Source organism: Zalophus californianus, chromosome 5, assembly GCF_009762305.2.
Source record: "Zalophus californianus isolate mZalCal1 chromosome 5, mZalCal1.pri.v2, whole genome shotgun sequence".
NCBI classification, from domain to species: Eukaryota; Metazoa; Chordata; class Mammalia; order Carnivora; family Otariidae; genus Zalophus; species Zalophus californianus.
The window spans coordinates 146065783-146209961 of record NC_045599.1 but is presented as its reverse complement, the minus strand read 5'-3'; the positions used below and the strand labels follow the sequence as shown (position 1 = coordinate 146209961).

Below are 144179 nucleotides of genomic sequence, written 5' to 3'. Positions count from 1 at the left end.
TCACATTGCTTTAGTTACCATAGTTTTATGGTAGATACTCAAGTTCTTCTCTCCATCTTCAAAATCATCTTGGCTCTTTCTGACCCTTTACTATGCTGTATTAATTTTGGACCCTTAGTGTCAGCTTCCATGAAAAATGCCTAATGGGATTTTAATTAACCTTTTCGTTAAAATGGCACTGATACATTAATTAATGATTCGCATGACCCCTCTGGGTTTTCCCATGTACTGAACAAACACTTGTCCTCATAGAGGGTGAAGTCCAGAGCCTAGGCTGAGCTTCAGTGAAAGGGCCATCGAGGGAGTGAGGTGCCCCAGAGAAGAGAAACCCCGCCCGAAAGGGCAGGGGATGAAATCAGGCCAAATTTTCTTTCCCCCTCTGATGGGTTACTTGCAGTTCTTAAAACCCTTTCTTTGATATGGCCTCTTCTCTACCTTTAGTTGTGGAGTTTGTTCTGCCAGTTTTCAGGTCGATTTCTAGGGTATTTAGGATGATTTGATAGTGATCTAGTCGTAGCAGGAAGAGGTGAGCCCGGGGCGCTCCTACTTGGCCGCCATCTTCCCTGCACACTCCCCGCAGTGCATTTATTCACCGACCTGCAAGGAGGATGCTGTTGTTACCAAACCCTACAACGTGGGTGCGGCCTGGGGCAGCGGGCTTTGCTGAGAGTGCTGGAGGAAGCCTGAAGTGCCTTGAAGAAGCTGTTCATAGAAAAGCCAAGGTGCCTAAAGGTTCAGGTAAGAGCTTGCAGGAGAGCGAGGTAACTGTTACTAGAACCCGGAGAGAGAGGGCTTGGCGTTGCCGCTGCGGGCAGCCGTGTGCACAGAAGGAAGTGCACCTGTGGACTCACGATCTAGAAGGAGATTTCGCACCAGAGTGCTGAAAGTGCTTCCTGGTCTCTTCTACTGGCTTCCAGGAAGATGCGAGAGAAGAGGGATAAATAAAAACTGAAAGGAGCTACAGCTGGATGGTTTTGAAAATCCTCAGCCTTCCCAGATGGTGAATTATGCTAGAAGTAAAGAATGGCTTCCGAGGCACGGCCCGGCCAGAAGCACTGTGGTCCTGAGAGACATCCGAGTGTGTGCCTGTCCAACCGCTCTGAAGAGAGTTCAGAAAGAGAGAAGGCGGGAGGGACCCCCAGAGTACCTTTCTCAGACAACAGGCCCTCCAAAGAGATTAAAGGTGTACGTGTTGCGGCCAGAATGCCTGTGTCGCCTCCAAATTCACGTTTTGGAATCCTAATCCCCAGGGCAGTGGTGTTAGGAGGGGAGGCCTTTGGGGTGATTAGGTCATGAGGGCAGAGCCCTCTGAATGGGGTTAGAGTCCTTACAAAAGAGACCCCACAGAGCTGCCGGGCCTCTGCCACCATGTGAGGAGAAGCCTGCGTCCTGGGGGAGGCCTCTCACTGACCATGCTGACACCCTGATCTCAGACTTCCAGTCTCCAGAAGCACGAGGGATGAATTACCTGTTGTTTATAAACTGCACGGTGTGCGGTGTTTTGTTAGAGAGCCCGACTGGGCTAGGACACCCACGGACCCTGTTAGTCGAAGGGCAGTACTCCTAGACCACGCCGTCATGCTGACCCTCAGCTGTGGGCAGGAGCCCAAGGTGGAGAAGGACTCATCTCCGAGACATGTGTGGGTGTCGTCTTGGTCTAATGGGGCGCATACTTACGAGATTCGCAGAAAATTTGTAGTTTTTAAGAGAACACACGCACAGGAACATCGACAGCTCACACTGAATGGGCAGAGACAGTACAAAATAAAAAGGGGCCTTTGAACCCTCAAAATTTTACTGGCAGGAGGCAGGCTGAGAATATCACTCAGCTGCCAACACCTGATACCTTTCACAAAAAAGGAAAGATGACTCACAGGGAAGAACCAAGCACCCAGAAGGCAGAGTGCAAAGCCTTGGTAGTATAGCTCTTAAGCCTTGAGACATAATTGAGGAATTGACACTATTTCCCTGACTAGATTCTAGAATCTACACAGAGCAGCAACTTCTTCCTCGTTCTCATTTTCTCCCTTTTGGAGTAAGAGCGTCTAGGGTGGTTTTTCTATGTCTGTCCCATTATATGTTCGGTGGGGAAGGGTGTTATGGACTGAATGTGTCTCCTCAAAATTCATACGTTGAAACCCTAACCCCTCAATGTCATGGGATGTGGAGATGGAGCCTTTAGAGGTAATTAGGTTTAGACGAGGCCATGAGAGTGGGGTCTTCATGATAGCATTAGTATCCTTACAGGAAGACATCAGAGAGCTAGCTCTTTCTCTCTCTCTCTCTCTCTCTCTCTCTCTCTCTGCCATGTGAAGGTATATCAAGAAGGCAGCCAGCTCCAAGCCAGGAAGAGAGTCTTCACCAGCGCTTGACCATCATGGAACCCCTATCTGGGACACCCCAGGCTCCAGAACTGTGAGAAATTAGTGTCTGTTGTTCCTAAGCCCCCAGTTGATGGTATTTTGTTATAGCAGCTGGTGCTGACTAATACAGAGGGAGTAGGGGGCTGACAACTTGTCAAGAAGAACTGTACTGGAGGAACTGTACTTAAGGACATATAATCACACCCAGACCTGATATACATTGTGAGATTCTGGACAGAGAGCAGTTGCTATAATAGCATGAAATTTCCGGGCACTCCGGAAGGGGCTGACTTAATTTGCACGTGGGAAGGATCTGAATCTTTGGTGGACTGTGGTGGTCTGCAAGCTGGCTGGCACCATCCTCCACCTCCAGGATTCATGTGCCCCCACAATTGCTCCATAGTCAGTCTGCATGACCCACAGCGTACAGCAGAAACGATACCGCTGGTGTTAACTTATTTTTATAAGTGCGGCTTACCTTTCCCTCATTCTCTCTTTCCCTGTATCTCTCTGTCTCTGAGAGAAGCCAGCAGCCCTGTCAAGAGGCCCACAGGGTGACGAACTGAGACTGCTGGCCCAAACCAGCAAGGAGCCAAGGCTTCTTTCCAATGCTATATGCCCAGGCCATCGTGGACACAGACCCGCCAGCCCCAGGCAAGTTCGGATGACCACGGTTTTGGCCAGCATCCTGACGGTAACCCTCCTAAGAGGGCTGGAGCCAGAACCACCTGGCTAAGGCCCTCCCGGATCCCAACCTTCAGAAAGTGTATGAAATACTAAAAATAATTTAAAATCACTGTGTGTGTTAATCATCTGTTCTTCATACTTTGACATCTGGAGCCTTGCTGACCCTGGAGAGATTGTCCTTGGCTCAGCCAAGACAGTGCAGACCTTTCATATGCAAACCAACCAATCCAGAGCCTTCCTTATTGGACTCCTTATTGGACTTCCTTATTGGACTTTCCTAAGGCTCTCACACTCTGGGCCACTCTCTACCTGCACCAATCACCCCAGGTCCCAGACAACTAGAGGTAGCCGCAGTGCCCCAGAGCCCACCGAAATGATTCAGACCAGCCAGTCTTAAACTTGCTTTCCCTGCTTTCCCATTCTTCCTGTGGAAAGCAAGGTAAAGGCTCTTGCCTACATTTTCCAGTCACTCCCTCTGCCTCCTGGATGACCCTGGTGCTTCCCCATGTGGCCCACCTGAGGCAGTGTACTCCCCTCTTTGGGGATGTGTAACAAACCAACGGTAGTCACCTCCTAATCTGTTGACCTATATTTAAAATACTACGATATAGGGGCGCCTGGGTGGCTCAGTCGGTTAAGCGACTGCCTTCGGCTCAGGTCATGATCCTGGAGTCCCGGGATCGAGTCCCGCATCGGGCTCCCTGCTCGGCAGGGAGTCTGCTTCTCCCTCTGACCCTCTTCCCTCTTGTGCTCTCTGTCTCTCATTCTCTCTCTCTCAAATAAATAAATAAAATCTTTAAAAAAAAGAAGAAGAAAAAAAATACTACGATATAGGTAATTTGTTACACACACTAGGTAAGTAATAACTTAAACACACCCATCATTTTCCTTCAGACCACAATGCCATCTTCACGTCTAAGAAAATGAAAATTATTCCTTAATATCATCTAATGCCTGGGGGGTGTCCGGGTGGCTCAGTCGGTTAAGCGTCTGCCTTCAGCTCAGGTCATGGTCCCAGGGTCCTGGGATGGAGCCCCGCTTTGGGCTCCCTGCTCGGCGGGGGTCTGCTGCTCCCTCTCCCTCTGCTCCTCCCCCTGTTTGTGCTCTCTCTCTCTCTCTCTCAAATAAATAAAGTTTTTTTTTAAATCATCTAATGCCTAGATCCGTTTGTAAATGTCCTCCGTCTCCCTAAAAATGCCTTTACAACTGGTTAATTGGAGAGCAGGATCCAAATAAGGTCCACATATTTTATTCCATGTTAAGTCTTTCAAGTCTCTTTTCAAAGTAGAACTTTCAAAAAGGCAAAACCACAAGTCTCCTATTAGCACAAAGTAACTAGGTATCAAACACTTAATTAACTCATTAATGAGGGAAGCAGCAGGATGGTTAAACCGGTTAAAAGAAACTCTGAGAGACGAAAGCACTGGAGAAGGATTGCGAAGTTAGGTATTGAAAAGTCTGGTTAACATGCTCAAGACATTTTTGAGTATCTTTGCAACCAGACAAGGAATCGTTTGCATCCCTACCAGACAAAATGAATCTCAACTGCTGTCAGGTAAGAATCGTTTGCATCTTTCAGTTTTGCCCATGTTATCCCCTCCCCTCGCAGAATTGTTAACTATCTTGATGAATCTTAAACAGTCTGAAATGAAGGTGTACCCGCCCGCCCTGCCCCAGAGGGTTAGTGCCCCAGCATGATGTTGAAAGGCAAGGAGAGTAAGTCCTACATTTCCTATTTCCAAGTTTTGAGATTTTTCTTGTTTCTTTTTTTTTTTTTTTTTAATTTTTTTTCCTTAAGTAGGCTCCATGCCCAGCATAGAGCCCAATGTGGGACTTGAACTCACGAGCCTGAGTTCAAGACCTGAGCTGAAATCAAGAGTCACATGCTTGACTGGCTGAGCCACCAGGCATCCTGAGGGTTTTCCTTTTTTTTAATGCTCTTTTATTTTTTTTAATTTTTTTTTTTGAGATTTTATTTATTTATTTGACAGAGATAGACACAGCGAGAGAGGGAACACAAGCAGGGGGAGTGGGAGAGGGAGCAGCAGGCTTCCCGCCGAGCAGGGAGCCCGATGCGGGGCTCGAGCCCAGGACCCTGGGATCACGACCTGAGCCGAAGGCAGACGCTTAACGACTGAGCCACCCAGGCGCCCCTCTTAATGCTCTTTTAATTTAGAGTAGTCTCCCCGTTACATTGTTACCCTGTAGAAAGTTCCCATATTCTGATTTTATCTGCTTCCTTTCAAGTGTACTTCAGTCGACTGTGATTTTAAAATCAATACCTAGTTGTAAGACTAGTGCATGGCACTGAATGGATGAGATGGTTTTTGTGCCAATGAGTTATTAAACTATTACAGGATGTTGAGCTAATGTTTTATTAATTTATTCACTCTGTTGCTAACCTCAAATTCAAACACATACGCTTCCCTTTGGATACTCTAGAAGTAGCGAATGTGGGCTTATTTCAGAGGCACGATCCTGAGGTCTCTGTTTGATCATGGACCTCCCTCCATTTCTTCCAGGAGTCCTTGGTGCCTAACAGATAGAGGCTTCCTGGTGGTTATCTTTGAAACCTTGGGCTGTAAGTTTGAAGGAGCTCTTCTTCACCACCCCAATTCCTTACCTCAGCAAGTCACTGAAGTTCTTGCAACTTCGGCCTTTTGTAAAGGACATTGATTTTTCTCCTTGACATCAATTTCGGATTTGTTCTGTTTTCCCCGTATGTCTCTAATACCCTCCTTGTGGCTTCTCTGCCTGGTTTAGCAGAGGGAGTGCCACACATACCAGGTATCTCTTCCTGGGTCTCCTTCAGAAAGTGACAGCTAATGCCTTCACAGAGTAGGTCACAAGCTGGCTTTCTCCTTGCTTTCTCTTGCACCATCCTGTGAGATACTGCTCATTGTTGTTTAAGTAGCTCAGTTTGGGGGGATAATTTGTTACTCAGCAGTCGATAACTGATACAGTATCCATTCAACTTATCTCCCTACCCCTCCTTATATTTTTTTTTTTTATGTACTGGAAGTTAAGAGTAACGGCTTAATGAGGTTTAATCCAAACATTTTTGGCAGGAGTCTTGCTATGTTGTTTTAAGAACTTCATGTTCTAGTACATCAGGAGGTACATAATGGTAGGAGTCCCACTAGGAGTGGCATTATGTTTGATTATTTGGTTCCATTACTAAAAATCTTGTACCATGTGATAGATTATTGTTCAAAAATCCTCACCTAACCTCCACAGGAGGAGTATACTTCCCCACTCCACCAAAGCAAGGCTCAGCCATATGATGTTTTGGCCAACAGGGTGTTAGCGCACATGATGCAAGCAAAGGCTTGAAGCGTGCTTGCCATTCAGGGCTCACCCTCCTGTACTTCTGCCATCACCATAAGAAGAGCTTCTCCCCGGTGGCTGTCATCCCCTGAACCTGAGCCTCAGGACTGTCCAGCCAAGCCCAACCTCGATCAGCTGCCCTGTAGATCTCTGAAAATAAATAATGGTTATTTTCGGGTACTTCATTTTTTAGAAGTTTTTGGAAGGTTTTAGTTTAGTTTTAGAAGGTTTTTTAGACAGCATGGGGGAGGCAGTAGCTAACTGATACATCACAGCAAAAGACAGCTGCTACAGGTAGACACCGTTGGACACCTGCTTTTCTCAAAGAATCAGCCTCCTGATCCACAGACATAGGAGACTGGCAGCCATGTTTACATGGCAAATCTTGCCCCCCAACACCATGGTGGATCAGAGTAGGGTGGGGAGGGGGCACCTGAGCTATCCAAGCTGGTTTTGGGGTGAGTGAAGACTAGCTAGTTTCTCTGTGTGGCTAGAATAGTAACACATACAGGAGCTACGGGGTGGCCATACTCTACATGGAAGTAGGGCAAACGTGCAAACAAAACAAAACAAAAACAAAAACAACGAAGCAGACACAAAGATAAACAGGGTCCTGCCAGCGTTCCAGGTCCTGGTTCTCATCCCTTTCTCAAGCCCAGACTCTTTCTTGACCTTCAGTTCTAGTACACCATACCTTGATGAGTGACTCTTTTATGAATAAGATAGTGTCACTGGGCTTCTGTACTTGAAACTCAAGAACCTTCATAACACCTGCTGAGATCTGCCTTGCCCAGGTGTGCCCCGAACACACCTGCATTCATTCCCTGGGGCTGTCACAGCAAATGCCACGAACTTGGTGGCCTAAAATAACAGAACTGTCTTCTCTCACACTTCTGGAGACCAGAAGTCTGGCCAGGATGCACTCCCTCTAAGGGTAGGATCCGTCCCTGGTGCTCATAGTTTCTGGAGGCTCAAGGTGGTCCTGATCTGGCCGCTGCCTTACTCCAGTCTCCACCGGCACCTTTGTGTGGCCTTCTGTGTGGTTTTATGTTCTTCTCTCCTGCCTCCCAGAACGACAAATGTTGGATGGAGGGCCCACCCACATTATCCAGGAAGATCTGGTCTCGGGATCCTTCACTGAATCACATCTACAAAAACTTTTTCTCATCAAGGCCACATACACGGGGTCCAAGTATTAGAGCATGGACCTCGTAGCTCATGCAGTCTTCTCTCCAGGCCTCAGCCATGGGAATAAACCTTATACATTGGTACATGTATGTGTGATCTACAGAATTCAATTGGAGAGCATTTTAAATATCTATAGGAGTTGTGTGTAGCCTGGAAAAAAAAAATAAGAGAAAGCAAGATTCCAACAAGTCTAAAATTCTTTTGTGTTGAATGGAACAGACATTTTACATTATTTTAGGATCCCTGTTAAGGTCCAAGGTGTTTGAATGTAGTATGTGTAAATGAAACATAGGGATTCAGGCCACACCCACGTACCTTCTAGAGATTCTGTAATCACTGACAGAACAACTGTAGACAGGGCTCCCCGCATCGCTGCCAGACAGTAAGAAGACCCACCTTGAATCTCTGCGATATTCAGGCTCATAGTTGCCTGTAGCCCCTGACTTTGGTAGCCTCGGTAAGCTGGGTTGCTAACTATCCTATCATGTGCACAGATATCTTTTAGTCCGGGAAAATTTAGAATTAAGTATCAAAAACTTTTTGAGACTCAAAACCATTGTATTTTACTTTAATTTATTTTTAAGTAATGTCTACACCCAGCGTGGGACTCGAACTCACAACCCCGAGATCAAGAGTCACACACTCTACTGACTGAGCCAGCCAGGCGACCCTCAAAAATATAGCATTAAGATGAAATTTGTTAGGTAGGATATGTACATTTGGTATATGATATTCTTGAGATACTTAAGAGAATTTGACCTATGGGAAGCTCAGCTGTGTCACACCAAATTTAAAATGTGCAACTAAATCATTAATTTGACTTTTGATTTGGGGATGACGTCTTACTAAGTTTATTTACTGTGTTGAAACGATTCAGGGAACTTAAATTTTGTTTCCTTTGTAACTTTAATTTGTTAGATTTCCTGTAAGTATTCAGTACTCAGGAAATTTTTGTCGTTTTTTTTTAAAGTTTTTTTTTTTTTTTTTTACTTTTGGGGTGCCTGGGTGGTGCAGTCGGTTGAGTGTTCAATTCTTGGCTTTGGTTCAGGCTGTGATCTCAATGTTGTGGGATCAAGCCCCACATCGGGCTCCACGCTCAGCAAAAAGTCGGCTTGCGATTCTCTCTTCTCTCTCTCTGCCCCTCCTGCCTGTATTCTTTTTAAAAAAAGATTTATTTATTTATTTATTTGACACAGAGAGACACGGTGAGAGAGGGAACACAAGCAGAGGGAGTGAGAGAGGGAGAAGCAGGCTTCCCACCTAGCAGGAAGCCTGATGCGGGGCTCGATCCCATGATCCTGGGGTCATGACCTGAGCTGAAGGCAGATGCTTAACGACTGAGCCACCCAGGCGCCCTGATTTCTTTTACTTTTAATTAGTCTCTACACCTCCTGTGGGGCCCAAGATCAAGCGTCACATGCTCTACCAACTAATCCAGCCAGGGACCCCAGGAATTTTTTTTATTGTTAATTCAAACAATAAAAACACTGTAAAAGAAAATCAGTTATATTACATTTTACAGTGCAGCTAAAAAGATCTGAGGGTGGAAGCAGGAGGGGGGATTGGAGGAAGGGGGTCAAAACGCATGACCTCCCTCACACATTACTGGATCGTACACCTGAGATAAGTGCTGGGGATGTCATGTACAACCTGAGGTCTTCGGTTCACACTGCTCTTTCCAGGTATGCAGGAGAGGTAGGAGAGTAGATTGTCAGGGTTTTCCCCACAGGAGACATTTTTTTTCCTCTTCTTCTTATTCTATCTACATGAGGTGATGGATGTTACTGAGACCTATTGTGGTGATTGTTTCACAGTGTATGTAAATCAAAGCATCATACTGTACACGTTAAACTTAAAAAAAATGAATTGGAATAAGGCAGCCAAAGAGAAAAAAACTGCGCATTTGGTGATAAGAAAACTGTGCGTGCAAAGGCTCAGTGAACTTAGGGGTATAGCACACATAGGGTTTTATTAACTTAAATAAGCCAGAAAATTATGTCCTCTTAGGCTGGCGAGGCACATGGGAGCAGACACAGACCTTGCATGTCCTTTCTGTTTATGCACTCATCACAAGAGGAATTACAATGTCTTGAACTGAAAGCTTTGGGCTGGCGATATTTCGTTATTACAGTTATTACAGTTCCAGTAAGGTTGAAATGACACATATATAAAAACATTTTAAGGGTGCTGTTACAAAAGTGTGAGTCATGACTAATGCTTTAGCTTTGAACTCAGAAAAAAAAGCTTTAATGTTTTTCTTCTTACGAAGTTTATCTTTTCCCCACAATTTGTGAATTCTAGATTTACTGTAGAAGGATAATTCTGATTTCAACTGTATTCCAGTTATAATACCTTTATACTTGCTTACACTAAAAAAAAAAAAATGGTTTGAAGATGGTTAATTAACTAAGCTAGTAAATGGGACCAAGTATTATCCAAAGATCTCTTTAAACTGATGTCTTGGGGCACCTGGGTGGCTCAGTTGGTTAAGCATCTGCCTTAGGCTTAGGTCATGATCCTGGCTTAGGTCATGATCCTGGGGTTCTGGGATGGAGCCCCGCATCCAGCTCCCTGCTCAGCAGGTAGCCCGCTTCTCCCTCTGCCCTTCACCCCGCTCATGCTCTCGCTCTCTCTCAAATAAATATTAAAAATAAATTTAAAAAAACAAACTAATGGGGGCACCTGGGTGGCTCAGTCGTTAAGCGTCTGCCTTCAGCTCGGGTCATGATCCCGGGGTCCTAGGATCGAGCCCCGCATCGGGCTCCCCGCTCTGCGGGAAGCCTGTTCTCCCTCTCCCACTCCCCCCTGCTTGTGTTCCCTCTCTCGCTGTGTCTCTCTCTGTCAATAGATAAAATCTTTAAAATAAAATAAAATAAAATAAAATAAAATAATGTCTCAAATTTGCTACATGTATAATAAGAAAGAGATCTGTAATCTAAGCTTTAATAATGAAAGAATAACAATTTCGGATTTGTAACCTTTGTATATTGAAAATTAAAATGTAAAGCCAAAGTGAACACCTGCACAGTTCTTTCTGTCCCCAGAAACGACCCTTAAGGATGCCCAAACCCTCATATCAACAATCGGTGCCAACCCTTGTCCATTTCTGGCTGCCAATATTGAGTACTTTCTTAGGCCCAATCAGAGTGTATCAAATTTAAAAAACTGTACTTATATCTCTCCCATTTTCAGATCACATGCAAAATTGCCCAGCTCCAAACCACCATTTCACTATATTTGTATCCATTATGTGGACTTGATCTTACTTGGCCTTGGAGCCTCAAAATTTGGGGCAGCATATTTGCAACAGTGTAGATCAAGCTGGAGAGTTTTATGCTAAGTGAAAGAAGTCAGAGAAAGACGAATACCATACGATTTTATGCATATGTGGGATTTAAGAAACAAAACAAATGACTAAAGGGGGGGGAGAGAGAGAGAGAGAGAGAGAGAGAGAGAGAGACAAACCCCAAAATGGACTCTTAGCTATGGACAACAAACTGATGGTCCCAGAGGGGAGGTGGGGGGGGGAGGGGTGAAATAGGTGATGGGGATGAAGAGTACACTTAACCTGATGAGCCCTGAGTAATGTATGAAACTGTTGAGTCACTGGATCATATGCCTGCAACTAATATAACACTGTATGTTAGCTACACAGGAATTAAAATAAAATGATATAAAATCTGTGGGTGCAGGGGCACCTGGGTGGCTCAGTCAGTCTAGCACCACCGACTCTTGGTTTCAGCTTAGGTCATGTGGGATCCAGCCCCGAGTGGGGCTCTGCACTGGGTGTGGAGGCTGCTTAAGATTCTCTCTCTCCCTCTTCCTCTGCCCCTCCCGCCAGTCGTGCGTGCACCCTCTCTCTCTAGCTCTCTAAAATAAAATAAATAGGGCGCCTGGGTGGCTCAGGCGGTTAAGCAACTGCCTTCGGCTCAGGTCATGATCGAGTCCCACATCGGGCTCCCTGCTCAGCGGGGAGTCTGCTTCTCCCTCTGACCCTCTTCCCTCTCGTGCTCTCTATCTCTCATTCTCTCTCTCTCAAATAAATAAAATCTTTAAAAAAAAATAAAATAAATACACTCTTAAAGAAAGAAAGAAAATTTGTGGGTGCATATTAAGTTATGGTAGTTATTTAATAAAAAGATATTTAGTCGTAGTGATTATACAAAGGAAATGTTCATTTAACACCCCAAAATTACTAGAATAAACACTTTATTTTTTTAAGATTTATTTATTTATTTCAGAGAGAGAGAGAGAGAGTATGAGCAGGAGAGGCAGAGGGAGAGGAAGAGAGAATCTCAAGCAGACTCCACGCTGAGCACAGAGCCAGACCTGGGGCTGATATCACCACCCAGGACATCATGACTTGAGCCAAAACCAAGAGTTGGACACTTAACCCACTGAGCCACCCAGGTGCCCCTGGAATAAACACGTTAAATAAAAATCAAAGTATCATAAACTACAGTTTAATATTTCTGCTGATAAAGTAGTTTTGAGGTAAATAGCATTACTGCTTTATGAATTAAAATGAGGAGACACAGGGGGCTCCTGGCTGGCTCGGTCAGAGAAGCGTGGAACTCTTGATCTCAGGGTCATGAGCTCGAGCACCACATTGTGTGCAGAGATTAAATAAATAACTAAAATGAAGAGACATTTACAGCAGCTCCAAACATAATTGCCCTAACATCTTTCAATGAGTAAGTTGATCAACAAACAGTGATATATCTATGCAATGGAATGTTACTCAGATATGAAAAGGAACAAATTATTCAGACACCCAAAAACATGGATGGGTGAGTGAAAGAAGCTGGTCTCAAAAGGTTGCATAGTACATGATTCCATTCATACGACATCCTGGAAAAGCAAAACTGAAGGAAGGAAGAAGAGACCTGTGGTTGCTGGGAGCAGGGTGGCGGGAGGTTAGGAGAGGGCTTGACAACAAAAGGGCACCCGAGGGAGTTTCCCGGGAGGATGGCAATGTTCTTAGGGCTGATGCTGGTGGTCGATACACATATCTACGCATATTTAAAGCATACAGAACTGTGCGCCAAAATCAAATGCCTATTTTATAGTATGTAAATCTAAAATAAGTCAAAATACATAAAGAGACAAATATCCAAAAGTCTGAACAGTAATTCCTCAACTTGCTCTTCTTCTCTGGGTATTTGTTGCTCAGTATTCTGCTGAACAGAGAAATAAATTCTGGTATCAAATTCCTTAATCTCAAGAGAATCCCATGAAAGGAGTCGTCATGATGTGTTTCTTTTTCAACAAAACAGCAAAGAAGTCCTTCCTGAAACCCTGATATTGGGAGGTAAGTTTCAATTTAAATCCCTGCAAGAGGGGCGCCAGGGTGGCTCAGTCGTTAAGCGTCTGCCTTCAGCCCAGGTCATGACCCCAGGTTCCTGGGATCGAGCCCCGCATCGAGCCCCGCATCGAGCCCCGCATCGAGCCCCGCATCGAGCCCCGCATCGGGCTCCCTGCTCTGAGGGAAGCCTGCTTCTCCCTCTCCCGCTCCCCCTGCTTGTGTTCCCTCTCTCGCTGTGTCTCTCTGTCAAATAAATAAAATCTTTAAAAATAAATAAAATAAAAATAAATAAATCCCTGTAAGAGAGAAGGGTCGTAATGCCATTTGAGAGCCCAGGGTCTGCTAGTGTGGTGAGAGCTACTAGGAAGGAAGCGTCAGCATCGAAAAGGGCAGAAAGGGAGAGCACAATTTTGCTAATTCAAAGCCAAGGGTAAAGGATGGCAGGCCCCAACTCCTTTGGGTAGAAAGCCAGCAAAAGCACCAGTAAGGAGAAAATGGCAATTTTCAGGCAATCACTGGACCCATTTAGCAATTTCTTTTTCTGTCTCCCTAAACTAGCTCTTAGTCTAAATAATAAAACAACTCAGTTTTCTTTTTTTAATGGGTAAGCATTGTTATATTTTGGCATTTAAATCTAAATTCACAGACTTTCTTGAACAACTCTGCTTCCTTTTTTTTCTTTTTCTTTTTTTTTTTTAAGATTTTATTTGTTAATTTGACACAGAGAGAGAGACAGCGAGAGCAGGAACACAAGCAGGGGGAGCAGGAGAAGCAGGCTTCCCACCTAGCAGAGAGCCTGATGCGGGGCCTGATGCGGGGCTTGATGCGGGGCTTGATGCGGGGCTCGATCCCAGGACCCAGGGATGGTGACCTGAGCCGAAGGCAGGCACTTAACGACTGAGCCACCCAGGCGTCCCCCTCTGCTTCCTTTTTTTCAAAGGAAGAAACCCTACCTTTACTGTTCTGGAAAGTGGGAAACTTTCTCATTTGTTTTTAGAGAGGACGTCAGTTTTCATAGAAAAAGGACACCGTCCTGTCACCATTTAGGGTCCCATTTGTATTAGTTATCTCTTGCTTGCAATACAAACATCCTTAAAATTTAGTGACTTCAAGCCACTAAATGTATGGTGTCTCAAGTTTCTGCTGGCCACCCCTGGGTTCAGACAGCTGGTCAAAAAGCTGAGGCTAGAGTCTAAGGTGGTTTCATTCCCATGTCTGGGGCCTCAGTATGGCAGTCAGCTGGCCCTTGCTCTCCCCCTGGACTCTGAGTGTTCTAAGAGATTGACAAGAGAATTTACAATATCTCTTAAGGCCTAGTCTTATAGGTTGCACTGTGTCCTTTCTGCGGCATTCTGTAGGTCAAAGCAAGTTACTGGGCCAGCCCAGGGTTGGAGAAATGAGTCTTGCGGCTTGATTTAAGGAGGGGCAGGAAAGTCACATTGCAAATCGGTAAAGGGCACGGGGACGTTATTCATCGGGGGACCATGACAGTAACAATGCGCCACTCTGCTCTTAATAATGTTTAAAGCTCCTATAAATATTAATTAAATTAGCTCTTGGATCTGAAACTGGATGAAATTGAGCTAAAGATATATTTTGGATTAGAAGCTCACTTTCACTCCAGCTTTGATGTAGTTAATCCTCATTTGAAAACCATCAGAAAGCACTTATAGACGATTCAGAGAAATCTGATCCTGTGGTTTTTATGGGGATTTTAACCATCAACTAACAGAAGAGTAACATGGAGTCCATCAGCTATTTTAAAATGCGCTATTATTATCTAATCGTGTGTCAACTCCCCTAGGTGTCCTAATGTCTAAACATTTCATAATGTTGTAGAATTATGAAAGGATCCAACTCCCAATAGGATGAGTGCAAACCTGAGCATAACTATCAGCTAGAGCTGGGATGCTGGGAGATCTCTGGAGCCGAGGCACAGAGGAAGACCAGGATAATCCTTGTGTGTGCAGTTCAGACTTAGCCCACTGTCACCACAGGCTGCCAAACCTGTCACCTTTCTGGCAATAAGGAGTGATGCTCACATGGGGACCAGAGCCATGCCAACACCTGACCACCTCTGTAGTCTGGGCTAATTCCAGGAGTTCCCTGGGGGAAAAAGTATCTTGCACAAATATCAAGGTCAGGAAACTGCCCACACACCTGCCCCAATTACTCAGCCTCACCAAATTCATCATGCTCTTTCCCTGAAAGCCTCTGTGCTAGCAGTCCTTGATTCCCCAGGGTAAGTAATGAAGTAGAGTATAAATCAAAGCAAGGGAGCTGGCACCCTCAAAGTGTTCTGGCTTGCCCCTGTGTTGCTCTTAGCCCAGATTTTCAGCCTCCATCCTGCCTTAGGGAATGATTTTTCCTCCGACACCTTGAGTCAAGGGCGCTTTTGCAAACCCCAGGCTATGCTGGAGCCCAGGACCTTGTTGCTAGGGGAGAAATGACACCAGCAGAGGAACAGGTCCTGCAGAGACAGATCCTGCAGAGAACACTGGGAACAGATCTTGCACAGAACACTGGGTAGCTGGAGTGTTCCAGATTCTTCCAGAAGAACAGGGGAGTAGGGAGAAGAAACCCCGAAACAGAGAAACAAGAAAAGGAGGAGGAAAAAAGATGACTCTGGAGGTAAGAATTTCCTTTTCACACTTCTGCTGACGCTGGGGTGGCCCTTACCTGCCAGTGAGGAGGAGCCTGGAGGGGTTTGTAATGTGGGGCTGGGCCGGGGTTGGGTGGTGTGTGCCACGGAGGGGGCCCTCCATGTAATGGGCGCCCATTACAGAATGGGCACTTGCACTCCCACCTGATGGAGACAGATAGTGAAGGCTTTGTCCCAAACCAAAAGAATCTGCAAGCCTCTCTAAAAATTCTGAGTTTTCATGTGAAGCTCTCCTCCTGTGGGAACTCAACTGGGTGAAACAGGTGGTTGAAGCATTTAGCAGCTGTGTGTGCCCCAGGGGCTGTAACATCAAAACCATTCTTTGTAGAAAAACCGAAGTGTTTAGGACTCAGGCGGCTCTCCCTCTCCCCCATACCTTCCACCTTTCGTGCAGTCCCGTGGATGTCCTTCACTGGCCCCTTCCTCCCTTTCCCCGCCTCGCTCCCAGGATCTCCTGGTCTTTCTCTCCCCGCAGCAGCCTCTGCCCAGATCCCCATCCTCAGGCCTCCCTCCCTCCCCTCCTCCAAGGGGATGGCTCCAGGACACAGGCGGACCACCCTGCCCAGCCCTGAGTCCTGGGACAGATCCCAGAGCCGAAAGGTTCAAGTTCAAACTCCCTAGCATGGCATTGATGTTAGGCCTCGGGGAACTACCCTGGGCCCCTCCCCCCTGACTCCTGTCCTTTCTCCAGGGCGAAGTGCATCCAGCACGGTCACGCTGCTGGACTTTAATCCATGCTGTTCTCTCCTCCCTGCTGCAAACTCTCTTGGAGGTGGAGGCAAATATTATTTCAGCTGTAAGGCTGCACTCCTCCCGACAACCTCGGCAGAACCCCCACCCCAACCAGTCACTGCTGGCCGTGCCTGTGGATTTCTGCTCGCCGTGCGTTACAGCCCCTATGATGGATGGCAGCTGGGAGCTGGGATGGCTGTCTCCTTTCTCTCCAGGAGGAAGATGTCCTCACTGGATCCTGCCTTCCCTGAGCTCTGTCTCATTCCACACAATACAGTGAACTATTCCTCTCATAGGTCTCCATGCAGTGGGCTTTCTGCAGAGAAGGTTCTCTGCCAACATGTGGGAGGTGATTTATCCAGCGCTGTTGTAAATCTATTCAACTAGTTTTTGAACTGGCCCCACCTTCCCCTCCCCCCAAAAACTAAAATGAGGTCTTTGATGGTTCTTTGAAATGTTAAAGTTACCATATAACCCAGCAATTCCACTCCCAGGTATAGAGCCAAGGGAATTGAAAACATATGTCCACACAAAAATCGATACATAAATGTTCACAGCAGCATTATTCATAATAGCCAAAAAAGTGGAAGCAGCCCAAATGTCCATCAACTAATGAATGGAGAAATAAAATGTGCTCTATCCACTCAATGGAGTATTATTTGGCTATAAGAAGGAATAAAGTACTGACATGTTACAATATGGATAAACCTTGAAAACATTGTGCTAAGTGAAAGATACCAGACACAAAAGACCACAGATCAAATGACTTCATTTATAGGAAATGTCCAGAATAGCCAAATCTACTTGACTCTACTCTTTCGATAGATCTTCTATCGAAAGATTAGAGTTTGGGGGCGCCTGGGTGGCTCAGTCGGTTAAGCATCTGCCTTCGTCTCAGGTCATGATCCCAGAGTCCTGGGATCGAGCCCCGCATCAGGCTCCCTGCTCAGCGGGGAGCCTGCTTCTCCCTCTGCCTGCAGCTCCTCCTGCTTGCGCTCTCTCTCTCACTCTCTGGCAAATAAATAAATAACATCTTAAAAAAAAAAGATTAGAGTTTGCCAGGGACTGGTGGGTGAGGAGAAACAGGGTGACTGCTGATGAGTACAGGTTTCTGTTTACCGAGAGGAAAACGTTCTGGAGTGGATTGTGGTGGTGATCGCACAACCCGGGGAACATATCAAACCACTGACTTGTACGTGTTAAGTGGATGAATGGTACATGTGAGTTATACCTCAATAAAGAGGTTGAAAAGAATTGTCCTTAGAGCCCTGTCAAAGGATAGTCTAGTTCTTGGAGGGCCGCATATTGTGTACCACTTCTGTTCTAGGTGCAAGAAAAAAATCGCTTTCGAAAGACCTTCTGGCTCTTGGCCTCCGCTCTCCCTTTTCTTCCCCCTCGGGTGGGATGGGGTGGGGTGGGTTGTCAGAGCCCGCAGAGGGTAGGTGAGGAGCCGCTCCTGTGGGTGCGGGAGGAAGGAGGCCAGCGAGGTCAGCCTGCGGGTGCGCACGCGCGCCCAGGACTCTCCCGGACCTGGGAGTGGAATTGCTGCGTAGACGCGCCTGCCCAGTCCCCAGGAGCTGCGGTCTGGGAAAAGGATGACACCCGACACTAACGGAGCTGTTCCGCGTCAAGTGCACGCAGCCTCCCGGAGAGACCCCGAAACCAGCCTTAACATTACTCCGGGCGGGGGGCGGGGTGGGGAGCCAGGAGAGGGCTTTTCAGGGAGGGCGGGTAGCGGCTAGCCGCCGCTCAGCCATCGGGCACCTGGCACCTGGATCCGGTCCCTCCCGGGTCCCTGCCAACCTCAGGCCGCGGTGGGGGGGGGGGGGGAGGAGCCATCCAAGGGCCGCCCGAGATTGGGGGAGCACGAATATGGGGTGCCGAGTCAGCGGAATCGGTCCGGACCCCGAGAAAGACCTGGCTTAGAATCAAAGGGACTGCAGGGGGCGGGAGGTTTGGAAAACAGCAATATTTGTATTAGGGGAGAAAAGCAAACACAAGTGTCCTCGCAGTAGGGATTCGGGGGGTTCGCGGGAGAAAGCAGAAACCCGGCCGGCAAGAGCAAGCGTGGGGGACGAGGGCGCGCCGGGGACACGCGGGCCCCCTGCCCAGCCGGGTGGGCGCCGTGGGCAGGGCCAGGCAGGGGAGAAAGAAGCCGAGGGGTGCTGACGGATGGTGGCGGTGTAGACGCTGGAAGCAACACCGTCTGCTTGCAGTCCATCTACTCGAATGGAGACCGCGTCCCACGCGCCTCATGGTGTCCTGGTTTTGCCTTTAAAATGCGTGCCAGCTGGCGGAATCTCAGAGACAAGAAAAGGGGGGCTTCTCGCCCTGGGAGCTGGAGGTTGGTAGGAGAGCTCCTGCCCAGTCTGGAGCCATTTGCCAGGGAGGCGACTCTGGGGCCTTGACTTTGAGGCCAGCTCAGACCCCCTTGTCACACCACCTTGCTACCTCTGCTGCTCTCCAGCCGAAGGGCAGGGCGGCCGCTGCCGGCAAGAGTCCCGGGGGTGAGCCAGAGGGTGGCTGTCCCTCCGCGCCGTCTTTCTTACAACCGTTTCTGTTATTACCAGCATAATTCATGTTCATTATTTAACAGTGTATCAAATACATTATGATAGTGTAGTGGTCCTCCCGGGATGTCCACCCCCTAATTCTAGAAACTGTAAATAACGCTCCATGGCACACACGGCCCCACACAAGGTGGGGGACTTTGCAGGTGTGATTAGGTTGAGGCTCTGAAGTTGGGAGTTTATCCTGGGTTACCTGGGTGGGCCCAGTGTAATCACAGGGAAGTGGGGGCAAGAGAAGCAGGGTCAAAAGAAGGAGATGTAACCACAGAAATGGAGGTCCCAGCGATGCAATTGCTAGCTTTGGAGATGGAGGAAGGGATGCGAGTTGCTGAATGCTGGCAGCCTCTAGAAGGTGGAAGAGGTCAAGGAAAGAGCTTTTGCCCTGAGCCCCCAGGAAGAACTCAGTCTCCTAAACACCCTGATTCCAGGACAGGGTAGTGAAGCCCATCTCAGACTTCTGACTTCTGTCAGTGTAAGATAAGAAATTGGTGCTGTTTCAAGCTACTAAGTTTGTGATAATTTGTTAGAGCAGCAACAGGAAAGTAATACACGAATACGTACACTTTATTTCTATTTTTATTTATTTTTTTACGAATACATACATTTTAAAAAAGAAAATAAATCAGTTGTGATCCACCACCCAGAATAAAATCATAGTTTTTAATATCTATAATTTAGCAGTCAACTGAGAACAAGAACTGGTATGTGAAGGCCCTTGGGAAGAGTGAAAGTGTCACATAGCTAACGTGGCATGTCCGGGTGAAGACACCTCAGGAATTTACCAGCCAAGAGGGTCTTGAAGCTCACCCAATGCCCAGATCTGGCTTTCTCAATATCATTCTCCACTAAAAGAAGGCAGAACCCTTCGGATAAATAGCAAATTTCAGGTCTCAGATAGGAAAGATATAGATGAACCCAGATCGTATTACTCTGTGAGACGGTGAGGAAGTGCTCAAAGAATGATAGGAACTTATCCAGCGAACCTAAGAAAGTTCGCTTGGAGGAACTCCCTTTGGACAAATCTGGGATAATTTGACCAACAATAATGATAGTCTTGAATTATGACTATTCTTATTTTGTTCTATCACAATCATAGTCTAAAGTAAAAATCCACGGGTGCCTACTGATACAATTATATAAATGAAAAAATAACTGGGGAGAAGAGAAAGCTCGTCCTATGGTAGAATATCAACTAATAAGTATTGAAGGAATAGTGGAATTCTAAATACCATTTACCACCAGAGCAATACTTGTGTCAGAGGGAATCATTAGTGGATGCTGAAACAGTGGGTGGGAGTTTAATGAGAAACAGGATTTGTACACAGTCTCACTCTCTCCTCACAGGATACGAACCATAAAAGGGAAAATAACAACTTTACAGTGGAGAAGCCTGGCAGCCCCCTTAGCCAAGTGATCAAAATTAGCATCACCGGTAATGGGACAAATGGACAACATGAGCCTCTGATATGATGCCACAGAAGGGCCATGTCATTTCAGCGCTGCTCATGCCAAAAATTCATAACCTCAATTTGCAAGGGGCTAGCAAACAAATCAGATTGGAAGGTATTTCTACAAAATAATTGGCCTGTATCCTATAAAAATGCCAATGTCATGAACAATAAAGAAAGATTAAGAAATTATTCCTTATTAGAAGGGGCTAAAGAAGCATGATACCTAAATACACTATGGACTTGTCATTGGATCCTGGACCAGGAAAAATGGTATTTTTTTCCCACTTTCCTTATAAAGGACATTAGTCCGGCTACAACGTGAATGAAACTTGAGGACCTTAACCTTATGCCAAATGAAATAATCCAATCAAAAGGACAAATATTGTGTGATTCCACTTTTGTGAAATACTCCGAATTGTCAAATTCAGAGATAGAAGAGATGGTGGTTTCCAGGGGCTGAGGGGTTCAGTGAGTGCAGATTTTCAGTTTGAGATGATGTGACAGAAGATGTGCATACCAATAGTGCTCCCTATAGACTGAATGTTTGTGTCCCACCCCACAGCCCGATTCATGTATTGAAACCTCATCCCCCCTGTGATGGTGTTTGGAGGTGGACATTTGAGAGGTGATTAGGTTCATGAGGGCAGAGCCTTTGTGAATGAGATTAGTATTCTTATAAAAGAGACCGCAGAGAGGTCCCTTGCCCCTTCTGGAAAACAGTAGGGAGGTTCCTCAAGGAGTCAAAAATAAAACTACCCTATCATCCAGTAATCATACTATTGGGTATTTACCCGAGGAACACAAAAACACTAATTCAAAGGGAACCCCTTGCACCCCTGTGTTTACAGCAGCATTATTTAAAATATTCAAGATATGGAAGCAGCCCAAATGTCCATCAACTGATGAATGGCTAAAGATGTGGTATATATATATATATATATATATATATACGCAATGGAATATTATTCAGCCATACAAAAGAATGAAATCTTGCCATTTGTAACCACACGGATGGAGCTAGAGAGTATAAGTCAGAAAGAGCAAAATAAGTCAGTCAGAGACAAATACGGTATGAGTTCACTCATATGTGAAATTTAAGAAATGAAACAAATGAGCAAAAGGGAAAAAAGAGAGAGAGAGAAGAAAACCAAGAAACCGTTGCCTAGCTATGGGAACAAACTGATGGCTACCAGAGGGGAGGGGCTGGGGTGGTGGAGGAAATGGATGATGGGATAAAGGAGTGCACTTGTGATGAGCACTGGGTGTTGTATGGAACTGTTGAATCACTCTATCGTACATCTGAAACTAATATTACACTGTATGTTCACTAACTGGAATTAAAATAAAAACTTTAAGAAATTATAGAAAATATTTTTAAGTTAAGGTTAAAATGGTAAATTTTATGTGATATATATTTTACCATAATAAAAAATAATTTGAAAAATCCTGCAACTTTCACAAACACATCAGTAGCTGATTGGCAGAATTTGCATAAGGTCTGTAGTTATATAGTACTGGTATGCCAATGTTAATTTCCTCATTTTTTAGAAGATTTTATTTATTTAGAGAGATAGTGTGAGTGGAGGTTGCAGGGGGGCAGAGGAAGAGAGAGAATCCCAAGCAGACTCCACCCTGAGCGCAGAGCCGGACCTGGGGCTCGATCTCATGACCCCGAGATCATGGCCTGAGCTGAAATCAAGAGTCAGAGGCTTAACTGACTGAACCACCCGGGTGCCCCTTTACTCATTTTGTTAAAAGTACTGTGGTTATGTAAGAAAATGTCCTTTTAAAAAAATAGAAATATATAGTGAAGTATTTAGGGGCAAAGAGGCACAACGTCTACAATATATTCTCGAAGAGTTTAGAAAAATTAGTGTACACAAATTATTCATATATGGATGATGTGGGAAACAAAGGCAGAAGAGAAATTATTAAATTTCCTTACTACCTACAGCCCACTGACAAGTCCTTGAAACAGGCAGAGTGACCTTCCTCTTAGGGAATCAACTGCCTCGATGTTAATACTTTGCTAAGGGCCAAAGGCAACCTTAGCCCGACCCACAGGATCCTGTAAGTCTACTTTAACATACAAAAATTCCTTTAGAAATTTCCTTTATCTCTAAACCTCCAAGATATGTGTTGGTAATCATCCCTCAAGCATATGACCCACCAATATACATCTGAAGGGTCTCATGACTGAGGTTTTATTAGATGGTAATAAATGACATTTTCCCAACAACAGCTAGCCCCCCTCAAGGTCCTGGAAACTTTGCTTCCAAAATTCCTTAGAGACTTACGCTGTTCCTAACCCCCTTTCCAACTTGAAAGTATATAATGGGCCACCCCTCATGACTCCAGCGCGGCTCTTTCTGCCACAGGTCCTGTCTCTGCGCTTTAATAAAATCACTTTTTGCACCAAAGATGTCTCAAGAATTCTTTCTTGGCCATTGCCTTTGAACCCTAACGTCTTTCCTACATCATGGAGAGAAAGAATGGTAAAGCAAATATGCAAAAATTTAACATTTGGGGAATGTGGGTGAAATGTATAGAATCCGTACTATCGTTGCAACTTTTCTGTAAAATTATTTCAAAATAAGTAGTTTAAAAAATTAGAAGAACTTGGGCGCCTGGGTGGCTCAGTCGGTTGAGCGACTGCCTTCGGCTCAGGTCATGGTCCTGGAGTCCCAGGATCGAGTCCCGCATCGGGCTCCCCGCTCAGCGGGGAGTCTGCTTCTCCCTCTGACCCTCCCCCCTCTCATGTGCTCTCTCTCTCTCTCATTCTCTCTCTCAAATAAATAAATAAATAAAATCTTTAAAAAAATTAGAAGAACTTGAACTAACTGGAAAGGAATAAAATGGTCTGGAGCAAACAGGATTCTAATGCCTACGGCTGTCTTGGTCACCTGGGCTCTGTGATACCCTAATTCAGGTGGCTCCGGAACCATGGATGCAAGGTCTCAGCCACACTGACCGATGGGGAAAAAGCAGGCCAGGGGTCCTCGGCATGGAGGCTAGGGCAGCCCCAGCCACTTGCAGAGGTGAGCCAATACATGAAGAGGCTTGGTGAGCTTGGGTTTGGCTCAAATGGATATCCAGCAGGAGCTTCAGTGGCAAAGGTGAGGCAGAGAAGCCAGGCTGAAGTTCAAAGCCCTAATAGTTCTATTGCTTCGTAGAGGGAATCCCACTCTTGAGCTACACACACAGTGGGGAAATCTCACTGACTTAAGGATGAGTGAAACAAGTCAGACGCAAATGGTCCACCCTGTCTGATCCCATTCATCTGAAGTTCAGGAGCAGAACAAACTGATGGTGATGGAAGTCACATTCTTATCCCTGGGGAGTGGGTACTGAGTGGGAAGGGCACGAGGGAATTCTGGGCGGTCCTGGAAATACTCTATATCCTGTTCTGGGTGTTGGTTACAAGTTATCAAGATGTACACTTAAGCTTTGCTCACTTTCTACCGTATGTGTTAATCCTACATTTTTTAAAAATGGTGTACCCCACCCCCGCCTTGGCATTGCAGCGTGGACAACGCCTCCCTGTTAACGAGGCATTCGGCGCAGATTCAATGGAGATTCGATTCACCTTGTTTGTTATTTCGTTGCTAAGCAACACAGTCCGAGCTGCACAACCAAGTGACGCCAATGATGAGGAGCCAATGTGGGGGATGTGCTAGACGGGGTCCAAGAGTGACCGGCAGGGACAATCCCCACTCCCAGCCCGTTTTTGCTCTGGGAGGTGGGGTGACGGGGTGGGCGGCGGGGAGGAGGTGAGGGTGGGGTTGAGCCGGGCAAACCGGCCCCCTCTTTGGCTGCTTTGAGCGGCTGCTCTCCCTGCCTGCGCGTGCGTCTATTGCTATGGCAACTGCTTCCCAGTACTGGGGCTAAAGTGAGCCTCTGTGGGTGTCAGGCAGGGATGGGAGGTCTCACCTGCCATGCAAAAGAGTAGCCCGATGAAGAAACTGATGAGTCACTGCAAGAAAAGGCTGATGCTTAGGGTCATTCCTGTCAAAATGGGACAGAGTGGAGGCTGGGGGACAGGTCAGAGAGAGTGGTGAAGGTTTTCTGAAGGGCAGGCGTGGGCGGGGCACCAGGAGAAAGACTTAAGACCGGTTAAAGCTCAGATGATATGGAAATACATAAAGCCCACCCAAACGAGGAGAGTAACGCTGTTTATTCCGCGCTTGCTATACACACGGAGTCAGCCACCCTCCCGTATTTGGCAGGCACTCCAAGGCGGGCAGAGGAAACTGGAAGCTTTCTCATGGGAAAAGGAAGACTCCGTCCGATATGCTCTCCGAAGAGGCTGCTGGCACGGAGACCTAGAGGCGGGCTAACCAGAAGCGGGGCATCCTGTGGGATCAGTTACAGGTGTGGGTTTCGCTTCTTCTCATTGCTCCTACATTGGAAGTGGGACCAAAAGTTAGAGAAGCTGACAGTTATTGATTAAGTGCTGACCCTTCCAGGTCGATGGCCGCAGAGGTGGCAGTTTGGCTTCCTGGGCTGGTTTTGCAGATTGTGGGTTAGAGTTCTCTCCACGTGTAGGGTCAGGCCACTGTCCGTTCATGTATTCAGTCTCTCGGTGAATACCCAGAAGTTAGAGAGGTCAGGAGAGGGGTCCCCGTGGTCTTATTCACAAGGGGGTGAGGCCCTCAGAGCCACAGCTGTGGGGGTCACCCCAGGAGATGTGGGACATGGAGCGTCCCAGGGAGGAAAGTAGTGGGTGAGGTTAAACCCCCATGTGAACTCGGCAGTGCGCGGAGCAGGGGCACCTCTGATGGGGGCTCGGAGTCCCCTGAGGGCCCAGGATGTTTCCCGGCACAAGCCCTGGATCAGACACTAAGTGCGCCCCTTCCAAGGTGTCAGACCTGGGTAACTCACCGAAGCTGAGTGTTCTCTTCATCCCTATCTCATAGGAGTGTTGAGATATTGCGCCCCAAGTTCGCTGGACAGGGCCTGACACTCAGCAAGGGCTCAGTCAATGTTAGATGTTCTTTAGAGCTTCTGAATGATTGGTCAAAAATTTAAATTAAGACTATTGTGGGGATCAATATCCCAACTGTGGATGTAATTGTAAACTAAAATGTCAGAAACCTGGACTCAGAGTGGGGCTCGAGGGTGGGTGGTGAGCGGATTGAAGAGGCTGGCGGGGGAAACACCGCACTGTGGGTGCCAAAAGTGTGCATTTGTCCAGCCGAGACTGTGTGCCCTTCCCAGGCTGGAGGAGGAAGAGCGGGGTGCGCCAGTGGTGAGACGGCAGGTCCCTTAGAACTCTGTTTGGAGTGAGGCAGGACCCGTTCTTGAAAAGGCAGGCAGATCTGGGGGCTCCTGCCTGGCTCAGTTGGTAGAGCATGCGACTCTTGATCTCCCTATTGTGAGTTCAAGCCCCATGTTGGGCATAGAGCTTACTTAAAAGAGAGAGAGAGGCAGAGACAAGGAGGAAGGAGAATTTCACAAACCTAAGTAACATGTATGTCAAACGCTTTAACGGTTTGTGCTCAAAAAGAAGATTTAGGGGCTCCTGGGTGGCTCAGTCGATTAAGCGTCTGCCTTCAGCTCAGGGCATGATCTCGGGGTCCTGGGATCGAGTCCCGCATCGGGCTCCCTGCTCAGCGGGGAGTCTGCTTGTCCCTCTTTCTCTGCCCCGCCCCTGCTCTTGCTCTCTCTATCTCTTTCAAATAAATAAAACCTTAAAAAAAAAAGATTTAAACCTAAGAAATTGAGAAATTCCAGCTAGACTTCAGAATTACATACGTCCAAGCAGTCAGAACGGCAGTCATGACATGGGTTCCCCAAGGGAGGTTGTGATTCTTTCCCAGTAAACCTAGGAAGTGTTTCTGAATTCAGTGGTAACTGCTTCAGGGACGGGGAGTAAGTCTTTGATCTGCCTGACCTGCTTATCTCCAGGGTCTAACAAAGCAGATTCCACAGGAAAACCACTCCGTTAAATGTTTGATGGTAACGGAGACACACGAGACGACAGAAGAAATTCAGCTTGGGAGCTGAATGTTTTCTATAAATGCAGGAGGGAGAGGTGTTAGACGATCCCTAAGGATTCCTCTGAGTTCCCTAGGGAAGATAAAATCTCTAAGGTAGAGCCTCAGCTTAGGGTAACGGCACAATTTCAGGGTAGAAGCCAATCAGATCGAAATGTATGTTTCAAGCGACACCCCAGAGAGAGACACCCCTGGGGCCCATGGACCGGCCCCTGAATGCTGTGTGGAGCGGGGTGTGGCAGAGGGGCTTGAAACTGGACACAGGCTGCAACCAGCAGGTCAATGCTGAAGTTGACCCTGGTGCTGGAGCACAAATATTCCCTAACCACTGTATTAGTTTTCCGTGGGTGCCGTAACAAATTACCACACACGAAGAGCTTAAAACAAGTTATTACTTCACATCACAGTTCTGGGGTCCAAAAGTCTGACATGGAGGTGTTGGGAGGGTCACGTTTCCTACAGAGGCTCTGAAGAGAATCCATTCCTTGCCTTTTCAAGTTTCTGGTGGCTCCAGATGTTCCTAGCTCAGGCCGCACCACTCCAAGCTCTGTCTCTGTCTTCACTTGGCCTTCTCTCTGCGTCTCAAATCTCTCTCTACCCCCACTCTTTTTTTTCTCTTCTTTTTTAAGATTCCATTCATTTATTTGAGAGAGAGAGAGAGTGAAAGAGAGAGAGAGAGAGCATGAACAGGGGGAGGGGCAGAGGGAGAGGCAGACTCCCCACTGAGCGGGGAGCCTGATGCGGGGCTCCATCCCGGGACTTAAGTTACTGAGCCACCCAGGTGCCCCTCTCTGCCCCACTCTTATAAGGACAGCTGTCATTGCCTTTTTGGTCCACCTGGATAATGCAGGATGATCTTCTCATTTCAAGAGCCTTGACTTAATCACACCTGCAAAGACTGTTTTTCCAAATAAGGCAACATTCACAGGTTCCAGGGATTAGGGCACGGACATATCTTTTGGGGGGCCGCCATTTTAGCCTATCCCACATCCCAAAGGTAAAAACATGAAGAAGTTCATAGCTCACTCCTGAAAATGCTTGTTGACTGCCACAGAGCTCCCGTGACGCTCTGGAACTGACTCCTGAGCTGACACTGGGCAACCCAGCATCCAGAGATGGGATAGGATTTATTACCAGCCTGGGGTGAGCTGTCTTAGTCTGGGAAATCCAACACAGTTTCAAGGAATTCCTGGGCTATAGGATCCTCTGGACGTGGAAGATTCCATGGCCAATTTAGGTGTTTTTCTACTCTCAAAGGTGGACTTCTTGGTTCATTTACCCTTGGGGTCCCATGGGCCTATCTGGTTCAACATTTTACAGAGTGCATGCTTGGACATTCCAGCTGCATGAGATGGCCTTTTAGGGAAGGGTTCAGTGGCCAAGGACATGGGACACCACTGGTGACATTCCCTTTTTGCAATCCTTAACACATTTTAATAGACTAAGGGCACCCAGAAATCCTATAGTAGAGGAGCCTGGTATTTCCCAACTTGCTTGCAACCCTTGACAACTCACCCTTTGTTCTGGAAGGGAGACCTAGTAAAGAGGAAATGTACGGGTATGTGTTTGGCCTCTGTGTCCTCTGGGTTGGCAGGATGAGCGAATGCCAGATTATTCCTCGTTTCTGACCCTCTTTGCCATCCCAGGGCTGGTGCCATCTGCTGACTCTAATGGGCTCTGGTCCCCATTAGGCACCTGCTCACCTGCTGATGTTTTACTTCATCCCAGGATTCCACCGGGTTTGCCCAGGACTTATTGATCTTGCTTTGATGTTGCAGCAGAGAATGCACCGTCCTTGGTTGTGCTGAGTCCTTATGGTCCTTCCCACATTCTGCGCTTTCACCATAGTTGGGGACCTTGCCTTGTTTGTGGGTGAACTTTTGCATACATGGCATTAGCAGGCTTCTTTTATCTGGCTTCATTGAGTAGTAAGGTTGGAAATGTGGCAATTCAATCTGAATTTGTATGTGGGTCAGAAGAGGTGAAGGGGTTCCTAACTTCGCCTTTCATCTTTGGTCTCTCCAGGAAGAACTCAAGGCCTGGCCTACATCACATAGATAAGCACTCAGGGCCCAGTCTCTCAGGAAGACCAGCAGGAGTCAACTGTGGTCTTTCTTTTCCTTCCTTTCTCCCTTCCTTCCTTCCTTCCTTCTTTCTCTTTTTAGATTTTATTTATTTGAGAGAGAGAGAGAACGTGAGAGAGAGAGAGAGATCATGTGCAGGGGGGAGGGGTAGAGTGAAAAGCAGACTCCCTGCTGAGCAGGGAGCCTAAAGCAGGGCTCAATCCCAGGACCCTGGGATCATGACCTTGAGCCAAAGGCAGATGCTTAACTGACTGAGGCACCCAGGCACCCTTTCCTTTTCTTTCTTTTTCTTTCTTTTTCTTTTTCTTTCTTTCTTTCTTTCTTTCTTTTCTTTCTTTTTCTTTCTTTCTTTCTTTCTTTTTCTTTTTCTTTTTCTTTCTCCTTCCTTCCTTCCTTCCTTCCTTCCTTCCTTCCTTCCTTCCTTCCTTCCTTCCTTCCTTCCTCCCTTCCTTCCTTTCCTTCCTTCTTTCTTTCTTTCTTGCAACAATTAGGAGATTGACACAAATTAGAACAAGGTTTTATTTCACTGGAAAAATTAAGAGAGAATTTCGTAATAAAGAGCTTAGAAGATCTTGTAAAATACACTTGTTATTATGAATATTGGTAAGAATGTTTTTAATGATAAAATGCAATTTCAAATATAAGAATAACTTTAAAATCTAGCTGTCCTCCTTAATGAGGAATATATGAATAAAAGGATATGAAGGAATGTGGCTTTCAAGTATTACTCAACAGATTATTAATAAACGGTGAGACTCGGTAGCCATCACCTTAACTAAGTGATCAAACTCAGTCTCATTAGTAGTGGCTCAACCTGAGTTTCTGGCCTTCCTGTGTGCTGCCATAAGAAAGATATGACACCACCTATGAGATATTCTTTCTAAAGCAATGTTTAACCCAAATCAAATCAAGCCTCTAGGCTAACTTTCAGTTTACAGGAAACAGAGGGGCTAAAGGAACAAGTTAAATGACAACAGGAAGAAGCAGTCAGAGAAATCTACAATGAAAGATATTATATAAACAACTGTCCTGTGATCTGCCAACAGGCATGTCATCAGAAAGACAAAAGGTAGAGGGACTGTTTCATTTTCATTTTTTCTTATTTATTTTCTTATTTTTTTAGAGAGAGAGCATGAGCATGGTGGGGGAAGCGCAGAGGGAGAGGGAGAATCTCAAGTAGGCTCCGTGTCCAGCATGGAGCTCAGTGTTGGGTTCGATCCCACAGTCCCGGGATCATGATCTGAGCCGTAATCAAGAGTTGGACGCCTAACCGACTGAGCCACCCAGGCGCCCCCTTGGGACTGTTTTAGAATAAGAAGTGGTGCCACTTAAACCAGTGGCAATGCATGAGGCTAGATTGATTGGATGCTTGTGTTACAATTTTTTTTTTCAGGGGCACCTGGGTGGCTCAGTCCGTTAAGGGTCACCTAGCCTGGGGCTCCCTGCTCAGCGGGAAGCTTGCTTCTCCCTCTCCTTCTGCCTCTCGCCCACACTCATGTTCTCTCTCTGTATCTCTCTCTCTCAAATAACTAAATACAATCTTTAAAAAAAAAAAAAAGCAAAAATTTTTTTAAAACAAAACTGTAAAAGGCATTCTTGGGACAATTACAGGAACTTTAGATTCTATATATTATTATGGGGTGCTAGTGGTTTTAAAGATTATTCTAACTCTAGGAGATACACCCTAACGTGTTTAGGGGCAAGGTGTTCAGACACATGCTTCCAAATGATACGGAAAAGAAAAACTATAGTTAAAATACATATGGCTAAATGTTAATAATTGTTGAATCTAGGTTGAGGATGTATATTTCATTGTACTATTTCTTCACCTTTTCGGTATGTTTGAAAATTTTCATAATAAACTTTTGGAGAGAAAAGGAATTGTGATCTTGAAGGCCTTTATGTTAGTAACATTTTGGCTTAAATCGTAAAGGATTTTTATGTGATTTTCATAACCAAATAGGTCAGTAACGTGAAACTCTTGGTACTCTATTTTGATGATTTGATTTGACTCAATGTACATCCTTGTTGAGAATATCTGCATGAAGTATTGAAATTGAATTCATTACAACCAAGAAATGCAGATACAAAAGAACAGACTCACTAAAGGTAATGTATCATTGTTGTTCAGTGTCAGCTATGACATGAATTTGTCTCTTCCTAAGAAAGGCCTTCATACACATGTTCTTATTCCAGTATCAGAAAGTATCTTCTGAAAAAGTATACTTGACTTACTCAGCCGGTATTTACTGACATGTTACTACATGTAAGGCCTGTGTTGGCCTCAGGGATCCATCAGTCAATGAAAGGTGGCCACTTCCAGTGAATAGCCACAGGCTACAGACCTCCGTATGCACAAGGACAGGTGCAGCCTCGTTCATGCTAAAGTGCAGAGTTCTCTCAAGTTTTGGCTTGCATACTCCCTCAAAAATTATGTATACCTTTATTTCTGGATCAGTAAAAATGTTCAGTTTGTGTTTAAATGGTGGCAAAAGATGTCGTTCTGTTATACAATTATCATTTTAAAATAAAATTGTTTCATCACCGTTTTAAAAATATGTGTAGTTTCTTTATAATCTGTGTCTAGGAATTTCCATATCTGAAGTCTTTGTGGGATGTTTTAGGCTGTTGTTATGTGAGTTCTTCCTCAAGGCATCTTGTAACACATATATACACATACATAAACATACACACACATGTATATTTGGTTATGTTTATTGTGTGTAGCTCATTGTCCTTGTAAACTTATTTGGGGAGGTTCTTTGAGGGCTGGTGTTATGGACTGAACTGAGTCCCCCAAAAATTCATTTCTGAAGCCCTCGCTCCTAAGGTGACTGTACTAGCAGATAGAGCCTCTAAAGAGGTAATTAAGATTAAATGAGGTCATGTGGGTAGCGCCCAAATCCAGTAGGAGAGCAGTCCTTTTAGGAGGAAGAAGAGACACCAGGGATGTGCACACACAGAAAAAAGACCACGTGAGGATGGGCAGCAAGAAGGCGACCATCTGCAAGCCAAGGGGAGAGGCCTCGGGAGAAACCAACCTTAAAGGCATCTTGACCTTGTACTTCTACCCTCTAGGACCGTGACAAAATAAATTCCTGTTGTTTAAGCTACCCAGTCTGTGGTATTCTTTTATGGCAGCCCCAGCAGACCAAGACAGCTAGGAAACAGTGCATTCCTCTAGAGGGAATCTGCATTTGCTTCTACCAGGTGCTTGGGGCTCCCAGTGGTCCAAGATCATTTTGAACTGAATTCACTGTCAGAGATTATTTGGTCACTGGGGTGATAGGAGTTTGGGGTGCAATCCATGCTAGGGCTGCTTCGTGGGTATCATCAGCAGACAACTTTTCCTAGATGTCTTGGAGAGGGGTCAGATTTATTTCTGGCTCACCATTCCCCGGAGATAGCAGCCCTATGGGCCTTGGGGAGAATCCCAATAGAAGGTCCCTTAACACAGTCTCGTGCTGGGCAGGTTCTGGGCTTCCATAATTATTTTTCTTGCTTCTGGAAGCTGTCAGAACACAAGCTCAAGTTTGCCTGGCTCAGCTGAGCAAAGCAACTTCCAGGTTCCATTTACCCCTTGTCCTTAGATTTTGGCCCAGTAATTTACTTACCATTTTTCTCAACGTGTAAGAATATGCTCTTCATATTTTACCTAGCATTTTCAACTGTTGGCTTAAATAACCTAGCCTGCTATATTCTTGGAAAAGGAAATGAACATTATCAGTTTTTCTCAATCCTGTAACTGAGAAGTTCTTTTAACCAGGAGTTTGTGCACTTGAACTACCCCTTGAAATTGTATGTGACATTTTGTGCTTATGGGATTTTTCTGGAAAAAAAAAATCATAGATTTTATCTGATTGTCAAAGGTGTTTATGACTGATCCCCCAAATTTGAGAACTACTGCTTTGGAGTTCCATCAGCACCTACAAATTTTACCTTTAAAAAAGTATTTCAGAATAATTTCCCACAGAAAAATTGCAAGTACAATACAAAAAACTCTCATACTACCTTCACTCAGATTCACCAACTTTTAACTTCCTCCCTCTCTCATTCACACACGTGCACACGCGAGCGCACCCCCCCCACTGAGTCTTTTTCTGAACCATTTGACTATTAAGTTTCAAGCCTAATCCTACATCAAACCTAAACACCCTAGTATGTATTTAACTAAACAAGGATCTCTGAAGAAGTCAGGAAATCAATATTGATACAACATTAACATACATTAACGTTCAAAGACCCTATTCAAATTTCAATTTTGCCAATTGTCCCAATATGGAAGTGTGTGTGTGTGTGTGTGTGTGTGTGTGTATTTCCCAGTATGTATTTTAATATATATATATTCCCAGTATATGTAATATTTAATATGTATTATATATAATACATGGACACACATATATATAAATTTCTTTATCTGCTCTTATTTTTTAAAGTGAGTTCATAATGATAGCTATGTTTCCAATCCAACACCTCAGGGTTCTTTCTAACCTTTCCCTTTCCACATTAGTATTTTCTCCAATGTGGGAAGTCTGACCATAATTATTCTCAATATCTTTACTTATTTGCTCAACATAATCAGTTGTCCAACCTGCATGCCTCTTCCTTTGGTCCCCAAGTTTTTGCCTACATCGCTGTTGTGGAAGGCAAGGAAAATAGAAAAGAAAGATGGAGGGGTAGGGAAGGTGGTATGGAAAGGGAAGAGAGGAAGGAAGGACAATGAAAAGGGAAGAGAAAATAGGAAGACTTTAATATTTAGATAATGCCATAAATTGCCTTCAATAATTTATTTTTTTTAAAGATTTTATTTATTTGACAGACACAGCGAGAGAGGGAACACAAGCAGGGGGAGTGGGAGAGGGAGAAGCAGGCTTCCCGAGGAGCAGGGAGCCCGATGCGGGGCTTGATTCCAGGACCCTGGGATCATGACCTGAGCTGAAGGCAGATGCTTAATGCCTGAGCCACCCAGGCGCCCCAATAATTTGTTAATGTTAACAATTTTAAGCCTAAAGTAAGGCATTTTGCCTAATTACCATATCTATGCTTGTTAAGCAGCAATTCTGTGCAAATGTTGCAAAGTCATGGGCTCACAGTAAAAAGTTGAGTTTAATGTCAGTGTAGAGGGTGGCTGCTAATGGCAAACTGGTGAGGTTTAAAACTTGGGAGGCCTGCAGCTGGATAGACCTGTGCTTTAATTCTGGTTCCTCTTCTATGTATATGGCTAAGAGTTAGTTACTTAATCAGTTGTGAGTCTCGGATTCCTCATCTGTAAAATGGGTATAATATTCACTACACAGAATGGCTATTGATGTTCATTGGACATAATAAGGAGTTTGGTTAATTATTGTTATTGTTACAGTTTGTGCCCAAATATTATACTGTTTTCCTACATGTCTCCTCTTGCTCATTTTATTGCTTTATGGAAACCCAGCATTACTAGACTAGAATATCCTCATGACACAGTAGACACCCACACACAAATGAGGCTGGAACTATGTGTATGCTATACCTTTAAGTGTTTCTTTTGATCAAAATAACATTTGTTCCAGATTGAAATTCTGTACCCATTTTAACATTGGTTTCCTTGGATAAAAGTGTGGCACATGAAAATATTTTTATATAATGTTGGTGTTTTCATTTGAAAACAGTAATTCTAATATAATGCACATCTATTATTTTGTCCTCTCCTTCCTCAGGGGAAATGTTCCTCTCTCCACCTCAATAATGTAGTTCAGTGGCAGAGTCCGTGTTCTCACAGATCTTAGCTCTTTAGCACAATCATCTGGTTCAGGGATGGGCACCTACCTGGACCAATAATACCTGTCCTTCCCTGGGAATTTTTAACTTGGCACGATAGATCATCACCCTCGGCCCATCTGATGGTGAGGCTGAAGATAGAAACTTGAGAGCTACCAGTGGCCTTTTCTCCAGGCACGTGGAGGAAGCTGGCCCTACAGCAGGAAAACTCATATGCAGAGAGAAGCAGAATTTAGGGATGGAGGCAGAGAGAGAGACTCTGGTTCTAGGAGTCCCTCGGGCCCACTGGATCACCACCCCCATCACAATTTGTTCAGATCAACAGTACATTCCTCCAACATTGCCTACAAGTTTAGTTGGGTTCCTGTCATTGGCGACCAAGAAAAGTGTGACTAATTTACGTATCCTAAAAGGCTGTTGCGAGGACCAGTGCTTGGCACAAAGCAGGCACTCAGTGAATGTTGGTTTATTACTCTTATATTTAACTTCCAAAGGCTAAACGAGAAAACGTTGGGTCAATTCTCGATTCCACAAGTAATATTTTTGAGCATCACTAAGTAAGACACTTAAAGACAGGAGGGAGCCCTCCACCTCACTACATACACACATTTCCCTCCAGTCCTACCCCAGCTCTGCTGTGTTTACATTCCTGCCCTGAATTATTACCAGTACTTTCTTCAGCAAATCTCAAGTCTGTCTCACAGAATCCCTCCCCCTATGCCATACAACATGAGACTGGGGTTGGTGGTCCTAAACTGTGCCCCTGGTCTGAGCTCAGGGAGAAGTGCTCCACCACAGGCCTTACAGGGATGTGAACCCATGCTGGGGTTGGGTGGGAGGGATGGGGGTTGGGGAATGAGCCTCCTTCAAATTCAGTTTCTTGGGAGATAATATCAACATTTTTAAGTAAAAGCTTAAATGTGATCAATTCTCAAGCTCAGCCCTTGAAATCAGTGGGTCTCCATTATCGTGTCAAGAATTTGCCGGGGCGCCTGGGTGGCTCAGTCATTAAGTGACTGCCTTCGGCTCGGGTCATGATCCCAGGGTCCTGGGATTGAGCCCCACATCGGGCTCCCTGCTCCGTGGGAAGCCTGCTTCTCCCTCTCCCACTCCCCCTGCTTGTGTTTCTGCTCTCGCTATCTCTCTCTCTCTGTCAAATAAATAATAATAATAAAAAAAAGAATTTGCCTTCCTGCGTTGGGTAACATGAGTGAAATCGGTCAAATCAGTGACATAAGTTTTCAAGGGCTGCTCTCTTTTTGGACTGAAGTTTCATTATTTTTATTCTAATTCATTCTGGTTTAGGAGGCTTGGAGGAGGGGTCTTTCCGACTCCTTTAGTCACACAGATGGAAAAGAGATTGCTAGCATTCTTGAATCTTTCTGCAACTCATCTGCATACTGTTTAAAATATTTGGGGGCGGGGTTTAGATACATCTTCGGTTCTACTCAGGTGCTTCTAGGGTGGTGGTCTTTCTAAACCGGATTTTCTAAATAGATCTTCATTTAAAGAAAAAGGCAAGCTTATGGTGAGGAAAGGTAGACTACTGACAGAGGCAGAGGTCAGCCTCTTCTAAGGCCGAAGCAGGTCAGCTCTGGCCAGGTAGGCGTCCATAATTCAGTATATCAAGCCCTGTTCGCCTCTGAACCGATTTCTATTAGAGGTGGATGTTTCAACCCTCGGCCTAAGTGGTTTATCGAAGTCCTTCCAACCAAATGCAGAAGTCTCCCTGGGAGGAATTTTGGTAACGTTAGCGTGCGTCTTCTCACATTTCAGGGATGTTTCAGTACTTCCTCGAAACGTGCACCAGAACTACCCGGGTGCCGAACAAAAATGCATATTCCTGGGCCCACTCCAGACACGCAGCACTAGCATGTCGTGGCGGGAAGGAGCGGGCGCAGAGCCCGTATTTTCACCCAGAGAATCCCTAAGCCTCCCAGGGACCGGCCTCTGCCGTGCACGGCGGGCGGGACCCTCGCTGCGCTCACCGCCTCGCCGCCAGGCGCCTGCTCACGCAGCTCTAACCCCCGCCTCTGCGCCTCCTTTGTCGCCGCCCTCGGTGCCACCAGAGCTCGGCTCCTGCTTAGGTTTCCGCCCCGCCGCGCACAACAAGACCGAGGTGGCCCGGAGCCCGGAGGCTCGCAGCCCCGCCCGCGCTCAGCCCACCCAGCCCGCGCGGCCGCCGGCGGCGGAAATGACGGCGCGCGTCGTTGGGGCGCTCCCGCCCCTTCCGCCCGGCGCCCCGCCCACGCCTCGCCGCTCCGCTCTCCCCGCCCCTCCCCCTCCCCTCTCACGTCCGCTTTCTGTCAGCCTGTCTCCCTCTCCCTCTCCCCCTCTCTCCTTCCTCTCGCTTCCTCTCTCGCACCTGAGCTCACGCACCTGCCCGGGCCCGGCTCCACTCCCTCCTCCCTCCTCCCCCTCCCTCCCTTTCCGCCCCGGCCGGAAGGCTCCGGCCCCGGCCGCGGGAGCCTCGCGGCTGCGTCACCGCCGCCCCCCCAGACAAGATGGACACCGCGGAGGAAGGTAAGCGGCGGCGCCAGCTCCCTTGCACCGGCGCCTGGGTTCGGGCCGGGTCCGCGCCGCGGCCGCGGAGCTCGAGGCAGGCGGCGGGCCCCCTTGGCGGTGCGGCGGGGGCGCGCGGTGACAGCGGCGGGGCCGGCGCCTGAGGCCGTTTGTCCGCCGCGCTGGGCGCGAGGGGCGGCGGGCCGCGGGGGGGGGGGAGCGGAAGGTGACCCCTTGGCGCCCCCCGCCGTTTCCCGCCCGTGCGCACGGAGGGCGGGGACCCGCCGGGGTAGGGGGCTTCGGGCCGCGGGGATCGGGGCCGGCGTGGCCTCCCCGCCCGCTTCGTCCCCCCAGGCCCCGGGGGACACGCTGCGATCGCTGCTCGAAGTAGGGGGGTGTATTCCACGCCCTTCCCCCATCCGGTTTTGTCTTTCTTATTGTCGTTTCGCCTATTGCTGTTGTACAGGCCCTACCCCCTGACAACAAAACTTCTTTGTTGACTCTGAAACTTCGCGAAAAATGCCCCGCCAGGTGACGGCTGAGTGCAGTGGACTGAGCCCTATTTAAGAACCTTGCCCTCTGCGTCCCTGCTCTCAAATAATTTGTTTACTAAACGTGGAAGAGTAAGGTCCAACGAGGTTATTAGGAGGAGGGAAGTTGTTTAGAATTCCTTTGTTTTGGTGTAGTTTATTTTGTGTTGAATCCCTGACACCCGTAAGCCGGGTTTTCTGTGCTTTGTTTTGTGAGTGCGTGTGTTTCGGGTATGGTTGTTTTGGAACAAGCTAACCCTTGTAAACGGAATACATAAGGTATAAATATCTTTTGAGTATTTAAATGCATTTGCTTATCCACCGAAGGTAGGTTATTTTAAAGCGCTTTTACCTTTTTAGAATTTGTAAAATAATTTCGTGAGTCTGTAGAGGAAATTAATAAATAAATAATCCTGTCTCTCGATGGTTTGGTTATCAGTGAAGACGCACTTATGCCTGGGGTGACTTTATGTGGGGATATGTCTTTCAATCTTAATGGATTGCGGTTTTGGTGGTTTTAGATGAAAATCATCGAATACTGCCATGGTGTGCAATAGTGAGTAATACAAGTTTGCTGTTGTCTATATATGTAATGGATTGGTAGATCTCGATTTACCATTTTTTGAAATAAGTCTTTCCTTAGATGGTAAGAACCTCAGCTGTGAAGACGTTCGTGTGTGAGCGTTTACAAAGCATACTCACATGCGTTTACACATGATCTTTCATAGTAGCCCCAGAGAGTGGGTAGGTAGTAATATCTTTTACAGATGTGGAAATTCAGGCTTAGTTATTTTAACAGCTTGTCCAAGTTTCACACACTAATAAAAGATTTGAACCTAGATATTCTGATTACAAATAGAGTTTTCCTTTCATTATGCCTCAGTTGTGTTTATTATATACAGGGAGTGAAAGCTGGTGGCTGCAGGAGACTCCTTTGGAAAAAATGGTAAAGTGAAACTGCTGAGAGGTTAGGAATTACTTTGTTTTTGACAGATGGTCCTTGTGTGTGAATTTCCATCTGCATAGATTGCAGGTCATTTTGGATTCACATTTTAGTGACTCATTCTAATAAGGCAAGTATTTATCACGATGTGTGCTGGCATATTACATTAAATTCCATTCTTTGAGCCTGGGCACTCACAGTGCTCCACATTTATGGTGCTGTAGTTAGTGGAAACTCAGGGATTGCGGAATCTGATTTTATATGGAATTTTGAAAGAAAGGTTTTCAGTGTACTTCCAGTGCTTAAACATGTTTTTACTTGTAAAATTATAATCAGGGTAAGATAGAAATGATTTTTATTTATTGACTTGAACACTGTTTCCTATTGAAATAACTATGAGCTCGTGTATATAGTGTTTATTTTGCTAAACACTTTATAAACATCTCATTCAGTTCTCTCAACATTTTAAGGTAGGTAATATCCACTCTTTATGGAGAGGAAACGGAGGGTTGGTATTATTAGTGACTTGCCTAAGGTCATACAGGGAGCAAGGTCAGAGGTAAGATTCAGACTCAGGTCTGTCAGACACTATGGTTAAAATAGATAAAATAACTTTTGTTGCTCCCTTTATAGGATGAATCATTTACATATTTTGACAGAACCTTTTTTTGGCATTTGTTTTATGAAACTATTAGTCATGAAACGAAAGTGAATTTTAATACTTCTCATGTCCACTTTTACTAAATTCCAAATCAGAAGACTTTGGAAATTTTCAAAATTAAATTTAAATTTAACTTGAAAAAACATTGGAAGGAAAGGGAGGATTACAGAGGATTTCATGATACAGCGAAGAACAGGTTGGAAACAACTGCTCTGTTTGCTAAATTGGTTATTACAGATTATTTCTTAAATTGAAAAAATGCAATTGGGTTTTTTATCTGATAATAAAAGAAACAGTTTTTTTTTGTAGGAGACTTAGTAAAAATGAAAGAAAATTACAAAAATATGTAAAGAAAATTAAGTTTTAAAAATTGTCACCTATTGCAGCACCTGGGTGGCTCAGTCGTTAAGCGTCTGCCATGATCCCGTGGTCCTGGGATTGAGCCCCGCATCGGGCTCCCAGCTCAGCCGGAAGCCTGCTTCTCCCTCTCCCTCTCCCTCTGCTTGTGTTCTCTCTCTCGCTGTGTTTCTCTCTGTCAAATAAATAAATAAAATCTTTAAAAAAAAAAATTGTCTCCTATTGTTAAAAACACTGATAATGTTTACTTTTTTAATATGTTAATCTGAGCCAACAGACTAAAAATATTATTAAAATACCAATGATACAAGTAGAGTGTAACTCTTCCCACTCTTAAAAATAGCATCTTGCTTTTCTCTAGTGTACTGTATGTGATATTATAATGCTCAGAATGTTTTGTATTTGTAGTAAACAGTATTGAATTCTGTTAGAAAGTTGATTATTTGCCAGATGGATTTTGGCCTTTCATATTAAGTGTTTGCTAGATTTTAAAGATCTCTAAAAAGTGTTCAGTGTGTTAAATTTTATTTTTGTAAAATCAATAGGTTTATAATCCATTCTCATTACACAGGAGAAATGAATCATTCATATTGTTTATATGTAGTTTGTATGAGTGTAGGTAGGTTGTATAAACTGCTATCATCAAATCTTTGAACTTCAGAAGATACCTTAGATATGCAGCTTCCTCATTTTCTGGATTAGGAGTCTGATCCTGCAGTGCACTGAGATTTTTCAGTTTCAGGAAAAAAATCTGTCTTTTGCTCAAGGATATACATTTTTTAAAAGAAAAAACACCACACTGTTGGAATAGATGTTGCAAGCAAGTGTTGATATATGAAACCCTCATGAAGATATTAAATGCATTTTGCCATAGTAGAGTGTTCTCATTTCAGTCCAGTGGTACGGACCTGACTTTTTTTTCTTTAAATTTTGCTCTATCACTCCTTACTCTAGCAAAATGCAGTACAAAATATCAGTAATTTTTTTATGGAGTGCCAAAGCAGTTATTCTTTATGCTTTATGAGATACACTGGGAAGGTATGGAGTTGGAGTGTATTGTAGTTGATCATGTTCTGTATTTACTATGGCAAAACCTGAGGTGACAGATTTGGAAGAAATGAGTTAAAAGCATGGGAAGTTGTCAGAACCAGACAACTAGTTATCATCTTTCTAGAACCACATAGTCTTTCATCTCTGCTTTCAGACATGTCTGCTTCACTCTTCTCACCACGGATCAACCTTCACTGCTTTGGCGTGCTTATGACCACCAAGCAGACATGCACTTATTTGGCAAATGCTTACGGAGCACCTGTTACAGGCCAGGCACTATTTTATGCTTTTGGGCTAGGCAGGAAACAAAATAGACAAAATCCCTTATTTCCTTGAGTTTACATTCTTTTGGCTTGGTAGGGGAGGAAGGGAAGACAGAAAATAAGTTATGTGGCATAACTGGAAGGTTATAAATGCGGTGGAGAGCAGTAAATCTGTAGGGAATAGGAGAGGAGGATGGTGTTGCAGTTTTAAATGTGGCGAGGAAGGCCTCACTGAGAAGGAGCAAAGTAGGAGAGGGAGTTAGACATACTCTGTGGGCAGAGCATTCTAGGCAGAGACAATAGCCAGCGTGAAATCTTTAAGACGGGAGTATGCCAGGAATGTTCAGTAACCAGGAGACCAGTGTAGCTGCAGTGGAGTGAAGGAGTTGGGCAAAGAGGAAGTAAAATACGAGGTCAGGGAGATCATGGGGCCAGGGGGAGTATAGAAGGGGAACAAGTATGTAAGACTTTACTTTTACTTTTGTGAGGTAGGGTTTTGAGCAGAGGTGAGGCATTGTCTTGTCATTCAGTTACTGGCTGTTTCCTTGAATATATCTTTTTCCTTATCAACTTAATCTTAAATCCAAATTTCTGGGGGCTAGAATCTGGCCCATGTTGGGTCAGGTGCCTACCCATGATCCAGGTAGCTGGGTGGTGGTGGGGAAGATAGTGGAAGAATAAAAATCATGTCAAAAGGCACAAACTAACAGTTATAAGGCCTGGAGATAATAGTAGACAGCATGGTAACTGTAGTTAATACTATATTATATATTTGAAAGTTACTAAGAGAGTAGATCTTAAAAGTTCTTACCACAAGAAAAAATTACGTGTGGTGATGTATTTAGTTAGACTCCTTGTGGTGATCATTTCACAATATATACATATATTGAATCTATGTCATACACTTGAAACTAATGTTATATGTCAGTTACATCTCAATAAAAAGAAAACAAATAAAAGTTATGGCTGGCTGTGTCCATTCTCGGTCAGGGCAGACGTCCCAAAAGTTGTCTCCTCCATTGTTGAATACCTTCTAGGCTGGAATGCTGTGTGTGATTTTTTTTTTTTTTTTTAAGATTTTATTTATTTATCTGACAGAGACACAGCAAGAGAGAGAACACAAGCAGGGGGAGTGGGAGAGGGAGAAGCAGGCCTCCCGCCGAGCAGGGAGCCCGATGTGGGACTCGATCCCAGGACTCTGGGACCATGACCCGAGCCGAAGGCAGATGCTTAACCACTGAGCCACACAGGCGCCCTGCTGTGTGTGATTAATATTGGGCTATCTGGGTATTCTCTTCCAGACCAGGCTTATTTTAGTTGGGCTTTACTTCTCTCCTGTAAGGACATGAAGATCGCTTATTTTTAGCATAATACAGGTAAAATGGAAAGAGTTCTTAAAAAAGAGAACAGGAAGTAAGATCCCACGGGAAAACTTACTAATTCAAACTATATTTTAGAATGCTATTGCAGTGGGCATAGATAGATATTATAGAAAGATATTACAGGAATTTGCGTTCAGGCAATGGAAATGGAAAGAACGAGAAAGAAAAACAACAGATCAGGGTAGAATTAATAGAATATAGTGATTGGTGAGGTGATACAGGGAGGAGGATTTGAAAATGATTTCTAGTGTAGTTTCATTAGCTCTGAAGGGGAAGAGATAAATTCAGTTTTGGGTAATGTATTTGTAATGGGTGCGATAACAAAGTACCACAGACTGGGTGGCTTCTGCAATAGAAAGTTATTTTCTCACAGTTCTTGACGCCAGAAGTTTGAGATCAAGATGTCTGCAGGGCTGGTTTCTTCTGAGGTTTCTCTCCTTGGCTTGCAGATTTTTGTCTTCTTCCTGTGCCTGTCTATGGTTTTCTCTCTTTGCACTTCTGTGTCCTAATCTCCTTATACAGAGGCACCTCATGTTCAATTAAGGCCCTCCCCAATGACCTTATCTTTAACTTAATTATGTCTTTAAAGACCTTGTCTACAAAACAGTCATTCTGAGGTTAAAGGGGTTAGGACATCAATATTATGAGTTTTGGTGGGCCACCTGGGTGCCCAGTGACAACTCGGTGGCTCAGTCAAAGGTCTGCCTCTGGCTCAGGTCATGATCCCAGAGTCTCAGGGGTCCTGGGATTGAGCCCCACGTTGTCGTTGGGCTCCCTGCTCAGTGGGGTTTCTGCTTCTACCTCTCCCTCTGCCCCTTCCCCCCACTTATGCTCTCATGCTTTTTCTCTCTTTCTCTAATAAATATATACACACACACACACTCACACGTGAATTTTGGTGGAGCTGGTGGAAACAACACAGTTCAGTGCATAAACAGACATGGTGAGTTCTTTTTTTAAAAATTTTTTTATTATGTTAATCACCATACATTACATCATTAGTTTTTGATGTAGTGTTCCATGATTCATTGTTTGTACATAACACCCAGTGCTCCACGCAGAACGTGCCCTCTTTAATACCCATCACCAGGCTAACCCATGCCCCCACCCGCCTCCCCCCTAGAACCCTGTTTGTTTCTCAGAGTCCATCATCTCTCATGGTTCCTCTCCCCTTCCGATTTACCCCCCTTCATTCTTCCCCTTCTGCTATCTTCTTTTTTTTTTCTTAACATATATTGCATTATTTGTTTCGTAGGTACAGATCTGTGATTCAACAGTCTTGCACAATTCACAGCGCTCACCATAGCACATACCCTCCCCAATGTCTATCACCCAGCCACCCCATCCCTCCCACCCCACCCCTACTCCAGCAACCCTCAGTTTGTTTCCTGAGATTAAGAATTCCTCATATCAGTGAGCAGACATGGTGAGTTCTTGAAGGCTTGGAAGACATTGAAACATTTTCTGTATGCTCATTTCTTGTAACAACTTCATTATAATCTTACTTTTTTCTCTCTCTCTTCCCTACCCCCACTTGTGTATTTTTTAATGATAGGTTAATAAGATATAATTTACATACAATCAGATTTAGCATTTTCAGTGTAAAGTTCTATTATAGCACTTTTTTTTTTTTAAAGATTTTATTTATTTGACAGAGAGACACAGCGAGAGAAGGAACACAAGCAGGGGGAGTGGGAGAGGGAGAAGCAGGCTCCCTGCTCCGCAGGGAGCCCGATGCGGGGCTCGATCCCAGGACTCTGGGATCATGACCTGAGCCAAAGGCAGACGCTTAATGACTGAGCCACCCAGGCACCCCTATTATAGCACTTTCGAGATAAAAGATTTGGAGATTCCTTGTCTTTTTTTTTTTCTTCTCCATTTATCAAATATTGAATACCTGCTCTGTACTTAGGCCCTGTGTCAACTGTGTTTTCTGTGTGAATTTCATTTCCCCCATCTTAGCCATTTCAGAGTTCCTTAGAGGCACTTTCATTAAATGGACCAGTTTGAAGACCATTGCTCTTGGGATTCCTTTATACTTTTAAATAGTGAAGACCCATAGGACTTTTGTTTATGTGGAGGATATCTTTTTGCTATATTAGAAATGAAAACAGAACTTTATTTTTTAAAAAAATTTATTCATGAGAGACGGGGAGGGGGGGCAGAAGGAGAAGCAGACGCAGACTCCCTGCTGAGCAGGGAACCCCATGCCGGACTCCCCTGGGATCATGACGGGAGCTGAAAGGCAGATGCTTAACCAACTGAGCCTCCCAGGGGCCCAAACACAGAACTTCAAATGCAATACATGTTAACAAAAGTAACTTTATGATAAATGTATTTTCCAAGACACAAACTTCATTGAGAAAAGTAGCATTGTTTCAATTTTTTGCAAATCTTTTTTGTCTGAATTGTTAGAAGACAGTTAGATTGACGTCTGTGCCCCTGCAGTTACTCTTGTGATATGTTTTGGTTAAAGTGTATGAAGAAGATTGGACTTCACACAGATAATTTGAAGAAGGGAGGTGTACTCTCAGGTAATTTTTGATGTCCTTTGGGACTATGCCAAAGTTCGACAAGTGGTAGTTTCTTTAAGCGGTATTATATCTGAAAGCATACCTCACCTTTTAAAAAATTAAATCAACCTAAATTAAAATCCATTGGTTTGATGGCTCAGGATAGTCCAGAAATAGACTCATACACATGTGGACAATTGATTTTTGATGTAGATACAAAAGCAGTTCGGTGGAGAAAGTATAGTTTTTCAACAAATGGTGCTGGAATAATTGACTATTCATAGGCAAAAAATGAACTTCAAGCCATACCTTTCACCATATACCAAAATTAACTCAGAGGGATGTTAGACCTAAATGAAAAACCTAACTATGAAACTTTTAGAAGAAAATATAGGAGAAAACCTTTGTGATCTTGGGTTAGGCTAAGATTTCTTAGATACAGCATTAAAAGCATGATCTGTAAAAGAAGAAATTGATAAATTGGATGGCATCAAAATTCACAACTTCTGCTCTTTGAAAGACACTGTTAAGAGAATGAAGACAGGCCACAGAAGATGTTTGCAAAATGTATATCTGATAAAGGACTTAATTGGAGTATATAAAAAACTCTCAACTTAGTAAGAAAACGCATGACACAGTTTAAGAGAGGCCCGAAGTTTTGGACACTTCGCCAGAGAATATATGCATATGGCTAATAAGCATATGAAAAGATGCTGAGCATCACTAGTCATTAGGTAAATGCAAATCAAAACCACAGTGAAATAATTCACACCCACTAGGATGACTATAATCAAAAGGGACAGATAGTCAGTGGAGAAGGATGTGGAGAAATTGGAACCTTCATTCATTGCTGGTGTGAATGTAAGATACAGTGTTACAGAGTTGCCATATGAACCAGCATTTCCACTCCTAGGTATGTACCTAGGAGAATTCAAAATATATCTTCACACCCCATTGTGTATCAGCTGATGAATGGATAAGCAAAATGTAACATATCTAGAAAATGGAATATTATTTGGCAATACAAAGGAATGAAATACTGGTATATATTATAATTGGTTGAACCTCATAAACATTGTGCTAAGTGAAAGAAACTGGTCATGAAACATCACATTTTATGTGATCCAAATTATGGCTCAGATAGGCAAATCTATGTAAAGAGAAAGAATGGGGAATGACTTAATAGTTACAAGGTTTCTTTTTGGGATGATGAGGATGTTAAAAAATTAGATTGTGGTAGTGGTTGCATCACTCTGTAAAATACATTAAAAGCCTTGAATTGTGTACTTTAGTTGTTGAGCTTTATAATATGTATATTTCAATAAAGCTGTTAACAGAATAAAACTACAATAAGGTATTATCACTACATATCTATTAGAATGAATGAAATTATAAAGTATGAGCGTACCAAATGTTGGTCAGAATGTGGAACAACAGTAACTTTCATATACTGCTGGAATGTAAAGTGGTACAACCACTTTGGAAATCAGTGTAGCAATTTCTTAAAAAGTTAACATATGATCCAGCCATAGTACTGGTAGGGACTTCCTAAGAGAAATGAATGCATACAAACTCTTGTATGTGAATGTATATAGCAGTTTTATTTGTAAAATCCTGACACTTGAACCAACCCAAATGCCTATCAACAGATGAATGCATAAACAAATTGTGATACACCTATACAATGGATTACTAGTCTGTGAGTAAAAGAAATGAACTGTTGATACAACATACACGAATCTCAAAATAATAAGTGAAAGAAGCCACAGTATGTGCCACTTACATACAACTCTAGAAAACGCAAATTAATCCATAGCACTAGAATGCAGATTGATGGTTGCCTAGGAATGGGACTGAGAGAAGGGTGGGATGGAGAGATTATCAAGGGACCTTAGTTGATTTTGGTGGTGATGGTTATGTTCATTATCTCAATTGTGATGATAGTTTCATCACTGACAAGCTTATAAAGTGATAACCCCTTTAAGTGCATTTTATTGTATGTCAGTGATTCCCCAGTGAAGCTCTTTTTTAAAAGATTTTATTTACGTGAGAGAGAAAGAGAGAGTGCGTGCACACAGAGGAGAGTGAGAGGGAGAAACAGACTCCTTGCTGAGCAGGGAGCCCCACATGGGGCTCGATCCCAGGACCTTGAGATCATGACCTGAGCCACCCAGGCGCTCCCCTAATAAAGCTATTTTTAAAAATCCATTGGTTTATTTTTTTACTCATGCATGGTTTTATAACATCATGTTGGTCTTTTGGTAGATACTTGATCATTGAGTTATGCAGATCTTCCAAATGTTGACACGTTTCATGTGTATTATCAAAGCTTACATTCCTTAACATCACTACCTGTCTCATCTTGAAAAGCCTTTTAGGTATTGGGGAAGCTGTCAGGCTCATTGTGGTGATCACAAGTTTTCTAAAATCCTCATTTTTGCTTGAAAGTTTGATTTTTATCATTGGCAACAAATACAGTCAGTTGTTTTCCTTGGCTCCTAGGCTCACTTCATTCTTTTGTGATAAAATGCTTGAATACCCAGACCTGTCTGAATAACTTGTTTTTGTTTTTTGTTTTTTTCAGTTTTTTTAGCCATGGTAAAAATGATGTTTCAAAAACAAACCATGATGTTTCATGGGAGGAAAAAACAGCTAGTTCAGCTGATAACTCCAAAGAATTGTACAAAGTACTTTTTCTTGAGGCAGACGTTGCTGTTGCGCTCAAGTCCAGGAGTGATCCCACACTCCCTGTATTTTCTAGTTCTAAAACTTCCGATTGATTCTTCTTTAAATCTTTTTTTTTTCTCTCTTGATCTAGTGAAGAGACAGACAGCACATAGTAAGTTAACCAGAGGAAGTTGAATTACTAAGCTACGGCAAGAGGGTAGCTATAGAGATGTAAAGAATACTGTAAAGGGAACCTGAGCAAGAGGGTGAGTATCTGAGTAGGGACAGACTCGGAAGAGGTAGAGCCACTCCTGACTGTTGTGGTTTAGACATCAGTGCAGGAGTGTGGAGTTGTCCAGAGCTAGTCCACAGTTTCTGGGCTAGCAGGAAGTAACCCTTCAGGGTGCAGGAGAGCCAAAGTTGATGGATGGGCATGTGGGGGGAGTTGGGTACCCTGTTGGGTACAAGACCTGGAGTGTCTTGGGTTCTTATCAGTAGGGTTGAAAAGGTGGTCATTATAACAAACCTGACAGTGCAGCAGGAGCCAGAAAACCACTTCCTTCCTCCTGCGTTGTCCCTCCAGTACCTCCTACTGACAGATTTGTTTTAAAAAAAAATGTTTTGAGTTCAGTGACTTACCACTGGACAGGTACTGAAGGACAGATTTGGAACTGAGGTGAACTAAGTTGATAGCTGGCACACACTTCCTAAGTGTTGGAGCCACTGCCGGTGCTGCTGAACTGACAGTTGCCCCCCTGCTCCGGGGCTAATCACCGCCAGGGGGCGCCCAGCTGGCTCAGTCGGAAGAGCATGTGACTCTCTTGCTCTCTGGCTTGTGAGTTCAAGCCCCACGCTGGGTATAGAGATTAAAGAAATAAAACTTGAAAAAGAAAAAAGAATCACCACTAGTATCTCTGTAACTACTGCAGGAGTTCAAAGCACCTGCAATTAGCTGCCAGTGCTGTTTTTAGAGCCAGAAGTAGAAAATGGCTTCACCTTTTCCCCCAAAAGTACTTCTCCTTGACTCGGTGCAACTCAAGCCTAGTCACCAAAGAGGCCAAAAACATGTACTTTTCAGGCTTCCAGGAGCAACAGTACAGGTGAGTGTTAAGTTTGTAATTACTGGTAATCTGGAGTGATAAGAAAATAACTAAACTTTGGGATACATGTAGAATTGGGGCTTTATATTAGCACGATGCATATTTTTTTTCTAGGTAGTTTTTTTTCTTGTAATTGTAAAAGTAGCAATGAAGCATTAGAAACCGGGGAAAGAAGGCAAGAAAATCACCCATGTTCTCATCTGACCAATTATAATGGCTATTTTTTTCGTATTTCCTTTTTTAGGCTATTTTGATGTTTTTATCTAGTAGGAAGTACTAGGTAGGAAGTACAGTGTGTATTCTATTAATTTTTTATTTTTGCTTTACCTATTTAACATTATGCATTTTTCCATGTTCCATGTAGTGAATGTGCCACAATTTAGATACTCACTGTCCTGGTTTTGGGTATGTAGGTTATTTACAGACATTTTGAGTAATATTTTTCAGTCATATATTCTTAATATTTACTTACTGTGATCATAGTTACTAATTGTAAAAATTTTTGTTGGTAATCAGATATTAAAAATCCTTTGTTACTTCAGCGAAAGTAACCAAGGCCAACAGTAACCGTCATAATTCATGTTAATGGTGTGCCCTTGATAGGATGTGATGAAAATGGCACTTTGCCTCTGTCCTTTTCTTCCCTCAAAGCCATAGCCCCCTTCTAGTCATGAGCGAAACATGAGACAAAGTCTGATGGGGGGCATCCGGCAAGGTACCCGACCAGTACTCCTTAAAATGACCAAAGTCATCAAAAACAAGGAAAGCCTGAAAAACGGCCAGACTCAAGAGAAACTGTCTTAGCCAAGCTAAGGAGACATGGCAACTAAATGTCAGGTGGATTTTGGAACAACAACAAAAAAAGGACATCAGGTGAAGACTAAGGGAATCTGAGTAAACTGGATTTTAGTTAATGATGTGTGAATATTGGCTCCTTAACTTTAACAAAAGTACCATGTTAATGTAGATGTTAATAATAGGGGATACTGGGTGCTGTGTGTATGGGAACACTGCACGATCTTAGATTTTCTGTAAATGTAAAATTGTTCTGAAAAATAAAGTCTACTACTAATAATTTAACAGTCCTTTGTTTATTGAATTATCACCAGGAGGATAATTACCAGAAGGACTGTGCAGACACTTTGAAATCTAATGTGGAAAAACTTTCAAGGTAGATAATGACCTAAAAATTATGACATATGCCCAAAACTTCTAGGGTTTTCTTCTTCCTTTTCTCATAGTCGGTACTTAGGATACATTTGGTGAGCTGAATTGTTGGCTCGAAAAACTGATGGCGTGAGCCAAGCCAACATGGATGTTGACTTCAGCAACTGGTTCCAACTTGAGAGCCTGCTCTTACTGGTGGTTCTTTTCTCCCCCCTCTCATTTCCTGGGCAGTCTCCACACTCAGTCACCAAGGATTTGAGAGTTTTCATTAAAACAAACAAAAAACCACCTTCATATCTATTGAGCTAGGCACTGTGCTAGGAACTTTTAGAAGGTATGCCTTGTGAAGATATTAGGTATTCAAATAAAGCAACAAAAGTTCCCACAGGATTAAACAGAAGAATTTTGCTTTTGAAAAGCAGGAAGAGCCTGGGGAGGTGGAGGGGAAAAAAAGAAAAGAAAAGCGGGAAGAGTTTTGCTTTGCTGTTTCTAAGTTGATTTGCATTCATAACAAATAAAATAAAATGCAATGCTTTTATTTTGGCCTGAGCTAGATTTGTAATTTTACTGTATGTAAATCTGGCAGGAATTTTATTCTACCGTAAAACTTTATTATTCCAGTTTTAGTAAAGGGCCCCAGGCTGTGCCTTCTGTAGACGTTCTTTTATAACCTTGGTCATATTACTCTGTTGAGGTTTTGGGTGGTAGGGTTGGTCTTCATATACAAGATAGGTGTATTCTTTCATTGTATTCGTGGTAGTTGTGCTTGTTTTAGTTCTGCCCCCTCCCCCCAACCTGCTGAGACCCTTTATGAAACAGGATAGGCTAATTTGTCTTTGTCACAAACTACCTCCAAACCTCAGCAGCTTAAAGCAACAAAAGGTTCCTTTCTCACTGAGTATTATGTCTACTACAGGTGGGGGGAGATGCTCCTGCTAACTGTAGTCACTTGGAGACCTAGATTGACGGAGGCTCCATCTTAGGGTGTGCTTCCACAATCATTGAGGCAGGAAAATGCAGTGTGATGTATTGTGTTCATTAGCTCCCCAGATTTTCTACCCAGGAATGATATACATCATTGTAGCTTATCTTTCATTGACTGAAGCAAGTCACATGTCCGTGTCTAATTTCAGAGGTGGCAGGGAAGTACAGTCCTACTATTTATCCAGAAAATGGAATGCCAGAAATACTTGATGTCCAATGCTGGTGATTTCCTCCACAGTCCCTGACAGCATTAATTCTTATCTGGCTGGATGAAATTAATGGGCTTGTTGGGATACATTTCAGTATACAACTTCATTAGTGAAGGAACAATAATTTCTTTTCATGTCATTATCCTTTCTCCTTTGTTCTTCTCATGTCTATTTAGACAGTACTGTAGGAAGTCTTTTTAAAATTAAAATATAGGGCGCCTGGGTGGCTCAGTTGGTTAAGTGACTGCCTTAGGCTCAGGTCATGATCCCGGAGTCCCGGGATCGAGTCCCACATCGGGCTCCCTGCTCAGTAAGGGAGCCTGCTTCTCCCTCTGACCCTCCCCCCTCTCATGTACTCTCTCTCTCTCATTCTCTCTCTCAAATAAATAAATACATCTTTAAAAAAAAATAAAATTAAATTAAAATATAATATAAATACAGTAAAACTTACCTTATTTAATGTTCATGAGGTTTTTGTTTTGTTTCAGTCTGGGATAGTTTACTTTTTTAATTCCAGTGCAGTATTACATTAGTTTCAGATACACAATATAATGATTCAGCAGTTCCATATATTACTCCTGTGCTCATCAGGATAAGTGTACTCTTAATCCCCTTCACCTATTTCACCCATTACCCCACCCACCTCTCCTCTGGTAACCATCTGTTTATTCTGTAGTTAACAGTCTGTTTTTTTTTAGTTTGTCTCCCCTTTTTTTTTCCTTCATTTGTTTTGTTTCTTAAATTCCGCATACAGTGAAATCATACAGTATTTGTCTTTGACTTACTTTGTTTAGCATTATACTCTCTAGCTCCATCCATGTGGTTACAAATGGCAAGATTTTATTCTTTTTTATGGCTGAATAATATTCCATTGTATATATGTGTGTATACACACACCATATATATATAGATATATCACATATATATATATCCTTTATTCATCTATCAATGGTAGTGTCCATGAGTTTTTGACAAATGCATACAGTCACATAGCCAGCACATTCAAGGGATGGACTAATTCAGCCCTCCTTTCAAATATCCCTGTTCCCTTTTATGATCAATCCCACTCGCAGACCCTGGCAACCACTGATGTATTTCTGTCTTTGTAGTTTTACCTTTTCCACATGTTATAAATGGAATCATCTAGTATGTAGCTTTTTCAGCCTGGCTTCTTTTGTTTCACATATAATGCATTTGAGATTTATTCATGTTGTATGTATCAGTGTTTCATTCCTTTTTATTGCTTAATAGTATTCTGTTGTAGAAAAGAATATTGAATGTACCACAGTTTATCCTCCAGTTGTGGAATGCTTTGATTGGTTGTTTCCATATTGAGGAAATTATGAGTGAAGCTATTACCCAAATTCATACGGGTTTTTGTACAAGGATAAATTTTCATTTTACTAAGTTAAATATCTAGGAATATGATTGCTGCATCATACGGTAAGAGGTTTTTTTTTTCTTTTTGTCATTTTAATGTAGTGGTATTGTACTGTGATTTAAAATTCTTTTATGGTAAAATATACATCACAAAATTTACCATTCTAACCATTTTTAAGCGTACAGTTCACTGGCGTTAAATATACTCACACTGTTGTGCAACCATCACCATCCTGTTGTTATTTTAACTTGCAGTTTGCTAATGACCTCAGCATTTTTTTATTTGTATACCTTCTTTGGTGAAGTATCTGTTCAAATCTTTTGCTGAATTTTTTTTTTTTTTGGGGGCTGCCTTCTTATTGTTAAGACCCCAGTTAGTAAGCTGGACAAAGGACTTAGAAAATTTACAAAGAAAGAGAACTTGGTAAAATGTGGAAATGTTGGCTTCACTAGTCATTAGCTGCTGTACTATCTAGTTATTTTATGTTTATATTTCAGTGGTGTAATGTGTTTTGCCAGAGGGAGCAGCCTACTATACAAATGGAAGAATACAACAAAGTTGGAGTAGTAGATAGAAAATATGTACAGAATATTGACATTAAATTGTGAAAAAAATAAAACATTCAAGAAAAGATCATACAACCAAGTTGAAAGAATGAGCCAGTCTTGTAATTGGCGGTTATGTTTTAATGCTCATTTCCTCATTAACTTGGGTGATAATTTAGTTGGGCCTCAGTAACTAAAATAGAGTTAGCTAATCTAGGTCTGCTTCTCTCTCGGCCTTGGCTGCTAGAGGTGGTGTTGGGGCCACATTTTTTTTTTTTTTTAAGATTTTATTTATTTATTTGACAGTGAGAGACACAGTGAGAGAGGGAACACAAGCAGGGGGAGTGGGAGAGGGAGAAGCACGCTTCCCGCTGAGCAGGGAGCCCGATGCGGGACTCGATCCCAGGACCCTGGGATCATGACCTGAGCCGAAGGCAGATGCTTAACGATTGAGCCACCCAGGCGCCCAGGGCTGCATTTTTTTCCCCTGTGGTGTTTGGCTGGGGTACAGAGGCAGGCATTTATTGTCTAAAAATTTCCCTCTTGTTAGGTTGCCTCTTTCCTGGTCTTTGGCTTTTTTGGGGTAAATTTGTCTTTTCCCATTGGTGTTTTCAGATTGTCAGCTTCTCTACCTCCAGCACCAGTCCCCAGGATACATGAAGCAAAACACAAACCCAGAGAACTCACTGGATGTGATTCCTTGGGTCACCAGTTCCCTTGCTGCTCTGCCTTTTCTTCACTTTTTAGAGTCATCTTCTGTTTATTTATGTATAATGTCCTGGGCTTTTAGCTGTACTTGGCAGGAGGTATAGGGAGAAGTGTGTTGATTTCATCTGGGCCATTCCCTTCAGTCCTCTTGTAGTCTTGACTGCCTCTTTCCTCTAGAGGTAACTACTATGGTGACTTCTAATAAATGTTAGTTTTTCCCGTTTGTGAATTTTTTTACATGTGGAATAGGTATTCTTTGTGTCTGAGTTCTTTTTGTGTGTGTGTGAGTTATCACTAAACATCACTATGCAATAAATCCAAATCATGGTTGTAGTTTTAGTTGGTTTATTCTTATTGCCATATCATACTCAATTATGTGAATATACCAAAATTTATCCATTCTGCTGCTGATAGACAGTTTAGTAGTTTCCATTTTGGAGGTGGAGCCCAACGCAGGGCCTGAACCCACAGCCCAGAGATCAAAACCTGAGCTGAGATGGGCGCCTTGGGTGGCTCAGTTGGTTAAGTGACTGCCTTCAGCTCAGGTCATGATCCTGGAGTTCCAGGATCGAGTCCCACATCGGGCTCCCTGCTGAGCAGGGAGTCTGCTTCTCCCTCTGACCCTCCTCCCTCTTATGCTCTCTATCTCTCATTCTCTCTCTCTCAAATAAGTAAATAAAATCTTTAAAAAAAAAAAACCTGAGCTGAGATCAAGAGTCGGGACGCTCAGCTGACTGAGCCACCCAGATGCCCCCATTTTGGAGGTCTTTTTATGAAATAGTGCTGCTATGAATGTTCTTGTACATGTCTTTGAATGTAAGTTTATAAGGAAACTATTAATTTTAATAGGTATTAGCAAAATACTACATAAATATATACTGTAGATATCATAAATATATAAAATATGTATATTTTCCCCCAAAACTGATCCACAAAGTTAGCAACTGTTAATAGTTTATGTATCCTTGCGAAAAAATGTTTAGCTCTGTATACCTATGCCTTGTTTCAGGTTTTTCTACTGCAACATGGATTGGCAGGGAAGAAGCTTCCATTCCTTCCTAGTCCACACACAGACTAGCTAAGGAAATTTAGTTGAGGATATAGAGTGAGAGCAGGTGAAGTCTTTCACTTTGGCAGCTTTTCTCCGCTTCCAGTTTCCTAATAAGGTATGACTATGCCATGGTAAGCAGGGATTGGGGCCTGCTAAACAGCCAGATGTTTACCTTACAAGTATTTTATAGCTAGGACTTATCACCATTCTAGTTTATTTATACCAACAATCTTCACCTTTCCATTTAGGGTAATATTTATACATGAGGTGCTTTTGAACAAAATTCAGTCACATCTTCATGATGTGGGAAAAAACAGGGCCAGTACTGCAAAAGAGATTAATGATATTTTTGGACCAAATTCCATTTTAAAGTCATTTAGATTAAATGGTTTTAAATTGGAATTAGGTTATTTGTTGTACATAAAGAGGCTTTTAGGAATGTTGAGACAAATTATTTAAATCTTACTCTGCTTTCTTCCCCTAATGAAGATATAGCCAATGGAAGTTTTACTACATTTTTAAAAACAGGATCAGTGAAATAAAAATCTAACATGAGTTTTCAAATTTGTGTGTTTGTACGTGCGTGCATATATGAAATAAGTCACATGCTAAGCCTTCTTGCTGAAGAACTTCATTGATAAAATTGGACTTGGTAGTGTCAGTACAATAAAAGTTCAACTGTGATATTTGTAAATTGCATGTTTAACCATTGTTTATTTTTTAAAAGTTTTATGTAAAATTTTATTTTTTTTAAGATCTTATTTATTTAGTTTAGAGAAAGAGAGCACGCACGTGCGAGCCGGGAAGGGGGGTAGAGGGAGAGGAAGAGGGAGAGAGACAATCTTAAACAGGTTCCATGCTCAGTGTGGAGCCCGATGCAGGGCTTGATCTCATGACCCTGAGATCTTGACCTGAGCTGAAATCAAAGAGTTGGACACTTAACCTACTCAGTCACCCAGGAGCCCCTAAAAATTTTATTTGATTGTTTGATTTTCAGAGGTAGAATTTAGTGATTCATCAGTTGCATATTACACCCAGTGCTCTTTACATCAGGTGCTCTCCTTAATTCCCATCACTTATTTACCTCATCCCCCCACCCACCTCCCCTCCAGCAACCCTGTTTGTTCAGTAGAGTTAAGAGTCTCTTACGGTCTTTCTCCCTCTCTGATTTCATTTTATTTTTCCTTCCCTTCCTCTGTGTTCAACTGTTTTCTTTCTTACATTCCACATGACTGAAATCATATGGTATTTGTCTTTCTCTGACTTACTTTGCTTAGCATAATACCCTCTAGTTCCATCCATGTCGTTGCAAATGGCAAGATTTCATTCTTTTGATGACTAATTTTCCATTGTGTATATATACCATATCTTCTTTATCTGTTCATCTGTCGATGGACATCTGGGCTCTTCCCATATTTTGTTTTTTGTGGACATTGCTGCTGTAAACATTGGGGTGCAGGTGCCCCTTCCAATCACTGTGTTTGTATCCTTTGGATAAATACCTAGTAGTGCAGTTGCTGGGTCATAGGGTACCTGTATTTTTAACTTTTTGAGGAACAACTATACTGTTTTCCACAATGGCTGCACCAGTTTGCATTCCCACCAATAGTGTAAGAGGGTTCTCCGTTCTCCACATCCTTGCCAACATCTGTTGTTTCCTGAGTTGTTAATTTTTACCGTTCTGACTGGTGTGACGTGATATCTCACTGTGGTTTTGATTTGTATTTCTCTGATGCTGAGTGATGTTGAGCATTTTTTCATGTGTCTGTTGGTCATTTGTATGTGTTCCTTGGAGAAATGTCTGCTCATGTATTCTGCCCATTTCTTGACTAGATTTTTTGTTTTTTGGGTCTTGAGTTTGATAAATTCTTTATAGGTTTTGGATACTAGCCCTTCATCTAATAAGGCATTTGCAAATATCTTCTCCCATTTGGTAGGTTGTCTTTTAGTTTTGTCGACTGTTTCCTTTGCTGTGCAAAGGCTTTTTATCTTGATGAAGTCCCCATAGTTCATTTTTGCTTTTGTTTCCCTTGCCTTTTTTAGACGTGTCTAGTAAGAAGTTGCTGTGGCTGAGGTCAAAGAGGTTGCTGCCTTTACGTTCTTGTTCTCCTCTAGGATTTTGATGAATTCCTGTCTCACATTTGGGTCTTTCATCCATTTTGAGTTTATTTTTGTCTATGGTGTAAAAAAAAGAGGTCCAGTTTCATTCTTCTGCATGTGGCCGTCCAATTTTTCCAACACCATTTCTTAAAGAGACTTTTTTCCGTTGGGTATTTCCTTCTTTGTCGAAGATTAGTGGACCAGAGTTGAGGGTCCATTTCTGGGTTTTCTGTTCTCTTCCATTGATCTATGTGTCTCTTTTTGTGCTAATACCATACTCTCTTGAGGTACAGCTTTGTAATATAGCCTGAAGTCTGGAATGTGATGCCTCCAGCTTTTGTTTTCTTTTTCAGGATTGCTTTGGCTATTCAGGGTCTTTTGTGGTTCCATACAAATTTTAGTATCGTTTGTTCCAGCAAATGTTGATGGTATTTTGATAGGGATTGCTTTGAATGTGTAGATTGCTTTGGATGGCATAGACATTTTAACAGTATTTGTCCTTACAATCCATGAGTATGGAATGTTTCCCCATTTTAAAGATTTTATTTTTTGGGGCGCCTGGGTGGCTCAGTCATTAAGCGTCTGCCTCTGGCTCAGGTCATGATCCCAGGGTCCTGCGATCGAGCCCTGCATTGGGCTCCCTGCTTGGCGGGGAGCCTGCTTCTCCCTCTCCCACTTCCCCTGCTTGTGTTCCCTTTCTTGCTGTCTCTCTCTGTCGAATAAATAAATAAAAAAATTCTAAAAAAAAAAAAGATTTTATTTTTAGTAATTTCTGCACCCAGTGTGAGGCTCGAACTCACAGCCCTGAGACCCAAGAGTTGCATGCTTCCCCAGCTGAGCCAGCTAGGTGCCCCTATTATGTAAAATTTTAAAAATGAAATAGACTAATGCAATAACCTCCAATAACCAGCATCTAGATTCAACAGATAAAGCATATGGCTGATAATTCTTTCATCTCAACCCTTTCCCTCTCCCATCTCCACACTTCTCCTGGATCATTTTATAGCACATCCCATATACGAAATGTTTTCATCTGTAAATACTTACGTATTCTGAGAGATCACTTAAAAAACACGCACACACAACCACATTACCACCATCATACTACTTACCGGTTTTATCCTCCCACGTTTTTAAAATTATCATCAATATTATTGTTCTTCACACCATGAGTACTGAATTCTGTTTAGGATTTAATGCAGTTCCTTCTGTCTTACGATATAGCCTACTAGGGATATATGATCATATTACTGTTTTAAAGTCTTTAAAGTAAATCTTTTCTGTAGTTAAACTGGAAATCTGTCATATATACACACATATATATGTTTCATTTGTGTAATTTGTTTTTGGTTTAGGGGTTGCTTATTTTCCATTTTGCTATAATTTTGTTTTGGATTATGTAAAAACTTTCCATGGTTCTAAAACAAGGCAGTTGAGAAGTCTAATATTCCCTTCCCTTTCTTTTGTAGAATCAATGGAGGCTTGTGAAACTCCTTACAAAATAATGAAAATTTTGCCTATTTGTGTATTTTGAGAGAACCATAGTTATTCTCTGATTTTTTTCCAAAAGTTTCATGAGCAAAAAAAAAATAGTAGTTCTTAACTTTTTTGGCCTCAGGATCCCTTTACATTCTTAAAAAACATAGACTCATAAGAGCTTTCATTTGCCCTTAGAAAATGAAACAAAATTTGGAAGTATTAATTCACTTAACACACCTGTTATATATTAATATAATTTTTTTTCAAAGAAATAACTATATACTTCAAACCCAAAATATTGGTGAGAAGAGTGGATTTGTGTTATATTTGCAAATTTCTTAAATGTCTGATTTAAATGGGAGGCTGGTGGATTTTTTTCATCTTGGCTGCATTCAATCAGTTTTTTATGTAGCGTCTGGAAAACTCTACTGTATCCTGGCAAGACAATGAGGGTAAAAGGCAAAGTCTTAGTGTTACAGTGAAAATGGTTTCAACCTTACAGAGGTGGATGAGTCCAGTATGAGTCCAGTATTCTGTACTCTGTTAAGCAGAGCCCTGGAGTTGGTTTAGATTTGTTGTGCTTGCTTAGTTTTGTGTTTGTTGGTTTGTCTTTGAACGTGGTCTTCTGAAGATCAGTGTCTTGTGCACATGCTCCCCCCACCGCCGCACTGTGCCTTCTGCAGCCCCCCCCCCCCCCCCCCCCCGCAATCTGGCCAATGCATGGTCCTCCCCATAGCTCCCTTGTGCCACCTGGGGCTGGGCCACCCACGTGGGGCTGGGCCCCATCACAGGACAAGCCCACTGCCATCAACCGTTCACACTCATGTGGATATCCCCCATTGTCCCTGCATCTTGTTGGCAGCAGTGTGCCAGCAAGGGCGGTCCTTGCCCAGTCAGTCACCTTGTTTCTGGAGGGCAACATGGCGACCCTCATTTGTGTGAGTGCGCCGATGTCTCTGCTGCTTTCCTCTACACCGTGTCCTGATGCAGGATACTCCTTGCCACGCTTTCGCTGCTGTGCCCTACTTCTGCAGCTGCCTGAGAGCTGGCTGTGGAGACAGGACAGTGTGGGACTGCTTCACCCTTTGCACCGGCTCACCCACATTTGCACCCAAACCATCCTACCTGGTTAATCCCTCCGTAGCACATGTCTGTCTTTAAAGTTAATCCACAGGCATCTTAGCCCTTGTGGCTGGTGTGGTCACGTTCCAGATGGCTTTAAGTGCTTGTGCCACTCCTACCTGGATAACTGTGGTAATTGTGGAACTAATTGATGCCCACAGGCACCAGCAGCTCTGGTGATTCCAGATAACCTAATCAGTTGCATGTCCCATGGACCTGTCAGCTATTTTAGGTAGAAGTCATAGTGCCTGCGGTGGCACCCTGACCAGGAATCCAGGCTCGGTACCACAAAGGGAGCTTGATGATCATCTTCGACAACCAAGCAAGGCAGCAGATGTGCAGATTACCTACTTGAGATCTGGGAGAGCAGTGATGAAAAATAACACTGGACTCTTTTGAGAGCTTATATTTCAGTGAGTCCATTTTGAATCCTTTAAGGAGGATCCATTGCAGGGCAAGTCCGGTTGCTGGCCACTGTGGTAATCTCAGCTCCAGTGCAGGTATTGAATTCAGTGCAGTTAAAATGCTAGCTTGATGTTGGATCGCCCATGTGGGCAGCAGCAGGTCCACCACGGGGGGATGGTCCTTCCAGGTCTTCCCCACCCCCTTGGGTGAGCTCCGGGCTCTTAGCCCAGTTTCCCTAGGCTGAAGTTTACATTTGGAGAAAGTTAGAGTGCTCAAAGCAGACTCAAGCTGCCAGGATACTGCCCTGGGAATCATAGAATTCTAGTGTAGTTCTGTTTTGTTTGTGTCAGAACTTTGCAGAAGCTGGTTAGGCAGGATTGTTGGGATGTTCATACTGCGTTGCCAGAGCCCAAAGTCTTAGACTGACTGGTGCAAGACGGACCAGAGAGAAAGCTTTTGCCAAAGATGTTTTCATTAATCAAGGATGAAGGTGAACGTGGGAGGTTTGAAGAGGCTTGGATCCCATGTAGTTCTGAGCGTAAATGATTCCAACAGCCAGCATTGTTCTCATGACCCTCAGGTTGCTCCCAGGAAACCAAAGTCCTTCGGGTGGTGGTAGTGGGGCGGGGGGGTGGTGTGGTTCTAAAGGTAACTGAAAGACACAGCCCTGGAGCATGTGCTTTATTTGACTCAACCTGGACAGCCCCTCCTGGCTCTCATGTAGGTGGAACTGGCACAGCAAAAGCTCTTCTGTGGGTGGTGGTGTATGGCCTTTCTATGTCGGCAGTGATTTGCCTGGCTTATTGATAACTACGGGGATTAGTGCGCTAACCAGTTAGCCAGCCTGAGTACTCATTATCCCTCAACTTTGGTAAGTGGTGCTCAGCTCAGATTGAGCGACACAGTGCTTTTTAACGTTGGGGGCCAAGTTCCACATTGCTCAGTGTGTGTGCACCCTAGTCCCAATGGGTGTTGGGGACTGGTTACATCCATTAATGATGGGCTTGGATTGCAGTTATTCCCCATGAATGAGGAACTCTGTTGAGATCAAAAGTTTTCCTTAAGTCCCTGTCTCTAGTACACACTGCTTGTCGCCCTTCAGATTGCCCACTTGGGGTGGGCACTTCGCCTTGCAGATCACAGAGAAGAGGTCTAAATAAAAGTTGCGACCAGGTTTCATAGGTTGTTCTTCAGAGGGAGCATTATGGAGCCTGTGAGTGGGATGGTTCTTGGCATTTGAGGTTCTTCCTCAATGTATTGGGCCACCCCAGGCAAGAAGGTGGACAGATGTGCTCAGAACCATGTGGGGAGGAGTAAAGGGTGAGCTATTGCCTCTGGCCTCCGACCAGGTCGTGCTGGGCTCTGGTAGTTTCTGCTTAAGGTGACCTCTGTCTCACCTCTCTCTGTCCTGGCACCTTTGTGGTTTTGGGGTGCCCCCTCACCCTATTTGTGTGTATCTCTGTGTCTGTGGTGGAGTGAGGTAAAGCTAAAGGGGTGTCTCCTATGCTGCCCACTGCTATTAAGTCCTTGGATGTGTTTTTGTGGAGTTTAAACTGTTAGGACTGAACTTAGGACTTTAAACCGTAAACTCTTAGGATACCATTGGTGACCTGATTTTGTGTATTTCTATTTAGCATCAGTTATGGAAGAGTGCAGTTTAATGAGTACAGTTCTCATTGAAAGGAACAACTGGCCTTTTTATATATTAGGAAATTTTTTGGTTTTGGAATATACTTTATTATTATCATAATAACACTTCTCTGCTGCTGATGGATTCTTGCTTTAACACATTATTTTTGTTTGGGGGTTCTGTTTTTTTTTTTAAGTTATAATCAAAGATAACTCAGTTTGTCTTTTTCATTCACAGACATATGTAGAGTGTGTCGGTCTGAAGGAACACCTGAGAAACCTCTCTATCATCCTTGCGTCTGTACTGGCAGTATTAAGTTTATCCATCAAGAATGGTGAGTCATCCTGTTAGAAAATTTTATGTCTGAGCTTTAGTTTTGTCATTTGTAAAATAAGGGGGATTGTTTCAATGAACTTTCTCTGTAGTAGTTATTTTTTTTTTAATTTTGTTGTGAAAATTTGGAAATTACCCATATTCCTTATTACCATTCCTTGTCATTTTGGCATTATTGTTTTCTGATACATGTGATATCTGTTTGTTCATTTCTACCATGGAGAGCTTATTTTGTTCATTGGAAGTGTTAAGGTTTTCTGATTCTGCTTGGCATGATAATAGCTTACATTTATGTAATGCTTTGTGCCTTGTGCCTGGGTGCTCGGTTGCTTTTATACATCTTAACTCATTTAATCCTTAGAACCATGAGGTGGAGTATTTTTATTATTATGCAGATGAGGAAACAAGCATAGAAATGTTAAAGTAACTTGTTCTGGGTACACAGCCAACCACTTAGTGACAACCAGGATTGAGACCGAGCTACCCAGGGTAGCAGTATTATCAGACCAGTGTTAGAACTGATGTGATGCTTGGAGATTCTTTCATAGTTGAGGTTAGCCTTGAGGAGATTACAATTTAGTTAATTGAACTTTTTTAATAGTAGAAATACATATTGTTTTCATCTGTTATGGTTCTGTACTTTCAGAAGGCATTAAATTATAAAAAGTCAAAAAGAATATTGTAAATATGAAACCATCACAATTATAAAAGCTCCATGATATGTTACATTTTAATAAAACAGAACATTGGTTTTCAGTGAAACCTGAAAATTTCTTTGTTGTAAATACTGTACTTAATGAATGTGTTTGTGATTGCAGCTTAGTTCAGTGGCTGAAACACAGTCGAAAAGAATACTGTGAATTATGCAAGCACAGATTTGCTTTCACACCAAGTAAGTTCTTTAGAAGTTTGCATTGCATTTTTGGGTTATAACTGCACGCATAAAGGTTTTTAAGCAGTTTTAAAGCAATTGTTTTTAACTTTGTCATTGATAATAACAAACTGTAACATTTTGGAAATTATTTTTTAAAAGTACATGTCAGCTTTTAACACACAGATGCATGTTTATGTGAGAGTGATTTAATTTATAGAATATTTCTTCTTTCTTTTTTATTTATTTATTTATTTTTTTGGAGAGAGAGTGTGCACGCCACTAGTGGGGCGGGGAGGGGCAGAGGGAGAGGGAGAGAGAGAATCTTAAGCAGGTTCCATGCTCAGCACAAGCCCCATGCAGGGTTTGATCTCAGGACCCTGAGGTCATGACCTAAGCCTAAATTAAGAGTTGGATGCTTAACGGGCTGAGCCACCCAGGGTGCCCCTCTTTTTAAATTTTTTATTATGGACAAGTTCAAATGTATAAAAAAGGTGTAATGAAACCCCCATGTTCATATTTCTTAGTTTGACTCATTTTTAGCTCATGGCCTTTACATGGTATTCCTTACCTGTGTTCTTGTTCCCCACCTCTCTATCCTTTTTTAAAGCAAATCCCATCATTTATAATTTCATCTGTACATATTTTAATATGTATCTCTAAACAATAAGGATTCTTTTTCAAAAACAGTGACTCTGATACCATTCACCCAGAAAAATTAATAACGATGTCTTGATTTTTATCAAATACGTCCTCACTGTTCAAACGGGATATCTTTTGAGTTAAAATTGTGTAGATTGGAATAATAATAATAAAGAGAAGATTCAGGAGTCGCATGTTCTACTGACTGAGCCAGGCAGGGCCCCCACTAATTCACTTTTTAAAAATGAGACTTTCTAAGCTTAATATTTTTGTTAAGCCTATGGCACATATTTTGCAGGTCTTTAAAATTCCAGTTATATTTTATAATTCCTGTGCCTACTGATTGATCCTTAATGTTATTCATCTTAAATAAGTAGAGGACTATACTGGCAGCTTGTCAAGAATTTGAAGTATACTTTTCATTCTGGGATTGTAGTACATTGCCCTCCTTCCAGAGGTTTTTTTTTTTTTTTTTTTTTTTTAAATAGTATCTGCAACTTAAGGTTTATAGCAAACTAATTCTAAGTAATTGAATATTTTCATGAAGTTTCGTAGGAAATACTCGTGTGAGCTTTTTTATTTTGAGACCGATAAAAGCTTGTGTTGGTACATTTTAGTTTGCATTTGACATAGGCCATTCTCTTTATCTTATCAAAAACTTTATTTACTGGTTTAATGACTTTATCAAGTATCCTCTTAAAGTAAGTGGTCTTTGTGGGTATATTGCAAAAAATTGCTATTTGTTAATAGCTTATTTCTTAATGTTTGTAGCTGTGAATAGTTTTATAATAGTTCGTTCATTAATTTTATATCATTGATTTTAAAACTTTACACATCATAATTCCTTATTTTGGCCTCACTGGAGAAAGGTGTTTGTTCCTCCTGTATGTTCTTTCTGAGATACCTGTGGTAGAGCAGTGGTTTTCATTGGAACCATTTAAAAAGGAAATCTTTCTCAAACATGGCAAAACCTTTCTCTGAGTGTGTTGAACCACATCTTACAGAGAGATGGGAAGACCTGAATTTACTGGTTGGAATATTAATTATTGTTTTAAAATTGGGTGGGGAGGTGTGATTGGCCAACAAATGTCAGTAGGCTGTTTGCTTCTACATGAAATGACTTTGCTACAGATTGTACTTTCTGAGTGCTGTGTCTAAGGCTTGTATTTGGGAGGAGGACTGGGTCATTGTCTTCTTTTTTTTTATATTGAAGTATATAGTTGAGACACAATGTTATGTTAGTTTCAGGTGTGCAGCATGGTGATTCCACAGCTGTATGTTGTGTTGTGCTCACCACAAGTGTAGCTACCATCTTTCGCCATACAGCGCTATTGTATATATTCCCTCTGCTCTACCTTTCATCCCTATGACTTATTCCCCTGGACCCATTTTGCCCACCGCCCCTTTCTCTTTTGCAACTGCCAGTTTGTTCTCTGTATTTATATGCCTGTTACTGCTTTTTTGTTTGTTCATCTGTTTTGTTTCTTAGATTCCATATGTAAGGAAAACCATATGTTGTCTTCAACTTACTGACTTAATTTCCTTAGCACAGTACCCTCTAGATCCATCCATATTGTCATAAATAGCAGGGTCTTATTATTTTTCATGGCTGAGCAACATTCCATTGTGTGTATATAAGTATACATACACACAATTCTTTCTTTATCCATTCATCTACCAGTGCACGTGGATTGCTTCCATATCTTGGCTATTGTAAGTAATGCTACAGTAAACATAGGGGTGCATATATCTTTTCGAGTTAGTGTTTTTGTTTTCCTTGGGTAAATACCCAGAAGTGGAATTACTGGATTGTATGATACTATATATTTTTAATTTTTTGAGGAACCTCCATACTCCTTTCCACAGTGGCTGCACCAGTTTACATTCTCACACCTAACAGTGCACAAGCGTTCCTTTTTCTCTGCATCCTTGCCAACACATCATTTATCTTTTTGTTACTAGCCATTTGACAGGTATAAGGTGATATGGTGGTTTTTACTTAAGAGGGTTCTTTCTTGGTAACATGTCAACAGCTTCACCTTTTGCTCCTGTTCGCTGTATCTGATCTTTTATAATTTGGGAAGCCAGATAATTGCGTTGTTTAAATGCTGAAATATGTATAAGTTAGCTTTGCATGAAGTTCATGGCAGTGACTGAGGGATGTGAACTTCTCTTGAATCTTTATTCCTGCACAGAGGTCTTTTTTTGTTGGTTTCTACATTTCACATGTGATTTGCTCTCAAAGGACTTTTGGGTAAATGTATTATTTAACTGTTTGATTCACTTTTTTAATAGGAAAAGATAAGTGAAATACAAAGATTGAAATTGTTAAGCTAGCTCTACATGCCTATTTTATATTTTTGAATTAAGCTATTTTTGAATCTTTATGAAATTATATGTACTTTTTTTTTCTCTACTAGTTTATTCTCCAGATATGCCTTCACGGCTTCCCATCCAAGACATATTTGCCGGACTGGTTACAAGTATTGGCACTGCAATACGATACTGGTTTCATTATACACTTGTGGCCTTTGCATGGTTGGGAGTTGTTCCTCTTACAGCATGTGAGTATTCATTTCTCTGTGATTGGAGTTGTACAACTTATAAAGTTGTATAAGTATTCAATTTTGTAATATTGCATCATATTTTTGTTTGAATGATACTTATTTGATGTTACAATTTCATGTATTAGGAAAGCCTCACTTAGGAAACATTGTCCACCTAAATTAAGAACTGTTTTTAACAGATCATTTTCTTGAATGAATGTGGGAATGAGAAACAGCATACAGAGGCTAATAATGAAAGTTCATGAAAGAATTGAAGAAGCAAAATCAAATTAGAAGGATCTTGATTTTTATTCTTTGAAGTATATTAGAACTTTCCAGGGATTGCAAAAGTTAGATTATTTTGAGATTTTTTTTTTTCTCCTCCCTTTTAAAAGACAGCTCATATATCTGTAATAGTCCTGAATAATTGGGAGGCTTATCTTTCAAGATATAGGAGGTTTTCAGGGAGGTTGGTATACTAGCCCTTAGTTGATCCCTTTTGGGTTTTTGTTTTTAGAGACATGCAGAAGGGTAGATAGTATATGGTGCCAGAGTATGTAGCTATGATTCTTTGGAGTTAAATGCAAATGAGATTTTTAAATAAGTATAATTAATATCCTTGTGTTTCTTTAAAATAAAATAAATAAAATTGATATTTATGAAGATAAAAATCTTTGGGGATACATTGAATAGCAGAACAGGTATTATTGAAAAGTGAAGTAGTGAACTAGGAGATTGAGCAAGGGTCCTCTTGGATGTAACTCAAAGAGACAAGAAGTTGCAAGTATGAGGAGAAAAAAACCCAGGAGATGAAAGCTGCATCCACTTGTTTCAGTACCTGTCTAGTAAGTACTTTCACAAGGTGAAAGATTGCGGACATGAGGAAATGACAGGCATCTTTTCGATTGTGGTTTTTCTGTACAATGCAGTGGTACTTAGCGGTGAGAAAAGAGCTCATTATTGGGACATGGAATAACATGGATGAGTTTTACTTTGAGAGAAAGGAGCCAGGCACAAAAGAGTTTGGATTGTATGATTGCATTTATGTGAAGTTTTAAAGTAGGCCAAATTGATCTATGGTGATAGAGATGAGAATGGTGGTTATCTTTTTGCTGGAGATATTGACTAGGAAGGGGATTGAGCAGCCTTCCAGGGAGCTGGAAATGCTGAATATCTTGATCTAGGTGGCAGTTTCCTGGATATGTACATACATAAAAATTCACCCAGACGTATACTTAAGATTCATGTAAATTTTATCTTAATAAAAAGTAACAAAACTTAAAGGTAAATGCCAGAAGAATAGAAGTGGGATTATGAGTTTTTGTCCTGAGAGGTCAGAGTATGAAACAGCAAATATTTGGAAAGTCCAACAAAAGGAAGGACGGGGACGGAGGGCAGAGGGAGGGAAATAAGAGAGGAAAGGTTGCAACTTCTGTAATCATAAGAGTTTACACAGTTGTGTACAGAGGAATGTGGTTTACTATGAGAAATAAGTACAGAGCAGCCCGGGTTAATGCTAGAGGGATGTTAGCAAATGCTGACAGAACACAGGAACAGTGTTCATCAGCCAGATGTCATTCAAGATGAAAAGCTTTAAATGGAGCAAGGCATTATAGTTCATATTAGTAAAGGGCATAGTCATAAGAAAGCAAAACTTAAGAACTTTTTTTTTTTTAAAGATTTTATTTATTTGACAGAGACACAGCAAGAGAGGGAACACAAGCAGGGGGGAGTGGGAGAGGGAGAAGCAGGCTTCCCGCCGAGCAGGGAGCCCAATGCGGGGCTCGATCCCAGGATCCTGGGATCATGACCTGAGCCTAAGGCAGACGCTTAATGACTGAGCCACCCAGGTGCCCCAAAACTTAAGAACTTTTATGCACCAGAGTACAGGACTTTGGAATGTGTAAAGCGTTCACAGTCAAGTGGAAGACTAACACACCTCTCCAAAATCAGATCAAATAATCAAAAGTTAAGTAGGGACTTAAAAGATTTAAGTAATGTAGTTAACAAGCTGGATCTCTGTTCTGACTTGTTTACATATGCTCATATACATGCTCATAATTAAAATTTAAGTTCTATCACAAAATAAATAGTCTGTAACTTTTTTAAGTTAGTAGTGTACCCTGGTATTTTTCCATGTGAGAACATGTTGAGCTACTGTACCTTTCTTTTTTTTTTTTTGAGCTACCTTATTTTTTAAATGGATCAGAGCACTCTGTAGGAAGGAGGCCTTTAATTTATGAATCCATTTTCTTATTTACAGACATTTGGATTGTTGTCAGTTTTACTTTGTTACGAGCATACTTGCTTTGAATATTTTATACACATAGATAAGAAATTTCTATTACAGAAATTTTTTCCTACCTTTTCATTTTGATTTGGTTTTTGAAAACAGCCATTGAAGTCGCTGAGAATTTCTGATACGAGGCTATAGGGAATGCTTAAACTAATATACAGGTTTGGTTAGAAAGAAAATCTCAGCTGTTTCCTCTTGGGCCCTATTTCTGTTCTTACCTTTCTGACTAAGAGGATAAGGGGATGGCTGTGCATTCACCCATACTTTATTTTTTTTCCCTTCGTGGCCAGATTTAAGATTTTTTTTTTTGAGGACACTTGAATCTGTGTTTTTAAAAAATTGGTTGTTAGTTTGCTCTTCATATTATTGGAGCATATACTCTTCTGAAAAGTCTTCTTAATTTCAAATTCTATACCCCCAGAACTGAAATCCTTTATTTTCATGAGCAGACTCAATGAATTTTAGAATTCTTGGTTAAAAAAATTGTCCATATTGTAATTTAGAGATCTTTACTATATATTTCTTTCCTTTTCAAACATCTAAGCTCATTCGATACAAACAGGTCAGTCAGTCTATAGAGAATCTAAGCTTTTAACATTAGTGTGTGACATTTACTCTTCACTGTTTTTATGCTTAACCATGTTGGGGTTCTTTTTTTTTTTTTAAAGATTTATTATTTTAGAAAGAGAGTGAGTGGGAGGAGGGGCAGAGGGAGAGAATCTTCAAGTAGACTTCCCTCTGAGCATGGAACCCAACATGGGGCTTGTTCTCACGAGATCATGACCTGAGCCGAAACCAAGAGTTGGCCGCTTAACCGCTTAACTGATTGAGCCACCCAGGTGCCCCAGGGTTTTTTTCTTTTTTCTTTTTTCTTTTTTTTTTTTTAAAGATTTTATTTATTTATTTGAGAGAGAGAGAATGAGAGATAGAGAGCACAAGAGGGAAGAGGGTCAGAGGGAGAAGCAGGCTCCCCGCTGAGCAGGCAGCCCGATGCGGGACTCGATCCCGGGACTCCAGGATCATGACCTGAGCCGAAGGCAGTCGCTTAACCAACTGAGCCACCCAGGCGCCCACCCCAGGGTTTTTTTAATGTAGTATTTTAGGACAGCTCTGCAAAGACTAAATATTTCAGGGGCTTACACTTTACCTCCGTTTAATTGAGTACCTGAGTTCATGATGTGTGTGGTAACCGTGTGCCATCTTGTCCTTTTTGGTAGGCCGTATCTACAAGTGCTTGTTTACTGGCTCCGTGAGCTCACTACTGACACTGCCACTGGACATGCTGTCCACGTGAGTACTCGTGAAGCTGGGAAGCTGCACAGCAGAGCTAGTGCTCAGTTTTCCTGCATGCTTTTATTCTTGTTAAAATTTGAAAAGTCCTTTTGTTCGAAGGACAAAGAATAATTTAGGTCTCTTAGTCTGACAGTTATAGCTACAGTAGAAGTAGCTGGCATATGTACATGCTTGTTTTAAAACATACCCGTTTTAAAGGACTGTTTTGTAAGGGTGGGACAGTATGTTAAATAGGCTGCTGTGCAGTGTGAGATACGTGTTGTCATTTTCCTATGCTGAGAGTTCATTTAAACGTGGATTTTTTAACAACATAGTCATTTGAATACAAATTTAGTTTTCAAATGTTTCTTGTGATTACTAGAATATGGACTAAAAAGCTTGTTCGCTGTCATTGTTTTACTGTATCTTAATTTGACATTAAGCATTGTAGTTGTGTTTTCTTGGGAAAGATGTGTGTTTAACAAACTGAGGGTTCTAGAGGGGAGGGGGTGGGGGGATGGGTTAACCTGGTGATGGGTATTAAGGAGGGCACATTCTGGGTGGAGCACTGGGTGTTATGCACAAATAATGAATCATGGAACACTACATCAAAAACTAATGATGTAATGTATGGTGATTAACATAACAATAAAAAATTTAAAGAAAAAAAGAGTTTAAGTACACCTAAAAAAAAAAAAGATGTGTTTTTATTACTGAAGTCAGAATTAGGAATGCTGTAAATGATTAACTATATCAAGATCATTAAATATTAAGCCTTATTTGCTAAATCTTCTTTTGTACCCAGCTGACCTTAGGTTTCCGATTGCTATGTCAATAAAGACAGAGAACAATACAAAACAATCCAATGGAACGAAGTATTCAGAGTATATTACCATAAAAATAAACCACAAGGCAATAGAAGAGAGCAGGAGGGCATACTGTATTTCTGATAGAAAAGAAATTAAGGAGGAGTTCTTTTAAGTCTCTTGCATCTGCATCATTATTTTTAATCATGTTTCTAAATATTTGGAAACATTAGATGTGTCTGTGACTTGGTTTTTCTACTTGCTGGTAATACCTTTTTGGGATAGAACAGTCAGGTTATTTCATTTCTGTCTGTGTCTTTGGCATTGTAGGGAATAGTAGATAAAAAGTTTTCAGCTTGAACTTATTTACATTAGAATTATTTTTTGTTTTCATTAATAAAGAATAGCTTTGATAAAGTAATGTTTAGAAGTAGACAGGGGCCTTGAAATAGGGTGCTCCTAGTTGTGGCCGTGACAAAAAAGAGAAGCAGTGATTTAACACATTTGAAAGTTTGGAACTCTAGCGTAAGATGATAACCCTTTGTAGAAAAATACAGGCCTTTTGTGAAGTGATGCAGTAGAAACAAACAGGACAGTATTCCCATTTGTGGACATCAGGTTTTTATCTCAGCCATCCAGAACATGGTCTCAGTATAGAAGTGTAAGAAGTTAGTCTTAAATGGCTCAGCCGCTATTCATTATGTCTTTGTGTATATGACATCGTTCACCTCTGGCTTGCATTTAGGAATTGTATACACCGCAAAGATGCATATTGGAAGTAGTGAGGGAAGTCCGATAAAAGCAAGGGGTGACTGCTAAGAGTGATGGAAGTTTTATTTTAATATGTATAAGCTAATAAAAGAACCATTTCACATAGGGTATTCTTGTTCATTTAGTTTGGGCTAAAATTCTGTAAACCGTTGTAGTTAGTGCATGGTAGTGACGAGTCTGTATTTCAGTTGTTTAGAAAAGGTGACTTGAGTTCCGATCTATGCAGTTTAATGAAGCAGAGATATTTTATTTCTCTAATGGTTTCTGTTTTAAATGGCTAAATATGTTAACATTAACCAAAGCCTAAATTGGTAGGCTTTGGCTATATGAAAAACAGGTGTTTATGGAAGCCATGTCAGTGAAATGCCAAACAAGGTGTGGTATCCTACTTACCTACTACCTTTACTTCTTGTTGGTAGAACCATCGACCAACAGGTTGGCGGGTGTGATCACTTAGGCGATACAATAAGGTGTAGTTGGTTGTAACAGAAGGAACCCTAGCATTGGAATATAGTTTCTGTATCTGCAGGTTTTTTGGTGACTTTGGGCAAATCATTGGACCTTTCTGAGCCCGGTTTCTCCTCTGTAAAGTGAGGAAGAAAGTGAGGAAGATCATGCCTCAGGGCTTTGGGTGGGCTATTCAAAGATTAAATTCACATATATATGTAAAAACTATAATGTGAATTTTGAGTATTAGGTTAACGTATAGGAGAATTATCACTGAAGCTCAGAGCTGTTGCTTGTTTTACGTTGGCAGGCTCCCCCTTTCTAATGTGATTGGTTAGTGGGCCACCAGAATTGCCTTCGTGAGACTACTGATTGACACAGGAGGAACACCAGAGGCATAGCTGGGGATAGTCAAAAGAAATTGTAAACGTGGTTTGGTTTTGTAATCCCATGCTGCCTTTTACAGTTTGAAGAATTGAGCCAGTTTTCCTGAAAGCACTTTTAACTAAACTACTTTTTTTTTTTTAATGAGCTGTGTTTTCATTTTCTCTGTAGTATTACTTTCATTTCTGAAATTTTACCTTAAATTTCTTAATATTGTAGCAGCTGCTTATATCTGTAGCTCAGTTCTTGAGATCATCTGTAGGCGCAACGTATCAGTTAATTACTGCTTCAAAACATACTGTCCCCAAAACTTAACTGGCTTAAACAATAATTTTACTGGCTCATAATTCTAGGGGTCAGCCATTTGGGCTGGGCTCAGCTGATTAGTTCATATATTGGGCTTGCCTCAGTTACTCATGTGTTTCACTGGAGTTGGATGGTCTAAGATGGCTCCAGCTGTGTTCCTTGGTTCTCTTCCATGTGCCCTCTCATCTTGCAGAAAGCCATCAGGGCTTCTATACATGGTGGTCGCAGGGCAGCATTCTAAAAGGGTGAGAGTTGAAGTTCACCAGCTCACTCTCTTCTAGGCTCTAAACTCAGGCAGCCTCACCTTGGTCCAGGCAAGTCACAGAACCAGCCCAGATTCTAGGTATGAGGGAAAAGAACTCTACAAAGGGTTTGTCACTGTTGAAAATTGACATCAAACAATTGTTATTCTTATTGCTGATGACAAGTACGGAGTAGAGAAGTGGGTATTTTAGTCTGAAGTTATCAAAGTTTTAATAATCTGGAGGGTTCCTTAGCACGGGAGTGGTTAGGATTCCTCTTTTGATTAGGTTTTTGATTAGTGGGCCACCAGAATTGCCTTCATGAGACATTTCAGGTCATATCTGTGGGCCACATCAATTCATTAACTTTGGAGCCAGTAGGCTGAGGTCTCTCAAATGAACCCTTCCTCATACTTTCCATGGAGGAAAAAGTCATTCTGTTATGATAAAGGGTTTTCCTAAGGCCAGGATTCTTGAGTTCTCCTTGAATTATTCTGAAATCAGACATAGACTAGGGGAAGGACAGGCCCCTTGGGAGGAAAAGAACAAAGAAGTCTTTGGAGTTCCAGTACTGCACGTGTCATAACATCATCTGTCTGTCTGGATTTGTTGACGAACTAATAACATGCTTATATTTGCAGTTAGCATCAAAATTTAATCTGCTTTCTAAGTGATAGATATCTAAAGGGTATTATAGACTTCTTTTTCTTGCACACTGCATACTGATTATCTCTCAGCTTTCTTTCTTTACATTGCCATTAGGCCTCTCTGGAGGTTCTTCTCTTCTGATTTGTTGATTATCTTCATTTGTGTGGGTACCAGCTAACCAAGTTTATTAAACTTGTATGTAAAATAAGGATAAGGAACTTCTTAGTGTGGGTTGGACAGTCATTCAGCTTTCATAAATTACATACATACTTGGCCTTTGTCAGTGTTTGGTTGCTTTTGGTTTTTGCTTTTTGCCTGCCTGTTTTTAAACCATGTTCAGAGAACGGCTAGGTAGCTAATTTCTGTGTAGTTCTGATGTTATTTTTCATTTACTATAACATAAATACATATAATAGAAATATATAAACAAATGTATTTGGCCAGCTTATAAGATAGATAGAATTTCACCATTCTCAGAAATAATTCTGAGAAACTGATTTTTACGTAGAAAATTCTGACTTCTGGCTCTTCCGGAAATTTTAGTTTAAGATGAAATATTGTTACCTTTCATTTCTTAATTTTAAGCATTCTTTGGAGTAATTCTAAATAATTTTTTTTTAATAGGGACAATTTATTGGCGGATTGTTTGCAGGGTTGTTTTGTGGTAACATGCACACTGTGTGCATTCATCAGCCTTGTGTGGTTGCGAGAGCAGATAGTCCACGGGGGAGCACCGATTTGGCTGGAGCATGCTGCTCCACCCTTCAATGCAGCTGGGCACCACCAAAATGAGGTAACTCCCTCCACTCCTGAATCGATTCTGTTTGCATAGGAATGGGAATTATTGTCATTCTCTAAGATCTAAACCCTGAGTCCCCTGCCCCTCATTGCAAAGCAGGGCAGTGAAAAGGTTTGGGAGAAGATTAAGGGAAATGCAAAAAAAATCAGAAGAAGGCACTTCTACTTTGCTTATTAATTTTTGAGTGAGATTGGGAGCATTGTTGGGGGGTGTACTGAAATGCTCTTTCATTCCCTTTGCTTGGATTGACTGCTTAATGCTGGCCTGGAAGTGAGCATACAGACTCCCTGGTGATGATGCTGCCATGCTGCAGGATGCTGAAGAGGCTCCCTGCTCTCTTGGTTCATCAGTTTCTTCTTATGTAAAATGCCTTGTGTTTGCTGCTCCCGGTAGCAACATTACTAAAAGTAGAATCAGTGGAACACTGTTACACAATCTGGTACAGTTTCATTTTTTATGAGAGATGTGTGCTTAGGTTAGATGCAGGAGCATTTATTTGCTAGACGTGTTAAGAGATAGAGGATAAGATAAATGACGTTTAGTGTCTTGCTTGCTGAGAAATTAGGGGGCTGAAAATGTCAAAATATTAGCTATGTACTAAAACTATGCTTCATAAGATTTTATTATGAAAAATTGGCTCTAAGATACTCAAAATAATTAAGAACTTAATTTTTCATTTAAGGAACTTCTGCTGTGTCAGTGTGTAGTTCGATTTCAGTCAAACTCTGCCATACTTTTTTCTCTACAGAGTTGAGTGTAACTTCTCCTTAGCAAGTCACACATACAAGAAGTGAGACTAGAAAGAAAAGACACTTCTTACCTAGTATTAATACTTTTATCATTGTATCTCATATTTTGAAACATTTAATGCAGTTGCTCTTTTAGAATCTTCATTAACTACATACGGAACTCGGTGTTTTCCTACCAGGTGCCCCTTTAACTGTAACTGTCTTTGCATTTGGTAGGTAGCAGAACCCAGTTAAGAGCCGGAGGATGATGCATGGGGGAACTGACAAAGTCCATGTGGACAGGTTTACCTACTGAGCAGGAATTAGAAACTGTTTCCTCAAGTGTTTAACTGATAACAGAGAATTAAGTCACACATCTGTATGGGTATAAACAGATAGGTATATAAGTAAATATATGTTTGTCCCTGAGGCAGTCGGTAAAGTCAGGAGATGCCTTATAAAGAAGGATTATGGCCCTTTCCCAGAGCTCGTTGTGGGGTTTGAGTCTCATCGTGGGCTTCCCCCACCCTCCAGTATGGCACCTGTGCTGGAGTCTGAGTTCTGCTACCCCAGAGTTAAAGAATGGAGACTGAACGGTACCAAAGACACAAAGAAATAGAGAAGTCCAGAATGATCAAATAAGGTCACCACCAACTGAGATGATGGCTGAGGAGCCAGAGATCATCCTAAGAAAAGCTCCCCAGGTCCAGGTTCCACGAGAGCCTCCTGGGCTTCCACCAGATAGCCTTGATGAACTCTATGTCAAAGACCTTCAGATCATTCCATGAAGGAATTCTCCCGACCCTGCAGCCTCCAGGCAGAGGTTGCTGCTGGGCCCAGGGAAGTCCTTAGACCTTTATAGGAGCTTGCTGGACAGTAGCTGAGACCCAGTGTTCACGTAGAGGAGCAGACTGTGGAGATGCTGGTGCAGAAGTAATTCTAGGTTGTCTTGCCTCAGGAGCTCAGAGCTCAGGTACAGGGATGTCAGCCTGGGGTCGGGATCACTGGCTGAATCTTCGCTGCTCCCTTCTTGCTCAGCCTCCATGTGAAAAGCAACCAAAGTTCTCTTTGTTGCAAGATCCAACTGCAGTCATGGGAAATCTGAACCTTGGTTTTCTTCGAGTTTGTCCTTGTATCTGGACCTCTTGTTGGCCGAGGCAGCTCTGTTTCCTGAAACTGAGCTCCAGAAGGAGTTTCTCTGCCCTTTTGTTAAGATAGACAGCTTGCTCCTTGTTTTTACTCTGTTGAACGCCTCCTTTTTTTTTTTTTTTGCATTTTGTGACATGTTATAATATATTGTTTTTATGTATCCAAAGAGGTAATGGCTTTAACTTTCTGAATTCTTGATTCTTGCTCTGCTGGCATGAATAGAAACTTCTGTAACCCCACTAGTAACTGGCTTGGGATGTGCCTGAAGTGTTAAAGTTAGTCAGATTTGTTGACCCATTTTCTGTAATACTTTGTGAAATCCTAAATTATACTGAATGAATATATACACGGTGCAGTGAGTTTCTTTATATTCTTATATGCCGAGTAGATCCAAAATCAGATGCTTGAGAAAGGGTGACTTTGAGAGGTGGTTTTTTTTTTTTTTTTGGAGTTTTAATAGTTTGTGTTCGTTTGCTAGTTTTGTTTTTTTTTTTTTAACAGGAAGAGTGCGATTTGGAAAGAGCAGAACTGAGACAAGTGAGCTACATTTCTGGGCTCTTCTGTCATTTTAGGCTCCAGCGGGAGGAAATGGTGCTGAGAATGTTGCCCCTGAGCAGCCTGCGCACCCGCCAGCCGAGAACGCGGTGGTGGGCGAGAACCCCGAAGCCCAGGATGAGCAGGTGGAGGAGGAGGAGGAGGACAATGAGGAGGAGGACGACGCGGGCGGGGAGGACGCGGCCGACGCCCACAACGGAGCCCAGGGTAACGGCTGCTGGCCCCGCCTGCCCCCGCCTTTGGGGCCGTGAGGCCATTTCCAACTTCCCTAGAGGAGAAGGACTGGTGTTTTCAAAATTTTATGGGTTCGGAGTTCTGTTTCTAACCTGTTTTCACTTTATTTTGGCAGATTTATTTATGGATATACATATGTGTAAATACTTTTTTTTGTGAAGCAGGGCACATTTTGTGTTTTATTATTTATTTAATTTTTAAAAGTTTATTTGAGAGAAAGCAAGAGTGAGAGAGCAGGGGGAGCAGCAGAGGGAGAGGGAGAAGCAGACTCCTCGCCGAGCAGGGAGCCTGATGAGGGGCTCATCCCAGGACCCTGGGATCATGACCTGAGCCGAAGGCAGCCGCATAACCGACTGAGCCACCCAGGCGCCCCTCATTTTATGTTTTAAAATCCTACTCTACACAGGACTTTTATAGGATGGCTAGGAAGGAATGATTTGTAAATTGTACTAGACTCTGATTTTTTAAAAGGAATTTGATACACATTACTTTATTCCCTTCCATTTCTCTTGAGTCAGCACAACTTTTAATATCAAAGAGGAATTCTTGAAGGTGCATTGCAGGACAGATGCCATTAAGGAAACCATTGTCTCATTTTCTGGCAGTCTAACTCCAGAACCTAAAGAAGACCCAGGACCGTGCCCGCCAGTCAGCGGGCGGTAGCGCACCGTTCCCACTTCTCTCCTCCCCGCTCCCGAGTTTTCGTGTCCAGCACTGCACTGTCTCCAGGTCCACTGGACATTGCTGGTGTCCGAGTGACTCCTGGGTGCCAGGCACTCAAACAGGTCCCTGCCTTCATAGAGTTTCTGGTCTAGTGAAGAAGCAGGAGTACCCAAGCGTACAAATACCTTGTGACACATTGTGATAAATGTGCAGGTTGCTCTGAGGCTGCTGTTGGGAGAGTCTGTTTTTTCTCCGGATAGCTCAGAGTGAGTGATATTTGAGGTGAGACCTGAAGGATAACAAGCAAGTTGTGTGGTGGGAACAAGGGACCCTTGTAGGCAGCAGCAAGTGTATCTTCAGAGGCTCCAAGAAGGCAGCCTGCTGCTACCCTGGTGCGGCCATCCTTTCCTTCTCTTCATCTAACGCAATAGTTTCTTAGTGCGCAGCTTCTTTCTTCCACTCGTGCTCCACATACTCTTCGTAGTGCTCTCCTGCCTTTAAAATCTGGTAGTGGTTTTTCTGTTATACTAAAGAACAAAACAAAGTCCAGGTTTAACCGCCTCCCCAGTCCCCTTGTATGATCTGATCCCTGTCTGCCTTTCATACTGTATCTTCTACCACCCCCTCCCCACCCCCGGAGAATTCTTGTCCCCTGGCTTCCTCGTTTTTCTCACATTTGCCAGATTCACTCTCGATTCAGAGAGTTTAAGTTCCTGTCTTTCACATAATCCTATTTATGTCCTTTCTGGCACTTAACCACAATCTAGAATTACCTTATGTGTGTTATATTTATGTATATGTACTCTTATTACCTAACAAGCAAATAATGTGGTTTAGCTTCTCATCAGCAGCTTGCAAAACACCAAATTAAAAGCATATGTTTTATTATTTATGGTTCAGGTTCAATCAGTAATCTTTCAACTACAATTATATTTCCAGATGACATGAACTGGAATGCTTTAGAGTGGGACCGAGCTGCAGAAGAGCTTACGTGGGAAAGAGTAAGATTCTTTCTATCATGCGTTCTAGTGTTTTAACCTTAAACTATGTGTTAAAGTTGGGCATATGTAGATGCATACACCAATTTTGTAGCTACAGTCATTGGAAGCTGCAGTAGAACTTTAATTATTCTAGAGAAAATTGATGTGGTGTTTGTAGTGAAAATATTAAAAATATTATAATCTGTTGTTGACTATTTTTCTGTTTTCTGGGCTTTAATACAAACAAATTGTGGATTTCTGTAAAATGAAGTAAATTTAAATTGAAATATTCTGATACTGCAGTTGATGTATCACGAAATCTTGTCTGGCTCCTTATCTAATGTAAGAATTAAACCCATGATGGAACTGTTTTGACTTTATAATCGTATGATTTGGAATAAAAGGAGGCCCAAATATAAAACTCTAATAAACAAGTTTCTTACTCTCTGAAAATGGTAAGCTGTATTGGAAAGTAGTAGGTAAGGATTATGTTTAAATATAATTGAAAGTGAGCCTTTTTTCTAAATAGAATAAAAATCCTGTTGCATCTTGAATTTATGCATATCGTTATTATTTCAGATGCTGGGACTTGATGGATCGCTAGTTTTTCTAGTAAGTAAAGCTAATATTTTTTAATAATAGAGTTGTGACTTAATTATTTATCTTAATGATTCAGCGATTTCAAATTTATAGTATGGCTTTTTATACTAAAGGTCACCATGCCCTTTGATTTTTGATTACTTGATATGTTGAAGAAAGTCTATTTTGTGCATTGAAAATATTGGCAAAGAACAAAGGTAATAGTATTTAAAATGGTCGTTATTACGTACTTGATTTTTAGAAAAGAAAAGGAAATACAGAAGAACTTGGTCTTCTTTTAAACCTTGCAGTGTATTAATTAATGCTTTGCAGTGCTCATAGTGAGACCCAGTTTCATGTGTTAGGTATCCACTGTTTGCCAAACCTCACCTATCTACCTTATTAGTAAAGAGGGGAAGAATAATTCTTTAAAGAACCTGTTCTTTAGGGGAAGTGATGCTCTTTTCAGGGTCTATAGTTTAAAATCACTTTGGATTTTTAAGTGGCTTTGGGTATCAAGATGACTTTAGCTACTTGTCGAAGAACCCCTGCTGACTGAAACTAACATAAGGTAGCAATCATCTTGGTGATCACGCATAATAGGGGAAGGGGTGGATGAATGGCCAAGTGAGAATGAGTATTCTAAGACCTCTGCTAGGAAAATGAGGGTGCCATAGGCAGAAAAGGGACCAAGGAAGAGAAGTGATCTTGCAGAAGCCATGAGAACAAAATGGACCCTGGAAAGAAGCACTGTGTGATTTACATTGATGTGAAGTTCAGAATTAATGTGATTTTCAAATTTTCCTCCATTTGGAATTTTTCAGCATCATTTGATTTAAATGAAATCTGGCTATTATTTATGAGAATCTGTGTAGTTTGTAGTGGCTTACTAATTTCTGAAGAGGAAATGCTTACGGATTTTTTTTTCGGCATGTAACATTATGAACTTGAATTTTATTAGGCTTAGTTTTATGAGCTGTCTAATGAAAAATGAGAAGTTGCACGTAATGAAATCTCAACATTATGGAGTGAAAATTTCAGTCTAAGTGGAGTAGTCCAGTTAGACATGGAAGAAGAATTGAATATGTTTTATTAATGCTCTTTTCCTTTAGGAACATGTCTTCTGGGTGGTGTCTTTAAACACATTGTTCATTCTTGTTTTTGGTAAGTGGTGGTTATAATGCTGTTATTTATGATAGTATGATAGGAGTTCAGTTTTCTAGGAGCCTTGTTACAGATTTTGTTTTCGTTTTTATTTTTTATTTAAAGATTTGATTTATTTGACACAGAGAGAGAGGGAACACAAGCAGGGGGAGCAGCAGAGGGAGAGGGAGAAGCAGACTCCCTGCTGAGCAGGGAGCCCGATGGATGCGGGGCTCGATCCTAGGACCCTGGGATCATGACCTGAGGCGAAGGCAGATGCTTAATGACTGAGCCACCCAGGTGCCCCTTGTTTCCGTTTTTAAACACCAGAATATGTGAAACGGTTTTAGATAGTCATCCTGTATAGTAAGGCCCCAGGTATACAGATACTTTTCTTTCCCAAGCAACATTGACCACAGTTACCTACCATCTCTGCTTTCTGGCATTTCCATCTCTTTTTATAGAAGTTGATTTTAGAGGCGCCTGGGTGGCTCAGTTGTTGAGCGTCAGCCTTCGGCTCAGGTCAGGATCCCTGGGTCTTAGGATAGAGTCCTGCGTGGCACTCCCTGCTCAGTGGGGAGTCTGCTGCTCCCTCTCCCCCTCCTGCTCCCCCTGCTTGTGCTCTCGCATGTGCTCTCTCTCTCTCTCTCAAATAAATGAAATCTTAAAAAAAAAAAAAAAGCTGATTTTTAGACTGACTTGAGAATATGCAGCATCCTGTCTCTGGAACTAATTTTGTGCTGATTATCTGTGTCCTCTTCCCTTTGGCCGAAGATCTTGTTTCTTTTCTCAGAATCCTGACCAAGGCCTTACCAGAGACCCTGGCTTGAGAGCTGTCACTAGAGATGGATATAGGCTTGAGGAGGGAGTGAACCTTTCCTAAGTGTGAAATCCTGTAGAACCAAATACCAGTAAATGCAGTCACTTCCAAACACTTTTCCCAACTGCAGCTGTGAGGATTCTTGTGACCACACAGGAATCCCTGATGTTGGGAGTAATCAGGGAAAGGAAGAGAGGGGTGACAGGTTTTTCCTGCTTTGAGAAAGATAAAAGAAACTGAATCAAGTAAAACAATGCCTTAGAATTCAATTCCTGCATCTGTCAAGGGAAAGAAAGTGAAGTCTGGTAGAATCAGGCTCTTGTTAGATTGTGCTGTGAATTGTCTCTCCCTTAGAGACACCTCAGGCTACAGATCACTCTGTAGGGATAATCTTTGAGAAATTCCTTTTTTATGCGTGTGAGTTAATCCTTATTCCTGCTGAGGAGGAGGAATAAAGATTTTCCAAAGTTTTTCTGCTGAATTCCAAGTTAATTGCTTTGGGTTAGGGACCACATTGTGACTTAGCAGTTGTCTTCAACAGGAAATCATGTCAAAAAGACACTGAATTATGTAAATTTGAGGTTAAGACAAAAAAATAATTTCTGAATATTACCTATAAAAGAACAAAATAAATTTACAGGTATCTTGTTCAAAAAAATTATCTTGAAAAAGTTCCACTGATTCTTAATTTTTAGTAGCTATTTAAGATGGTGCAAATTAATAGGAAGCTCATTCTTTGTTTCCTTTTGCATGGGGGTGGAAACATAAAAATGCGAAGTATTGTGCATACCTTTTTCATTATGTAAAATAATTGATACATAGAGAGTGTGAAACTGTTTTGATTCTTGGCTAAATTTTCTTTGAGAGGAAAAAATGATCTCTAGATTTAGTCTTTGTTCTTGCAAGAAAAGCTTAATGCTGAATTAATGTTTGGAGGAAAAAGTCACCTTTAACATGTGAATTATAGTGGGGCACCTCGCTGGCTCAGTCAGAGGAGCATGCGACTGTTCATCTTGGGGTCATGAGTTTGAGCCCCACGTTGGGTGTAGAGATTACAAAAAAAAAATGAACTTAAAGGAAAAAAACCACATGAATTACAGAAAAGATAACACTCATTTATGTAAAGCAGATCACATCTAAGTAAATTTTTTTCTAATCCAACCTTTTAAGCTTATACTATAAAAAAAAATCTTTATAAATCTATGTGTATTATACTTAGAATCTTTTGAAATGAACCAAGTTGTTTTCCTTTTTTTAGGAGTGTACTTTCCCTTAAAGGTGAATGGTCATTGGGATTAAGCCACACTCCTGTTTCTTTCCTACTTGGGTTGCTCTGTTGGAATTTTAGAGCTACATTTTTGGAGTCTTGTGGTTATGTACTTTGCAGAATTATAAACTTAAAATGCAGCTATCTCCTAGTAGAAGGGAATGATACTGAGAAAGTGACCTTAATTTCATGATACTTACCTAGTAGTTGCTGTGTAATAGGATAGAAATTGATTGTTCACAATTGGTGCTTCAGGTGAGTATTTCCCTATGTAAATAGAGTTGGAACTTGAAAATTTGCCTTTCCCAGCGGTCTATTTGAGTCACTCTCGGAGTTGGGTGAGACAACAAAATGGGAAAAATTCTGCATATAGTTTTTTCTTACTCTAAGAATTTCTTGTGCTTTTTTTTTTGTTTTTAAGATTTTATTTATTTGACAGACAGCGAGAGAGGGAACACAAGCAGGGGAGAGGGAGAGAGAGAAGCAGGCTTCCTGCTGAGCAGGGAGCCCGATGCGGGGCTCCATCCCAGGACCCTGGGATCATGACCTGAGCGGAAGGCAGACGCTCAACGACTGAGCCACCCAGGCGCCCCGTCTTGTGCTTAAAATACACGTAATATGTTAGTAAAATGTGTGTATGATTTATAAATTTCCATATGTTGGGAATACTTACTCAAAAAAATGCCAACCATGGAATACTTGATTAAAAAGGTTTGGTGGCCAGATCCCTATAGATTCACTCTGACTTTTGTCTTAATGATTGAGTCCCCCTCCCTGCTTCCCTAATAATCTATGCTGTTCAATTAATTTTGCCATAAGGAAGACGTAATTCAGTTTTATTAAGAAAGAAAGTAAAATTTTATTAACATGACAAGAAAGACTTGAAGAAAAGAGACTACAAAATTTTTCCTCTGAAAATGTTAAAAATATTTTTTCATTTTTTTAAAATATATTTTTTAAGATTTTTTATTCATTTATTTGACAGAGAGAGAGAGAGAGCACAAGTAGGCAGAGTGGCAGGCAGAGGGAGAGGGAGAAGCCGGCTCTCCACCTAGCAGGGAGCCCGAAGCGGGGCTCGATCCCAAGACCCTGGGATCATTACCTGAGCCGAAGGCAGACGCTTAACCGACTGAGCCACCCAGGTGCCCCAAGGGTATTTTTTCATTTAACCATAGTATTATTATCACACTGTACTAACCTAGCAGAATTTAGTGTTTCCTGACAATCCATCATTTTAAAAATTCCTAGATTGTCTCCGTAAGTGTCATTTTACAGTTGGTTTGTTTGAATGAGTATCCAGATAAGGTCTACACATTACTTTTGGTTGTTAAGTTTAAGTTCCTTTTGATCTAGAATATTCTTCTCTTTGCTGCCCTCATCTACTCCTACCTTATTTTGCCATTGATTTGTTGAAGAGACTAGGTTAGCTGTCCTGTAAGTGTCTTGCCTTCTATGTTTGTCTGATTGTTTCCTGTATGATGTCTACCGCCTCACTCCTTTGTCTCCTGATTTCTTTTAAACTGGAGCATCTAATTAATATATTAGTTAACCTGAACCGGTTTGTTCAGAAGCAGCAAGACAGGTATGCAATTCTGTCCCTCCAGTTAATCAGTTTTCAGGGTAAACAATTGATGGGCTATTTCCAGGGGTGAGGAAAGTGGTTTTTTTTTTTTTTTTTTTTTTTTAATTTTACCTTTTTTCCCTTTGTGTTGTTTTCGGCTTTCCCCTTTTTGAGTATTATGAACTCATGGATTTGTAAAGTATTCTGTGTGTTTCCATCAGTTTTGGTCATTCTTTGATGCTCATGTCATCCTTTCCTTGGCCAGTAAGACCCTCTTCATGGTGGTTCCTCTGTCCTTTTGTCATGAGCGTATTAGACCTTGATATCTTTGTTGTTCTCTGGTTATAATGTCCTAGGCAGTACATTTTTGGCCCCAGTTCTGGAATCTTCCATTTCTCCAAAAAGCCCTGGTTTCTTTTACTGTGGGTTGGTACTAGGAGTGTTCATTGTTTTGATTTTGAAGTTTTCATTTAATTTTTCTCCCCCTTTTAGCATTTTGCCCTTACCACATTGGTCATTTCTCCCTGGTTGGCTTGGGATTTGAAGAACACGTGAGTATAATACTTTTACAAACTTACTTTCATTACTTGCCCCCAGACTTGATATTTGTTAAGTAAACGATAGTGTTGTAAAGTTACTTCATTTCTCAATTTGCCTTACGCAAAGGAATAGTTATCTAATACGATCTCATTCTTTTTTTTTAAACTAGCAGTAGCTCAAGACATAGTAGGTCATGTTGCCAGCTAAGGAAAATGTGTCCTGAATCCCATGGTGCACTGTCTTCCTTCCTGTTGGGTGGGCCAAAGGCATACTACTGGAAAGTTTCTTTTTTTTTTTTTTTTTAAGATTTTATTTATTCATTTGAGACACAGAGATAGAGAGAGAGCATAAGCAGGGAGAGAGGCAGAGGGAGAAGCAGGCTCCCCGCTGAGCCAGGAGCCCGATGTGGGGCTCGATCCCAGGACCATGGGATCATGACCTGAGCCAAAGGCAGACGCTTAACCATCTGAGCCACCCACGCGCCCCACTACTGGAAAGTTTCTTAAGGCTGATTTTTGACCCATTGCATTACCTCGCTTCCTTCTCTCCCTTTTCCTCAGCTTTCCCATAGTGAATTTAGAAAAGTAATAGTATATTAGTCAACTAAAAAAAAAAAAAGGGATTGGTCTGTCTTGGAATGATGGGCTACAGTGTTTTCTAAAGAATTTTTTTTTAATTTTGACATTTTGTTCTTGTTTTTAGATAGATAAATATTTGAATGGTCAACTACAACTGTTTTGCAGGGGCCCCAGAAAGAACTAGTCTTTTAAGGAGGAGCTGACATTTCTGGAATGTTCTGTTTAGTTTGTGTCTGTGAATCCTGAAAGATCACATTCTGAAGTGTTCTGAAAGAGCAAAGAGATGTGTTACAGTATTTAACACAGCTCTCAGTTCTCACTGGTTGAACACAAGAACTTGAAAAGTTCAGATACGTGCTTTGATAAATTTGAGTTTCCAAACTATCAGCACTTGCTGTCTGAAATTCAGGCACCTAAAAGATTTGTCTCACTGTCCAAATTTTTACTTTCTGTAAGCTGAAATGGAACGGATTTGGAGAGCAGGGGAAACTTAAGCAGTCACTCCTGGGGGCAGGAGGTGAGGTAGCTAAGGCATACCTGGCAGGTGGGCTGCTTGCACGGTGCGCTGCTGCTTTCATTGCTCAGCCCGCAGTCCCCCTCTGGATGGAGTAGAGTGCAGACTAGTGTCGTGTGGCTTTTGTTTTTGTGACGTTCAAATCACTCTACTTTTATTTTGTCTGCCTGAGTAGATCGCTGACAGTGGGAGAATCTGGTTTGCAGAGATGTCATTCAAGGGGATTTTATGGTTGTCTAGTTGTAAGTTGCTGAGACAGTTCACTTTGAGTCTTCTTGGATTGTTTAGTACGTTGTTAAGCTGGGAGGTAGGCCAGATGGTAAAACTAAATTCTATTTATTTTTATTTCCAGGTCCAAGCATCTCATTTTGAAGGTCTAATCACAACCATAGTTGGGTATATACTTTTAGCAATAACACTGATAATTTGTCACGTATCCTTTAATGAACTGACATGGATGTTTGGTGATATTATTTTTCATACCAAAGAGTTGTTCCTGTTAAGGACAAAACTGTTTCTCTTCTTCTGTCCTCTCAGTAAAAGTTGTAGCTATTTGTAGTGAGGATGAGGGCAGATGAAATATGAAATAAATTAATTCTGTCAAATAATACCTAATTACTTAGGCAGCACAGGTAAATAAGTACCTTTTCTTTGTACCTTTAAATGCTCGATTTTTCCTTGACTAGATGCTACAGGGCTTGGCAACTCTTGTTAAATTTCACAGGTCTCGTCGTTTGCTGGGAGTCTGCTATATCGTTGTTAAGGTAATTCCTGTTAGAAGTTAAAACTGGAAATGATTTCTCCCCATTTGGATGGTATTTGATGGTTTTTGTTTTTACTTAAGGTCTCTTTGTTAGTGGTGGTAGAGATTGGAGTGTTCCCTCTCATTTGTGGCTGGTGGCTGGATATCTGTTCCCTGGTAAGTTTATTATTCATTATCATATAATCTAATAATGTAAAGGTGTCAAAAAGGGAGATCTTTAGAATGGATTCCTTTTAAAGGAAACTCTATGTGATAATTTGCCTTTTTTTTTTTTTTTCCTGAGAATGGATCATTGTGAAATCTTAATGTTACTAATTTTTCTTGAGTACCTGATTTTTTTCTTGAGGCTTTGTGCAAATTTTTGATGTCAGAGTATTTTGACTGGAACCTTTCTAATAACCAGTGAAGAATTTTCTTATTCATTTTACTCTTCTAAATTTTACAGTAATGCCAAGACATTATACACATAAGGAGAACAATCTGATAAGAACACTGTCTTTGTAATAATAAATTCAACTCCAACCATTTCTTTTAACTAAGATGCTCAGTCCTGATTATAATATTTAATTGCTGTCAGTGATAATCAGGTTTTGACTTTTCAAAAATATTTTATATGTAGAAAAGCTGCTTTTGGTTCTGAGATAACATTTTCACATGTACCTTACTATTAAAACTTGTCAGGAAGGGCACCTGGGTGGCGCTGTCTTGTAAGCGTCTGACTCTTGGTTTTGGCTCAGGTCATGATCTTGAGGTCGTGAGATCGAGCCCTGTGTGGGGCTCCGCACTCGCGGGGAGACTGCTTAAGATTCTTTCTCTCTCCCTCTGTCCTTCCCTTCTGTGCACGTGCTCTCTCTTTCTCTCTCTCTTTAAAAAAAAAAGAAATGAACTTGTCATGAATGTAGACCTGTAACCATGGAAAGAAGGTATTTTTTTAAATTAATTAATTTATTTGCTAGAGCGCGGACAGTGGGAGGGGCAGAAGGAGAGGGAGAAAAACCCAAGCAGACTCGGCGCCAAGTGCAGAACGCAACATGGTGCCTGATGCGGGGCTCCATCTTAGGACCCTGAGATCAGACCTGAGCTGAAACCAAGAGTCAGATGCTCACCCAACTAACTGCGCCACTCAGGCATCCCTGAAAAGTTATTGTTAACCAAAAATGGTTCTTCAGCAGCATTAGTAAAGTTCTTAGTCACCAACTGGTTCATCAGTCTTGCTTCTTATATTTAAAATTTTAAAGTGTCATTTTACATCTTTGAACTAGTATCCAGCCTTGTATCATTTATATTTCTGTGACACCATGAAATGGCATTAGAAGAACTGTAGTCCTAGAACATCATAACCCATACGTATAGTGATTTGTTCACTTCCTGGAAGATGGAGATGTTAATTTGGCAAATCTAAGTGGTACAAATGTCTCTCACCTGTTCTGTTTTGGTTTAGGAAATGTTTGATGCTACTCTGAAAGATCGAGAACTGAGCTTTCAGTCAGCTCCAGGCACTACCATGTTTCTGCATTGGCTAGTGGGAATGGTGTATGTGTTCTACTTCGCCTCCTTCATCCTCTTGCTGAGAGAGGTAAGTTCTGCAGGGAAACGCTGACACTGTAAATTTATGGGAAGGACTTTTGTTTTAACCGCAAGTCGTGCCTCAAAGGCTATGATGATTTCCTAACTAATTTTCTCTATTATTTTTGTCTAAGAGGGAGTAGCTGATAGGTGAGTTTGGCTTTATTTCTTTAAACTCTTTTTAGTCATTTGTCTCAAAAATTGACAAGTTTTAATATTTCTAAAATTACGAGTTTGAAAGATGAGTAGATTGAGGGAAAAAACTAAAAGCATTTGCTTTATTTGGTAGTTATTGCAACCATCTTCTCATACAAATTTTTGGAATTTTATGTGATGTGAGTCTGTCTTGGACTTCATTCAAGGAAATACAGTGCTGGAAATACCCAAAGGGGATATGGTTTTGCAGGATCAAAATGTAAGATACGTAATCAAGCACCTTAAGTATGGAATTACAGTGAGGGTCCTTTATGATTCCAGTTTCACTTGCCTGATGGGTACTTGTACTCGTCCTAGTTTTAGAATATAGTCCTTACTGATTTGAAGAGACTGAAAGTAGGGTCAGTATTTAATTAGTATATATCTCATGCTCAGTCATTCTGATGCAGTGGGAAGTATCAAAATGAGTAATTTTGACAAGTATACTTGCTGCTGCGCATTCTTTCCTCAAATATTACTGCATGTTCACTCTGGGCCAGATACTGTGCTGATGTGTAATAGTAAGAAACAAAGAGAGGATCCCCATTCTTTTTGATCGTATATCCTGGGAAGGAATACAGCCATTGGACAAGTCAGCTTACTCTACATTGAAAGAGGTGATGGAGAAATGCAAGGGGGAAAATGTGCAGGGCTTCCAGAGGAGGCCGACTAATCCAGTGTGAATGGAATACAAAAGCATCAAGGCTTAATGCTATTCTTGGTGTACTTTGTTCTTTGAGATATTGAGGAGTTAAGAAGCGGGCTGGAGTCAAAATGTTCTCCTGAATTATATAGTGTAAGTTCAGTAAAGTCTATTTGCAGATAAAACTTGTATTCTTTCTTTGAAACAAGTGATTGAGACTAACTTAATCTTTTCAAAACTGTAATTATGTATAACCTCTGAAATACCCTGTTAAGTGATAAAATGTTTTTACATCGAAGATTTTCATCTCCTCGGTGTGGTGGTTTTTTGTTGGTACAGAATCCTAATATTGGGGAGCTGGATGGAACCTTAGAGTTCATATACCCCCTCACTTGGAAAATGGAGAAATACAGTTTGGGCAGTTGAGAGGCTTTACACGGGGTAACTCAGTGAATTTGAACCACCCAGGGCTGATACCCAGATTCATCCATTGCCCTGTCACCCACAGCCTCTTGGGTTGGTGATTTCCATTGAGAAAGGGAAAAAAGATGTAGACAGTAGAATGAAAATGCTGAGAAGCTTTAGGGTTTCTTAATTAACAAGATAACTCCTCTCAGGAGTGTAAGACTGGAATCAGATCTTCTATTTAGAACATTTATAAATTGCAACATAATTCTTTTTTTACCAGATGATGCAATATAGTGACAGTGTTTTAAAAAAAAGTATTTGCCTTTCACCTCAGACTTAGATTTCTTGACAAATTGTACTTAATAAATTTTTTTTCATTAAATGATTTAAAGCATCAAAGGACATCAAACACAAGATAGTTTTCATATAGGTCCTGATTTAGGAACTTGTTTTCATAGGAAAGCCATGTGAATTTTCTGGGCCCATTTTATTATGAAGCCAAAATTTTAAGAGCTTATTTTTATGTTAATATTTTAGCTCATATACGGAGTCTGAAGATATTGGTAAAAAAAAAAATTTATATATATATACATGTATATTTGTAGGTACTTCGACCTGGCGTCTTATGGTTTCTAAGGAATTTGAATGATCCAGATTTTAATCCAGTACAAGAAATGATCCATTTGCCCATTTATAGGCATCTCCGAAGATTTATTTTGTCAGTGGTAAGCATACCTTTTTACTGATTTTTAAGTAAAGTGTGCTACCCTTTTGTTTTGTTGGGGATTTTTGGGGTCAGGGATTGGTAGAGTAGATACATTGAATAATTTATGTTTATCAAAGCTTGTAGAACTTCTTTGTTAAATAGTTTTATTGGTTACTTCGATAACATAAATAAAATGTTTACTAAGACAAAAATGCCCTCTAGTTTTTTAGTAGTATAATTGCCAAATTATGGGTTTCCGAATTACATTTAATATGCATTGGAGCAGTGGAGATTCATTAATAGGTTTTAAATTAAACTCTTTTTTTAAGAGTTTATTTATTTATTTGACAGAGAGAGAGAGATCACAAGTAGGCAGACAGTCAGGCAGAGGGAGAGGGAGAAGCAGGCTCCCCGTGGAGCATGGAGCCCGATGCGGGGCTCAATCCCAGGACGCTGAGATCATGACCTGAGCCAAAGACAGATGCTTAACCGACTGAGCCACCCAGGTGCCTCTTAAATTAAATTCTTACAGAAGGACATCAAGGCTTCTTCCCGTCTGGAAGAAGAAATTACCTAGTTAAAACTTAAGTTTTTCCAAAATAAAATTTAAAAAGCAATATTGTGCCGTTTGGAAAGTTTGTAGCCGTTAATATGGGTCATGTCTTATAATACTTCCAAATGATTTATTAAGTAGCAGACAACTCTGATCCTTCGTTGTAAGTTTCTTACTCTCTCTTCACATACCATGCAGTGATTATCCTTTGTGGCTCCTGTGTTTGAGCCCTTGTGTCCTAGAGAGAGAGAGGAACAGCCTCCCTAGGAATGCATTCTTTTCACAGAGTGACCCATGTATATAGTGTGTGGAGTGAGAACACTCTGGACCCTGGGTGGGTGTAGACTTGGATTGTGTATTGGTTGGGTATGTGCAGGAGTCTGCTTGTCTCTCATGGGAATGATTTACAGTGCTGTCATGCCTTTTTTCTTACTGCAGATTGTCTTTGGCTCCATTGTCCTCCTGATGCTCTGGCTTCCTATACGTATAATTAAGAGTTTGCTGCCTAATTTTCTTCCATACAATGTCATGCTCTACAGGTGAGTTTTTGAAATTTGGAAGCTTTACTAATTTAGCTCTGTTGATATCCAGAGTCCATACATTTAAAACATTCATTTCTAAACAGATACTGGAAATCATTTGATAGTTGAATTTTGCCATTTTTGATTATATAAGCATTAGTTTAGCATTTACATTTTCCAAAGGAAGACTTACTTATTTTTCTGCAAATGTATGCCTGTGTTCAGCATTAAAATGTTTACCATACTTAATGAGAGCATGTTAGCCACAAACATCTTTATATGAAAAGCGTATCATATGCACCATAGTTGTATAGTTAATTATAGATTAAAAATAAGATATAAGGCTTATGGTTATAAAATCTTTTTGATTTAAAAGCTTAAGTCAGGGCGCCTGGGTGGCTCAGTTGGTTGGGCGACTGCCTTTGGCTCAGGTCATGATCCCGGAGTCCTGGGATCGAGTCCCGCATCGGGCTCCCGGCTCAGCGGGGAGCCTGCTTCTCCCTCTGACCTTCTCCCCTCTCATGCTGTTTCTCTCTCTCTCTCTCAAATAAATAAATAAAATCTTTAAAAAAAAGATAAAAAATAAAAGCTTAAGTCACCAAAAACCTGTTTTCTACCACTCCTCGTGTATTCCTTTTTTTAGTGACTTGCATTATCCTTTCAGTTACCTGAACAGAAATCTGCCAGGAAATTTGGATTTCTTCCTCAGATTTCTTTTTTCCTTTTTTCAAGATTTTATTTATTTGACAGAGAGAGAGAAGGTGCACAAGCAGGGGAGTGGCAGACAGAGGGAGAAGCAAGTTCCCACTGAGCAGGGAGCCTGATGCGGGCCTTGATCCTAGGACCCTGGGATCATGACCTGAGCCGAAGGCAGATGCTTAACCGACTGAATCACCCAATTATTTCTACTTGGTCTTTAAATCTTTTAAGTCTCATTTTATTTTTTTAAAGATTTATTTATTTATTTTAGAGCATGTTAGTGGGGGAAGGGACAAAGGGGGGGGTGGAGAGAATCCTCAAGTACACTTCCTGCCAAGCATGGAGTCCCAAACAGGCTTGCTCCCAGGACCCTGAGATCATGACCTGAGCTGAAATCAAAAGCTGGACACTTAACCCAACTGAGCCACCCAGGCACCCCAAGTCTCCTTTTAAAAGATCTTTTATCTAATCCAACTTGATTTACCACTTCCTTAGTTTAGGCCTTCCTCTTGTTCTCCATTTATAACCCATCCTTAACACCCTGCCTCTCCATAATCTACGTGATAATATCTGGGTCATTTAGAAAGACACGCAAGGCTTGGCATAATCTCACATTGACTTTCCAGTGTCTTGTCGCAGCATTGTCTGACTTGAATTCTGTTCTCCAGCCATGCTCCCTTCCATTAAGTCTCCCTAAAATACTTAGCTATTCCTCGTTTTTCCCTTTCTGTTTGGAATAACCTTCCTCCCCCTGTTTGCCTGGCAAGCTTTTGTTATCTTTCCTCAAAATCCAAATTAAGGTTTTATTCTCTGAGTTTTTCCCTAACTAAATCATTACTCCGTCCTTATGTATTTGGATCTGGTCATGGAACCAGGAAGCACAGGTTTTGGCTTTAGATTTGTTAGGATAGACCTATTTTGGTAGTCAGTTATACCTAGAAGTTTAGCAAAGTTTTTGGACTATATGGTGGTTTTTACTCCCATTCTTCCATTGAAAACAGTTGAGGGCCCATGATATGCCTGGTACTTTTCTGTGCACTACATATATAACAGTGAACAAAACAGAATCAGGAAAATTCTGTTCTTGTGGTGCTTACATTTCAGTGAGGGGGAGACAGCCATAGAAATAGATAAAACATAGTATAGTATATCAGGGGCCATAAATACTGTGGGGAAAAATGAAGCAGACAAAGGGAATAGAGAGAGTAGTCAGAATGGGGTTGTAATTTAGAAGTGACTGATGAGGACCTGAGGAGGGGACAGTTGAGGAAAGCCTTGAAGGAGTACTGAGGGAGTGAGCCATGTGGATTCCTGGAGGTGGAGTGTCCTTGCAGGGGGTCGGGCAAGTGCAGTGACATTGAGGTCTGTTTGAGGAGCAGCAGGAAGGCCAGTTTGGCTGGAGTAGAAGGAAAGCATGGTAGTTGACTCTGAGGTCAGAAAGGTCATTGGGAAGTCAGATCCTAGAGAGGCTTCTAAGCCAGTGTAAGCACTTCGGCTTTAACTTGAGTGATTTAGGGAGTTCTTGGAAAGGTTGGAACAGAAGAGTGATCTGGTGCAGGTTAACGAGTATCACTGTGGCTGCTGGAATGAGAAGAGACTGGCTCAGGGTGGCCAGGGCAGGAGCAGGAAGCCAGCTGGGAGGATAATGCCGGAGTCCTGGTGGGAGGGGAGGGTGGCTGAGGTGAAGGAGCAGCCATGGAGGTCATGAGAATTGAGATTTAGGGTGTTCTTAGGGTCCACTCAGTAGGACTCTTGCTCTTTGAGTGTGGAGTGAAAAAAAGGCAGTCAAGGATGGACGTTCCTGTCCTGAGCATCTGGAAGAATGGAGTTGCCATTTACTGAGGTGAGGAAGGCTGTGGGGGAACAGGGTTAAAAGGGAAGAGTGGGAATTTGATAATGATCAATTTAAGATGTCTAACGTCTGTAGGAGAAATTGAGTTGGCACTTTGGATATAAAGTTGGGAGTTAGGGTAGATGTCGGAGTGGTACATAGAAATTTACAGAAACATGGTATTTTAAGCCACATGAGTTTGCATTTATCCAGAGAGCTTGCATAGATGAGAGGAGAGAGGACCAGAGCCTGGGACCGTCATTGTCTCCAGCTCAGGGAGCTGAAGGACAACTAACAGATCTAGAAAGGCATCTAGGGAGAATGTGTTTTGAGGAGCAAGGAGTGACCAGTTGTGTAACATGCTGCTATACAGCAAGTGAGGTGAGCACCACGACTGATCATCACATTTAACGACACCAAGGTGATCCTTGTGGGGAACAGTTCTGGAGGAGTCAGAGGGGGAAGCCTTGCTGGCTTCAAGGGAGAATTGGGGAGAGGTGATAACGACGGTGAGTTCATAAGACTCTTCCAAGGAGTTTTCCCATCAGATGTTTAACACTGATATAATTATAATGGAAAATAGATGCACACTGTAAATTACAGCTGTTTATAATTGTCTTAGTGATGCTCCAGTGAGTGAACTGTCCCTTGAGCTGCTTCTGCTTCAGGTGGTCTTGCCAGCGCTGCTTGAACAGGGACACACGCGGCAGTGGCTGAAGGGGCTTGTGCGAGCATGGACTGTTACTGCTGGATACTTGCTGTAAGTAGGCCCGTGATAACCCTTCTGACAGAGTATGTTCCATGCCCCCCCCTCCCCCCCCCAGGAAATAGTAGTTTTAAGAAGAGACCATTTAGTGGTATCGGCAGGTTGTATATAATACTTTTTAATTCTTAATTTTTCTCATTTTTCTAATTATTATTGTCCGTTCTTTTATGGAGAAGGTATGCATGTTTTTACCCTCTTACAGAGGTTTGCGGCTGGCCCAGGTTCTTTGCCTGCATTACACAGGGTATAAGTAAACATTTTTTTCAGTGCATTAAAAGCAAACCAACTTAATCCTGATTATTTTTTAAATTTTATTTTATTTAAAGATTTATTTGAGAAAGAGAGAGTGGGGGTGGGGGCGGGCAGAAGGAGAGGGAGAAGCAGACTCCCCACCAAGCAGGGAGTCCAACAGGGGCTCCATCCCAGGACCCTGGGATCATGACCTGAGCTGAAGGCAGAAGCTTCAATGACTGAGCCACCCAGGCGCCCCAACCCTGATTATTTTAGAAGTCCTATCCTGGCAAGTGGTTTCTCCGGCATTTAGTCAACATGTTGCCTTTATTTTTTTCAAGCTTTCCATATTAGATACTTATTTTAAAGTTGGATCTTTGTAATTTAAATGTTTCTTTCAGAAAATATGTGGTATTCTGCAGAGACCTTACTGTGAAATCTGCATTTGGTTGCATTGGGTTGAGCAGGTGCCTGTCTCTGCCTGCCCCAGGCCGCCGCCTCCTTGCCCTTGTGTGTTTGCCGTGACCGTGACCGAAGTGTGGTCTGGAGGCTGTAGCTGAGCCCCACGCCACAGCAGACACAGTAGCTGAGCTGGATTTGTGGGGTGTTGTGGACATTAACATTAAATTTGGAAAGGTTTACTTTAAAGCAGGTACCAACATTTAGACCAGAATGAAGTACTTAACATTGCTGTGTATAGATTCTACTTGTACATTTTCTACCTTAAGTAATAATAAGAAAGTAAGTCTCATATCTGCTGTTTATTCTGATCTGAAGTGAGAATGTAATTTTTACACAGGGATCTTCATTCCTATTTATTGGGAGACCAGGAAGAAAATGAGAACAGCGCAAATCAACAAGTTAACAATAACCAGCATGCTCGAAATAACAACGCTATTCCCGTGGTGGGGGAAGGCCTACATGCAGCCCACCAAGCCATACTCCAGCAAGGAGGGCCGGTTGGCTTTCAGCCTTATCGTCGGCCTTTAAATTTTCCACTCAGGGTAGGTACTAGAAGACTTAAATGGAAGTCAAGTTTTTTTCAAATTTCTTTTGAGAAATTTGGTGTTGATATTAGTGCTATTAGCATGTAGTTCTCTGTATAGACATATCTTACAGTCTCCTGACAAGAACCTCTAGTTCTCCCATTAGCAGCCTGATATATGTAAATGTCAGATAAGTTTATCAGATTTTAGAGATGGATCATAGTGTTGAGATTGTGTGCTTTTGCTCCCTACTGTTTGAAAGCAGCAGTGTTAAAGACCCTAGTGAAAATAAGAAATTAACATTATTGATCTAGTTTAGCTATGTGTCAGGAACTGGAATGGGCATTCTAATGTTTTTCCCACTTACTATCCATCCCAATACTGCAAGGGAGTAGTAATCCCATGTTTACATCTGATGAAACTGAAGTCCAGACTGGTTAAGGAAGTGCCTGTCCCAGCACAACTTCCCCCCCAAACTCCACCAAAACTCTTCCTGACAAGGGTCACCATGGTGGCTTTTGTGTTGTTAAATTTGATTCTCAGATCTTAGTCCTCACCTCACTTGCTTTGTGGTAACTTGTTGCACAGTTGGTGACTCCTTGCTCCACAGAACGATTTTTAGGAAGGCATTCAGGGATCTTTGTGGAGGAGGTGATGATTTTAAGTCTCTAAGGTTAGGCCAGACAGAGAACAAAATGGAAAAATGGAAGGGCACTCCAGGCACGTGCCAAACCAAGAGGCAGGTTAGACATGGTAGGTTTGGAACTGCAGGGACTTAAGTGTATCTAGAGGGTGGGGCGTATGCAGGTGAGCATGAGAGATGGGAGCAGTCCTGGGAGATGAGGCTCTTAGATGGGCAGAAGGTACTTTCTGGCCCAGAACAGAGAGAACTGGTAGGAGGTTTCTTGAGCAGCGAAAGCTGACAGCCTTAAAGGCTTCTCTTTAGAGTGTGATTGTAGGTCCTTTTCAGTCTTCCCGCTAGAGCTTTGCCTTCTGGGCAGGGGAAGAGGAGTGCCTGGTAAGGTAGAAGGCAAGCAACAGTTGCTCCTTTTCTGTCCAGGGCAGCTGCTTTCCTCTTAGCGTGTTCCCTTTTTGTCTGCTCTTCTCAGTGCAGGAGCCACTAGCTATGTGTGGCTATTTACATTTAAACTTAATTAAAAGTGAATACAATTTGTAAGGATGTGGTATGATGATGTGTTAATTACTTTAATGGTGGGAATCCTTTTACAATGTGTACATATGGCCAATCCCATTGTACACTTTATATTACAATTTTGTGAGTTACACCTCAATAAAGCCGGAAAAAAAAAAAAAGTACTTTCCTAGTAGGATTACACCAGAGTAAATGCAGTGTAAAATTTCATTACTCATTCACCCTGACCCTGTGTCCGGCGCTCCGTGACCGCTTGTGCTGGTGGCTGCTGTTGGGCCGTGCAGGTTCCAAAGTTCTGATTGGACAGCACTCTCCTTTCATGAAAACTTGTTTTTGAGAATTTGATTAAAATGTGAATGTCTTTAGTTTTAATTAATAGGGAGAATTTAAGCTGATTATGTTTTATTTGTATGCTCTCTGATTAAAAAATATATTTGTTGCTTGCTGATGTGTCTGATTATATGAAAATATATTTCAAATATTTTCTTTTGGCCAAAATTATGTTAATTTTACCTAAAATAAAAATTCCTTTTTATGTGAAATGGAAGGAAACCTGGAAATATAGGCAATTTATTTTTACTGGGAGAATTGTGCTGATTCTTTGAGGGGTGTCATGAAATACGTTGAGCACATAAACCATTTATGCAGTCTTATGTTTTGCCTTACAGATTTTTTTGTTGATTGTCTTCATGTGTATAACCTTACTGATCGCCAGCCTCATCTGCCTTACTCTACCAGGTATGAGCTAATGACGTGAGAAGATGCTTTGTATCTTTCATCAAGTATAAACTTGAAATAGTTTGCCCCTTATTTTTGATTGAATATGGGATATTGATCTTTTTAGGGCTCCCCCTCTCCTTGGAGTCATTTGTACTGGAACAGAGGGGAGAACAAAATCAAGATAAAATTCCTGATTCAGTTTTAGAAGTAAAGTATATGTGGTCGCTCAGTTTTCTTGGAGATAGTCTCTTTATAGAATGGGTTTTCAAAAAGTTATCTGTGGCTTAAATAATTTTTTCAAGCCAGTCTTTTGATGTTAATTATGTTTGCCCTCACTGTATCTTTCCAGTCCACTGTATGGTGTTACTACACACTTAATAAGTCAGACTGTTTCCCTTTATCATCTGGTATTTAAAAATATTAATCTTTAAATTTTGGCTAGACACCATCTCCTTATCTAACAAGTAAGACACTGTGGATGAATATAATAGTTTGTCATGTTCTGCACAGGTCAGAGGTAAATGGGGTCGAGTCCAAAGCCAGTGACAAAGTCTCAGGAAGAGCTTGCTGCCCCCACCCTCCCAGTTAGTGTGTATAGTAAGCCAGAAAATTCTAAACCATACTGATACATGTTAGCTGCTTAAGTAATCATTAAGTGGAAGATAGTTTTCATCTCTTACAAGCACATAAATGTATATTGAGTTAGTATCTTGATTATAGCACTACCTCTGTAATTTTATAAATCAAATTTGTATTAAATACTTGAGTTTTTCCATGAGGGCTAGTAAGGTCAGGAAGGAGCAAGTAGAAAATATAATTTCAAGTGAGGTTTCTAAAAATAATGAGAATATTCTCTAATCTGTAGGAATAGTGGACTTAACGTCAAGTGGTGGTAAAAAATTTTATGCATGTTTCTGAATAATGACTTTGACCTTTAGAACTGTGCTTGCTAAATCCTCACTACTCATAATCACAGTTGTTAAAATGACAAAGTGTGATTAACGGTTGGGTGCAGTGTAGTAAACATATTGCTGAGAAAACTTAAGTTTTTGAATTTTGGACTGTTTTACATTTGTGGTTTTTATGTTCCATTTTCATGTTTTTATCAAAAATATTAAGAAAAACTTGAAATGTAGTTTAGTACCTGAATTTGGCAGTCAAAGTACTTTAATTTCATTAAATATTGTTAACTGAATATTTCCCTGTTAACCCAATCTCACCATCTAATGGGAAGAACATAGTTATGTTTAATCCTAGAAATGCTTGGTGTCATAGTATGCATTTAAGGTGGCGAAGGAGGCTGTTTCCCTCCATGGTTTACTTTCTGATGATAATTTACTACAAATTAAAAACTTAACCCTGCCCTCTCAAAAACACTTGATTAGAAGTATGTGAAATTATATCTATCTATGTGTTTATTTCCCATAACATTTGTCTTTTTTATTGTTACGTTAATCACCATATATTACATCATTAGTTTTTGATGTAGTGTTCCATGATTCATTGTTTGTGCATAACACCCAGTGCTCCATGCAGAACGTGCCCCCTTGAATACCCATCACCAGGCTAACCCATCCCCCCACCCTCCTCCTCTCTAGAACCCAACATTTGTCTTTAAAAAGAACTTGTCTTCACACCCAAACCATTTTGTGAGGTTGCAAAGAAGTCTTACAAGCATTGCGGCTTTTAAGACTTAACTGTTGATGAGCTGGTTTAATTTAATTGGAGGCAGTGTGGTTCATTGGTCCAAGAGTATGAGCTTTGTCACATAGGCATGAGTTCAAATTCAGCCTCCACCTGCACTTGACCTTGGTTGGGCAAGGTTCTGTTCCTGAGCTTTGGTTTCTTAATCTTCAGAATGGAGATATAGTAGCTACTTGGGGGATTTGGGGAGGATTGGTTATATAACACATGGAAAATGCTCAGCACAGCCATTAGCTCCTTTTAGGTATTTGAAAATAATAAATAGTACTGTATTAAGAGGAAATCAATCCATAGAAAAATATACAAGACATTTGGACCTTGCTGTTCTCTCTAGCCTTATTGAGGAGTAACCATGTGAAGAAAGTTACTTTATAAATCATCTTGCCTGATGTAGATTTTTATTGGTACATGGTAGAATTTGTTTGTAATCACTCTTTATCTGAGGTAGTTCTTTAGACACTTCTCAAATCTGTTTAAGTTTTGGCATATTTGGATCTTACTTTTTTCCTAAGTAAATTAATATGTTCTTTGATTATTGTGCTTCAAAATGTTATTATGCTCACTTATTAAAATACACTTAGTTTTCTGTCTTGATGAATGAGTTAATTGGAAGTTAATCTAAATTATTTGTAATGTTCCTAAATGATGAAAGTATTGACAGCATAAATAATAAATAAATTCCCCGCTTTTGTCACATTATGTGTATAATGATTTTATTTGGTGATAAAAACAACAAGAACAACCTCCTTAATCTTTTTCATTTCTGAAAGAAAAGGTAATCGGCATGCCAGTCAGGGTAGATGTCACAGGAGAGCTTGTCCTCAGTGACTTCCTGTGCTTTGGTTGTGTCTTAAATAATTGCATTCTTTAGAGTTTGTGGGGGTTTTTGTTGTTGTTTGTTTTTAATGAATATATTGTTCTATCCAAATGTGATGTCTTTTTACTAATCACTTAAAATGATTGAAATAATTGAAAATACTAGCAGAACATCAGGATTATAGTTCTTTTTACATAGATAGCCATATATCTCATTTATCAGCCTTTCTGTTTTCAGTATTTGCTGGCCGTTGGTTAATGTCATTTTGGACGGGGACTGCCAAAATTCATGAGCTCTACACAGCTGCTTGTGGTCTCTATGTTTGCTGGCTAACCATAAGGGCAGTGACGGTGCTCGTGGCATGGATGCCACAGGGACGGAGGGTGATCTTCCAGAAGGTTAAGGAGTGGTCCCTCATGGTAGGTTTTTCTAATAAAGAACTGATCTTATATGACAGGAGTAGTGGATATTTTTTTTCAGTCGTTTCTTTAAATCTTCACTTTCATTTCTTCATTATGCTGATAGTGTCAAGAGAATTGATTTTTTTTTTTTAATTAGAAGGACTATTCCTTTAAGACAGTAGTAGCTTTCTGGTTCATTCTGAGAACCATGGTCAGGTGTGTCAGATGTATTCAAGGGTCAAAAATAAAATCATGCTATTAAGTGATCCAGTTAGGCCCTTAAGTAAGTAATGCAATTAGAAAAGTTGTTTTGGAAATTTTTAAGGAATATGATATTCTGTAGAATTTAAAATCAGTTTAAGTGGAAATTTCCTTTAAGATATTTTTTCTAAAATTTGGTTTTTTGATCTATTTGAATATGTAAAATCTTGACTTCAGGATTAAGTTTTATATGTTTTTCATATAAATGGGATTCCTTTAATTACACATTCTGTTGCTAATTCAAGAATGTCTTGGCTAATGTGAAAGTGTAGTAAGTAATGGAAATTATTACTCAGTAAAGTACTTAGTTGCACAAAGGTGGGGAAAAAAATGGCAGTGTAAGGTGATTGTCCAGGTGTCGTGATTTATTGATTGTGATGTTGGCTATGACTGGTAAATAGGTTTAAGGTCATTACTTATGCCTCTTCTTTTGTATAATCCTAGTTTTGTATCTGAATTTAGATTTTCATTTCACTGAAAGTTGATATTAGTGTTGAAAGAAAAACATGAGATTTATTTTATATTATGAACAGAGGGCTTTAATTGCTATTTAATTCCACAAGATAATGAGACATAACTGTATTTAAAATACAGAAACCAGCTAATACCGGTTTTCATTTGATACTCTTCTTTATCTTCAGTATGCCATTTAAAAAAGCAAATACTGCATTTTCACCCACATCGTATTAGTCTCTTGTTGAAACAGCAGACGTACTCATTGAGGCTACCTTAAGATAAAGGGAGGTCCTCAGACATCAGAGCCACTCTAAAGACTCCTTTCTCCATCAGGATTCTGTAGTGATGCTTTCATGGTCTCTCTTTTTTTTTACTTTATTTTCATTTTGTGTTGCTTTGTTCAAATTCTAGAGCTGTGGCTCTAGCCATGTGGCTAATGGCTACCATATTGGCAACACAGATACAGGACATTTCTGTCATCATAGTGAGTTTTGTTGGACCATAGAGTGTTCTGAAGGGAGCCAGTTTGATCAAATTGATTAATTACCTTCACTGGGGTTATGCAGAGCCCTTCTCCCTATACCAGTCCACCTCAGGGGTCACAGGTCAGCCTGTGAGTTGGCCGCCATTGGAATAGGAGCTTGGGATAATCAGTAGCTTTTCTTGGACAAACAGAAGCCTACTTCTGAGAATGAGATTGAGAAAAACAGCACAGCCACCTGATTAATATATGTAATAAAATGAATTTTTTAGAATGTTATAGCAAAAATGCATAATAATTTCATGCTTCTGTTATAGCTTGAACTTGTATACACACACATTCAAATTTCATTTAATGGTGTAACATAAAATGTATGTGAGGTAATAATATATTCTGTTAGGCATCAGGTTAAAGAAGAAAAATAATTTCCAAATGGAATAAAGAGTTTAGCTGAAAATCAGAAAGACTCTCTAGTGACCTGGCCTCATTTCCTAATAGATCATGAAGACTTTGATAGTTGCCGTGCTGTTGGCGGGAGTTGTCCCGCTCTTGCTGGGGCTCCTGTTTGAACTGGTTATTGTTGCTCCCCTGAGGGTTCCCTTGGATCAGACTCCTCTTTTTTACCCATGGCAGGTAAGTGCCTGAATTTTGCTCATGATTTTTCTTTGTGGACCTGGAATCAGAAAAATCCTTGATTTTTTTTTTTTTTTTTTTTTTAATGATTACAGGTGGTTTGTTTAGAAAGACTCCTTATTTTTTTATGTTGTAGGAACCCTTACAAAATCGATTAAATAATGCATTTTAATCTTTTGCCTTCAGTATATGCAGGTCATATAATTCCTTTAAAAGGTCTTTATAGGTTGAAATGTCACTATTCATTTAGGCTTCACCTGATATTTAAAGATAAAAACTAACATGCATTGATCTTTCCACTTTTTAGTTAAGGTGATATATCTTGCTGCTTTTAGGTTTGAGACTTTAAGCAGTAACTTACATTTTAAAAATAATTACAGCATGTTTTCCCACAGAGTCACAGGCTTATTAAAAAAAGCATTCTGGGCTCCTGGGTGGCTCAGTTGGTTAGGCGACTGCCTTCGGCTCAGGTCATGATCCCAGGGTCCTGGGATCGAGTCCCGTGTCGGGCTCCCCCTCCTCTGCGGGGAGCCTGCTTCTCCCTCTGCCTCTGCCTGCCACTCCCCCTGCTTGTGCTCTCTCTCTCTCTCTCTCTGTCAAATAAAGAAAAAAAAAGCATTGTGACGAACCTATATAGGTCACAACAAAGATCTTAAAGCTAGTAGGGAAACTTTTCTATAGTATTTAGAGCCAGAAATTAGCATCATAGACTTCAAATTCTTAAGAGATCCTAGGGGAAAGAGCTAGGCACTGACTTCAGTCATTCAAAGGCTTCTCAGCCTTGTTTCTGTTTCCTCTTGTATGACAGTGGATTTACTGGAAATGAAATTACGTGGGATTTCCCTTCCTCTACTTTCCAGATGAAGAGCCTCCACAAAAACTTCATTTAACAGCACATATTTACATTAGTGCTAAAACCCTGTATTGTATAACTCACTCAGATGGAAATGAGGCCAATGCAGGAACTTCTTGTGCACCTTACAGGCAGGTGGGCCAGACAGACAGGTAACAGGTAGGCTGCTCTGTGACTGGGGCAAGCATAGGTTGCTGTAGCATCATGTGGGAGAGGTATTTACCCTGGTTTTGGGGAGTTAGGATTTGGTTTTCTGTAGGGGACAATGTCTAGGACAACCCAGTAGAGTGTAGAGGAGTGGGTAAGAAAGGGAAACGACACTCGAGGGAGGAGGGGCAGACCTCGCAGTGAGACAGAGCATATGTCTGGGACGGCCTCAAATCCAGTGTGCTCTGGATCAGACTCGGAGAGGAAAGGGAGAGAGAGGGAAGTAAGCACATGTGATGTCTTTGTGTAAGAGCTCTATCGCAGTATAGTCAGATAGCATCCGGGATTGAAGGAAGGCTGTTTTTTACAGAATAATGCTAGCTAACAAATGTAGAGGAATTAACAGATTTAGAAAATCACTATTTTGCAATAGTTAACAAAATAAATGATTCCAGCAAGGATTGTCAGTGGATACGGAACCCATCAGGTGAAGGTCGATGGGTCTCCAGTTACTATTGCTGCCTAGCAAGTTACGTCACAACTGTGTGGCTTAAAACAACCATTTATTGTGTCCAGAGAGTCTGCGGGCTAGAAAATAAGACAGGCCATATTGACTTGTCTCTGTTACCTCTGAGGCTCCATGTTACCTGGGGCCTCAGCTGGGAAGACTCAGTAGCTGAGTGTGATTTGAGAGCTGTGGCAGGAATCCTTTGGAAGCGTCATCACTCACCTGTGAGGATTGACATTGGTTATTGGTTTCACCCCAACTGGGCTGTTGGCTGGAGCTCCTGGATGTACCTGGGCTTCCTCACAGCTTGGTAGCATCAAGGTAGTTGGGCTTCTTACACTGCACTTGAGAGAAATGAGTGCCCCAACAAACAAGGTAGGAGCTGTGCCACCTTTTATGACCTCATTTCAGAATTCCCACAGTATTGCTTTTCACTACATTCTATTGGATACCAGCAAGGCACAGTGGTTGGCCCAGATTCAAGGTAAGGGGCTATAGACCCCAACCACTTAATGGGAGAGGAATTTGCAGGCGTGTTTCACACCGCTACAATGCAGAAGTAGTTATTTGAATGGTTGCAAAGTGTCCTCTTACAGATTACTTGATATCCCAAAGGAAAACACTCAACTTTACTATGGAAGGAGGTCAGGCAGATGCTGCCTTAACCTGGTAATCACTGCAAGTGCAGCAAATAGGTACTATTTGTGTCTTGATGTTAGGCAGTGTGCAGCACCGAAAAAGAGCAAGTAGCCCCTGGTATCCAGGAGCCGGCCTAGCATCATCAGCTATGCCTTGGTGTTCTCCTGTCTGGCAGAAACAATTTCACAGAACATCAGCATCGCACAAGACCACTCTTGTGCGATGTGACTGTGATGGAGCCAGACAAAAGCAAGACCCTTTCATAATCATGTCTGAACACAGGCAAAACATGAGCATGTCCAAACTGCAAAAATGAGAAGACAACCCCCCATTCCCAGCTAACATCATTGGCTATTACAGTTTTAGTCTCAGTTAGTCCCTGCTTCTGGATAGAATTTAGTAAGAGACCCAATATAGATTACCTCACTTTCTAAAGGATTTGACATAGAGCAAGGCCCTGCTTCCTTAAATTCTCTCCTAGCACCTCAAACAAACCGAAATACCATAAATAAGCTTTTCTAACATTCTTAATGAGCACCCCAGCTTCTGCATACTGTGTGTTCTTCCTCACTGTAGTGAGCAGTAAATGCAGCTTGCACGATTACATGTGTGTCCTTTGTGGTCTTGACAGTACCCAACATTGTCATTTTGCAGAGTAACTGGAAACTATCCAGTTTTAAGAATATTTGTATTTATGACCTAGCAGTTTCACTTTTCCAGATCTGCGGCAAAGAAACATTTACATGTGGGCAGGAAGTACAACCGAGGCTGTTTCCACTGTCATTTTTTTATAATGTCAAAATTATAAGCAACCCAGATGTCCATCAGCAGAGAATGACTAAAGAAATGTGATCTATTTTTACTTTGACACTTAGTGCAGCAGTTAAAAAGAGTGAAGTAGAACTGTATGTTTTGCTGTAGATAGTTCTCAGACATGTTTTTTTTTGTTTGTTTTTATTTGACAGAGAGACAGAGAACACAAGCAGGCAGAGAAGCAGGGAGAGGGAGAAGCAGGCTCCCTGCGGAGCAGGGAGCCTGATGCGGGACTCGATCCTGGGGCCCTGGGATCATGACCTGAGCTGAAGGCAGCCGCTTAACCGACTAGCCACCCAGGCGCCCTCAGACATGTTTTTAAGTAGAAGAAAAAGTACAGGTTGTAGATGGATATATGCAGCATGGTATCTTTAAAAATTCTGGATAAAACTCTAACATTTGACAGAACAGTTTGCTTTGTCTCATTCCTGACTCTAAGCTACTTGCCTTCCCTGTGTCAAACAGCTAGAGATTTATGGGAGATTAGACCCTTGGAATTCTAGCAGAGGAACTAGTATTCTGTGTCCTATCCTATGGGAAAGGTCTGGATATATCAGTGGATCTTTGAAGAGCTTGAACCTGAGCAGTCTGTGGACTTCCTCAGGTGAACATGAACCTCACCTGGGTGCCTTCTAGACTCCCAAAGGCCAGAAGAAAGCTGAATTTGTGGGTCAAATGCCTGGGAGCCTGGGACCGTACAGAAGCAGCGGGGAGGCTTTTGCCATGTTATCTGTAGGAGACTGGCACTTGCTCTCCCAAAGGTCTAAAGGGCTAAAATGTCCTTTTGTAGCCCTTTAGGTTATAGACCTGAGCCTCATCGAACCTGCAGAGAAAAATACCAAAATGCTTTATCTAAGGGAGTGCACAGCAACAACAGAAAAACAGGTCAGGCAGAGCAATCAGAACACATGCCCTGTGACATGGAACTGCTTGCTCACCAAGCCGTGAGCATCCAAACAGAAGAATAAAAACACAGGAGATCAAGGGGAGTCTGTGTGTATGCGTACACAATGGCAATAAAACAAAGTGAAACTGTGTTGCTGAATTGCATGGATCTCAGACATTCAGTAGATGAATTAAAGATGTGGGTAGTCACCATTGAAGTTAAGATTGGGCTCCTGGAAGACCACTGCCAAGCACAGAGCAAAACTGAACAAGTAGGAAGTTGAAGGGGATTTAACATCCCCTAATAAGAGATCCAGAGTGCAGAAATGAGGCAACATGGAATGAAATAGAAAAATTTGACTGAATTGAAGCAAATCCTGATTCTGTATATTAAAGGACTCATCAGATTTGGTGAAGTGGACATTGAGATGAAACTGATAAGAAAAACACATATTTGAGCATATCTTGGTAAGATTTCTGAATTCTAAAGGTAAAGAAGTCAAACTTCAAAAAAGAAAATCATACTGGTAGTGGACTTTTTTCTGTAGCACCACAAGCCATATAGCAGAAGAGCATCTACAGGCCATTGAGAGAAAAGGGAGAAAAACTAAGCTTCCTATATCCTGGCGAAATGTCATTGAGCTATTTGTCAGAGTGAAGAGCCATTTTTAGGATGTGCAAGAATTCAGAGCATACGTCAACCTTTGGCTCCATTTAAAGAAAACTCTCAGAATACTGACTAACCAAATCAGTAAATCAGAACATTAGCCTGAAGATGGTGGACAATGAAAAGGAAAAACAGTATGAGCAAAATCCATATAAAAATGATACATCTCTTCTGTGGGATGAAAATGCGTAGATCCATGTAAATGCATAGGGGAAAAAATGTGGAGGGCACATACCAGTGTTAGCAGTGGTCATTGCCGGGGACGAATCAGGGTTTGGGCTGGTAGTCACAGAGGACTCCAGCCTTCTCTGCGAAAAGTTTTGGTTTTATGTAAGAATAGATCTGAATGTTCTGTGTTAACCTTTTAAAAATATACATTAAGGGGCGCCTGGGTGGCTCAGTCGTTAAGCATCTGCCTTCGGCTCAGGTCATGATCCCAGGGTCCTGGGATTGAGCCCCACGTCGGGCTCCCTGCTCGGCGGGGAGCCTGCTTCTCCCTCTGCCTCTGCTGCTGCTTCCCCTACTTGTGTTCACGTGTGCGCGCTCTCTCTTTCTTGCTCTCTGTTAAATAAATACATAAAATCTTTTTTAAAAATAAATAATACATAAAAAACAAAACCAGACACCAGGCTATGAAGGGTGTTGTGTGCCATGCTGAGGACTGTGGGGTTGTAAGCAGGGAATTACCCTTATGTGGTCTGATTTTGGCTTTTAAGTCGTCACGTGGTGGGGTGGTGGGGTTGGCAGTGACTCCGGCTGCCTGGTGAAGCACGGGTGGAACACTGGCATGGGCAGGCCAGAGGCACAGCGGGGAGCCTGGTGTGGCCCTGGAGGTTCTAATAACAGTTCAGCAGTACTAGAGCTAGAAGCTCTCTGTGAGCCTTTGGGATAGTTTCTTTAGGCCAAACATGGCTCCACAGGCTTATTTTGACATAATTAGCTTGGCTAAAATGAACACGGCAGCCTAAGGTGGTTTGATGAAATAAAATCATGGCACTGTTTTATTTATTTCCTAATTCTCTTGGAAAACTACCATAGGTTTCTGAAATATACTAGAATTTGTTTTGTTAGAAACCTTGAAATTGAGCTCTGGTGGGGGGTGGAGGGGTGGGGGAGGGTGGGCAATTTCCCTGGATTTTCTAGTGTTTGTTAGTCTTCTGTAAAATTGTTACTAATCCTGTAGAACTTCTGTTTTGAAATGAAATATGCAAGAAAATTATATAGCCTCTATGCTGGGTTTATTGCTGAAAATGAAAATCTGTTAAATGGTTTTTACTTCCCTGGGCGCCTGGGTGGCTTTGTCAGTTAAGCGTCCTACTCTTGATTTCAGCTCAGGTCACGATCTCAGGGTTCTGGGATCGAGCCCCACGTAGTATCAGGCTCCCTACTTGTCTCCTTCCCCCTGCTCGCTCGCTCTCAAATAAATAAATCTTAAATGGTTTTATTTCCCTAGGACTGGGCACTTGGAGTCCTGCACGCCAAAATCATTGCAGCTATAACACTGATGGGTCCTCAGTGGTGGTTGAAAACAGTAATTGAGCAGGTGAGCAGAGTCAGCTTTCAGGAGAGACTGTGAGTGGCAGGGTTGTGCTTGGCCACTGGGGTGCTTACGTTTCGTTTTTTCCACCTTTCTGAGTTTTCTACACATTTTCTCTAATAAGCATATATAACTTTTTTTTTTTTAAGAAGACAGTTCACTGTTTATCACCCATGAGTTTTCATCAACCACTCTTTTTAAAACTTCCCTTATCTGAAGTTTAACCAGTGGCTTAAAGTACCTAAAACCCTGTCTAAAGTAAAGGCAAAAATTAGCATATATGATTTTTTTTCAGGGCAGGAGTTCTGATGTAGGCTTGGTATTCAGTTTTCTAAATCTGTAGTAGCGTAAAGCGGTTACTGTTCAAGACAGTAAATAAAGGGCAGGCACACCTGGGTGGCCCAGTTGGTTGAGCATCCAGCTCTTGGTTTTGTCTCAGGTCATGATCTCAGGGTCGTGACATCAAGCCCTGTGTCCACCTCCGTGCTCAATGCAGAGTCTGCTTGAGATTCTGTCTCCCTCTCTGCCCCTCTTGCTTGTGCACACACCCTCTCTCTCTGTCTCTCAAATAAATAAATCTTTTTAAAAATAAAGGGCAGAAAAAAATAGATTGATAAAGTAAAGCTGAAACTGTACACCTGAAACTAATAAAACACTATGTTATTAACTATAATTAAAATAAAAACTTAAAACTATATATATCCCAGAGCCTTAAAAAATAGTAAAAATAAAAACTAAAAACACATATCTTAAGAAAAAGCAAAGCTGTTTAGGAATATTCTAGCTGCATAGCACCTAAGACTATTATTGTATTGATGGAACTGTCAGATAACTTGAATTGTGGTGATAACCTTGAAAAAAGTAGATTGTGTTTCTGTACTCTGATAATAGGCTGGGAATTAACAATAATTTCAGGAAGATTTCTATCTAAAATAACTAACATAACAGATTTTGGTACATACTTCTTTAAATTTTAATTGTCTAGAAAATGTACTTGTGGGCAACACTCCTATCCTTAGGTTAGTGCCAAACAAATTAGGTGTTACAGTTCTGTAGCAGTAAAGGTACATCTTTTGATGTATAGGAAATAAAGACAGTAGTTCTCAGCTCAGTATGCACAAGAACATTGTCAAAAAAAATTCCTGAACCCAGAGATTTCTGGAGGTAGGGAGAGCCAGGGAGTTCCTGTATGTTCGCATGCATCTCTCCACTGTGGAGTCTCCAGGTGAGACTCTGGCCCTTGCAAAGGAGTGTGAAGAATAAGGGTTTAATCACAGTTGGAGGCTGTGAAACGTTGTTGATCTTTGTAATATTTTGCTCTCTGATGCCTTCTTTTCTCCTACATATGTGTAAGTTTGAGTAAAAGGTTTGAGAAACACTGGGGTGCCTTGTTGCATTGATTTAAATGCATTGGGGTTAAATAGGTTTCTTTGGATTGGAAGCATGCCTTTGGAGGGTTAAGCCTATTGTGATGCACATCTGAATGCTCTGGCCCATTCCTGAGGGATTGGGTTGAGTTGCAGGGTACTCTGCTGGGGCCAGAAGTTCAAGGGCTGGGGAGAAAACAGGAACAGCGTTCTTCTGTTCTGTCCCCCTCTGCACACCATCTTTATTTTTCGTTATTCCCAAAGTTTTCCCACTTCCATTCGTTCTTTCCCCTGAAGTGCTATTCATTAGAACTTTCTGGATAAGATGAAAATACTGTAGAAATTCTTGAAGTAAAAAAAAATTCACTGTAGAATTCTTTCATATTAAATTTTTATATAAAATATCTTTGATTTGTCAAAATTTCATTTATACAGGCTTTTCAGAAACATGTTTCCTGTTGATAATGTTTTCTTATATTCAGATAGAATGAATGCAATCTTGAGTAATAATACAGATCACTCACACAAGATGTGTGTGCAGTTGTTTCAGGTTGTGTGGTCTTCATCTAACATTATTGGGTGTGTCTGGCATTGTATGGTGCAAGGCTGGTGTAGTTAGGATTCTAGATTGGTGTCTTATTTTATCCCTCAGCAGAGTTAACTACAAAGTGTAAGGAAGTGAATGCATTTCTGTAAAAACTTGTGAGCACCATACTTACATTGGTGTGCAAAATTTGTCTTGACTTTGGGAAAAATAACCAATAAAAAATAACCAATAAATGTAACTCCCTGTGGCTTGGATTCAGTAGAGATTGCTCTGTTAATTGGAGGGATTTGTCGTGTACCCTTGTTCTAATTTTCTCCCTCATGTTTCAGGTTTATGCAAATGGCATCCGGAACATTGACCTTCACTATATCATTCGTAAACTGGCGGCGCCAGTGATCTCTGTGCTCTTGCTTTCCCTGTGTGTACCTTACGTCATAGCGTCCGGCGTGGTTCCTTTACTAGGTGGGTGATGCTGGCTGGGGAGCTGAAGAGAGGACCTTCATGAGCACTGCTATATTAATGTCACTTCCAGTATCATAGGCCGTCTGGCTCCATGTGATTAAGTTGTAAATATAAATTTGGCTAAAACAGTGATTTCAGAAGACTATTTTTCTTAGACTTGACAACTTAGGGCAAGATTTGGAGAATCCTAAAGCTCTTCGGTATAGTTTTTTTCTCTAGGCAGGTGAAAAAGTATTAACATTTACACTGTCCCCAAAATAGGAACAGATTTCCTTCAGGTTGTCTTCTGACTAGAAGTGCTGTGATCCCATACTTGTAAAATCAAGGAAAAATGTTGTTATATTTAATTTTCAAAACGTTCTTTACCATAAAAGGAAAAGCAAAGAGGGGCTGGTATTTAGTGATGCTTCATCAACTAGATATTATCAGTTGTGTGCTGAAGAGTCCTCACAGGACCTTAAACCCAGCATATATTCAGAATGATAAGCACGAAGTTTTCCCCTCCAGATCTTTTCTTCTGAGTTCCCTCTCTCACTGACTTGTGTTATCATCCAGCAGGCTGCATGAGTCAGAAACCTTATAGGTCATCTGTGTCACCTGAGTCTCTCTGCCTTTCCTACTCAAATGGTCCCCAAGTCCCGCTGACCTAGCCTCCTGAACCCATTCTCTAATCCGGCACCTTTCCCCATGGCTCTCACCGTAACTGCGGTGGCCTCCTATCTGGTTTCCCTAATTTGAAGCCTCCGCCACTAATTCACTCTCCACAATGACCTTTCTTTTGAATGACTCTCACTGTTCCTCGTTAGTGAACATCCTCTCGTTGGTTGGTTCCTGCGTGGCCCTGAAAGCACGGTCCCGCCCCTTGTCATGGTTCACGAGGCTCCTCTCTCTGGGACCGCTGTGTTCTGGCCTCACTCCAGGCCTCGTTCCATTTCACACAACGAGTTTCAGTTTTAATTGAGCCCCACCAGTCCCTTCTTCCTAGGGGAAGAACATATTTTCATTTCCCTGTCCTTCCACATACACTTAAGAGTTTTTCTTTTTTGGTTTTACAGGTGTTACTGCGGAAATGCAAAACTTGGTCCACCGGCGAATTTATCCATTTTTACTGATGGTTGTGGTGTTGATGGGGATCTTGTCCTTCCAGGTCCGCCAGTTCAAGCGCCTTTATGAACACATTAAAAATGACAAGTAAGTCTAGACTTCCATTCATCTAGCTTAAGATGTCTCATTTTTAAATTTTTCTTTCTAATATAAGTCATCAGTGGGAAGAGTGCTCAGATTCTGGATATATTCTGAGGTAGAACTAACAGGATTCGCTAACAGATTGGATGTTGAGTGTGAAAAAGGCATTATCAAGGATTCAGTTGGGTCAAGCAACTGGGAATACAGAGTTATCATTTAGGGAGATGAAAAGACTGGGAGAAACTAGGAAGGGGGAGGAAGACTTTTTAATGCCTGTTCCAAATAGTTTTTAGTCTGTTTGCAAATGTTTTGGTCTGACAATATATTAAATAGTTTTGGATAAAAATAAGAAGGCTGCATGAGGACTCAGCCTGCCTCAGCCCTGCCTGTAGCCAGGGGACCACTGGGTTACTCTGACCATTGCTGAGGGAGGCTGTGAGGCCCCTGCAGAAGTATTGTAGGGCCTCTGTTTGGGGGACCCTGTGACCTGACCTCAGTGAGAGACTGACAGCAGCCAAGGGAAACACCTTCCAGGGATAATCACCCTCTGACCTTCTGTGTTCTGACAGAAAGCTGAGTCCTCTTCTGGTTTAGTGGTGTCCAGCAGGGAAGGGGGGAGTGTATAACTCTCCATCGGGTTTGCCTGGAAAGTCCCACTGTACATGTGCCATCTCGTGTCCTTGTTAACAATACCCCCGTTTATTTGTGAGTGTCCCAGTTTAGACAGCAGATTATACGGTCACCTTATTTACTCTGAGGATTCTTAAGAGTAATATTTTTAAGAATGAAATTCAGGTTGTTCAAGGCTTCTCCAAAGCATTTGCTGGCAGTAAAAGTACAAGTACACTTCGGCGGTCAGAGTATAAAATTCTGTCCACCAAGAAAGAACAGAGGGGGGGATGTCAGTGATGAATGTCAGTTTGTGTCACTTCGCTTGTTTAGGATGACGAATAAGTTCTGCAGGCAGAAAGCAAACGAGACATGGCCTCGGCTTCTGCTGCTTTCTTCTTTAGTGCTTGTGCCCCACCCTGCTCCCCTCCTCAGCTTTCCCGGTGTCCTTTCTCACCCCCTACCCGGCCTTTCTTATTTGTCGCTTTCTGCAGCCCAGTGTACTCTTTTCTCTCTCCCCATTTGTTCCTTCGTGTAGAAAACTGTTGAAGTGCAGGCTTCCCAGAGGCCACATCTTGGGTGCTGTTGTTTACCTGTTCTCTAGCAGTATTTGAGCATGGGGTGTGCATGGGGCCGGCCAGGGCATGGGAGGGTGCTGGGGTATTAGGGAAAGTGGGGGATGGGTTCAGAGTCTCCTTTTTCTGCCACTGAGTTACTTTTTGGTCCTGGGCAAGTTAACTGACACCATTTCTTTCTATGCTTTTTATTGCCTTTTCATTGCCATAATGCTAACCCCTTGACATGACTTGGTATGTTTTGTGATGACGTGTATGTCAGGTAGAGCTGTGTGTATTACATGAGAGTCAATTCAGTTGTTATTGTTTAAAACACTTATAAAATCCTCACAGTTTAAAAATCCATTGGTTGGCTGGGGAACAGTGGTGGAAAGGAGTAGTTAACTTTTAGAAAAGAAATTGGGAAGACAGAAAGTATTAAACGGTGGGATCATGGATGAAGAAACTGTAGGATTAGTGAAATGTTTTAAAAAGTGACATGTTAAGCTACTTGGCATAAACTGCCAAAATACCTCATTAGGCTAGTATTTTTTGGCAGAAAAGTGGTAGGTGAAAGTCAAGGTAGAAAATGTAATGGTGAAAGTTTCTACCCTGAGTCGTTAGCACATGCCAGGCCTTTGTATGCTTTCTGTTTCTTACAGTGATCATGGGACATGGTACTGTTGTTCTTACTTTATTGATGAGTAAACTGGGTCTCAAAGACCCAGCTCCCGGGCCACCCTGTCACGGGCTGGCTTCACTCTCCCCTGTTTGCACAGGTGGCTAAGGACTTAAAGGCTACTTCTTAGTCTGCAGTGCTGACTCCAAATGGGTACCTGTCACCCCGGCCTCCTTGAGCTCTTTGCCATCCTCAGCTTGGTCAGCCACTGTCCTTCGAGGGTCAACCTGCAGGCCAATCGCCCCATTTACTGAGGCACACCACTGCTTCTCCACAGTAACTGCTGTCGTCCTGGGGATGTGACATCTTGTCATTCCAGTGTGGTCACTTCTGTTTCTAGTTCTGCAGCCCTGCACCCTTGGCTCTTTCCTCCCTCTCATCATAGCATGTGAGTTAGGAACACACCGTGCTCTGTTCTTGGGCCACAACCGCCCGCCTTCTGTCCCTCGCATTCGCTCACCTCTCTGCCATCTTCCCTTTGACCTCATTGAAAACTTTGCCCTTTGATTTCTCCTTTTCTCTAGAGCTAGAGGTTTTCCGGTCTGCTTGCCTCCCTACTTAGCTTTCTGAAGGCCATAATTGTAGTCTCTTTTTCTTCAGATCTATCTCCTAAGCTGTTCTATAAAATACCTTTACCAGATAAATCCCCTGAAAGAGCTTACTGTGCCTTACCTCCCAAGTGTGTGAGTTTATGAGAACCCCTGACATACGGACCAGAGCCTATGCTCCATTGCCCAGCATCTGAGACCTTCCGACATTTGCTGTTCTCTTGTTTTCCCACCGGCCTACAACTCCCTGTGAGGTGCCTGCTTGTGCGCCTTTTGCCAGGTGTTCATTCTCTAGTTCCCTTCTACCGATCTAACCATTGAAGGGTTTTAAGTGGGAATGATCTGATTTGCATTTAAAAACTGTATCACTGGCTGCTCTTAGGAAGAATGTTTAAATATGTAAGATCATATAAGAGTAACCACCCTGTTTTTACAACCTAGATACCTTGTGGGCCAACGCCTCGTGAATTATGAACGGAAATCTGGCAAACAAGGCACATCTCCGCCACCTCCACAGTCGTCCCAAGAATAAAGTGGTTGTCTCAACTACCTTGACCTTCCCCTTGCCTTTACGTGTCCTTTTTTGTGGACTTCTCTCTTTGGAGATTTTTCCCAGTGATCTCTCAGCATTGTTTTTAAGTTAACTGTATTTGACTTGTGTTCTCAGCATTCAGAGAGCAGCAGTGCAAGGCTCTGCTGCCCTTCCTGCATCTTCCGACATCGTAGCTGTCTGAGATCTGTACATGTGTAAATAGAAGTTCCTGGATACCCTAAAACCTTGGATTAAACAGAATGTGCATTGTACATCTTTAAACAAAATGTATATTAATTTATTAAATCTAGTTGTCACTTTATTTTGGACCTGCTGTGATCTTGACAGGAAACGTGCCACAGAGCCATAGTGCAAAGGCAAGACTTTTTAATGACGTCTTTTGGAGCGCAAGTATCATGGTGTTCCTAGCAGTTCTTATTAAGTAAACTGTACATTCTGTCTTTCTTGGCTGTTCAGACCTCACCAAGAACTTGAAAGGAAACAAGTAGAAATCAGCAGTGGAGTGTTTGTGGTAAGAGAACATGAACTCTGTGCTTCACTGTCAATCGTTTTTGGAAGTTATTTTGTATAACACCAAAGCTGTTGTACATTTTCTACTGCCTGATTTTTTTTCACGTGTCTGTGTTTATAATACTGTATAGTATCTTGTGCTAGGTGAGGAAATTATTTTTAATTTTGATAATTTAATATTCCTAGTGATCAGCATTAGGGGTTGGGTTTTTGTGCTTGTTAGGGGCATGTCTGTGTTTAGAGAAAACCAAGTCCACTAGAACATTTTCATTAGTTCCCTCCAGCCCCTCTTTTCCCATACACAGCTGTCTTCTTTTCCTTTTTGGCAGCAGTGGCCAGAAGTCATGCAGGATCACAAGTCTTATAAAATAACATCACCAACAATGCATCATAACACACTGAGATGTTTCTTAAATGTAGATGTGGTTTGTGGTCTTAGACCAGCAGCATTAGAGAAGACTGGTTAGAACACCTGGTCCTGCTGGTTAGTGCACCGTTGGGTGAGGATTAGGGAGTACATTTTTCCTAGTTTTCCCTGAGTAAATCCCAAAGTTTCCAGAGCTTTTTATTTACAGAATTGAACTACAAATAAAACCAACTTGATTGTAGTTGTCCAGAAGAAAGCTGGCTTGAGCTAGCCTTTTAACATAGGAGTGAAGAATGTATTTCATTGGAAATGTGTTGTAAAATCTCAGAAAACAGAATACTTAATAAATCTGGTTTCCCCTTATAACCAAAGCTTCAAGTAAGGAGTTTAGAGAAATAGAACATTTGGGCACACGATCCAAGTATTTAATGGTAATGGTATATTGTAAGGGTGGTGTTTGCTTTTGAATAATAACCTAGAAGTTCTCAGAGAAAAATGGACAGCATAGGTCTTCAGGAACTCTTAAAGAGTTTCCATATAGTATTAAAATGTATAGAGCCTAATCTGAAGATTTTTTTTTTAAATATTAAAGTCAGCCAAACATAAGCTACCAAAAAAGCAATTTTCTGGTATGTTTTATATTTCAACAATTTTTCCCAAAGTGTGGTGATTACTTTACTTTAAAAATATATTTTAAAACATCAGTATCAAAAAAAAAAAGCTTGACTTAGGGTTCAGTGTTACACTTTTTGGCACTTTGTAGCAGTCCTTTCTCTTGTAATCTGAAATAAGGTCTTTGCTAGCCCTACCTTTACTTAGAAATTTAGTCCTACTTTAATAAAAAATTAGAAGCATTTTGAAATGTAATGCCACCTGTTGTGGTGTGTGTCTATATAAATTGTTCTCTTTGGGAGAAAAATATTATCAATTGGGCACATAACTTGATTATATTAATTTAAATTTCTTTTTTAATTTTTCAGAGAATTTGTAGATCTTGATATAAAGTCATTGGAACACATTTACCTGTTTTACCAGGAAGAGCTCTAGGCAGATACCATAAAAGATTAAAAATTGTTATTCTACAGAATTTTAAATGAATCTTATCAGATATTTTGTAAAAAAAAAACAAAAAACCAAACTTATATATGAATGTGTATGAATGGCCAAAAGTTGCCCTCCATTTCACTGGTGATAACTTTATCTTGTTGTACTTAAGGATTTCCTCTTGGTTTTCAGTTGTGCTTTGTCCTCTTTTCGATCAGATGATACTTCCTTAAGGAAAGCATTTGCTGGCATAATATTTACATGGGTAGCATCAGGATTTTATTATTAACCAATAGTCGTATAAACATTTGAAACCTCTGGTTCAGAAAGTGCTAGTATTGCTGCCCTTCTTCCTGTAGATTTTTTTTTTTTTTATAAAATAGAGCATAGTTTTGCTTCATTTTACATGTCTTCAAGGAAGTTAATTAGGAAAGACCTTTTTGCTTTATTTTTAACTTTATAAATTGAAGACAAATCAACATTTGGGCGTTAGTTTCACATGACTAGTTATGAAATGGTCATAGTATGAAGTGTGCAGTTGTTCCTTACTAGCAAATTATGTTTGATTTTTAAACTACTAAATACTAATAGTTGTGAAAACTGAAGAAAATGCCAATGTGAAGTTTATGTATAGCTAGCCTTAAAGTTCCATGTTTTTAGGTGATTTTTTTCCTGTTAGTTTGCTGGAGAGACAGTGGAAATTGGACATCTCAATTCCAGATGTAAACAAAAAGTAATTTTTTATTTCAACATCTAATATAGCTGTTATTACTGTGGATTCTTGTGTTTTTTTCTTTCCCTTATTCAAGTAATAGAGAATAACTTTTTCTTAAATGATTTGGTCTTAGAGATGTCATTTCTGTATTGGCAAATGCTGTTATTAAAATGTAACTCTTGAATTTAGGTTGAATTCATGACTTTTTAAAACAAAGAAGTAGTGGACATTTCTCCATTGTATTGTGTTTACACCCCCCCAACACACGCGCGTGTACGCACGCACATGCACATGAGAATGTAGCGCCAGTCTTTTTTTCTTTAAATTTTTTTATTGTTATGTTCATCACCATACATTACATCATTAGTTTTTGATGCAGTGTTCCATGATTCATTATGCATAACACCCAGTGCTCCACGCAGAACGTGCCCTCTTTAATACCCATCACCAGGCTAACCCATCCCCTCTAGAACCCTCAGTTTGTTTCTCAGAGTCCATCGTCTCTCATGGTTCATCTTGTAGCGTCAGTCTTAAGAACACTGGCACATTTTTCAACTTCACAAGTTAGCTACTTATTCTCACTTTCAGGATTGAGTATTTTAAGCTCTCTACTTACTGTGACCAGTTTTATACATTGTAAAATTAAATGATTATGTTTAAAAGACTCCTTTAGAATGTTGCCTACTCAGTTCCCGTCAAGAAGAGACAAAAGTAAAATGTCTTGCCACCAAAGTATTCAAAACCTCGTGTGTGGAGATTCTCTAACTCCCTCGGTTGGGCTGTCTGTATCTCCTTATTAATTTGGGCACATTTCCTTCTCACCCTCTTACTGCCCTGTGTCATTTTTAAAAGCAACCACTTTAGGTAAGGGTTTCATTCAAACCTCTAGCAATATGTTTGGCATGAATACAGTAAAGTTAGGACAGTGTATATCTGTTTTCATTCCCATCTGTTTTGTATGAGTGCCTCGTTCTGTCAGAGTAAAGTAGTACCATAATGGAAATGTGTAATGACTGTAAGGCCTAGGAATGACTGTCTTAGAGGGTAAATAGAACATGTAGTTGTTTGGGACATCAATTTTCTATTAAAGCAAACACCTTAGATATCCAGACCAATTTTATGTGTATATATTCTAAAATGCTCCCTTTTTTATGTGGTTGGTTGTTGCCTTCTAAGTCAAGAGAACAAAATTGAATAAAGTGAATGTTAGTTGTAGCCTAGTTTTTTTGTTTTTTTTTTCGTTGTAAGATTGCCTCAGAATTACAGAAATGTGCGTTATTAATCGGCATAGATGGTCTAGGTATTTTTTAATATAGTACATAGAAAAAGAAGTTACATGTGATTATAGTTCCTCTCTTCTGTTCTAAGTTCTAAAGTAGAGTTGCAGAGAACACATCCCTTCCCCTTTGCCCCCTCACCATACTAATAGACCAGCATCACTGGGAATAGTGAAGGCCCTCTTCTTGAGCTGCAGGCAGGATGCTACCCACTACCGCACCTGTTTACAGGATCCACATGCCAAAGCCTCACCAGGTTTTCTCTTTAAGTGGGTACTTGGAATGGAGTAAAACCAAGTCCATTTTATGTAGTTGACTGTAAAAAGCAGAAAAAGGAAAGAATTGCATGAAGCCCCATGTGAACAGATCCTTTTGTTTCTAGGTTCAAAACTTTATTAAAATTTCTTTTTAATCAAGTGCATTTTTTTAAAGATTTTATTTACTCATTTGAGAGAGAGAGAGAGCACGAGAGGGGGGAGGGTCAGAGGGAGAAGCAGACTCCCCGCCGAGCAGGGAGCCTGATGTGGGACTCGATCCCAGGACTCTGGGATCATAACCTGAGCCGAAGGCAGTTGCTTAACCAACTGAGCCACCCAGGCGCCCTAATCAAGTGCATTTTTATTTTCAACGCAGCAGTGGTAGGAGAAATGCTCTTTGAACCACAGGGCATCTGTAATCTGTGAGGTTGAAGTTTCACAGCAAAGGAAATTGCATGGTGGATCTCAGAAAGTTTCCAGTAATGCCCCTCATACCCCACGGTGTACAGCCACTCTTGTTGCCAACAGAACACTGATAGCATAAGTGGATTAAGGTCTGAGGAGGTAACTCTCTCCCCTCCTACTCCCACAGTGTTCTGGCTTTGGTGTCTGTTTTCTTTCCCACACTGTACTGAGCACTACAGTTGAATCGCCGCCGTATGGTGTCTGCCTTCAAGGAGCCCCTTAGAGTGGAAAAGGGGCAGAAAAACGAGCAGAAGGTTCTAGTCCAGGTATGACTAGCATGCCCTGAGGAATGCAGAGCAGGGTCCCCCTGGGCACTCTGTACTGTGCTCGGCCGTGCCCCAGGCCTGCTCCAGGCTCCTGCGGTGTGCTTCACTCAGCGACAGCCAGGAACCTGGGGAGAGCAAGTCGCCTTTACAATGCTTTATACGGTTTAATCTTTTTGAAATTTTTCTTTTTACATATGAAAGCAAAGTGGTATAACTACTTTGGGAAATAGTTGGGCGGTTCTGTAAACATTACAATAAGTACTTAGCACTCCTAGTTATTGACCAGGCAAAAAGTAAGTCCATATGATGACTCATACATGAACATTCCTAGTAGCTTTATTTGTAATAGCTCAAGGCTGGAAACAGGCTTGGAAATCCACAGGCCTATCAACAGGTAAATAGATAGTGATCATCCATGCAATGAGATACCGCTCAGCAATTAAAAACGCAATTAATTTGATATACACAGCATGGACAAGTCTCAATGCTAAGTGAAAGCAGACCTACAGATCGGTGGGGAGGGGCTTGGAGGTACTTCAAAGGGGCATCAAGAAATGGAGGGATGATGTGTGTGTTATCTTGATGTGCTTCTGGTTTGATATGTATACATATGCTAAAACTTAAATTGTACATTTTAAATTTGCGATTCATTGCATGTTAATTACATCTCAGTCTCAAAAAGTAATAGCCAGCGTTCATATATGTTCTCTAAGGGGTCATTTCATACCTTCCTTCAAAGTGCCCTCTTTCTCTTTTGGCTGATGACTTTTCTGTTTCACCAAGAAGACAAGCAATCAGAACAAGTCTTCACACGTTCACATTGTCAATTCACCGTCTGACCTGCACCTGTGCCCATATGCTCACCAGGCTGTGCGGGCCGCGCACATCGCCTCCAGCGTGCATGCCCCGTATGCACGCTGCCCCCGGGCCCACGTGCAATCCCTGGGTCCCCCCACCCTGCACAGGCTCACTAGACCACAGTACTCACCTGCTCGAGGCACTGCTCTGCAGTTCTCCCTCTCCCTCGTAAGTGGTGTTGGGTCATTCCCATGATTCAGATGTTGTATCATCTCTTCCACAAGAAAAATCTCCACCCCACTAACTCTTCAACTGCTCCATTTCACGTTCCTTTCCAGCAAAGCCCTTCAGTTTTCTGTACTCACTCTTTCCAATTTTTCCTCTCCTTTCCCAGCCCTGCTACAATCAGATGTTTGCTCCACCTTTCCACTGGAATTGCTCCTGTAAAGGTCACGAATGGCCACCACTAAATGGTGTGGTTCCTTCTCAGCTCTCACCTGAAATGGTTCCTCTTTCCAGTGAAACCACTTTCCTGGTTGTCAGGACACAGCCTTCCCCCTCATTTTCCTCCTGCCTGTTTGGATTCTCCTTTCTAAACTCCCTCACTGACCCGATCCTGTCAACCCAGCTGGGACGTCAGTCCTACCTACATGCGTTGACTTAGTGATCTCACTCACTCTCAGGGTTTTAAAGACCATCTATATGCGGATCACGCACATATTTATTTACTTCAGACATGTCTGTGCACCTGTCTATGTGGACTCTACCAGACATCTCAAACTTAGGTCCAAAACACAACTCATGATGCCCCTACCCCAAATCTATTTTCTCAAAACGTCCCCATTTCAGTTGGTAAGCAATTGGATGAAGTCGTGAAACAAAAAATGTTGGTAATACCTTTGACACTTGTTTCTCTCCCAACCTTCACACACAATTGGACAGCAAGTCTTCAAAAATGAATCAGATTCTGGCTACATTGCACCACCTCTACTGCTGCCATCCTGGTACAGAGCACCATCATCTTCTCCTGCCCAGGTCACTGCAGTTTCTCCTGAGCTCCCGGCCTCTGCCCACACTCTCTTGTCTCTCTTCCAGTTATTTTCAACATGGGATCCAGAATGATCATGTTCAGATCTAAGATCACATTAGTCTTCTACTCAGAGAGCTAACTATGACACTCAGAGTCCCAAGTTCACAGTTGCCTTAAGGCCCCCTGTGCTCCTGGCAGCCTCCTTGCTTCCAGAACAGGTCAAACCTCAGGGCCTTTGCACTTGCTGCTTGCTGTGCCTTAATGTTCTTCATCTAGGCTCTCCCCAAGCTCTTCATTTTTTACTGAAGTGTCATTCCTTAAAATTGCAGCTACTGGGGCATTCCTGACTCTTCTGCTGTGTTTTTATCTCTCATATGTATTAACACATCACATGGTTTTTCTGTCTTATTTATATTTGTATGTTTTCCCCCACTTGAATGTAAGCTTCAGAGATTTTTTTTTTTTTTAACTATTTGGGGATTACTACTATATTTCAGAACAGTTCTTGGGACATATTTAGCATTCAATACTCTTGAATAAATAAATGGATGAATCAGAATCAAAATAATGTGTATATGGTTAAAATAAAACTTGAAAGCTATGTGCCATTTTTCAGAGGTAACCCCCTATCAGGAGTTTAGTGTTTGCTTCCAGAATGTGCTATGGGCAAATGTACATTCGACTCCTATTATCACAGACTCTGCTCTGTGGGGTGCTTTTTTTTGCTTTATATTTCGTGAACATCCTTTTATGTCAATACTTAAGTAGCTACCTCATTTTAAAATTCTGGCTGAATTGTATTCTGTTGTGTGGATAAGATTATGATTTAAGTTTTCTAAAAGACAATTATAATGTTTACCCATTTTACTATGTGCTTTAGTAAACATTTCTGTCCACATTATATACTCAGGCTAGTATTTCTGTAGGATAAATCTGTCGATTGCTAAGTCATCAAAATATAGTGCCAAATGGCCCCCAAAATGTACTAATTAATACTCTCTCTCATCACTGTATGAGATTCCTTGTTTTCCCATATTGTATCAACATTAAATAGTGACTGTTCTCAGTTTTTGCTAGTGCTGTTGATTTGGAAGTGCTATTAATTTGGAGTCATGGTTGGGGGTGATGCCTCTAGGGCAGGAGGAAGGGCTTGTCATTGACTCCTCCTGGCAATAGCTCATTCTAGTTCTCCATCTTCCTGGCTGGAGGTGAGCAGGGGAAGGCGGGCTTTAGGGCTTCATTCATTCAGAGTGGGTTTGAGGGTAGCCACAGCTATGATTCACACCTTGTACGCTGCCCTGGATTCACCAGAACGGAGCAGTTCTCCTACCCTTCGACCCAAAGCTACTGCATCAGAAGACGCGGCTTATGTTTTCTAGACCCAATCAGGCTCAACCATTCTGTCTTGCTTAGGAAAACAAGTTAAACAATCTTCCTTGAGCTGAAAATCGCCCACTGTCTAAACTCTTGAGGGGCTCTTATATCGGAAGAACGAGTGGGCAATGAGAACAGCACGTGTGAAGGTCTGGAGACCGGGACGGTTTCCTGCACAGACGGGTTCGTGCAGGAAGAGCGAGGCCTTGGAGGAAGGAGGGCCAGGGTCCTTCCTGCGGGGCGGGGGGGAGTGGGCGGAGCTCGGGGGCGGGGCTCGTGCTACCTGCACCGATCAGCCCCCCTGATTGTAACGGCTCCCTACTGAGGGCGACCGAGTCATCGCGTCTTAAGCTTCACGTAGCCAGAGCAAGGGGAAGTGGGGGGGGGGGTCCTTCGTGAATTCGCCCTTCACATTTGGCAGTGGGAAATCGATCAAAAGGTCCTTTTCTAGGTGAAACATTCAGCTCCTGCCGCCCTTGACTGCCGGTTAGTGGCAAAAAGGGGGCGGAGCCTCACTGCGCAAGCGGCGTCTCCTAGGCCCGCGCCGGCCACAGCCCGGCCTCGGCCCGAGGCGTGTGCGCCTGCGCGGAGCCAAGGGGCGGGGCCGTCAGGCGTCCCGGTTGCTCGGATACCTCCGTGAAACAATTGCTGCCGCTGGCGCTTCCCGGCTGTCGCTAGAAGGGGCAGTAGGCCCTCACTGTCCGAAGAGCCCGAGGAGGAGCGGGTGGGAGGCAGGGCGGCCCGGCCCTTCGGGGGCGCCCGCGCCCCGAGGCTCACGGGCCCGGCCTCCCCCTCCACGCAGCACACCTTGATTCTTCCCAGCCTGGTCCCGGTCTGCGGAGAGCGATGCCGCTTCCCGATACCATGTTCTGCGCGCAGCAGATCCACATTCCCTCGGAACTGCCGGACATCCTGAAGCAGTTCACCAAGGCTGCGATCCGCACCCAGCCCGCCGACGTGCTGCAGTGGTCCGCGGGGTAAGCGCCTGGGATGGCCGGCCGGCCGGTCCGCGGGACGGCTCGCGCCTCCTGCCCTCACACCTGGAGCACTGCTCCGACGCATTGGTGCTGTCTGCGCCTGAGTATCTATCTAGGAAGCATCACGGTTGATTGACCTTCCCAGGAATTACTGCAAAGTGTTCACTTTCCCACAAAGGAATGACACCTCCATTGTTGGAGAGTGGTACTTACTCAGACTAACACTTACAAAGCAATTGCATTGGGCAAAAAGTTTCTGCATTGTGTTATAAAATCAAACTACTACAGTCCCTTTATTTGTAAAATGATTTTAATAAGGAATCTTGTAAGGCTAAATTCCTCATCCTAGAGAATCCTCCCAGGGTTCAGGATCTGGTTGAGTTTATTAGAACCAAAGCGACGGAGGTCATATTGGGGTAATTATTCCAAGGCCGCTAGAAGGTTAAACTTTGCCCAGCTTAGTTCACTGAAGGCAAATGAGCCTTCACTGTTTCTAGCAACAAACATCCTGTTTTCAGGAACAGACATTCGTAATTTTAAGGTTACAAAGTTAACAGACTTTAGAACCATTAAAATAAACCCATTACGATTTTTTTTAAGAAAAGTTTTTATTTTTTTATTTGCGAGAGAGTGAGAGAGAGAGAGAGCCCAAGAGGGGGGAGGGTCAGAGGGAGAAGCAGACTCCCCGCTGAGCAGGGAGCCCGATGCGGGGACTCCAGGATCATGACCTGAGCCAAAGGCAGTCGCTTAACCGACTGAGCCACCCAGGCGCCCAACCCATTTCATTTTGAAAGGAAAGCTCTTCGTCCCTTTTCAGTAGACAGAGTTAGAAACTCAATTTTATGATCACAAGAACCAGTATAAAATTAAATGTTTTGGGACACCTGGGTGGCTCAGTCAGTTGAGCGTCTGCCTTCGGCTCGGGTCATGATCCCAGGGTCCTGGATCCAGCCCCACATCGGGCTCCCTGCTCAGCGGGGAGCCTGCTTCTCCCTCTTCTGCCTGGCGCTTCCCCTGCTTGTGCACACACACTCTCTGTCAAATAAATAAATAAAATCTTTAAAAAATTAAATGTTTTAGTAACTAGCATGTCAGATTTCACTGACCTCTAAACTGTATAACCAAGGTGAATTAGTTTCCTGTGGCAACTATAACAACCACAGAATTTGATGAATTAAAACAACAGGCACGCATTCTCTTTACAGTTCCGGAGGCCAAAAGTCCAAAACCAGTTTCACCTAGTTAAAGTTGAGTTGTCAGGCCTTCTCTCCAGAGGCTCTAGGGAGACTTCAATCCCTTGCTTGTCTTTTCCAGCTTTCGGAGCTGCATTCCTTGTATTCTTTGGCTCATGTTCCCTTCCTCCATCTTTAAGGCCAGTACTGTGGCATCTTCAGGTCTCTCTCTCGCTGCCTCTCTCTTCCAAGGACACTTGTGATTGCATTTAGGACCCATCAGGATAATTCAGGATGATTTTCCCATCTCAGAATCCTCTCTCCCTCTACAAAGTCCCTGACACCATGCAAAATAAGATCCACAGATTCCAGTATTGGGACCTGGGTGTCTCTGGGGCCCTTACTGAACCCACCACACAAGGCTACCTGTTAATCCAGTGCTTTGTCTTGTGACAGACACTTCTGTCAGTTGCTTCTGAGAGATTCTCTCAAGGTTCTTGCCAAAAAAATTACAGCCTCTGTTTTTAACCATCATCCAAGCATCAATAAAAGATGGGACACACGAGAGTTTATTTGTAGTCAACAGGACATTCCAAGATTGAATCATTTTTTTTTTTTCCTTGGGACATTAAATTTAAAACGTGTAATTGAGCACTTTCTGGATGTTCCATGCACTTAATTTCTCTCAAGAACAATTTTGGGGTTTAGGAGAAAAAGCAAGCTTTATTCACTAAGCAGTGTGTGTGAAATGGGCTCGGATGTGTCCCAGCTGTCAGAAAGGAGAATCTGTTAGGGAGGGATGTTGCTCAGAAGAGGGCAAATTGGTCTTTGAGGTTAAGACAAGGCAAGGGCATTCCGGGAAGAAGAGCAGCATACCAGCAAAGGGACGGTGACAAGAAGAAAAAAAAAAAAAGCTAAAGACAAAGCAGAGAACCAGGAATCACAGGAAGGTACCTGTGGTGGAAGACGGCTGGAGGCATTCAGGTAAACCTCTTCACAGAGGAGGCTTTCAGGTGGTGGAGGTGACTCAGCCTTGCTAGTCATGCCGCAGCTAGGTTCTGTCACCGGTGCCTCATGCAGTGTGACTGGAGTGAGAACTGGTCCCCTGCTGCAGGCTGCTTTCTGCTCACACGTGCCTCCAGGGAATTAGCATCAGGGGGCTCGCCCCTAATGCAGGCTTTCTCAGCCTTGGCACTGTTGCCACTTTGGACAGGGTAATTGCTTGGGGGGGTGTGTGGGGGGAAGGTGGGGGTGTGGGAGTGTCTGGGCGTAATAGGACCCTTAGCAGCATCCTGACCTGTACCCACTGGAGGCACCATCCATCCCCTCTGGTGACAACCAAAAATGTCTCCAGAAATTGCCAGTGCCTTCCTGGGGAGGGGGGGTGGGAGAATTGTTGGGAACCACTGCTTTAGACGCTGTGGCTTGATCGTTGAGGGGGAGGAAGGAATCAAGTCCCCGGAATAAGTGAAAACCCTACTTAGGAACAGTATGGCAAAACTATGCCCCCATGCCCCCTCCCTGTCACCTTAGATCTTTCTGTTCACCTTCGTCTCCCACATTGCTGCCCTTGTTTTGACTTTCCCTCAAACTGTTAGGTCAACAAAATATGGATGGGGAGAGAAAAGGGGATGAGGTGTAACATTTCTTTTAGCCTGTCAAGTATCTATTTATCAACAGCTATCTTTGTTACATAATCAGAGATGTTTCTGATTATTCATATCTTTTACATGATGGCCTGTGGCCCTGGTGGATGATTTACTATGCGTTTTCCTGAGTATATTGTTTCTTTTTTGTTGTGTTAGTCATTGGAGTGGCGAATGACGTGGCTTCAGCAGCCGGCCACCTCTAGCACGCCTGGCACCCTTTCCTGGTCCCCGCCAGCCAGAAGCTGGTGTGTGCCCCCTCCTGACTTGTTGCTCTAAACTGTTTCCATACCCCCCAACCCCCAATATAAGCACTAATATCTGCATCCCAGAAAGGAACAATTAAGGGGAAAAAACACTAAAGAAAATTACTAAAAAAAAAATACTAAAGAAAATACCAGGCAGGAAAAGTGAAGGATGGGGGGGGGGGGGAGGTGTGGCATCTGACGTCATGGAGTGGAGTGGTTGGTCCCCAGCAGAGCAGACAGGTGACTTCCCTGATCCAGGACCCTGTAGGGTTGAACAGAGATGGTTGAAGTCAACCCCCTTGGAAAGCAGTAGGGCCATGTGAAGGGAAGACCAAACACTAACTGTCAAAGTAGAATGACTGGACCATGACCTTGCCCTTGGGTCACTGGGTTCTGAATCTCCCACCTCCTTTGGCAACAGGCCAGGACCCCTCCTAGCATGTGCTTGATAAGAATAGCACATGTTTCAGGAGCCCCCCGATGGCCTGGTGGCCGAGCAGCATGTCCAACCTGTTGCAGCTTGAGCTCGCTGCTCCTAGGAGCCCTATGACAGGGCCTGCCATTGTGGGCTTTGCAGACAGAGAAACTGAGGCATGCAGAGAGGGTTACGTTGGGGAGCGGAGTGGAGGAGCCATGACTGCAGCCCCGCCCTCGGACTCTGGTGTCCCTGGAGGTGTCCTGGGCATTGTCACGCTCACGTCTTGTTTAAGAAACCGCGTGAATTCCAGTGTTTTCTGGGTACTGATGAGCCTTCAAAGATGTCTGTTGCTGTTAGGTATTTTTCAGCTTTGTCCAGAGGAGATCCACTTCCTGTCAAGGACAGAATCGAGATGCCCGTGGCCACTCAGAAAACAGACACAGGCCTGACTCAAGGACTCCTGAAAGTTTTGCACAAGCAGGTAGGAGGGGGTCTCTGTTCTCCGTCAGCTTCACAAGATACAGCGTGGCCGCCGCCAAGGCACATGGCAGACTCGCCGGCTCAGCTTTGCAAGGCCAGCTTTCCCGGTGCACACCTGCCAGATTTCTTCAGAGGAGGAATCTGCTGTGTTCAGTGGCCTTTTTCTAGTTTAAAGAACCCAAAATAGCTATTCGTGATTAGATGGTAGGCAAATGAAATAGAATTGCTTTTAAATACCAAATTAAAACACTAGATGCTGCTGGACTAAAAGTCTGGAAATTCAACTCCCAAACGGGGGCTACAAGTCTCTTCTTGAAATATGCTTATAAAAATTGTGTACGTGCTTAAGAAATAATCTGCTGCCGCCTTCCTCTGAACGACAGAATGCCCTTTGGCGTCCGGTGTGCAGTGTGGTCCAGAGAGCCTGGGTGGGGGCGAGATCCTTCCTGGCACGGCCTTGCCCAAGAACTGAGGGCCGTCCTCACCCGCCCCACCCCCTTGCTTTTAGAGAAACCAGTTAATAGGGAGGGTATCACCCAGTCAGGCTTGGCATTCCTGATGACTGTGTCGTGTTGCTAAAAGTGACATCAGTGGTATAACCTTGATCTTAAAGTGATTTGTCCCCATTATACATTTTGACATACCGTGCTTCTCTGGTACATTGACTTCTGAAAATAGGATTATTCCATGGTTTTCTCTATCTTAGGGGAAAACGAATAACCATTAGAAGGGGTAACTTGGGGAAAAACACGCTAAAATTGCTCAGAAATTTTCACATAGAATGCTATTAGCAGATCACAAGCATTACCAATTTTCACAGATTATTTAAAAAACTGGAAGGAATGAATTTCTTTCCAATTTTAAGGTTTCTTCCATTTAACTGTTAACATGTTTAGCGGGTTGGGTCTTAAATGTTTTTATTTTATTTATTGAAGCTTATTTTTTGCTGTGAAGTGTTTCGCACAGACAAAAAGGAATCCTATACCCAGTCTGTGTATGCCCATTTTACTCAGCCGTAACATCATGCCATGTTTGCATCACAGGCCTTTCTCCTTTTGAGAAGTAAAACAGGCCAATATCAGCTTGCTGGCCCCTCCCTGCCCGCGTGCCTCCTGCCGCACACCTTCCCACCCTGCTTTCCCAGGGCTAACCATGTTGTGAGACAGAGTTCATCTTTTCCCTGCATGCGGTTGGGCGCTTGGGATATGTTTAAATATTCATAAGCATTATCTTACTTCACAGGTTTCTAAAACTTAAAAAATATACTTATAGACTTAAAAACTTACAAATTTCATCATACTGTGTTTTCTCTATAGTGTAGCCACAAGCGGTATGTGGAATTAGCAGATCTTGAGCAGAAATGGAAAAATTTGTGCCTGCCAATAGAGAACTTCAGAGCGTTGTTGCAATTGGATCCTTGCGAAGACAAAATGGAGTGGATAAAATTTTTAGCACTTGGATGCAGCATGCTTGGTGGGGTACGTACCTACAAGTAGCATATGAATAATTCTGTGCAATCAGGGGCCTGGCTTAAAAGTAATGTCGGTATTTCAGTAACCGAAAGAAACACTTTCACTACTTTAGTAACTTTGTTTGAGAGAAGCAATTCTTTTTCAAGTGCCTGTTGTATTTTTAGGCTTACATTTTTTTTAAAGATTTTATTTATTTATTTGAGAGAGAGAGAGAGAACAGAAAAGCAGCAGAGGAAGGGGGAAAAGCAGGCTCCCTGCTGAGCAAAGAGCCCAATGCAGGGCTCAATCCCAGGACCCCGGGATCATGACCTGAGCCGAAAGGCAGCTGCTTAGCCAGCTGAGCCACCCAGGCGTCCTGTAGGCTTATAGTTATTTTAATTTGCAGAAGTTAAATACTTGGGAATGCTTCAATTTTAAAATAGTTAACAGTAGATAAAACATATAGATATTATGACAACGCACTTAAGTGTTAGAAGAGAATGCATCGGTGACTTTTTATTGAACTGCCCATCATTTGGTAAACAGATAACTGTGTTCTCCTCGTCTATGGGAAGAGGCGTAAAATTATTTTATATTTGAGTTAAAATATATGATTAGTCGCCAACAGATATGGTGCAACTTTGGCGGTGTTGAAGTATGAACCTTGGGAAGGAAGACAGAGATGACCCTCCAGTTCCCAAAGTGAGGGGTCGCTGAACCAAGGAGGGGTGAAAGGGAAGGGCTGGAGTGCGAAGATTTGGCAGGACTTCTTCTTTCTTTCTTTCTTTTTTTATGATGTTCAGTTAGCCACTGTGTAGCACCTCCTTAGTCTCAGATGTAGTGTTCAGTGACTCCTTAGTTGCGTGGAACACCCAGTGCTCTTCACCACGCACGCTCTCCTCAGTGCCTGTCACCCCGCTACCCCATCCCCCACCCGCCTCCCCTCCGAGACCTCGGAGTCCATAGTCCCTCATGGTTTGTCTCCCCCTCTGAAGTCTCCCCCTTCAGATTTCCCTCCCTTCCCCTGTGGCCCTCCGTGCTATTGCTTGTGTTCCACATATGATGAAACCATATGATAATTATCTCTCCCTGCTTGACTGACTTCACTCAGCATCATCTCCTCCAGTCCCATCCATGTCGATGCAAATGATGTGTATTCATCCTTTCTGATGGCTGAGGAATATTCCACTGTTATATGGACCACTTCTTCTTTAGCCATTCATCTGTTGAAGGACATCTTGGCTCCTTCCACAGTTTGGCTGTTGGGGACATTGCTGCTATGAACATTGGGGTGCAGGTCCCTCTTCTTTTCACTACATCTGCATCTTTGGGGTAAATACCTAGTAGTGCAATTGCTGGGTCATAGGGTAGTTGTATTTTTAACATCTTGAGGAACCTCCGTACTGTTTTCCAGAGTGGCTGCACCAACTTGCATTCCCACCAGCAGTGTAGAGGGTTCCCCTTTCTCCACATCCTTGCCAACATTTGTTGTCTCCTGTTTTGTTAATTTTTTTGGCAGGACTTCTTTGGGAATCTGGAAGCTCCCTCTTCAGCTCCAGTGTTTGAGTGTCTGTGTGAGACACCGGGGGCCAGGGAAGGGAGCGTTACCATTTTATATGTGTGAAGAAGGGGCTCCCTCCACTGCAGAGCGGGGCCCTTTTCTCACCCCTACCCCCCCTTTTCTAAAGATTTTATTTCTTTGACAGAGAGACACAGCGAGAGAGGGAACACAAGCAGGGGGCGTAGGAGAGGGAGAAGCAGGCTCCCCGCTGAGCAGGGAGCCCGATGCGGGGCTCGATCCCAGGACCCTGGGATCATGACCTGAGCCGAAGGCAGACGCTTAACGACTGAGCCACCCGGGCGCCCCTATCCCCTCCCTTCCTTCTTTGGACCTCAGAGACTGGATAATTCAGTCCTCGCTTCATGGCGCACACTCAGCTCTGATGTTAATTTTTAGAAGTCACTTTGTGTGGGAAACCCCCATGGACCCTACGTGATCTCGGACACACTGACGTGACTGCCTGCACTCTTCCTCTGTGCCATCCCCCTGCCTCCCCAGCCTGAAGCAGCCACCCTCCCAAATCTCCTGCTTCCTGTGGGCCACATACATACCCCAAGAAATACAGTCTTTAATTTTCGTGGGTTTTAACTTTATGAAAAGCTAATTCTGTGGTTAGCAATCTTCTGGAACTTGTATTCATTCCCAATTAGATTTCCATCTCCCTCCATCACAGGCTGTTGTAGGTCATTCCTTGCCTCTGCTGTGTAATATCCACTCCGTGAAGAGACCCCTGTTTACTGGTTCTCGTAATGGCCCCAGTGAGAACTGCTGAAACCCCAGCATGCAGTATGGTTGCTGCATACCGAGTCACCTGAGTGCCCAAAGGCAGTGTTTCCGTCAGCGGTAGAGAGGGCTGCCGCCCCGGGCTGATTTGTGCCAGGGACCGTCCTGCAGCAGAGCGGGGCTCAGACATAACCAGGGGCGTGGGGTGTTGGGGTGGGAAGGACAAAGACAGATGTACCTACTGAAGATAATTTCACGTCGCGTTGTTCATCTGCAACTCTGTGAAAGCAAGATTTTAATACTGTAAAATGAATATCTAATAGTAGAATTAATGTTTATGCTTTGTGCCTTTAACTGTGAAATTTAGATTTTAGCAAGGGTGAAAAAGAATTTTCATATTTTGGGGATCCATCTTTGTAATGTTTACCTCCCCGATCACGAAAAGTAAGCGCAGGATTTAAAACCAAGCCGGAGCAAGAGAGAGGGTTTCTTGTCCATGTGTCGTGTGGGACACTAGGTGGAGACATTTGGTCACCTTCTGGACTGAACACTGGGGAAGGCACGAGAAAGCCTCCGCGCCTCTCCTTTCCTCCTCTACTGTTTGTCACCCTTGCTGGTCAGTGTGGGGTCCGACCTGTCCCCTAGCTGGGCCACCTCGACAGTCGTATCTGCTGTGGGCTGTGGACTCTGAGGCCAGACTGTCCGGGAAGGTCCCCTCTGGTTCACATGTCTGTGTTGCGGGGAGGGTTGGGGGAAGGGTGAGCGGGAGGTGTCCGAAGTGAGGGTGTCGGCTCTGCCGTGGCCTACCCCCCGACTCCTGCCTCCAGTGCAGACAGCCCTGGGGCGGCCAGGCGCAGATGGGGAGAAGCCACTGTGTGCCCACGTTGGCCGGGGGAGCTTGGAGGTACACCAAGACAAAGCTGTGACTTGGAGGTGACGAGGTGACAGTTTTGGTGTCCTTTGGCATCTTAGCATTCATCTTTATGCAGTTGTTCCCTGCAGGGCGGGGCGGGGAGGGGCAGAGGGAGAGGGAAAGAATCTCAAGCTGACTTTCCACTGAGCGCGGACGCGGGGCTCGATCTCACGACCCTGAGATCACAACCCTGAGCTCATGACCCTGAGATTATGACCTGAGCCGAAATCAAGAGTCGGACGCTGAACTGACTGAGCCACCCAGGTGCCCCTATCTTTATGCTTTTTAAAAAACCTTCAAAAAAGGAGGAAATGGAGAAGTGAAACACGGGATGAGTAATTTACATTGGATCACTACCCATCCCCTTCTCCACGTAGGATTTCTGTTACGTTGGAACCTAGCTGCTCTGTCAACACAATAGGCTCTATTTCTGCTTCCTTCATCCCGGGCCTCTGCATGGCCGGGGGCAGATGCACTCTCCGTGCTCTTAAATTTGTCTCCGCAGTCACTGGTCAGATGCACCCAGCTTAAGGTCTCTACAAAGACTAGACTCTCTGCTTACATTTGAGAGTCGTCTGTACCCTCCCTCCCTCCCTCCCTCCCTCCCTCCCTCCCTTCCCAAATGCTTGTTGAGCACGGCTTTGTGCCGGGTCCTGTTCTGAGAGCTGAAGATTCGGGAGTGAACACGATAAGCAGGCGACCTGACCCCCCGGAGTCGACTGTCCGTCCACTCTGTCCTGCCCCGGAGCACCGAGCACTGCTCTGCGTGTGGTGTTGGGAGCTAGGAGTGGGGCCAAGGGGCAGTGGGGCTGCCCTGGGCAGATCATGCTGTGCAGAGCCTTGCCTGGCTGAATGATAACATTTTATGTTGTGACCTTTATCTTTACATCTCTGCAGCACCGGCAATGATCCTAAGCATTAAAGCCATGGATCAAAATCCTCTGCTTTGTTTTTTAAGCACGAAGATCTTTTTTATTACATAAAAAAACTGAGAAGGAAGTCCCGTATCCCCTCACCCCCCGCCCCCCACTGACTGAGAAATTCCATGATGACAAACCACCAGCCCAACTCTGTGAGGCTCTGAGAAGCACTTTGGACTTTGTTCATCACAAGAACATGTCCCTGTGTGCAGGGGCGAATGCGCACGTGTGCAACACAGTCTTCCGTCCAAACACGTTGCTTTGAACGGGCCTCACGTCTAGAGTTCTCATCATGGGCTGGAACATTTGGAGCCTTTGTCTGTGTTCTCCTTAATCCTCCCAGCACCCCTCTGATTTAGGGCCTGTTCTGGGAACCTCACTGCGGCTCAGTGACTCAGATTAGAAGTGGTTGAGCAGGATTTGAATGCAGACCCTGAGTGGGTGGGGGAAGGGCCCCTCGCTAGAGAAGCTGTAGCCCCAGGTGTGTGCCGCCCACAGGTTGGGACACGGAATGAGACATTTCCTGTCTCAGAGAATAACAACTCCTAAGGATGATCCTTAATATCATTTGCTATCCAAAAATGGTTCTTACCCTGAAAAGCTCTCAATGTCCGCCTCCCAACGGCCCCCGTGTTGGCATTCATAGAGTATCCTCCAAGCACAGCTGTGCCTCCATCCCATCCCAGTGCCTGGGGGCCCAGTGGTAGAGGCAGTGTCCCAGCTCGCTCCCCTCCTGCTTTCCATTCAGCTCCCCCAGCTAGGCCGCTAAGCCCATTCTGGGGTGCCATGAACATTCCGTTTACGCTGTGGCCACGGAAAAGATACAGCCACCCCCCGTGGGGGGGAGCCTCAAGCCACACACTTGCTTGGTAGCTGCCCCCTGAAGTGGGAAGTCTGTCCTTGGGCCCCCAGCACCAGTCACCCCACTGCTGAGTGTCCCACCCCCCGGGAGAAGAGAGTTGGGGTGCACTCCGCCCCCATGTCTCCGCTGGCCTGGTCGCTGCTCACACATGGGGGCCCTGCATCCTCCCCTGGATGGCGACACTGGAACGAACTGGCTTCTCTGGAGGACCACGTCCCAGCCAGGTGGGGGGTACCTGTCTCCCACCCTCCCCTGCCACGAGTCCACAAACAGAACCGCGTTTTAGATGAGAAAAGACCTGGGAGGGTGAGGAAGTAGGTGCAAAGGACCTCCGGCTTTTTAAAAGTGGACTTTGGGGGGCGCCTGGGTGGCTCAGTCGGTTGGGTGACTGCCTTCGGCTCAGGTTGTGATCTCGGGGTCCTGGGATCGAGCCCTGCATGGGGCTCCCTGCTCGGTGGGGGGCCTGCTTCTCCCTCTCCCACTCCCTCTGTTGCTCCCCCTACTTGTGCTCTCTCGCTCTCTGTCAAATAAATAAAAATAAAATATTTTATAAAAAACAAAAAGTGGAATTTGGGGGTGGGACCCCTGCTTGCAATGCTGAGCTGTCCCTCCTGAGTGCCCTCAAACCACACCTCGGAGCCAGGCCCCCTCTTCTTTTGGACAAAAGGGTCCCCGCAAGATGTGCAGATTGTCACCTCCCGGCGAGCTGGAAGTGCACTGGCGGAGGTGTGAGCTGGCTCTGTGTGTCATCACAAGAGCAGCTACGATTCTGAAACAGATACCCCACAGAGCTGGAACCCTCGAGATGCTCAGGAAACAGTAGGTGTCTGCAGGCCTGTTTTCCTCTCACGTCTCCGCCTCAATCTCACACGCCGGCCCAGGCTGAGACGCTTGGCCAAGACCAAATGCAGCTTGGCAGCCCCACCTCCCAGCACAGCTTGCGTCCAGGAGGGCGGGTCGGGGCAGGAGGCTGGAGGAGGGGCACCTGCCCAGGAGGGTCTCCTGGCTGGCGAGCACGTGGCCTCCCTGCCGACAGCCCTTGGGAGCTGAGGAATCTGGGTCCAGGAAGACAGGCTTGCGGCGGCAAAGCCAAGCCAGTTGCTTTAGGAATCCTTTTGGATATACAAATTGCCGCACATCTCATCTCGTCGTCAGGAACGTTCGCCCTGGTAACGTCATCGGGCCTTTGCAGAAGGCAGTGACGCTGGGCTCCTTTGATGCATGTTTTCCTTAAATACCTCCGCCTTGGAAGCCTTTGCAGCTCGGTTTCGCAGACCTCATCTGCCTGCTGCTTGCTGTGTGCCAGCCGCCTCCTTCCCCGGCTCCTTCCCGAGGCTCAGTAATGACTCTCTCCCGCTGTGACGGATGGAAAAGCAAAAGCTAACATAACTGCACGTCTCGGAAAAGTTTCAAGGGAGGAACATGGATCATAAAACGTGCAGCTCTGTTTTCACCAAGTCCTCTCAAGGCCGGTGCTGAGAGGAAGGGGCGCGGGCGGTGACCCGGGAGAAAGCACCTGCTGGGCAGACAAGGCCGCTTCTCCCATCGGAGCATCATTTTGCCCCGGGGTTAGACTAACGCCAGAGCTGCGCCATCCATGCCGGCCTCGTGCCACGGCCACGGCCAGGGGTCCCGGGGAGTGTGGGAAGGGGTTTTCCAGATGAGCCGAGCCCCAGCTGTGGTGATGGGGGGGAGCTCCGGGCTGATCAGGCAGCACCCCCCCCGCCGCCCGGACAGGGCAGCTCCCCCTGAGAGCCAGCCCGGTGCTCTTCGTGGTGCTGGGGTGTGGCGGTCCTGCGGGCTTACCTCGGGCCAGCCACCCAGCCTCTCTGGGCCCCTGGACGTCGTTTTAGTCCTTTCCCCCCCTCTCCCTGCCGAGGCAGGAGGGATTTTCCCCGATATGACTGTGAGAAGCTGGCCAAGCTCCCGGGGAAGCGCCCTGCCGGCAAATTCGGTGAGGGTGGGAGCAGGTCCATCACCAGTCGAGCCTCCAGAGGAGGCCCATACCCTGGCCACCACCCCGACTGGAGCCTTGGATGACCCAGCTAAACAGTGCCCAGACTCCCGACCCACAGACACGTCGGGGTAGGAAACAGGGCTCCAGCCATTTGTGCGTCCCTAAGGGTGTCAGGTTTGTTCCCTGCACACTGTCACGGTCCCAGTCAAGCAGGTCTGGGTGTGACTCTCCCCACTTGGGAAGCTTTCCTCTGTGCCTGGCCCACCTGTGTTTTCCTTGCTTTTCCCTCCTAAGTGCAGCCCCGTAAGTGTCGACAGCCTGCTCTCTGCAGGGGCAAAGGGTCCTGACTGGCAGCGTGAGCCCATGAATGAGGTGTAAGTGTTTCCACCGTGGCTGATTGCAAGCATGCAGGCTCTTGTGAGATCACCAGGGATTGGATACCATCCGTCTGCCCTCCTGGCCCGGGGGGAGGGTCTGCATGCTCTGGGCATGTGCCTTGTAGGAGTGGGACGGCTTCTCCAGGGGCTGGCTTTCAGGCTGAAAGCCAAGGTGTCCGCCAGGGTAGGTGGGGTGACTGACCCAGACAGAGAGAAGGAGCATGAGCGAGATGCACAGTGTGCAGGGGAGAAAGGTCTGGTACTTTCTGGAACCGAGACAAGGCCTGGAGCAAGGCTAACCCTGTGTGGAGCCTGCATGGAGGCTGATCGCAGGTGGGCATCAGGACAGCTCACGAGGCCGTCTGTCCTAGAGCCCCCCCCCCCCCATAGGTGGCACTTCCCGTTGGTGACTGATAGCTCCATCCCCGGCTGTGTCACGGCACTGAAGGGGCTGGGGAGTTCTGGGCTGGCTTAGGGCCCCCCTTTAAGGAAACTGACGCTTCCTCATTCCCATTTTAATATAAAATAAAACCTGTGGATTAAAATTCTTTTCAGGCCTCTTGATCAAACCTTTCCTCTTTACTTCTTTGTTTGTGGCAAGTGTAAATTCACCTAGTTCTTCATTTCGATTGAGAGCATACTGGCTGGAGAATTTCTGTAAAATATACTCAGGCGCTGATTCTGCTGGTGTCTTATGCTTTCACTGTAGCGATTCCAGCTAGTAATTGTCTCCCGCCCCGGTTTGTGGGGTTTCTAGTCATTGAACAGTTCGATGAAGCACCTGTGCGAGATCCTCACCGCGGACCCCGAGGGCGGGCCTGCCCGCATCCCGTTTGAGACGTTCTCCTATGTCTACCGATACTTGTCCAAGATGGACTCGGACATCCCTGAAGTGGACACGGAATCCTATCTCGCCACTTTAAAGGACACTGTGTAAGTGTGAGCCCTCCCTGGAATTCCCGTGCACGGGGCCGCTAGAGAAGGTCCTTCCTCTCTCTCCTCTCAGGTACCTTTGCTCCAGGGCATCCGGCCTTTGCCAGGAGGGAGAGCAGCACACGTTGCGCTCCACATGTCCCCAAGATGTCCCCAAGCCGTGCTAAAGAAAGCTGAACCTCAGGAGGCAGCTTTTCTTCCGCGTGATCCAGGGCAGTGCTGGACTGGGAGTCGGGTTCTCTTTATCCCGTCTCTAAGAAAAGTGCATCCAGAATTGATCTTGATTCTTCAGTCCAGTGTGTCCAATGGTTTAAAATCACAGCATGTCGAAGAGTAAGATAGAAGGCGCATCTCAACAGCCCCGCAGGTGGGGGGTGTGATGTCACGCCTTTGCTCCCTGGATGTTTGTGGGGTGACTCCTGTGCCCCCGTCCTGCTCTTCCTGAGAGCGCACAGACGGGGGACTCTCAGACCCCGCCAGCAGGCAGGGTGGAGGGCCCTGAGAACAGGAGGGCAGGCGGGGGGAGGCGGGACCCTTGGCTGCTTGTCACCGCCAGGCTCGGGTCCCTCCTGCCCTCCCGCACCGTCCGTGCCCGGGGCGCCAGGGCCAGCCCCCGGGACTGCCTGCTGCCGCCTCGGGCGTCTCTCCTGGGCTCTGCCTCGCCCCTTCCAGCCGCGTCCTGGCCTCCCTCCTTCAGAATCCCTGCCCTCCCCCCGCCCGTCTCCCCCTCTTCTGTGTGCCGCCCACTGACTTGCCCTTCTCCTCCCAGGGGACACTCTCTTCGTGCCCCGACACACCCAACAGCCACAGTTCTTGGGGACTCAACCCTCCCCTCTCCAGTGTCCCTGCGGGCGCTCACCTTCCCCTCCTCTGCAGCCACGCTCACCGGCCCCTCGCCCTGCGGCCCGGCTCCCCATTTCCAGGGCGCCACCCTTCTCTTTGCTGATTCCTCCAGTACCACCCCCAGCTGCCCACCAGTGGTGAGCCGTGGGAGGGGACTGGCGTCACGCCCCCACCAGACCTGCTGCCCTCCTGAGTCTGACCTGGTGCCCAGCCCAGCTGAGACGTGCCCCCACTGTGACAACGGAGAAGAGCTTAGAGAGGGAAGCAGGTGGTGGGTTCTGGTTGGAAGGACCCTCCTCCCCCCCCCCCCCCCGCGCCCCAAGGCATGAGACTTCTGCAAAGGTCTGGACAAAGAAGGGCGAGGCTGTAGGGCTGCCCCAGATTTGGGAGGCTAACTGGACATGAGGCGTGGCTGCCAGGCTTCCAGGCCTGCCCCGAAGGGTGCTGCTGCCTCCCAGGATGTGACCTGTGGCGGGGAGGCCTCGTGAGCTGGTGGGCCTGCGGGGTGACCCTGGGGGGTGTCCAGTGAGTGCAGCCGGGGCTGGAGTCCCCCCAGGTGGTGCTGGCTGTGGCAGGGTGAGGAGGGCGCTGGCTGGCGGGGGCGCAGCTGGAGCTCCAGGCTTTGAGGAGGGGGGTGAGCATGAGGAGGTGGAGGAGGAGGAGGAGGAGTGACCCTTGGACAGAGGGCACCAGGAAGGGGGGTGCGGACACGGGTGGCCATCGCCCAGTGTGGCCCGCTGCAGAGCTGTCCCTTACATTGTGACCTTGGCAGTGGTGATTTCAGAGGAGTCGTGGGGGCAGGGGAGCCGACACAGTGCAGGCTCCAGCTCCCCCAGATGACCCTGCAGACGGGGGGGGGGGGGGGGGGGGGCGGGGCGGGGCGGCGGTGGGCCCCTTGAGGGAGGGGCTGAAGGTAAAGGAGAAGCACACTCAGTTGCCGGGTGGTTGGGGGGTCAGGTGTATAACCTGGTGCCTTGTGCATCCCGACATGGACAGCCCCCTCAGAGCTCACAGGAAAAGCCTGAATGCACCTGGGTACCCCAGTAACCCATTTTGGAGCAGGGCACAGAGTTCGTGAGCTGGGCTTGTCTAAATCTTACAACTTCTGCTCATCCATTGAGAGCAAATCCATCCCAGCAGCAAGCGCCCGGAAGGCACACAGGACGGGGGCAGCGGAGTTTAGTGGGTGAGTGCTGTGGCCGGCTGGCCTGGGTCAGAGCACTCCTCTCCCCACCCGCTCCCCACCCACCTTTGTAGAGGGGCTGACTCGGCCTCTCTCTGCAGTGGGAGGGACTTCTGCCTATTCAGTAATCAATTCACTCAGTCATGCATTCATGCATTCATTGCTCATTTCCAAGAGTGTTTCAGACCCATCCACGCGTCCCTAGTGGAAGGTGCTGGACACTCAGGTACTGATGAGCCGAGGGCATGCATGCAGGGTGACAGGCTGGGCTGCGCAGGCCGACCAGGGGCCCTGGCCGACAGGATGCCCTGGGGGCCGACCCGGAGGTGGCTTTGCAAGGACCAAGCCTGGGAGGCTTGGGAAGCCCCTGGAAGGCTGTAGTGGCCCCTTCCTGTTTCCAGAAGGATCTGGCATGGTGCGTTCATGGCGAGATTTGTTCTGTAGCCATTAGCTGGTACCCGGGGTGAAGAATCAGTTCACAAGGGAAGTCCAAAGAAGATCCCACTTGGTGTTTCTCTTCCATCACTTGGTTAGTGGCTCTTCCTTAACTGGGGAGATACACTGCAGCTGAGCCTCCATTTGCTGTTAGCACAGCTAAGGCAGCAGGCCCACTTTCTCCGGCAGCCTGACGAGAGCTGTTGGGGCCACCGCGGCGGGAAATCCTCACGCCCAGGAGAGCAAGGGGTCAGGGTGACAGGCACCGTCCTCCAGCATTCTGTTCTTCACCTCTAAGCAGCCACAGCGAGAAGCTTGGACACCTGTGATTCCCCTGGGGCTGTGAGAGATGGTTGCTGTTTATGGTAAAATGTGGTTTAGGACCGCTAACTGATGTTTCCCTTTACCTTGAAAATACGAGCCCTCGAGATGGTTCTCCTTTCCCCCACCGACATAGAGAATGAATATTGTTCAGCATTTTTACATCCACGGATGTTGGCAGCAGAAATGTGCTAATGCTCACCATCTCTTAAGAAATAGAAGTATCTATAGATAAAAGAAGAAAAATCGAGGGACATGCAGTTGGCAATGCCAAAGTTTCATAGACTCAAGACCTTTGAGTTTCACTGGACCAACTTTTCCAATAGAAGGATACTTTTATTTCAGTAGTGACTAAAATTGGAGTGGCCAATAAAGAAGAACGTATAGTACTGATTTTTTCCATGTAGAAATAAATGCCCATTTTTGTACAAGAAAATATAACGCTTTAGTTTTAGAGGTAAGAATTACTGATTCGAGATCGGAAATCATCTATTTTTCTAAGTAAAACCTTTAAATTAGATGGCATTTCATAAGAATTGTGTTGTGTGCTGTGAGAAATGACTAATAAGTGCCTTTATCTGTTTTCCAATCTAGAGAATCTAGAAAGAATGGCATGATAGGACTTTCAGATTTCTTCGTTCTGACGAGGAAAGTTTAGAAAACCTCGAGAAGAAAACTCAGAAGACAGAGGCCATTATTACAGAGAAGAACACTTTTTAATATCAAATAGTGCTTTTTAAAACCTTGGCACCAAATACAGTTTGTCTTTAACCATATAGGTGTGTTATGTGAGTTTTTCTCATAGTGGAAGCCCAGTGTGGTCAGTGTGTCCTGGGATCTACTTAATAATTGCTCTTCACCCTGTTTCCTGGCAGACCCTTACATGGAAAAGATTCGTAGCAAGAAAATCTTTTTGAGTAAAACAATCTATTTGGATGCTACGGGGGGCGGGGGGAATGGGCAGTGTAAAACTGGCTGTTCTTTCTCCTCCTTGGAAACTCCTGACCAGCAGGAATGCTGATGTTTGCTCCCCGGACAACCACACCTAAGACCCCCTAGGAAGAGTGTCTTCTGCTGAAGCTGGATCTGTTCTGGGAACGGTGGGCCTGGGAGCACCTGCTAGCTGGTGGAGCATCATGGCCCCAGGAAACAAAGTAGACTATTTAAGATTTTATTTATTTATTTGAGAGAGAGAGAGCAGGGGGAAGAGCGTAGGCAGAGGGAGAGAGAATCTCAAGCAGGCTTCGTGCTCAGCACGGAGCCTGATGTGGGGCTTGACCCCACAACCTTGAGATCGTGAGCTCTGCCGAAGTCAAGGGTCGGGCGCTGAACCGACTCAGCCACTCAGGCGCCCCCAAAGTAGACAATTTAGACCAGCGCTTGGTCCACAGAATAGAAACGAGCATCCCCGATCCTTTATTTGCTTTCTTTATATAAAGTCTTCAAAATGAAGTGGCAATTAATACACCTTAGATCATTTTTCGGAGAACTTAAAAATGGTTTGGCTTGTTGGTTCTCTATAGATTGGTCGCCATGCTAATTAAAGTTATCCGTGTTCAAAGACTTGTGAAAACCCAAAGTTTGGAGGAAGAATTTGCTTCAGGGAGGAGAGAGCCCCCTCCTGTGTAATCACTACCTGAGAGCCAGGGACACTGCCTCGCCTGGTTCTTTCCCAGGGGACCCTCTGCCTGGCCCAGCTGGAAGGCCAGCCATAAGATGTCACTGAGTCAGCCCTGGAGAGAGCTTATCATGCAGCGTGTCCATCCAGGGGACCAAGGACCTGATGACTTTGGGGCCTGCTTGCTAACAAGTGTCTGTGCATTTGGTAGAATTTGGGGTGAGCCATGCTTTACATTTTAGTGATCTTGTTGGGAGGTTATAGCGGAGGGACATAGAGCCCCTGCGTCCTGTCATCACTGGAGGCCACTGACATTTACCAGAAGAACTTCATCTAATTGCTAACCGGTCACACTGGCTTAGGTCAAGGAGGTAAACGTGGACGGAGTTTTATGAGATTGAGAATAGGTGAATATGATTATAAATAAATTTGCTAACGTGAACATCTGAACTAAAAAATGTAAATCGGGATACTTTTTCACTCTATCAAAAACTCAGAGGGGCGGAGCAAGATGGAGGAGGAGTAGGAGGCCTGGATTTCGTCTGGTCTCAGGAATTCAGCTGAATAGGGATCAGACCATTCTGAACACCTACGAGCTCAACAGGAGACCGAAGAGGAGAGTAGCAACAACTCTCTGAACAGAGAAGCGACCACTTACTGGAAGGTAGGACGTGCGGAGAAGTGAATCCGAGGCGATATTCGGGAGGAGAGACGGCGGGGGAGGGGGCCTCCGTCGGCCGCTTCTGGCAAGTGCTAGAGCCGCGGAGCACAAAATCGGACCTTTTAGAAGTCGGCTCCGCGGAGGGACGTCGCTGCAGTGGCTAAGCGGGGGGTGGAACCCTCGCGGGACAGTGTGGTCTCAGGACCCTCGGGGTCACAGAAAGACCGGGGGTGCCTGAGGGCGGCAGAGCTCCCAGGGATCGGAGTGGGGAAGCCGGCTGCAGAGACGGAGCCGAGGCGCGGGCTCTCAGCTCGGGGTGGCCATAAACTGTGATCCGCGGCCCAGTCGGGGCACTGCTCCTCCAGCAGGGACCCAACAAGCGGCAGAGCCGGGGAGACTCCCCTTCCTCCCCCGGGAGGAGCGGCACGGGAGCGCACCACAGGGATCTGCTGGGTTTGGAGACTCCACACGGGGTTGTGAGCCAGAGACAGAAACGCTCGGTCACAGGCCGGGTGAGCACGGAGTGCGGCCGGAGACCGGGGACACGGGAGTGACTGCTTTTCTCTGGGGGCGCACTGAGTAGCGGGGCCCCGAGTTCTCGGCTCCTCTGGGCGGAGATTGGGAGGCTACCATTTTCACCCTGGTCCTCCAAAGCTGTACCGAGAGCTTGCAGGGAACAAAAGCTCCTGAGAGCAAACCCGAGCAGCTTGCTTAGCCCCGACCGACAAGGGCGGGGCAATTCCACCTCCGGCAAAGACATTTGGGAACCACGGCAACAGGCCCCTCCCCCAGAAGATCAGCACGAACAGCCAGCAAGCCAAGACCAAGTTTACCGATCAAGGAGAATGGGAGAACTCCAGCGCTAGGGGAATACTGCACATAGAATTCATGGCTTTTTTTTTTTTTTTTTTTTTACCATGATTCATTAGTTTTTCAAAGTTAATTTTTTAACTTTTTAAAAATATTTTTCTTTTTCCCTTTTTCAACCAACATCTTATCAATCCCTTTTTTAAAAAAACATTTTTTATTTTTCATTTTTAGAGTCATATTTTATCCCTTCATAGTAGTTACCTTATTTTTGGCATATATATATAAGTTGTTCTCTCTTTAAAATTTTGAGATGCAGTTTCTTCTAACAGATCAAAATATACCCTAAATCACTAGTGTATGGTTTTGTTCTAGTCTCCTGCCTGATCACATTCTCTCCCCCTTTTTTTTCTTTTTTTTTCAATCTTCTTCTTTCTTTTTTCAAACAACTTCTTATCTTATCAATTCCTTTTATAAAATCTTTTATAATTTTCATCTTTACAGTCATCTTCCATCCCTTCATTGTATCAACCCTTATTTTGTACATATATAAGTCTTTCTTCCTTTAAAATTTTAGGAGGCACTTTTTTCTAACAGACCAAAATACGCCCAAAATCTAGTGTGTGGCACTGATCTATGCACTAGCCTGATCATATTTGATCATATTCTGTTTTTTTTGTATTGTTCTGTTTTTGTTTTTATCTTTTTCTTTTTGTTTTTTTTTTTTTCTTTCTTTTCTCTTTCTTTTTTCTTTCTTTCCCTTTCTTTTCCCCTGGTTTCAGGTCTTTTCTGATTTGTATAGAGTATATTTGCTGGGGACGTTGTTAACCTGTTAGCATTTTGTTCTCTCATTCATCTATTCTCCTCTGGACAAAATGCCAAGATGAAAAAAATCACCTCAGCAAAAATAACAAGAGGTAGTACCGTCAGCCAGGGACCTACTCAATATGGACATTAGTACGATGTTGGACCTAGAGTTCAGAATCATGACTTTAAAGATACAAGCTGGGCTTGAAAAAAGTGTGGAAGTTATTAGAGAAACCCTTTCTGGAGAAATAAAAGAACGAAAATCTAACCAAGTCGAAATCAAAAAGGCTATTAATGAGGGGCAATAAAAAATGGGGGCACTAACTTTAGGATAAATGAGGCAGAAGAGAGAATCAGTGATATAGAAGACCAAATGATGGAAAATAAAGAGGCTGAGAAAAAGAGAGAGAAACAACTACTGGATCACGAGGGCAGAATTCGAGAGATAAGCGATACGATAAGACGAAACAACGTTAGAATAATTGGGATCCCAGAAGAAGAAGAAAGAGAGAGAGGGGCAGAAGGTATATTGGAGCAAATTATAACAGAGAACTTCCCTAATGTGGGGAAGGAAACAGGCATCAAAATCCAGGAGGCACAGAGAACCCCTCTCAAAATCAATAAAAATAGGTCAACACCCCGACATCTAATAGTAAAACTTACGAGTCTCAGAGACAAAGAGAAAATCCTGAAAGCAGCTCAGGAGAAGAGATATGTAACCTACAATGGTAGAAATATTAGATCGGCAACAGACCTATCCACAGAGACCTGGCAGGCCAGAAAGAACTGGCATGATATCTTCAGAGCACTAAACGAGAAAAATATGCAGCCGAGAATACTACATCCAGCTAGGCTCTCATTGAAAATTGAAGGAGAGATAAAAAGCTTGCAGGACAAACAAAAACTAAAGGAATTTGCAAACACGAAACCAGCCCTACAAGAAATATTGAAAGGGGTCCTCTAAGCAAAGAGAGAGCCTAAAAGCAGCATAGATCAGAAAGGAACACAGACAATATGCAGTAACAATCACCTTACAGGCAATACAATGGCACTAAATTCATACCTTTCAATAGTTACCCTGAATGTAAATGGGCTAAATGCCCCAATCAAAAGACACAGGCTATCAGATTGGATTAAAAAACAAGACCCATCAATATGCTGTCTGCAAGAG

General features: G+C 43.2%; 2 protein-coding genes across 5 annotated transcripts; both read left to right on the top strand.

Moving 5' to 3' along the window:
* Positions 1–36407: 36407 nt before the first annotated feature.
* Positions 36408–116289, top strand: MARCHF6 (membrane associated ring-CH-type finger 6). 4 transcript variants are annotated; one of them, XM_027607017.1, is made up of 26 exons: positions 36408–36645; positions 61109–61205; positions 62023–62096; positions 65138–65281; positions 68777–68849; positions 73060–73228; positions 75684–75873; positions 77503–77564; positions 78123–78155; positions 79235–79286; positions 83406–83464; positions 84898–84978; positions 85241–85309; positions 85390–85464; positions 86750–86884; positions 88726–88845; positions 89818–89918; positions 93053–93190; positions 94227–94431; positions 96235–96304; positions 99030–99226; positions 100905–101039; positions 107005–107094; positions 109332–109464; positions 110520–110655; positions 113481–116289. In XM_027607017.1, the coding sequence occupies exons 1-26, from the start codon at positions 36627–36629 to the stop codon at positions 113569–113571; spliced, it is 2748 nt and encodes a 915-aa protein (XP_027462818.1). In that variant the 5' UTR covers positions 36408–36626; the 3' UTR covers positions 113572–116289. The 4 variants fall into 4 exon arrangements, with proteins under 4 accessions (XP_027462818.1, XP_027462819.1, XP_027462820.1 ...); XM_027607018.1 differs by lacking the exon at positions 36408–36645 and adding an exon at positions 49228–49261; XM_027607019.1 differs by lacking the exon at positions 36408–36645 and adding an exon at positions 59692–59731 and having other exon boundaries at positions 99045–99226.
* Positions 116290–122289: 6000 nt separating this feature from the next.
* ROPN1L (rhophilin associated tail protein 1 like) lies at positions 122290–139894 on the top strand. The gene is made up of 5 exons (XM_027607021.2): positions 122290–122672; positions 126514–126637; positions 127953–128114; positions 136158–136333; positions 139710–139894. Exons 1-5 carry the CDS (start codon positions 122542–122544, stop codon positions 139771–139773), a joined length of 657 nt encoding a protein of 218 aa, XP_027462822.1. The 5' UTR covers positions 122290–122541; the 3' UTR covers positions 139774–139894.
* The last annotated feature ends 4285 nt before the right edge of the window (positions 139895–144179 follow it).

Bases quoted from the DNA above. Each gene is read 5' to 3' on its own strand.
- MARCHF6 (XM_027607016.1), top strand. From the start codon at position 59,707: ATGTTTTCATTAATCAAGGATGAAG. The intron at 65,282-68,776 runs GTGAGTATTCAT...CCTTTTTGGTAG, and splicing joins AGTTGTTCCTCTTACAGCAT to GCCGTATCTACAAGTGCTTG. The intron at 86,885-88,725 runs GTAAGTTCTGCA...GTATATTTGTAG, and splicing joins TCATCCTCTTGCTGAGAGAG to GTACTTCGACCTGGCGTCTT.
- ROPN1L (XM_027607021.2), top strand. From the start codon at position 122,542: ATGCCGCTTCCCGATACCATGTTCTGCGCGCAGCAGATCCACATTCCC. The intron at 122,673-126,513 runs GTAAGCGCCTGG...TGTTGCTGTTAG, and splicing joins GTGCTGCAGTGGTCCGCGGG to GTATTTTTCAGCTTTGTCCA. The intron at 128,115-136,157 runs GTACGTACCTAC...TGGGGTTTCTAG, and splicing joins GATGCAGCATGCTTGGTGGG to TCATTGAACAGTTCGATGAA.